The 144,179-nt window shown below is 36.6% G+C and overlaps 3 protein-coding genes across 9 annotated transcripts; 1 reads left to right on the forward strand and 2 right to left on the reverse strand.

The window, feature by feature from the left end:
- Positions 1–13,000: 13,000 nt before the first annotated feature.
- LOC140800047 (probable E3 ubiquitin-protein ligase HIP1) lies at positions 13,001–29,531 on the reverse strand. Of its 6 annotated transcripts, none has more exons than XR_012111138.1 (7): positions 29,350–29,492; positions 25,068–26,924; positions 20,526–20,576; positions 19,933–19,990; positions 13,632–13,730; positions 13,415–13,558; positions 13,001–13,326 (listed from the first exon to the last, which is right to left on the reverse strand). XR_012111138.1 is itself a non-coding variant. In XM_073154684.1 (7 exons), the coding sequence occupies exons 3-7, from the start codon at positions 26,808–26,810 to the stop codon at positions 13,195–13,197; spliced, it is 2,169 nt and encodes a 722-aa protein (XP_073010785.1). In that variant the 5' UTR covers positions 26,811–26,826; positions 26,912–26,924; positions 29,350–29,482; the 3' UTR covers positions 13,001–13,194. The 6 variants fall into 6 exon arrangements, 5 of the variants coding, with proteins under 5 accessions (XP_073010785.1, XP_073010786.1, XP_073010784.1 ...); XM_073154684.1 differs by lacking the exon at positions 19,933–19,990 and having other exon boundaries at positions 25,068–26,826; positions 26,912–26,924; positions 29,350–29,482; XM_073154685.1 differs by lacking the exon at positions 19,933–19,990 and having other exon boundaries at positions 25,068–26,819; positions 29,350–29,531.
- A 10,496-nt stretch (positions 29,532–40,027) lies between these two features.
- Positions 40,028–59,429, forward strand: LOC140800457 (probable serine/threonine-protein kinase At1g54610). Of its 2 annotated transcripts, XM_073155262.1 has the most exons (7): positions 40,028–40,643; positions 42,689–42,973; positions 43,221–43,538; positions 46,649–46,870; positions 53,465–53,562; positions 58,176–58,284; positions 58,826–59,429. In XM_073155262.1, exons 1-7 carry the CDS (start codon positions 40,335–40,337, stop codon positions 59,171–59,173), a joined length of 1,689 nt encoding a protein of 562 aa, XP_073011363.1. In that variant the 5' UTR covers positions 40,028–40,334; the 3' UTR covers positions 59,174–59,429. The 2 variants fall into 2 exon arrangements, with proteins under 2 accessions (XP_073011363.1, XP_073011364.1); XM_073155263.1 differs by lacking the exon at positions 46,649–46,870.
- A 30,937-nt stretch (positions 59,430–90,366) lies between these two features.
- LOC140799772 (26S proteasome non-ATPase regulatory subunit 2 homolog A-like) lies at positions 90,367–112,973 on the reverse strand. Its single transcript, XM_073154226.1, has 25 exons — positions 112,742–112,973; positions 112,534–112,634; positions 112,305–112,425; positions 112,159–112,218; positions 107,517–107,584; positions 102,975–103,017; positions 100,253–100,318; positions 100,083–100,121; positions 99,937–100,019; positions 96,148–96,262; positions 95,990–96,064; positions 95,651–95,809; positions 95,167–95,274; positions 94,988–95,092; positions 94,767–94,907; positions 94,568–94,672; positions 94,253–94,474; positions 92,886–92,999; positions 92,587–92,802; positions 91,852–91,911; positions 91,656–91,769; positions 91,489–91,574; positions 91,309–91,417; positions 91,033–91,211; positions 90,367–90,939 (listed from the first exon to the last, which is right to left on the reverse strand). The coding sequence occupies exons 1-25, from the start codon at positions 112,850–112,852 to the stop codon at positions 90,864–90,866; spliced, it is 2,676 nt and encodes an 891-aa protein (XP_073010327.1). The 5' UTR covers positions 112,853–112,973; the 3' UTR covers positions 90,367–90,863.
- Positions 112,974–144,179: the final 31,206 nt, after the last annotated feature.

Below are 144,179 nucleotides of genomic sequence, written 5' to 3' on the forward strand. Positions count from 1 at the left end.
AATCCACCCTCATCTCCATACACATCCATAACCCTAACATCTACTTCACCCGTCACCACCACCATTACTGAAACACCCACTTCCAAAAAATTATGTGTTTCTCACGTGGAGAAATTCCACGTGATTCTCATGAAACCCGTCAGTGAAATGATCTCACAAAGTATCTGAATAAGTCTAGAAATACTATAATAAATCAACAAATAATCCAAAGTTACAATGTCACAGGTCTCAATAAGTCTCTAGGAATACAAGTCCAACACAAGTTTTAAAATATAAATACCCTCGCAAAGGCCAAGTCCAACTAGAAATAATAGAATAAATATAATCATCAAATACTATATACTACACCAGCTACCGACCTCAGGTGTAGACCGCTAATATAATACTATATACTGCACTATATCCTTAACCCCGGGTTGAGCGAGTGAAAAGGGCATTGCCTAGTTGGGACTTGACTAACATAATCATCAAATAACAGGTATTATAAACAAGCATAGAGTCTATCATACATGTGCGTTAAGTGATAAATAATGTAAGTAAGAATTGACATGTAATTAAATGCAAGAATAAAATATCATGTAATTTTTACAAGTAATAAACGACATTAGATTAAAACAGATAAGAAATGACATAAGTATGCATTTTCGTAGACTATTATAGAATTCTACTCGCTTGGGATATTTCTGGAATCCGTCTTACTCTCCTAATCAGTCAGCTCTTCTTAATTTTCGAGATCCTTCCTGCACAATAATGAATCTAATAATTTATAAATAAAATAAATATAAGATTAATGGACTTATAGACTAACTATCTTATTGTATGAATTTAAGTTTGATTTTCTAGGTCCGAAATATTATTTATCTTAATTTAAAAAAATGGTCATTTAGAGTCATTTACAATGTAAGTGTCGAAGATAATTAAAAAGACTAATAAATTCAAATACCTAATTTAATTATGTATAAATCCTAATTTTATTAATAACATGGTTGAGAAAATTTAATTAATTACAATTTATGTAGCTAATTAATTTATTAATTTTATTAATAACAAGTGGCCACCACTAGAAACTAAGGTGGTGGACTGGGTCCACCAAGGCCTTAGAGAAGGTCCGAGGACCTGGGCTGCAGCCCACGCCACAGCCCAGAGACAGAGCGGTGGGGGTTGGCCCAACCCCCACCTTCTCCTCGTCTCCTTACTAGAGAAGAAAAATAGAGGAGAAAGGGTGTTGCTGCCGGTGATCCCCGTCACCGACAGTCCCCTAGCTCCAGCAACTCCTCCCCAAGTCGACTAGGTCGACTTGGGTGCAGGAGTGATCAGAACCTCCGGCCAGTGCGGCCGGAGGGTGAGAATTGAGGAACTCCATGGCCGATGGCCATGAAGCTTCCCGATTCAGTGCTAGGTGGGCTCGAAGCCCTCATCTCAAGTACCTACCTCTTCCATGTGAAGAGGTGGGTCAGTCGAGGCTGACGAACGAGGCCACCACTGTCGGTGGTGGCCACTTGTGCCAAAGAAACCCAGCGGTGGGAGGCGACATGGCATCGCCTCCCTCACGCCCCATGGGTACCCAATTTGGGTACCCACAGCAAGGGGCTGAAGCAGGGAAACTTCCCGGACTGGTGGGTGGTCGACCCGAGGTCGCTGGCTAGTGAATTTCTCCGGTGAAGGCGGACGTAAATAAATTCCTAATTACGCATGATTAACTAGGCTATTTTCAAAGTAAACTAAAGAGGGGATGGAGGCTAACCTAAGAATCGAGGTGAGGGGTTTTGGTTGGCTGCCGGCGCTCCGGTGACTCGCTGCCCGCGACGAAAACTTCGACGGCTCAGGAGAGAAAAGAGAGGAAGGAAGAATGAGAGAGAGAGAGGAAATTCGAAGAGAGAAACCAACCTAGAAGGTGAGGGAGGAGGGGTTTTAAATAGAGATGAGGCGGAGAGGGCAGCGGAGTGGAGTTAGCTCCATTCCGGCGCACTTCTCTCCCACTTCTTGTAACCAACTACGAGAGGTGGGGGAGGAGGAAGAAAGAGTCAGCACATGCGCCAAGCGCGTGTGCTGCGGTGCGGTTAGAGTGCACGCGCATGGCGTGTGCGCTAATTTTTTTTTTAACACGGGTGTTACAATTACCCACGTTATTTCATGTTTTCGTCCCTGCTACATTTTGAATCTGCAAAGGGCATAAATACGAAAGTTGTAGATCAGGAAGTTATAGGAGAATATCTGACAAATACTTTCCCACGGTTGCGCGGACTGCTTCCTATAATAAATTCAGATCTTAAGGAATTATTTCGTAGCCAATCTTTTGGTTCCAGATCCTATCAATTTGGTATCTGGGCCTATCATTTGATATCAATGCCTATCAATTGGTATCAGAGCCAGGTTAACCTCAGACCTCTATTAATGGTTGAAATAAGGAAGATGACATTAACAAGGAGACCTCTGGAGAGCACACCGACAAGGGAGGACTCAATGCACGATGATCCTAACCGTGAGACCGATTCCTTTGGATGAACTTTGGGGCATGTTCTAAATATTGTTGCATAGAGTTGACAACATGCAGAAGAATCACAATGAATTCAAAGAATATGTCGTGAATTAATTGGGTTCGTTATCTCCTCAACGACGAATGGAGTTCCAAGAAGGACCAGCGGTGGGACCTCATCGAAACGATACCCCACAGGTCCAGGTGCGTCATATGAGTGTCAATGATCCCCTCCTACCTATGCCTTCACATCATCCCCCACCTCCGTTACAAAACTCAAGACCGGCGGTGGTAGAACTTGAGAGGCGTGCGACACCAGTGCGTTTCGTCGATGTGGAGGATTGGCACTTTGAGGATGAGGTTGATCTCTATGGAGATGGTAATGGATGTGCTTGAGGATTTAGAGAAGGTGATCAACATGCACAAAGGTTTAGACCTGAATCAAGGATCTTTCGCGAACCTGACAACGCTATTCGGAGAAGATCCGCACGCTTGGACTTTCCAAAATTCCAAGGCGGTGATCCAACGGATTGGGTGTTTCAAGTTGCACAATATTTTGATTGTCAAGGTACAGTGGAAGATACAAAACTCCAGATAGCAAGATTTTACCTCCAAGGAACGGCATTGCATTGGTATAGATCGGTAATTCGTGGTGGTGGATTTATCAGATGGGCTAATTTTTATAGGAGGATTACACGTAGATTTGGGACAGCGACATATGAAGATTTTGCTGCCACATTAAGCAAGATGGTTCAAAGGACTACCGTATTGGAGTACCAAGCTGAGTTTGAAAGAGTTAGTAATCGTTGTGAGCCACCGTGGCTCGAACATACATTAATGAGTACATTTATTGCAGGGCTGCGAGAAGAGATACAAGAGGATGTTCGTGCTTTATGTCCTACTACTCTTGAGGAGGCCTTTGAGAAGGCTATGAGGATGGAACAAAAGAATAGGGCTTTCAGGATGGCAGCAAAAAACAATCGGGGCAACCGAGATAGGCGGTTTGCACCTAGAACGCCGGCTGGAAATTCTGCGGTTTCAAAAACAACGGCTGTGACTACTAGATCACGACCACCTTTGAGACATTCTTCCGACATTAGAGAAGACACTAGACCCCCCCCCCCCCCCCCCCGTTAGAACTCTCACACCTGCTCAGGTGGAGGAGCGAAGAACGAAGGGCTTTTACTTTTGATGTGATGAGTGTTTCACCCCTAGTCATCAGTGTTCTAAACCGATCGGGAGTGTGATGCTTATCAATGGTCCTGAGGAGAGTGTCCATAGGAGACCCATGAGAAGGCCGTTGTGGAGGGCGTTGAGGAAGATATCGAAGCTGAAATATCGATGTATGCATATTCGAGTACTTCCCCGCCGAGGACGTTACGGGTAAACAGACTCGTTAGAAAGCATTGTGTGCACATCCTCATCGATTTGAGGAGTACACACAAATTTCTAGACGAGAGGCTAGTGAGGAGATTGGGTTTGGATGCCGAACCGACTACGGGGTTTGACATTGCTATTGGAGACGGCAAGAAGCTTAGGGCGGAGAGCTTGTGTCGCCAGGTCAGTATACGGGTGCAAGAACATGGCATCATTATGGACTTGTATCCGTTGGCATTGTGAGGAGCGAACATTGTCCTTGGTGCTCAGTGGTTACAGAGTTTGGGACCCGTCACATTTGATTTCCAAAGCATGTGGATGAAATATAAACAAGGAAATAAAGATGTGCGGCTTGATGTTGTTCGGTTTTTGCTAATTTCTACGATGCAGCCTATGATGGGGCTGCCTTGTGCATATGATTTGGCCTATCTTCTTCAGTTAGGACCAGCAGGAGATGAGCCTCAAAGAAGTTCAGGTATTACTATTAAATTGTCTAATTTATTATATGACTTTTCTGGATTGTTTGATGAGCCGTAGGAGTTGCCACCAAGGAGAACGACATACCATTGCATAGAGATTGTACCCGGGGTTGCACTAGCGAACGTGAGGCCATATCGGTATCCACATGTGCAAAAGGAAGTTATCTCAAAGATGATAGCCAAGATGTTAGAGCAAGACCTCATTCAACTAAGTCATAACTCATATTCATCCCCCGTGCTTTTGGTGCGAAAAAGGACGGAACATAGCGTTTTTGTATCGACTATCGAGCACTAAACGCTATTACTGTCAAGGACCGGTATCCTATTCCGGTTATCGAGGAGTTGCTGGATGAGCTTGCCGGAGCGACTATATTTAGTAAACTTGACTTGAGAGCCGGGTATCATCAAATTAGAGTTCACCCGGCAGATGTGCACAAGACTGCATTTTGGACTCCAAATGGGCATTACGAGTTTCGAGTGATGCCTTTTGGTCTCACTAATGCTTCAGCTACCTTTCATAGCCTCATGAATGATATATTTTGGCCTCTCTTGCGAAGGTATGTCTTAGTATTTTTTGATGATATTTTGGTGTATATTAGGACTGAATTAGAGCATTGACGGCATTTGGAGGACATGCTGAATTTGTTAGAGCAAAACCAATTGAAGATCAAGAAGTCCAAGTGCCTATGGGGAGTACCAAAGGTGGAGTATTTAGGCCACATCATTGTTGAATGTGATGCATTAGGTATTGTCATAGAAGTTGTACTAATGCTTTATCGCAAAAATCTCAGCAATTATCGACTTATGAGAGAGAGAGATGTTGGCAATTCTGTATGCAGAGACAAAGTTGAGACCTTATTTGATCGGTAGACGATTCATTATCCGAACCGATCAAAAGAGCCTTCCATATTTTATGGGACAATGCATACACACTCTAGCACAGTAGCGATGGGTCACAAAATTGCTAGGGTATGATTATGAAATTCAATACAAGAAGGGAACGGAAAATAGAGCGGTGGATGCACTATCGCGCCAACCCGATACCGCTGAGTTTGCGCCTATTCATCTCCTACCTTTCCTTTCTTTGACGACCTGAGGTATGCATGTACACCTGACCTAGATATTTTGAGATTGTTGCATATCGTTTGGAGCTGCCGGAGGGGTCGAGAGTGCGCCCTGTCTTTCATATTTCATTGTTGAGAGAGTGCATTGGAGATCATGAGATTGTTGGATCGATTCTACTGGAGCCATTGGAGGAGATAGAGATCATAGAGTCAGTTCGAGTACTTGCTAGACGTCGATGACAATATGGTACTAGATTGGAGATGGAGATTCTAGTTGAGTGGCTTGGCAAGCCATCTGATGAGGCGACATGGGAGTTGAAGACTAATATCTTGGAGCGTTTCCCCGACTTTTCACCTTGAGGGCAAGGTGGGGGAAGCGTGGTGGGCTGATACACTTAGTTAAGATCTTTTCTTATTCCATTAGGTATTTATTTTTATTAAAATAAAATTTTTATAAGTCGCGTTCAAACGCAGGTGGAGTCGCATTCGCAAATCCAGAGAAGGGGCTTTTTGAGTGTGTTCGAACGCGATTAGGCGTGCTTGAATGCGATCGATGGGAATCCTCTAGAATTAGGGTTTCATATTGTTTTAGGACTTATTGGCTAGCCTTTATAAATATGTGGATGGCAACCAACTTCATTATGTTATTGGATTCTTAATTTCTTGCCTCCTATCTTCTCTCTAGACTCCTCCCTCCTCCCTCTTCACTATCCTTCCACATCTACTGTTGGCAAGGTTTTTCATCGCTTCTAATCTCCCTCGACTGTCGAGTCACCCCTCTTCTTTGGAATCTCAACTACTTCGTTCCCTTCGTCTACTTCCCTTAATCACTTGCACAATCCACCCTCATCTCCATACCCATCTATAACCCTAACATCCACTTCACCCATCACCACCACAATCACCCACGTTATTTTATATTTTTGCCCCTACTACAGTTCGAATCTGCGAAGGGCGTAAATACGAAAATTGTAGATCAGGAAGCAACCCATTTGGTTTCGTAATTTTCTGACTACTGAAGAATATCTGACAAATATTTTTCCACAGTTACGCGGACTGCTTCCTGCAATAATTCAAATCTTAAGGAATTGTTCCGAAGCCAATCTTTTGGTTCCAAAGAGTGTTACTTGATTAAGTAAGGATGATATATATGTAATGACATTTTGCTTATGATAGATAAAGAGATGGGTCGAAAATACTATTGCAAAAGAGATGTATCATGTAATAAATTTACCAAACTAAGTACGAGAGGCTTGTTCGAAGCCATAAAAGCCTTTTTAAATCGACAAACATGAGTTGGATCGGAGGAGTTCACAAAACTAGGGGTTGTTCCATAAAAATAATTTCAAATAAATTGCCATGTGGAAATACATTTTTGATATTTAATTATCAAATTTTCTAGTTTTAAGGAAAATATAATAGTTTAAATAGTGTGAATGGTTCCCAGTTTGATTACCGGGGAATATGTTGTTGTAAAATTCATACCATCTAATTGATGAAATCTTTTGTCTACCAATAGAAACAAATTAGTGGGAATATTTGCATGACTTCTGGTAGGATAACAAATGATAAAACTCTTAGTGCTATATTGCTTGAAGTTGTGTTAGTTGAAACCATAAAGAGACAAGAGGTGAAACTAAGATGTAAATCAAGACATTGATTAAATATTGTCATGCCATGAGGTGGTGGAGTGTCATGTAAAGCATCATGTTCTTTAAAAGGGAATGGTTAGTCATCAAATGTCATATATCAGGAGATATAACTTCTCCTGCTAGGGGGGTAATAGTATTTGTATCCTTTGTGCTTTTCACTATACCCCATGAACACATATGGTAATGACTTAGGGTCAAATTTGTGTATCCCAAACATTAGGGAAACGTTTTGATCCGAACACACTCAAAGAAGTGTAGTCGGGATAATCATGGTAAAGTCGAAGAAAAGGACTATTATTATTTAAAGATGATGATAGTAACCTATTTAATAAAAACATAGCATCGATTCAAATGCAGACATGTAAGTCTTTACAATTATTAAGATCAATATCATCATTCGAAAAGGCTCGCTTAATAACCCCTAATAATAATCGAACATATAAGCCAACAGTTAAACAAATGCTAATATAATCACTTTCTTATACGTCATTATCTGTTTATCCTCTAGCAGTATAATAAACATCCATCGATACACTGAATATGATCCGTCCTATGAAGCAATTAGTTCAACTTTCAAACCATCTATCAATCATAACAAATGATCAAGTCTATAAGCTATATGAATAACTCTATCAAGTTATCTCTCCAATTAATATTATCGAAACAACTAACATGTCAAAGCACATAATATCTCAATTTAACATCAATGATTAAAAACCAACATATCTCATTTCTAATTAAATCACTTAAACATCATATTTCTTCAAGAGTCTCAACTTAATATTCTATCACATCCTCTATACAAAGTCCACTACATATACTGCACAATTTAATATTATAACATCATCAAAATTCTTCTATAACATCATTAATAATTTAATATCACTTAATAATCATAATAAAATAAGTCTGTATATTTATAACTAGAATTCATTACCCAAAACACACGATCGTCATACTATAATATTATTATCCTCTAAATCAAAGCCCAAAACTAAACTAATAATCGACATATATTTTAAGTGTCATACAAGATATGTCATGAGGCTATCAACTTAGTAACTATCATCACCTTATATAATTCATTTCACTATCATTCTTTTCATCTAATCATATTCACATAATTAGCAACTTCTAAACCAAACATACTATCATGTTATCCAGAACTATATACATTACGTCTCAATTACTGAAATTGTTTATAATCCAATAACTGTATTCATGCCATATTTCCCATGCTCATTACCCTATTTAGTAATCATCAACTTAAAAAATTTAAAAGAGACATTAATCTTCTAACAATATTATTAGACAAACATATCCCTATTAAATCATCCATTTTGTCGGTATAACCACAATTTTATACCTACTAACATAAGTATCTTGCAAACATAATTTATCATACCAGTCATTCTAAAAATTCTTTTGTATATACAATCTACAATCATCTATATCATATCACCTAATATCTTTTCCACTATACAAAATCATCATATGTCTTACTCATCAATCCACAATCAATAATTATAACATTCATAAAAATTAGAATAGTCTCTCTGCACATATCTTTTCACATCAATCTCCTAATCTCAAGTGTATCCATAAAAAGATTAAAAATTCAAAAATATGTTATATCTGTTCAGAATAACCTCAAATCTACTAATAATAATTCTTCTGTATAAATAAATATCTCCACATGTTAGGAATTTCTACACTTTATCACATCATATGAACATGTCGATATCTTCAATATTATGCTCCACAAACTATAACACCTCGACATCGATAACATCAATGCATGATTTAGTAATATCTCTTCCTATTCATTAGTCGCTTAGATAAATTATCAATATACCAATATCACAAATTATTTCTATCAATATCGTCAAGTATCAAAACTTAATGATCTCGACATCACAACCTAGATCTCTATCTTAACCAATTAATATTAGACTCGTAAATATCGATTACTAGCGTAATCCTAAAATAAACTAACAACTACTATACTTGATGGTTTGTCAGATCATCCTTAAACATAGGCTTTAATACCACCTGAATTGTAACGCCCCTGCCCGGCATAGGCACGTGCATGCCCACACGGCACGGCACGTACGGCTCACACGATAGGACAGGTGGGGCCTGTCACGCACAGATACACTCCTGTGCACATATAATCATGACATCATTAAATACTACCTCCTAACATATCCATGCTCACATAATACCAAATAAATCATACTATCAATCAAATAAACCTGTTCATATATGAATATCCAAGTCCACAATAATATACACTAGACCATAAAATAAATCATGACATCATCAAGTTAAATATGTTAACAAAACCATATCTATATCCACAACAACCATACTAAACAGCTACATAATCTGGCAAAGCCCACACAGGCTACGACAAACAATTAAGATAAAACTTATAACCACTAACACATGAGTGTAATATAATTCGACATGTATTATACAAATCATCGTCTAATATAAATGAGTATAAATATCAAATAATTATACAACTCAAATTCTATATAAACTATCATCTATACCTTCTCGCATCTATAGCTCACATCATTATCGCTCTCCTTAGGATATCTCAAATAGCTACCTCATACTATAATATCTAGGGGGTTAGAAAAGAAATAAAGAGAGTCATGAGCTAAGGGCTCAGTAAATAGACCTTACCCTAAATCAATGATGACAAATAGAGAGTAAATCATGTACTGAATAATATGAATCAGAAATAAGCATGATGCCATGTATGAGCATGCATATATATATCCTCGATGACATATATATAAATGAAATAAATGAGCATATTATATCCTCAACCAAAAATATATCTCATGATGAAATTATAATATAACATCACTGAATATAACAACATATGATATAATAATCATAATTTAATGATACTAGTCACATCAATGATGATGCATGCCAACCACGTTATAATTGTATATGTCAGAGCCAGATACAATCCACATATCACTCATTATCACAATCATCTGTGTCAACTCTGAATATCATCCACCATGCTGGACTACGGTACCCGGCCCCAAACTCGATACACATCATGCCACAAGCTTAGAGCATACCATGTCATACACTAAGAGTATCTCTAGAGATAAATCATACCATGGCATACACTAAGGGTATCCTAAAAGAAAATCATACTATGCCATATGCTAAGAGTATATCAGTGATAGTTGTACCCTGTCATACGCTAAGAGTACAACTATCAGTCATCACCATACTCTGCCATACGCTAAGAGTATGTCCAGTTCCAGTTCGGACTAGATACCGTTCCAGCCATCACATCACATCACATACACATATATTTTTATGATTTCCTATACATGATAGATCATATGCATATATCCAGTACTACAACAAATCATGCAACTCAGGAATTTATGTGGTAAAGAAGCAAAGAGAAAAATGATGTAATGCAGACTCCAACCATGTATCTAACACATGCATACTGTTGCTAGTCTATCACATGCACACTCATACTAGAGATCATCTCGGTATAAAATCATAATAGTATAATCATCTTCAATCATCTCTATATATCATCAATGTACTCATATCCCAGATCAGCCTAATCAAATGCATGATAAAATATGCTTGACTGAAATCATCTCTATATAAAGTCATATAACATTGCTGGAGGTCAAAATATGCATATATATAATTATATAATATATCATAATTTAATAAAAGCGTCTAGGGGATAAGACTACTCACATCTTATTAGAAGACCCAACACACGTATCTCGCACGTCCATCAATCAACCGCCACTCATCACTAATGAGATCCCCGGGGTCTCAAATAAGGGGGTTCGGAGTCTGAAAATGTTTAAGTAGCATAAAGTTCGTTGTTTATCCGATTATGATCTATTCGAGTAAAATATAATATTTTATTAGGTTTAAAATTGATTAGATTCCTAGGATAAATTTAATTGTGATAATATTAATATGCTATTACCATAATTTATATTTATTTAATAAAATCCTAGTTTGCTAATTATTGAATACGAAATAAGTATATAGTAATTTATCTCCTTTTTGTAAATAACCAAGGACGACTATATATATGATTTAATAAAGATATAAATAAAAATTAATAATATTATTAATACTTATTTTGTAATACCTACTCTTATTTAATTAATCATAAATTATACGCAAAATAGTCATTATCCTATTATACAAAAATAATATGCAAGTCTAGTATTTTATTTTATACAAACTATTAGACAATAATAATAATATACTAAAAATAGTTATATACAATATAAATATAAATGTAAGATTATTATCAACAAGACTACATATATTAATCTAATAATAATAAACTAACTATAAATAAATTTATAGGCAATATTTATAATTATAATTAATAAATTATTATACTAAAAATACTTAGTAAAATTATATTAGTGAGTGTAAATTATCAAAATAATTAATTATCTAAATAGACTATTTTACCTAACATTAGAAAATAATTATATAATTAACATAAAAAAACAATAATCCTCTTTGCTATAGTGCCACTGTTGTAATAAGAGGAGAATGAGGAACCGACAATGGAGAAGAAGAAAGGAAGAAGAAGCAAGAGGAGGAGGAGGAATCGAGAATGGAGAAGAAAGGAAGAAGAAAAGAAAGAAAGAAAGAAAAGAATGAAGAAGAAGAAGAAAGAGAAGAGAAAGAGGAGGGGAGGGAAGTGTGGACCTAGGCCGGCAGGCGGTGGCTCGGCTCTGACAAGCGCGAGCTTGGGTGTGTGTGTGTGTGTGAGAGAGAGAGAAAGGTGGTGGCGGAAGCGGCGGTGGGCGCGTGGCGCCTCACCACGCAAGTTGCCTCATGCAGCTACATCGCACCCACAAGACCAAGTTCAGCACTAGGCCCTTGAAAAGTCCACAACCCTCCCATGAAAACATTAACCATATCTCCCTCAAATGAGAAGTTAAATATAAGAAAAAAAAACCTCACCCATGTCAGTAACCTACAACTCACTTGCCAATTTCTACTGCCTCATCGTTTCCTCAGAGAGGTACAACAGCAGCAGTGGCCGACCTAAAAACTTACCTATCAGACTGTATTGCCATTCAGCCTAACTTTCGTAAATCTTCCTCAGATCAAAGGTTACCATGGATGAGGAGGCTTTTTGGATGCGATTAAGGATGTCCCCATAGGGGGCACTTGAACCATTAGTAGCAGTTGCTGCATGTGAATCTTTAAATAACTAGGCCCAAGTCGTCGGTTGCGGTTTGGCACCTGCAGTGATCACCTTTAATGGGGCTCTCTCTTCGGTGGGGGGCATTTACTTCCTCGTAGGAGATAGAATTCTCAGGAGGGTCAGGTGGCTTTAGAACTGGGCAAAGTATTGGGAGGACCACAGGAGTGGGGACCTCCGGAGCTCATTCTTCTACCCGAAACTACACAAGAAAAAAGTTGCTCTTCCTATTCTGCCTTTTTTCTCATACGAGTTCATTAAATTAGTGGTTTGAAGAGCTTCTTCTTTTTCACCTTATAATCCTCTCAAACTAAAACATAGTATATGTTCTATGCAAATATTTTCAAATATTTGGGGACCTCAACCAGAAAGCAGACAAATTGTTTGAAATAATTTCAGCCACAGGTTTGTGCCTAAATGAGCCTTCTTTGATTACGCTTCATGACGAGATATTATTTGTAGGTTAACTATAGACTAGACAAAGAAAGTAGTCCTTTTGATATATATATATATATATATATGTTAAACAACTAGACTAATCCTTCCAAAAAACGAACCACATCGAGCTGAAACCAATAACCCTAATGAAAAATTCACTAAATATTAATCCTAGTATCTAGAAAAGAATTGAACCTATAAGCTCTGTCATCTACAGCGGTTGCCTTATGACTAGACATCTAGATCAAGGTAGTAAAAACAGACAATTGTGAAATGGATTATTCACTAGTCGGAGAGCAGTATTGTCATAAGATTAATATCAGCAAAATTTGCAAATGAAAGATACTGGAGAACAATATCCACCAGTATGATGGCTTAATAATCCAAAGGACAAGAAATTAACTATGGAGCTTCTTTAATCTCATGAGAGGAGGAGGTAATATTGCCCCCACCCTTCTACCTATGTCACCAGAGCAGTATTTTTACAAATAGGACACAAGTTTTTGTGCATCAGCCACTGTTTGATGCAAGCAGTGTGGAAGTCATGCCCACAATCCAGTGTTCCAAGTTCCTCCCCATCCACATACTCTTCCTGAAGAAAAGCAACAGACAGTTCACTAATCATTAGGGTTTACTGAATGTAACTTGGTTTTTAAGGGTCGAATTAATGTACCACATACCCGGCAAATACAGCATGGTTCATCTTCCATAGGTTCTTCAATCATGGTCGATGAAAACTTTCGCTGCTTTAGGCATTTCATAACCATTTCCTCACCAAGCCCTGTACTAACATAACCTATCCGTTCTTCCAATGCCAATAGTTCCTGCAGCGTAGAGAATGATGGTGTTAATCTACCTTTATGTTTAACAAGAAATAGCTAGTGTTATGAGACTGACCTCATAGGACATATCATCTACATCAAGCCGCATGTCTCTGTGCCTGTCGTGCAGGTCTGCACCGCCATGAAATGTAGACTGGTCAACAGCAAAGACATCCTGGCAGGTACAACCAGTGCACATCAAGCTTCATCAAAGAAAATGATTTATGGCATTCTTTCTCGAGAGATGCCATTCAGCAGATATTGGTGTGAGGTTGTCATATAATTCTGAACCTTAGAGCAATGCTATCACCAAAATTAGAAGTATTCAATTAATTATACATCCACATCTTGAGTACTAGTTTGACAATGCAAATTGCTTTTATTTCGTTGTAAATTCCATTATCAGAAAATATGATTTTCTTTTTCTTTTCTTTTTTGTTGAAAATCTGAAATTTAACCAATAATCAAGTCAAAAGTAACAGATAATTGAGTCTTTATTAAAAATCATTCATTTCTCTCCATTACTCCACTGCAATAACTTTTTTGCTAGATGTGAGAATATTAAGTGTGAGTTGTGCAAATTCAAGTCAACTAATCCTTAAAAGGCTAGCATTTGAGTACATGCAGTGAATCTTTCCTTGCAAATTGAGTATGAAATTTAGAGTAGAGTAAAGTTCTAGTACCCTCCCCAAAACCCCAGTTGGTCACATCGCCACTTGCAGTTTGGATGCCTTTATAGAATAATTGAAAATAAACTAACAAAAAATAGTTCTTTTTCTTCTCTTCCCTATTTCAACTATATAAGGACAGAATAGTGTAGCTGTTATAACATGGTTTTGATTATTCCTAGAAGGCTAGAACATCTTGTTCTATCTAGGCAAAAACAGGTTTACAAAAGCCACAAACTTTTATGTAGGATGGAAGATTTCAGAAGCTGTGCAAAAGTTTGACAAAAAACATCTGTTTCCTAATTCCTAGTAGCTTCTTTCTAATATTTCATTCAGAGATCAGCTCCAGTGATACCATGCGAAAATTGTCAGGTTTCAGGTAATAACAGCTCATAATGTGTTACCAGGAAAATCCACACAATCTTGTTTTAGCACGAAAATCCATCTAATCTTGTTTTCTGTACAGAGAGGATAGGTATTATTTGGTTCCCACAATTTAGTTCTTGGCATCATTCCATTCTTTATCTTGAAACAACTTGTTATGTTTCATTTCAAGACAACTCACACTAAATTTTTTTTCTAAAACCATATTTCTTTCAATATAGTTGATAGTTCTTATTAGTATACTACGTTAAATATTATACAATCAATAAGATCTAATGTTCCTCCTAGTTCAAATGATATTGCTACTAAATATTTTGAGTCAAATATAGATGAGTTTCACACTTATATTGAGACATTTAAAAAGTATTAAAATAAATTTCACTATACACTAATGTGTAGTGGGTGGGATATACGAAATAAAAGAAATATAATTAAATTTTTAGTGTACTAAGGAATGGGAACAATATGTTTTAAATCTGTGGATGCTACTGCTCATTTCAAAAATGCAGATTATAATTTGTCAGTTGATAAATGAGGTAAAAAATAGGTAAAAAAGAGTAGTCCAAGTAGTTATTGATAATGGGGTCAATTATAAGGATGCTAAAAAATTACATATGATGAAGAGACATCATTTATATCAAACGTCATGTGCTGCATATTGTATTAATCTTATGTTGGAGGATATTGCTAAAGATTCTGAGATTAACATGATCATACATAAAAAATCAGAGGTTAACAAATTTTTTATACAATTATGATTAGGTTCTTAATTTGTTTAGGTAGATCACCAGTAATATGTAGGTCATTAGACTCGGCCTCACTAAATTTATCACTCATTTTTTAATATTGGGGAGCATCATATGCTACAAGGATGATATTATGTGAATGTTTACATCACATTCTACATATGAAAATTGAGAATATAAACCTAAAAATCAAAAATTAGATAAAACTTTAAAAGCTATGGGCTCTTGAAAATGCATTCTGGATAGTATAACAATTGCCATGAAAGTATTTAAGCCTCTTGTTAAAGTATTACAACTTGTAGCTAATGACGACAAATATAAGATAGGTTTTTTATATGAGGCTATAGACAGCGAATGAATCAACAAAAAAAAATATAGACAAAAATTATAGGAAATGGTGGAAGATAATTGATTCTAGACGAAACAGACAACTACATAGAAATATACATGTAGCTGGTAGGCATGCTTTTAATTTATTAATTTACTTTTATTTATAAATATTTTAAAATTTGAATGCTTACAAATTTTTATAAGACATTTTCTTAATGCAAGATTTCAGTTCTTTACAAATGTTAGTAATGATGTTGAAGCCTTGCTGGGAGTTAAGAAGGTAATCAGCAAACTAGAGCTCGACATTTAAATAATTTTGCTATTATTTGTTCCATATTTCAACTTTCAACATAATCAGTTTTTTATAAAATGTATGCAATAATTATTCAAATGGAGAGATATAGATTGAGAGCTAGGCAATTTAGTACTGCTTAAATTGCTGCAACTATATCTCATAACAATCTAGCCGAATAATAGTTTATTATGGATAAGGGAGGTATTAAATTTAACACCAATAGCAAAGAAGATTTTTAAATCAAACCATTTCTTTATTACAATGTTAAAGAAATTGAACTACTTTTATTGATCCACACCAAGACATGCAACTGATTGATAATGGAAAAAATTAGAGAAGTTAATTTTCTGTTATTATAAAATGAGATTAAGGGAGAGAAATTTAAGAAGGAATGTAGAAAATGACAAACTAATTGATTTAAATAACATTCCATCTCGCTTTGACCCGGCGGTTGCCTACTCCATCTCTATGACTCTCCTTCATCCGCCGGTCGTCGCCTCCTTCCTCCCCTCCACCATCGTGAGAATCATGACAAGCTCTTCCTCTCTGATGCCTTCCTTTCCCTTCGTGTTCCTCACTTTGAGAATCCCTACTCCCTTTTCCCCTACCTCTTCACCAACATGCGAAACATTCATCTCTCTCAACCCCCAAAACCCCATATTTCTCTCTTTTCTCTCTCTCTCAACTAATTCCTTTCTTGGTCTTGTTCCTCTTCCTCGGGCATGCTTAATGCCCTAAACATCCTCACCACTTTCCCCTTCTTTCTCGTGAGGGTCTCTAGCCTCATCCTTTGCCTCATGATATGTTGTTGCTCACCTACAACTTCCTAATCCCTCTACACTTGCTGCTATAGAGAAAGTTTGTTCCCTTTTCTTGAGACTTGTTTATAATGGTGATTGTTGAAATGTTTATGTTGTTTGCTAATGCTCTAGATCACGAGAAGTTCCTTTTGCTGTTGCGATTCTTGCGTGGATCTGTTGTTGCATTTTTGTAAAGAGTAGCTTGTTTATGGTGGTGATTGTTGAAATTTTTATGTTGTTTGCTAATGTTGTGGATCTTAAGTATTTAATTAGGTTCTGGGTCTGTTGGACATTGTATCTGAACAAAAGCATTGGATTGATATCCTTACTGTGTCTCTGCATTGATATTTGGATATTTTAGAATGCACCAATTTCATTGGATATATGAACTAGCATCAAGTGTTCAACATCAAGTTGAAAGATCTGTTTTGTATTCGTAACCGAACAAGATTCGATTCATAGCCAGATCATATTTGTATCTATCTAAGATCCGGTCCATATCCACTATTTATCTGTATTCGTTTAGTTATAATATGGTTTTAAATTTTGCTATCCATCCAATATCCATATTTGGAGCAAAGATATGGATCCAGATGTGAATTGAGCACCATCCGATCCATATAACCCTAGGTGGGAAATCTCTTATAGATAAGGCTAGCAACCACCTTTGCAACTAAGATGAGCGTAGGGGTGTTAAAATAAAAACTAAAAAAAAAGTGGAAAGACAGAAGAGAAAATAGGAAAAAAAAAAAACATAACATGTAGCACTCGAGACTTCAAGAGATCAATAATTGATGTCTTGAGTTGTATTAGGTTAGATGCAACTTGGTGCGTTCCACATGTCCACATAAAAGAAAATTCAAAGATTTGTGTTTACAGCCAATAATGTATTGGCCATACTGGACTGATATGGCCGATACAATCGAGAATAAGGAAAAACTGGTTTTAGTCTCGCTTTTGCATTAATAAGAGCCAATATCAATACGTGTTGGGATCAGCCGATACTTCAGACCATGGATCGTAGTGTACAACAAATGTTTAGGCTCAGCCTAGATATGGTAGAACAAGCAAGCTCACAAGATAAATATCGAGATCAGGTATTTAATTATTTATTATGCAATCCTTAGATAAAGCCCATACCACCAAATCTTACAATGCAAATATGCTGATAATGACTATGGAAGACTAAGAAATTGAATCATTTTAGTTACCAGTCAGCAAATAGTCACATTCAAATTCCAAATATATAAAAATTCTATTGGTATTGGAAGAAGCAATCAACGACCAACCAACCAAACAAGATGAGTTATTTGGTTCACATTAGTTTTCTACAAGAATTTAACTATTATACGACCTTCATCATTAAAACAATGAAACCATTGTATTTTGCTATTCATGTGTTCCCCGTTTTATTTCCTGCAGTCATTATTCGTACTTGCAATAATTACATCAACTGCTAGCCTTCATAGTTCATTAAAAATAAACATAACTAGTTAAAGTATGTTCAAGCTCGGGCTGTCAAAAAAGCTTGTTAGCTCACGAAGCTCATGTGCTCAACTCGTTTAGAGCTTAGCTTGAACTCAGCTCGAGTTTTAAATGAGCCAAGCTGAGCTGGGTTTTTTGGCTAGAAAAATAAATCAAGCTGAGCTGAGTTAGACTCAACTCAGCTCAAATTAGCTCGATATACATTTTTCAATACAAGTAATATAATATATATTGTCTATTTTACAATTTAGAATAGTGTATTGTCGCACTGCTGGTAATGAGTTTCAACCTCAAAAAAGATGACTTGGTTTCGAATCTTGGGTTTTACATAAAGAAAGATTAATTTTTTAAATTGATTGGATGTCATTTAGTCCCATATCAGGAAACAAAAGGGCAGGAATCATCTTTATATGTATCCACATCTCAAAAGTTTGTAATATTGTAGCTATAAAGTAAATGAAGTATAAAATTTTTGAAAATTCGAGCCAGCTCAGTAATCTTAACTAGCCAAGCCAAGCCCATATTATTAGGCTCATCAGCCAAGATCAAGCTAAACTTTAATTAATTTCGAGTCGAGCCAAGCTCTCATTTACACCCCTAGTCCAAGCTAGTGAAAAACCATTGCTTGAGGTTCCCACTTAGAAGTCTGAAACCAAAACCCAAGGTACAAAACCAAAACATCTTAGTTTCAGTATGGTTTGTTCATGTCATGGATTGCCTTGCTGACAGCACGGGCAGAGCTGACAAAGCATCGGCATGTGGCACAGGTGTGTGCCGATAACACCTCCTAAAGAGCTCAAGAACCTTCTTACAAGTGGATAAATGCTTCGTATGAGCTTTGACAATCTCGTAGAGACAGAGGAGTTCATCGCCATGTGGAGAAGAAGAAAAGCCCTCGGCCACCATGGCAACCATTGTTAGGGTTTTTTTTCCAAAATTGTGGGTGAGAAGAAGATGGGAAACTTTAAAGGATAGTGGATGCAATCCATTATTCTAAGTTACTATCCATTATCACTTTTGGATCCATTAATATAAGGCAAATCCATTATCACTTACGTTAGGATCCATTAAGTTAAAACCATCATCTTCTTTGTGAGGTCCTCGTTGCGTAACCCTAGCCGCAATGGCGGCCATGATGACAACGGTTGAGATGGAGAATCAGTGGTGAGGGCTTCCAATAGGTTCCTCTCTTTTTTCCTCTCTCTCTCCCGAGTCCTTTTCTCCTCCTCTTTCTTTTTAGCCGGCCATGCCATGTCTCGGCACGTGTTGTGACCGTGGCACAGCAATTTTTGCTTCATATTACTAATGTACTTGGCAAGTACATAGCAGTTGATAGAGATCATGCCCTCAGTAGCTGGTGGGCACTTGGCAAGTGCCTTGAATTTTAAATGTGATTTCATAATGTCATAATATAAGCATCATTTTCTGTGGAAGTTGATTAAGCATCTGTTTTTTCGAGAAATTCTTACTAGGTAAAGAAGAATCCTTAAGGAAAGATGAGCAGAATTTAGCAATGATTGCAATCGGCAACGAGTGTTGAGCTTGTGGCACAGCAGGGCACAACACATGCCACGACACATGCCGACTGTGCCGCAAGAATAGGCTCGACCGCTGGCCCCATGCAAAAGAGGGAGAGAAAAAGAGGAGAAAGGGGGAGGATACTACTTACGTGCCGCCATCGCCATCGTGTCTCATAGCCCTGCTCTCTCTCCTTATCCGCCTTTGCCCTAGGTGATCGGACAAGATGATGGAAATTGGGAAATGAAAACAGGTCAAGAAATAAATGGATCCACAAAGCAAACCATTGGAATCTATTACATAAGACAACGAGCTGACTGTGACTCACTAATGAGCTCAGTTGTGAGATTAAGTACCATTTTGGGGCAGAAAAAGACACAGAATAAACCTAAGGGCCTAAAACCATAAATACAGCTACTGTTGCAGCCACGACCTCTCTCTTCAACTAATAGGTTGACAATTTTCTTATTTCCTGCATGTCTCAGATATTTCCACTGGCGTGTGAAAATGAAGAAGCCAAGAAATTACTGAAACTAAACTCAATGGGACCCATTGAAACAGAAACTGCTAATTTGACCTTGCTAAAAGCTCCTCATGGCCCAAAGCCCCAAACAAAGTCGAGAACCCCTAAACCATTCTGTTAAGTGGCAAATATAGTGATCTTACTGGCTAGTTTGTCTATGTGAAAACACTAGAACTAGAAACAATGTGTATGCTAGGAAACATAGTTAGATGAAGGCTGACCTCAAATTGTAAGTTTCCCCCTTGGCGAATTGATTCCAATGCATTCCGAATCTGATAAAAGTAAAAAGATTGTAATACTACATGAAACATATCCATCATGGTTTTTTCAGTGATAAAGTTAATGATGTATTTAATTTTCTAAATGATGCCTTGGAGCAAGTGCAGAGATACAAGTACAAACTAAATTAAGATGACAATTAAATATTACAACTTTAATCTTTTGATTGCATCTTTAAATCTAAGAGTCTTGGTGGTTAGCATATGAGAAATAGGGTGCAGCACCATGAGTTCACTTACTGTAAAAGACTATCACAGAGACACAGACTCACAAAGTAATGCCCTTCATACATCTGAGTGGCTAGGTCCTTTTGTGTGTGCTTCCTGGGGAATCTTGATATGATCAAGAGTGCTACAATGAATTTTAACGAAATGATAGTACATGGTTTTCTAGCAGCCTATCAGCAATGTACTTACAGAGTTGTAGATATGGTATGTACCAAGGATGGCAGTGCCTGGGGTAATATGGCACTTGACATGGGGTGTCTGCATGCTAGTCTCCGTGCCAATGTGGAGCATTTTTTTTTATTTTTCTATTTCTATCAATTATTATTAATAAAGTTTTTCATCCTCCCCGTTATTTTACATTCAACTAGATTTTGATTTTAATTATTAAATTATTATCAATTAATATTATGTGTGAAATATTATTATGTGTTCAATTATATTATGGAGTATTCAATCATTTATATTAGTTTTAATTAATGTATTCAATCATATTATATGTTGAATAATTTTTATATTTGACTATGTACCTTAATAAAATAGGTTATTTACAAAAATAATCTAAAAATAAAATACTATAATGTATGTTTTAATACATATATTTAAACCAAAAATTAAAGATTGATATGTTAAAGACCCAAAAACATCTCTAAATATCCTAAATTATTTATTAAAAATATGTTAAATGCATGGCGAGGACATGCCATGCCGATGGTGGTATGGCATAGCACGTGCCAATATCTTCGCCGACTTCCACCGGCCCTGCTCGGCACTCCCCATATTGCCTCTCCTTCCATTGATGTCCAAGCTATCTCAAATCCCTTCCCTGTCTTCCTCGCTTCATTGCTCATTAGCACATGCCCAACGGACCCCTATCTTGCCTGAGACCCTACCGTGGCAATCACACTACCCCATCTTTTGTTGGCTGCCCGACGATGAGAGGTCGTCGGCGAGTCTTTCCCCTACCACTCACTATGATACGAGTGAGATGAAAGAAGTGGATGAACTGTGGGTAGGCTAGCTCAAGCCCGATCCCACGCGGGATGCCTGAGCTCGAACGCCTCGTGGGCTTTCTCTAACTCTTTTTCTATTTTAAATGTTGAGAAGTTAGTACTGGCTTAGTGTTTTACCACAGATCTTCCTAGAACTAGTGCGCCTCGGAATAGATCGAGATTAGAGTGGAACATTCTCATCGCCAAGAAAAATTAGCATTTTTAGGCAAGTGGACTATCTTTCCTTGTTGTCATTGAATGATATTTGCTAAGTTGTACACTAAAGTAGTTCATATATGACATGGTAATTTTAGCATTTGTAGTCATGCATGATGATTTAACATGATAATTGATATGATTTCTTTTAACATAATTTGAGCATACTTCTAGTAGCATGCTCATATTTGATAACACATGTTACTCCACGACAACAATGTTTTCTATTATGCTAACTATGCTATATAATATTGTCACTAACACACGTACAATATCATGAAGGGTGTAATTTCTACGTCTTGATGATACTCGACATCTCCCAGTCAGAGTAAAGGGCAAAGAAAATATATTATATTATTATATATAGGGAGTCGTGTTTGAATTTATAGTTTGTGAATCCCAGACAATCAAGCAAGTCATTAGCCGGGCTTAGACAAGCAATTATACTGTCGATTGACGAGTATCAAACTTTTTAAGGTATTTAAGTTGGAGATTGAACGGTAAGATATTGTAGACTTAGTGGTACCCGATGACACGAGGGGATGGCATTTTTTAGCAGTGCTACATGGGTTCCGTATTATAAGGAGATCCTATAGCAACAGTGATGACGGAGTTGGAGATATAGGCTCATATTTGAGGTCCTTAATATGTGGAGATGGATGACCAATTAGCTGTTGGCCGGATGATGAACAGACAATTCTATCGCTAGCCCTAGAGGTGTTTATGTCATCGGAGTGCAAGTGATAGCCAATGGGCCTAATTTCAAGCGTGATTGAGTAGTCGTGGTGGGAGGTGGAAAGAATTAGCATGCGTCAATTTAGACCATGCTAACCGATACATTTGTGTGCATGAATTATTATTATGATGTTCAGTTATTTAAATATTCTTGCAGATTTCGTGTTGGGTATTCTTATATATATTTTATCTTGCTAGTAACAGTGTCACTTGCTGAGCATTAAGCTCATCTATATTTGATGTATACTATAACAGTTCACCTAGTAAGGCATTAGGCCTATTTTATTTTCTTATAGTGTAATATTCTGTAAGGGGTTATGTTCCTTTTCCTTTATTGTATCTTACTTTTCATATGTACTCTTGTATTCGGAAACTCTACTCAATTTTATACTATGAATGGACTTGTTACGGCATAAGGGCCCTTTTTTTGCTATTTTGGCCTTATCCAGTGTTGATTGTATGTTGCCAACCCTCCTAGTCTCCACGTGAACCTCACATGAGGGCAACTTCATATGGGAAGCACATTGCAGGTTGAAAAAGTTTCATATGTTGTAGAACAACATTAATGAATAATAAAATCATTGCATGAAAGGGATTTGTCTCGTATATTACTCTAATCATGGAAGACCAATTGTAGTCATAATCAATCATGCCAAGGTTCCAAGTACCAGGATCGGAATCGACCATATTAAAAAACGATAAGTATCGATAGTATTAGCCATCCATATCAACCTGTATTTTAGAATAATTTTTAAATAAAGAAAAATAATAAAGGTTTTAGAAAGATAATAATAAGATATAAATATAAATTATTTATATGAAATCTAAAAATATAAATAAAAATAAAAATATTATTTTCTTAATCTCAATCTCTCTTCCTTTCTACCACTCACACCTCTCTCTCCCTCTTTTAAATAAATAATTTTTTTTCTAACTCTCTCTCCCACTAACTCTCTGTCATTATCTCTATTCTCACTCTATCTTCACTTTTAAAAAAAAGATCCGTCAAAACCTCTCCCTCACCCTCTCCACCACACACTCTCATCTTCCTCTCCTACTCCCTCTCTCTCCTAAGCAATGATTTTTTGACGTAATTCTAACCTCCATCAAATTCGTCGAACTCCCACAACATAAATCTGGCTCCGTCGCGACCTTCGGCAAACTTAGATATGTAAATTTTTCTTTTATTCTCTCTCTCTCTCTGCTAAGCTTATTACTATCTCTTTATCACTCTCTCGCTCTCTTCTCTCTTTCTCCCTTTCTTTCTTGCTATCCTCCCTCTCTTTCTCTATTTTCTCTCTCCTGATTTGGTTCATTTCAGTTGAAACTTGCTCGATCCAAATTGGGTATCGGCTCATTTTAGTCGAGTCTACTTTTCGGGCCTACCAAAATATCTCAAGCCAAAAATGAGGAGACGGTAGAATATAGAAAATAGAAAGCACTATTCTATAATAGCTTAAACTTTTAAAATAGTTGGTGAGTTAATAAATACAAAATATTTCATATGTAAAGCTTTTTCTAATACACAATGGCTAGAAAGCTCAAACTCAAAAGTTCTGATGGCTCCACAAAAATATTTGAGGATATATTATGACGAGCTCTTGACTAGATGTGAATCCTATAGGATGGGATATTGTTGGAACAATGGAATCCTTGAGTAAGTCCAATAGATCTCCTTTGCCCCTTCATTAGGATAAGATATTAAGTTCGTCAAAGGTTTTACTCATGAAATCACAGTGCAGTTCTATTCATTCCCCTGAATATTGTCTAGAGTCTAGACAACAGTGGATTCTAGACGACCAAAAGAAATATAAGTCAAAATGTTGGATATCTTGGAAAATTAAAAAATCCATGTAACTAAAGTTACTAAACACACATGGAATATAAACTGCAAAGTTAAAGGGACCTTAGCAAGATAGTATAATACTAGTGTCAAAATCTCCGTTGAGACTAGTGCTTCTCCATCGACAAAAGGTGATACAAAAAGGTTGATGCAAACATATGAATCAAAAATTATAAATACACCTCTTCAGTGAGACCAATTATATAGATAAGTGGGACATTAAACAACGACATGTTAAAACTTAAAACCATAAGCAAAACAAAAGTATACTATATTGGCTATTATGCTTCCACCTTAAGCCTATGTTGCAATAGAATAAAGGTATATGGAAGTTGACAAATGACCAGTCCAACTGGTAAAGGTTTGAGAATCAATTTTTTAGAGAAAATATGAGGTTTCTCTCTGGAAATGTATACTTAAACAGCATAAGCTACTAATAAAATAGAATATGAAGATGATCAATCAGAAACATACCTCTGATATCATCCTGCTTCTGCCTTCCCTATCAGCTGCTATATTCCTAATTGTCAATGGAATTCCAAAAGCACCATTAGATTGTCGGTCACTTGATAAGGCAGACCTTAAATGTTGGGGCTGATAGCCACGTAAAACAGCTCCAGATTGTCGACCAATTTCCTGAAAGCCAACAGAGTGTCCAGAATGTTGTACAGGAATGTAAACTCCCTGATCTCCAATCTCAGAGCCACTTGACAGAAGGAAGGGTTCATGAACATCGTCTGGTAAGTGCCGATGATATCCCGTGGATGGATTTCGATGAGGAACCCATGTTGGTCCTAATGGTTGATTAATTGATGAACTGGTGCCAGGTCGTGATGCAAAAGAAACATTGCCAGAAACACTTATACCTTGGTTAGCCATAATCCAACTTCTTGGACCTTGAACAATCTGCCTATTATCTGGTGGGGAAACTAAATCTGAAAGACTGTTTACTGCCATGTTCCTTGCACTAGCATCCTCCCTTGTATTGATGATTCTCTCTTCTATACTGACAGATCTCGAGGAATTACCAATTCTAAAAGGCGAAGCTCCACTTTGATGAAAATGTTGCACTGGAAAACCAGGAACAACTGGTATATGAGGCTGATTTTGCGAGGTTGAAGCAGAAGCAAGTGGCCTGGGTTCCAGAGGCTGATTTAATGAACTAGTAGGATGTAAAGATGATCGACTGGGTGACCAGAGATTAAAATGCCTAATGGTACTTTCAAAAGACCACATATTAGGTGAGAAGATTTCATTCTGTTGTGCAGAGTTCATCCTAGCGTGGAAATTTCTTTGTGAGCTTCCCGCATTTCTAGATTCACCTACAGGGACATGGCTGTCAGATGACATTCTTCTCATGAAAGAAGGTAGTTGTTCCCCAGTAGAATTTGCACTAGATAGATAACCAAATGAATCGTGTCCATTTGAGCTAGTAGAAGGAATATAACTAGTAGAATAAGAAGAATTATATGAACTGTCATCATTTTGACGAAAGAAGTTTGCACTTTCACTTTCTGAAGAATGCCCTTCGAGACCTTCAATATTTTTCCTCTTGCAAGCTAGGCGACGACTACTCATTGAATCGTCTACTCTTCTGTCTATATTTTCCGGCATAAACCCAAATCCTGTCGAGAAATTGCCGCAAGGATTTAGAGAACCAATCGAAGATGGACCATGCACTGAATCTAATAGAACTGGTCTATAAGGATGACAATCTGAGACATCAGTGTTGATGCTACTAGCGCCAGAATTATTTTCAGGATTTTTAGGTATGTCAATCAAATTGGAACTTAGCGAAAGGGTTGGCCCTTCTTCAACCTGACTGCTATTAAGATTTATACTCATGCTCTCCAGATTAAGCATTCCAGCTGCAACAGAACACCTTTCTTCTATCCTTGGGCAACATCCAACAAGGGCAGATGCCCTTAAATGCTTCATTTTGGTTTCATCATTACCTTCATGGTTTGATGACTGTCCACTAGAACTAGCTATATCTGAGCTCCAGATACCTGAGTGTGAATTATTTTGATTCGTAAAGCTTGTGTATGACATATTGACATCATTGGAGGACTTCAGATAATACGGTAGATTCTGGGACTCAAAGGAATTAAGAAAAATGTTAAAATGCTGATCCATGCCAGAGGTGCTAGAACTAAAGCCATGCTCAAACTCGATTTCTTCTGGGGAGGATTCAATAAAACCTTTTTGCGGCAGCATTAGACAAAACTGTTCTCTTGAAATAAAACAAGCAGACTATCAGTAAATCTTGTTATAATATCTCAGATCTGATGATTTTAGCAGTGCAGCTATTCACTTACAACTAGCCTGCAACTGGAGAAAAAAGAGAAGCATAAAACAATCTTCTTGTTATGCATGCTCATTTTAAAACAACTTCAAAAAAGATTCAAACAAATATAAGTATCATCAAAGGAACATATAAGGAAAGAAGAACTAAGGATATACACGAGTTATATGCTACAGACCTACTTGCTTTTACATTTCCATGGTACAGGGAACAACTAAATTTTATCTCTAAGCTAAATCCAAACAACCAAAATTCAGGAAATAACTACATTAACAATAAGAATCATTCATATGTTTGTTCCAGTGGAAATAACCTTCTGGATCTACAGTACCAACTGACAGACTGTCAACAAATATCTATGCAGTGAAAATAACAAATAAAGGGCAAAAGTAAACTCTCTTTCTGACTCTTTGGTCAGATCTATAAATCACACTTCCCTAAAGACATTTGAATCACCATTAAACTCATTAGAGTAATGAGATCATGGATATACATCACAACATGTGGATTTAGCATGTGGAGCCACACTTTATCTGAGCTCTCCAAAAATACTTAGACTGAGAAATTACTTACAAAAATGCTCAAATAACTTTACAAATGACAAGTTACTGCAAAATAACTCTGATTAACAAATATTACACTAGACTTGTATAATATATATACTAGCGAATACTAAGATATCAAACCTACTCAGAAACCAAAATTCATAAATTTCATCAATTCTACAATCATCATGATCCAGACATTCAGACCTTTCGGCATATGTTTTGCTGTTAAATTTTGATATTCAGTTGATGGTCTCAAGAAAATAGAAAAGTTTGCTACACAAAATCTATTAACATGATATAAAGAAATGACAGCATTACTAGTCCACGGCAACACTTTATTGTGATTGCCTGATTGGAGGTGTTAATTTTAGGATAATAGAAAGGGTAGCATAATGACATGCTTAAATAGAGGCTCACAGTCTAAATTTTAATGTAACTGAGATCCACATCACCTCATGCAATTTATTCAACAGTATGAACTATTATGAAATTAATCCTCTAAGGATTGGTGGCAGATTTATCATACACTATAACTTTTCCCTTGTACGATGGTAATTTCCAGCACATCAAATTCAGATCAAGGTCATGAGACCAACAAAAGGAATACAAGTAAAGTTAAAATCTTCAAGCATCTCTTCATTAATTAGCATCTAACACATGCCCTTTGGGGCCAATTTTTCATACTATGGGTAAGTCAATGTGTCATTCTATGCAACAAATTTACCACATTTTCTTGGATTATTCTGCACCTTTGCATGACAACTACCATGATAACAGTGGCCTTATGCCCTTCAATGAGGGTCATAAAGTGTGGCACATCTACCAAGCATATAAAGAAGGTTTACAGATTTCATTAACAATGAACACCACTAACAAGTCGACAATTTGTACCTCAACAACATGTATCAATGAATCATTATTCCAAAATTCATTTTCTGCAGAATATGATAACCAAAAACTTGACATTCACATTACCTCAAACAATTTTTCACTAAACATCTTTCTCTTAATCATAGTGCTAATGAGACCTTATTCTCAACTAGTTTTGGGTTTTGAAGAAAAAAACTATCCATGATAATTGTTCATTTTGTACCACAGAAAACAAAATAGAATCAGAAACAAGAAACCAGATCAATACTAACCAATCCTACCATAATCAGGAGGAATAAATCTTTTAGAGACAAATATCTTCAGAATCTAGAAATAGAATGAGTCCTACAAATATAATAATCAAATAAAATCCACCTAATATAGTAGAGGAAAAAGCAGTAACCAAAACATCCTTGTCAAGAGAAAGATGGCAATCACAAATACCATCAATTATGGCTCAAACCAAACAAATTTCCTTAACACCCTGTTTGGAATCCCCAAATCAGTGCAATTCAATTGATCTGGAATTCCACTTTCTCCAAATCCGTTGTTTGGAACCACTTTGGAACAATTGATTTGGAATTCCAGTTTCTCCAAGTGATGAGCTTTGGATGGATTTCAGTCTACGTAGAATCCGATGATTTGAGGTTGGATTTGGACGAAATTCATTTGCTACTTAAGTTGACTCTTCCGAATCTCAAAATGACCCTTATTTGGTTCCGTTCTTATTAAAGCCCATGGGTAGATTAGGGAAGAGGAACATTATGAAATGAATTCCCGTATGGTTCCAAACAACAACGTTAGATGGATTTCATTATTTTCTACATAGTGGAATTCATTTCCAAATGAAACCAATTGAATTCCATCTAGAATTTGTTCCAAACGCAAACGAGAATACCAAAAAAAAAAAAAAAAAGAACACCAAAGTTCAATCAAGACCCATCAATAAATAACGTTTAGAACAATATAATCTATAGAGAAATGTAGAAAAAAGAGTCAAGGTTATGAGAAATCTAGGTCGGGAATAGCTTACCTCAATCCGACCTAAATCTCCCAACAACCCAAGGAGGAAAAAAGCGCCCTTTCCGTTTCCCTTCTCTTCTTCTCTCCCTATAACTTTCTTAGAGATATCAAAATCCAATTTTTTTTACTATTCTCCAACACCATCAACGAAAAGATGCAAAATGGAAGAAACCCAAGGAAGAACCTGACGCCAAGTAACCGATGCCTTCAAGTAGGAAGAGATTTAAGGTGGCTTGTAGGATTACTAAATAAAAGGGATAAGTCATCTCAGAGGCTTATTTTAAGGTACTAATCTCATAATAATATTTTAGTCTACTATTTAATTTATACAAAATTATATATGGGCTTAATCTAATCTGTAATGGTTCTGTGTCAGTTTAAGGAAGTAATTTTCAAAGGGAATTCCATAGGATCTAGCCATTAGATCTTGCTGAATTTTGGATATGTTGTTGTCTTTGAAGAGAGCTTCCAATGAATCTAAGATCTCAGGATTTAGATGGTTAGATTTTGAGATATCAGTCGAACAGTGACCGAAAGTCGAATAAATTCTAGCTTGTTAGCCATCAATGGTTAGAGTAAGGACTTGATCGGTGGAAGAAAGGAGATAGGAGAGGGCGTCAATGGCTAGAATAAGGAGGGAGATAAAGGCAACTATGCCGATCCAATTATTAAATAAACTCCAATTAGGGCTTCCTCCATATATTTATAGAGGCTTACCCTTTTGACCCAAACAACCAAACTAAAACTCTATTAAACCAACAGTTCTCACTGCGGTGAGTTCGAACGTGCTCGATCACGTTCAAACACGCAAATACTATTCTCTGTCGTTGCAAACGCGTGCAGACGTTCGAACGCGCAAATTCCATTCTCTATTTTTGTGAACACGTGCAAGTATTCACATGGCCGTTCGAATGCGAGTCACTAGCGTTCGAACACCCCAACAAAAAGCCTTATTTTCTCAATCAAAAATTCAAACTAGATAAATAGGCTCATCCCAACAAATCCAATGTCACTAGTGGATCCAATTTGATCGAGTCATATCAGGATAACCTACTATATTAATTATAAAAATTAATCAAGTTCAATTCAAAATAATTAGAATTAAAATCAAAAGTAATACAAAATAATAGATTAAGTTATATAAAAATACTTAATAATAAAAATATAAAATTTTTAATATAGCAATAATTTAAATAAATATAAAACATAAAATATTAAATATTAATAATAAAAAATTTAAAATTATTTTTGAGTAATTAAGATTGCTAGTTTTGTTATTTATATATTTAAATTTATTATTTCTTAGGTAAGGATAGTAATAACGCTCTTATCCCACCACTCCAGATATATCATCCCTTTTGAGGATACTATACGACATCAAATCCAAACTTCTAATCTCATATATTAATTTTATATCAAACATGAGATTATATGGGAAGATTAATTCAATAATATTTTTATATCCCTTTAAACAACGCACCGTTAAGGAAAACGGACAGAGTAAGATGAAGACACGTGGAAAGATTAGAGAAATGCAAGAAATGTGTAATGTACCCTTTCCCAAATTATAATCTAGCAATGTTTGTAGGAAATTTTCAAATAACATCCTATATTTTTGGTAATTTTGTAATTAAGACCTCAGACTTTGTAATCCACTATTTTGCTTTTATTTTTTATTGGGAAATTTACTCTAGAAACTGAGTTGATTTTCAATTTTGTTACTCACATTTTCGATCACTACTACAACTGATACATTTTTCAGTTTTTCCTTCTAATTTTGCCTCTTTAGTACTCAAGTGTCTAGTTAAATGTGGCATGCGGTGAAAGAAATATTGTTTTACATAAAGGTGAAATAATTGGATAATACACTTGCGGCCATTGTTCGGCATCAATGCTACTATCTTAACCGGCAAGAGACAACTAATTTAGATATCAGTAATCAAATCTTTTCAATAGCATTTTGTGAGTCAAAAGCTAAAAACACTGATGTTATATATTTTTCAAGTATCAATTAAATCCTTTGAGCAGCTAACAATATTACTAGATAGGCAAAAATGACTGATTCGTGTAGTGGATGATGCTTTTCTTGAAACTTCACATGGATATTATAGGAGCTTTCATCCCAAAACCTTCCAAATGGTTTTCCTTAATACAAGAAGTTTTGGGCAACAACACAAGCATATAGGGAGATGGAGTTCAATTATTTTATAAAGCAGATAAAATTTGTTACGAACCAGATTTGGAAAGATTTAGACTTAAAAAATTATGATATTTATGGGTTGTTGCCTCATGCATTTGAGTTCTAATGGCTTTGGTTTTACGTAAATTAGAGGTCGAGATAAAAAAATTAAAACAGTAAAAAAATGTCGGAACTAGATAGATTGGTAATTATCCGATGTTGCGGCAGTCGTCGAAGGGTGAAGAATGACCAAGGGTGGTAGTGAACGGCTGTAAGGTAGGGTGGCCCGTGGAGGTGATGGTGGCTAGGGTTTGGAGATAGAATTAAATATCTAAGTTAAATCTACTCCTAAGAAAATAAATTTGCTACGATTAATTTACTTCTAGCTCGTGGAGGTGATGGTGGCTAGGGTTTGGAGGTAAAATTAGATTTCTAAATTAAATCTACTCCTAAGAAAATAAACGCTATGATTAATTTACTTCTACTCGTAGATTATCTTACTCTTACTCCTAAGATAAATTTAAGGCTAAAATAATTTCTTAATGCTTAGATAATTGGATGATTAAATGAAGAAGCTCAACCCCTCTATACATAGAGGTCGGGTAAAAATGAGTCTTACTCGAACTAGCCTTATAAGCTTGTATGACTTAATTGAACTTGCCTTAGAGAAAGAAGTACCCCTTACCTTTAGTAGCTCTTCGACAAAGTCCATGGAGATATTGTAACAACATATCCTTAAAAAAAAAAATTGGGCACGACTTTGGTCGGCCTTGTGCCCATGTTTGCGTGGGGCGCGGGGGGGTGCCACGCGCCCCGTTGCTCGTTTCTGCCACCACCTCTCTCTCTCTCTCTCTCTCTCACCGAGGTCGGCCTACCGCCGTCGTCGTCGTCCTGAAAAACGACCACCGCCACCTCCTCAAGCGTCGGTGAGCTCCTCTCCCTCCCCCTCTCTCTCTCACTCACACTCGAGCTCGGGCTCGTCGGAGCCGAGTCGCCGCCGCCCAGCTAGCCGGCGGCGGCCCGTGCCCTCTCCGCCCAGCTCGGGTCCGCACTTCCCTCCCCTCATCTTTCTCTTCTCTTCTTCTTCCTTTCTTCCTTTCTTTCTTTCTTTCTTTTCTTCTTCCTTTCTTCTTTTTCTCCCTTCTTGGTGCCTCTTCCTCTTGCTACAACAATGTTGGGCCGAGCCCAACACTGTAGCAAAGAGGATTATTATTTTTTTATGTTAATTATATAATTATTTTTCTAATGTTAGGTAAATTAGTTTATTTTGATAATTTACACTCACTAATATAATTTTACTAAGTATTTTTAGTATAATAATTTATTAATTATAATTATAAATATTGCCTATAAATTTATTTATAGTTTAGTTATTATTTATTAGTTTAATATATGTAGTCTTATTGATAATAATCTTATATTTATATTTATATTTTATATGACTATTTTTAGTATATTATTATTGTCTAATAGTTTGTATAAAATGGAATACTAGACTTGCATATTATTTTTGTATAATAGGATAATGACTATTTTGCGTATAATTTATAATTAGTTAAATAAGAGTAGGTATTACAAAATAATTATTAATAATATTATTTTATAATTATATTTTTATTAAATCATATATATAGTCGTCTTTAGTTATTTACAAAAAGGAGATAAATTACTATATACTTATTACTTATTCTATAATTAGCAAACTAGGATTTTTATTAAATAAATATAAATTATGGTACTAGCATATTAATGTTATCACAATTAAATTTATCCTATGAATCTAATCAATTTTAAACCTAATAAAATATTATATTTTACTCGAATGGATTATAATCGGATAAACAACTAACTTTAAATATTTTCAGACTCTGAACCCCTTTATTCAAGACCCTGGGGATCTCATTAGCGACGGTTGATTGATGGACCTGAAGGATATGTGTGTTGGGTCTTCTGATAAGATGTGAGTAGTCTTATCCCCTAGACGTCTTTATCAAATTATATTATATTATATATTATGTACATGCATGTTTTGACCTCCAACATGATTATATGACTTTATCTAGAGATGATTACAGTTGAGCATATTTTTATCATGCATATAATTAGGCTAATCTTGGATATGAGTATGATAATGATAAATAGAGATGATGAGAGATGATTATACTATTATGATTTTATACCGAGATGATTTATAGCATGAGTATGCATGTAATAGATTAGCATGAGTATGTATGTGTTGACTACATGGTTGGAGACTACATTACATTATTTTTCTCTTGATTTCTGTTCCACCTAAATTTCTGTTATGCATTAACTTGTTATCGTGTTGAAGATATGTATATGAGAAGGAAAGCATGAAATGTGATTGATAGGATAGTTGATAGAAAGGGTGAGAATACCCGAGTGGGTGTAACCCCCCGCCCGGCACGGCACATGCACGCCCACGCACCCACACGGCACGCGGCGCACACGACAGGTCGGGCGAGGTCCATCGCGCACAGATACTCTCCTATGCACATATAATCATGACATCATCAAATAAAACCTATGAACCTATCCATGATCACATAATCCATCACCAAATACATCATACTATCGACCAAATAAACTTATTAACATATGAATATCCAAGTCCATAATAATAGACACTAGACTACTACATAATCTGGCAGGGCCCACACAGGCCACAACAAACCATCAATATACAACTAAACAGCTGATACACAAGTGCTATAAAATTTGACACATACTATACAAATCATCATCTGATACAATAATGTACAAATATAACAAACAGCGATACAACTCAATGTCTGGTTAAACTATCTTCTATACCGTCTCGCATCAATAGCTCACCTCATTATCACTCTAAAATATCTTCTCAAGATATCTCAGGTCGCTATCACGTACCGCAAATCTGAGGGGTTAGAAAAGAAATAAAGAGATTCATGAGCAAAAGGCTCAGTGAATTGACCTTATCCCGAATTAGTGATGCCAAACAGAGAGTAAATCATGTACTGGATAATATGAAACAGAAAAAATATTATGTCATGAATGAGTATATGAATGTATCCTCAATAATATATAAATGAAAAGTAGATAACATATCATAACTGATAAAAGTATATAATCCTCGACAACTATATTTATTTAATAAAATCCTAATTTGGTAATTATAGAAAATAAGTATATAGTAATTTATCTCCTTTTTATAAATAACCAAGACGACTATATATATGATTTAATAAAAATATAATTATAGAGTAATATTATTACTAGTTATTTTGTAATACTTACTCTTATTTAACTAATCCTAGATTATACATAAAATAATCATTATCCTATTATACAAAAATAATCTGCAATTCTAGTATTCCATTTTATACAAACTATTAGACAATACTAATATACTAAAAATAGACATATATAATATAAGTTAAATATAAATATAAGACTACATATATTCACTAATAAATAATAACTAAAACTCTAAATAAATTTATAAGCAATATTTATAATTGTAATTAATAAATTATTATACTAAAATGCTTAGTAAAATTATATTAGTTATAAATTATCAAAATAATTAATTATCTAAATAGACTATGTTACTTATCATTAGGAAGTAATTATATAAAAATAATAATAATAATAGTCCTCTTCCAACATTGTCTACTACACAACAAGAGGAGGAGGAGGGCCAAGAATGGAGAATAATAAGAGAGGAAGGAGAAGAGAAAGAAAGAAAGAAGAAAGAAGAAGAAGAAGAAGAAGAAGAAGACAAGGAGAAGGAAGGGAGGCTCACCTAGGCTGCGGCGGTGGCGGCGGCGACGGTGACAGCGGCGGCTGGCGTTGATAAGAGAGGGAGAGAGCTCAAGAGAGAGAGGTGATAGAGAGAGAGAGAGAGAGAGAGAGGAGGGTAAGAGAGAGAGAGAAGGTGGTGCGGCGGCGACGACGGCGACAATGAGAAGCCATCAGCGAGGAGAGAAAGAGAGCGGTGCTAGAGAGAGAAAGAGAGAACGAGGGAGTTAGAGAGAAAGAAGGTGGTGAGAAAGGGAGAGGTGATAGAGAGAGAGAGAGAGAAAGAGAGGAGGGTAAGAGAGAGAATGAGGGAGTTAGAGAAAGAGAAGGTGGTGCGGCGGCGATGGCGGCGGTAGGCCGGCGTCGACAAGGGAAGGAGAGAAAGAGCTCGAGAGCTCGAGAGAGATCGAAAGAGAGAGAGAGAGATTTAGTGGGAGAAAGAGAGGCGGTGAGGGTGGTGCTGCGGCGACGACGGCAGCGACGGCGGTAGTAGACCGGTGTCGGCAAGAAAATATGTGAGAAAAGAGAGAGAGAGAGAGGGAGAGAGAGAGAATATGTGAGAGAGGAAGAGAGAGATATATATAAAGAGAGAGAGGGAAGGCGGTGGAGGAGGGGGAAGGGCGGCGGCGGCGGGGCCCACCGCAGCTAGTTGGTCCGGCGGTTGTGGGCGCACGTGGCGCCCCCAACACGCGCCCATGTTGCATGGCACGAGCTCGTGCCATGCAACGCCAATATATATATTTTTTTATTTTTTATTTTTTATTTTTTTATTTTTTTTATTTCTTTCTTTTTGTCTCTTCTCTTTTTTTTATTTATATATTATCATTATTATTTATTATATTAATAATTATTATTATTATTTTATTTTTTTTATTATTATTTTTGGGTTTTACAGTGGGCGCGAGGGTTAGGGCATGCTTGGAGATGATTGATCGTTCGACATAGTCGTGATCCTGTTGGCCTTACATTTGAGGTCATTAATTTGTGTACGCAACAAACATTCGGATACATACCGTTTGCCAGGGCATATATGGTGAGTTATCCTCATAAAGTTTCTATCGGCTAGGAGGGTGCCCGGTTTGAATGGATGTTGATACCCTAACGGGTGGCAGGGTATGGTTATATTTGAGATACTCTTTGCGGGTGGCAAAGTATGCTTTGAGCCTTCGGACATGATATTAAGACCGGGTACCGGGTGTTGACTGTGCATAGTGGTCTAGTATGATGATAACATATAGAGCTGATAATGATGACTGAGATACTGAGAAATGCATATAATTTTATTATCATCTAATTACGTGATTATCGAGTGGTCAATATATATCATATATGGTTGCATTGGGTACAATAGCATGGTCATGGTCGGCATGCATCATGTGTCATATTTGAGAGAGAGTTATGATGATAGTATGACATGGTGATCTATTTATTCTTTGTCGATGATTATATATTTTTATCGTTTATGACATGTCATCTACTTTTCATTTATATATTATTGATGATACATTCATATACCTATTTATGATATGATGCTATTCTGATTCATATTATCCAGTACATGATTTATTCTTTGTTTGGCATCACTGATTTGGGGTAAGGTCTATTCACTAAGCCTTTTGCTTATGACTCTCTTTATTTCTTTTCTAACCCACTCAGATATGTGGTACGTGATAGCGACTTGAGATATTTCGAAAAGATATTTTCGATTGATGAGGTGAGCTATAGGTGCGAGATGGTATAAATAATAATTTGTATAGAAATTGAGTTATATCGTTATTTGTTATATTTATACTTTATTATATCAGACGATAATTTGTATAATACATGTCAGATTATAGTGTACTCGTGTAGCAGTTGTTTAGTTATATTTTGATAGTTTGTCGTGGCATGTGTGTGTCTTGCCAAATTATGTAGTGATCTAGTGTATATTATTGTGGACTTAGATATTCATATATTAACAACTTTATTTGGTTGATAGTATGATTTATTTGGTGTTGGATTATGTGAGTATGAATATGTTAGCAGGTAGTATTTGATGATGTCATGATTGTATGTGTACAAGAGTGTATCTGTGCATGACGGGCCTCGCCCGTCTTGTCGCGTGAGCCACACGTGCCATGTGGACGCGTGAGCGTGCACGTGCCTATGCCGAGCGGGGGCGTTATAGATATCCTCCCAGATTTGCTCAAGAATCAATAGGTTTATATGACTTAATAGGACTTATTTTTTTAGGCTTACATGACTTAACTAGACTTACCTTAATGCTTATATAAGAGATAAACATAAATTAATTAAAAGATAAATAGACTCAATCTATCGAGCTAAATGTCCTCATGATATATTCCGATTTAACCCGGTTCGCATCTAAATAAGAGTATCCTTAATATTATGCTTACATAAATAAAATTCATACAAGTACGTGGGCTAGTTATTATTTTTTGACAGAAGATACCCTATACTAATAACCAACATGTCTAAATAATAGGCTCTAATACTAATTTGATAGGCTCTGATACCAATTTGATAGGCTATGATACCAATGATAGGTCTACGATACCAAATTGGTAGGCTATGATACCAATGATACACCTAGTTAGATTATTTTTTTATTGCATTAGTTATTTATTTTTATTAAAATAAATTTTCTGTAGGTCGTGTTTGAACACGGAAGGGGGTGCATTCGAATGCGGAAGGGTTTGAATGCCTTTGCGAACGCTTGCATCAGGTTCGCAAAAATAGAGAATGTGAAATGTGCATTCGAACGCTATCAGGCGCGTTCGAACGTCTACATCAGGTTCGCATCGACAAAGAACGTCTTTTGTGCGTTCAAACACGGTCGGGCACGTTCGAATGCGATCGGCAGGAGTCCACTAGAATTAGGGTTAATAATTGTTATTTTAGCTTGTTGGCTAGCCTCTATAAAGGTGTGAATGGCAGCCAAAATGATTATGCTATTGGAATATCGATTTTTTTGCCTCTCTATCTTCTCTCTAGTCTCTCTACCTTAATCTTCCTCCTCCCTCTTCACCAACCTACCACCTCTACCGTTGGCAAGGCCTCTCCTAACTTCTAATCTCCCTCGTCTGCTGAGTCCTCCATCTTTTATAAGATCTCGACCACTTCTTCCTCTTTGTCTTTATCACTTAAACAACATCACCCATCCACTCTTATCTCAATTATCATCTATAACCCTAACATCTACTCCACCCGTCACCACCACTATCATCCGCACTCTATCATATTTTTGTCTCAAAGGGCATAAATATAAAAAAACGTAGATCAGGAAGTTACGGATCGATCCAACCTAGTTTTATAAATTTTTAATTACGGGAGAATATTTGGTGAATATTTTTTCTCAGTTGCGTGAACTGTTTCCTATAATCAATTTAAATCTTGAAGGGATCATTCCGTAGCGTATTATTGGTATCATAGCCTATCAATTTGGTATCTTAGACCTATCATTGTTATCAGAGCCTATCAAATTGGTAGCAGAGCCTATCAAATTGGTAATCCTCCATATTTTTCCTTCATCTAGCTACTCACCCACCATAACCCACGATTCGACGGTTGGATTCGATACATTTTACACGGACCTCCTATTCATGATTGTATCAATAAGTTCACAATGAATAAACAAAAAATGTTCACAAGGCATATAACTATAGGATACAAATAGATCTTATAAAAATGGTGGCCTCATATATGAATGATATAGCTGAAAAAAGACAACACAATTTAGATAATGGGCTCATATTGGAAACGAAAATCACTTGTGGAGCTGGGATGTTGCAACAATAGATTTAGTGCTGGAACAAAACGATCTTGCTAGAGAAAGCAGAAAGCGGGATGGTCGAGCTCTTCTACTTGGCTCATCCTAGGTTGTTTGTTAATCGGAAAAGATGGCCTTTGTTGCCTCTTCTTGCTTGAAAAGGGGGGAGAGGGGTGCTCTTGCAACTGAGACCATATATAAAAGAGTGATGCTAAATCCTTCTTGGAGGAGAGGGATGTTGAGATTTATACAGAGAGTCTTACTATGAAGTGATCGATTAATGATATTGTCCTACCAAGGGGTAAAGTAGTAATTTGTGCTGTTATTAAATTGACCTAATTTGAATGTATGAAGTAAAGTGAGAGAAATAAGAATTAGTACATCATAATAAGCTTAAGTAGTTATTTAGTTGCTATAGTAGAATAAGGAGACTTATTTTATAAGAAGCCAATTCTTATTCCACAGTAGAACGAAGGCCAAATTACATACTACTTCTATAGTTATTTTAACCCAACAAAACAGGATGGAATGACACTTTTTAATGAATATATTTTTATTTTTAAAACATAATTTTTATAATACTAAAATTGCCCATGACACTTTACTAATTTGGTTTCATATCTTTTCACCCTATCATTTCTTTTTTAAATAATCCATTGAAAAAGAAAAAGAATCTACGGGAATATACTTGATTTTGACTGAGATTGTTATTTTGAAAAATAGAACGATTGGGAAGAAGAGCTTAGAGAAAGGTTTGGGAGGGATTTCTCTCGTGAATGCGAGAAGCATAGTAGAAAAGCATAGTTGAGGAGTGAATAGGAAGAGTACTTGCAAAAGAAAGGTTAGGGAGGAATTTTTTTTAAAAAATTTATGTGACGAAAATTAGCAATAGATAAATAAAAATAACTTAAAAAAAGAGGGAGTGAAATAAAATTTTTCCCTAAAGTTTCATATTATTAACCTGAGCTTTATATCCAACTGGTTAGAGATATGCAATTTGTACTGCAATATTTGAATCTAAACGCTCTTTCTTCTGCTCGGTGGAGCGATGTCAAAGCAGCGGAGATTTCAATACTCCGAGTAAACGATTGTCCGAAGTGGAGGAAGCCGCCCTTGGCCGGCAGCATCTTGTTTCCATTCCTTCATCTCCCCCACTCTTCTTCGATGTCTCCATCTCCATCTCCATCTCCATCTCCCTCCCCCTCCTTCCTCCCACGCAAACCTACTTCCGCCGTCCGATCCGATCATGGCTGCCGCCCAAGCGAAGCCGTCCTTCCATTCCCCACCTGGCGGCCTCGAGAAGCTAAAGCTCGAGCACGGCTACGTGCCGGGCGAAAGCGTGAGAGAGAAGGAGAAGGAGAAGGAGAGGTTTCACAAGGAGGAGGAGGAGGAGGAGGAGAGGGAGGGGTCGAAGAAGAAGAACATGCCTTTGCCTCCTCGAGACGTGGATGAGTTGGTGGACGGATGGCCTCGGTGGTTGTTGGCGAACGTGTCCAGGAAGGCTCTTGATGGATTGGTTCCCAAGAGTGCCGATTCGTATGATAAGCTCGATAAAGTATTGTACTCCTCTTTCCTGGGAATTAAAAATTATCTTCTTTTTGAACTTTTTGATTTGTTTTGGTGTTCTGAATGTTCACTTGATTGCTAATGATAGATACCATTTCAACTTTAGTGAATTTTAGTAATTTTAATTTGTTTTTTTTAATGTTTCATTCATGTCCAGTGTTTACTTGAACCAATTGCCTGGTTTTTAAATTCCATTTCTTTACATTTTTCTACTGAACACTCTTTTAATCAAGTTTTACAAGTGTATGCATCCAACATGCTTTAATTCAACCTTTTTCAAATGTAAGAGCCGTAGTTGGGTTTATTAATTCTGTTCAGCTGTTGCTGTAGGTGACCAGATCGGTGTCATTTTGATTTGTGTCACTTCGTTCTTATTGAATCCTTTTCTGTATATTCTTTTGGTTGTTTTTTCTTGTATATTCCCATTCATGCACATCTCTCTACTTTCCTGAGTTCCTGTTACTTCTTTATCAGGTGGATATCTCGGAAATTTATTTGATCATGTCTCTTTCAACTAATGGTGGTGCCAAACAGTTGTCCCCCGTGAAATTTGACCTTAATTTAAACATATTAGGGTGGTTTAGTTCTTATGTATGTATATATATATATAAGATAAATTAGCTATTAGAGGAAAATAATTAGAGAAACAACAAAAGAAATTAGAGAAAGAAGGAAAAAAAAGGCTAAAGAAAAACCAATGGTTCTCTTAAAAAATTTAAATTTAAATTCCTATTTGTAACTTAGAAATCTTTCATGAGTTTTGGACCAAAACCCTCTATTTTGAAATTTAATTTAACTATACAATATAGCTGCCCCATCTAGACTGAAATTCTGGCTCTGCCATTGCTTTTTTCAACTGTATTTTATGTGTCAGGATTTATCTAGTTGCTTGTCAAAGCTTGCTATCTTGACTCTTCATCTAAAATCCATGGGAGGCTAATTATATTTGTTTGTGTGATTGTATCAGCCCATTTATTGATAGAATTGTAATTTGTAAAACGCCTGCTAAACTAAGTTAGGTTTAACAGATGACAACCTCTTTCCTAGATGACATGACCAGATATATGGAGCAAATTAATCTTTCTCTTTTTGTATCTTTTGGTTAAGTTGACATCCAGAGTCAAGCTTAGTTGATCTGGAAAATATACATTACAATGCATACTCAACTTAGATTTGTCCTCCATCAGCCATCTAGTTATGGTGATAAAAACTTGTGTATAGTTATGGTGAGATTCAGGAAACACCATAGAGGTCCTTACTCCTAGGAAAGACTTTTTGCATTCAACCTATATTGGTTCCTCGAACCTTTTTGGGCAATATAAGCATTGTTGATCTATCTAGTTTATCGTTGCAACAGATATTGATGTTTGTTCTTTATTTTATTTCTGTGGACAGATATTAAAATTGTTATAGAATGGAACAAGATTTTCATACATAGTTCGAACTTTGGATTTTCAGTTTTGGTTTCATTACAGAACGAAAATTTTGGTTGGTTTCAGTTGCAGTTTCGTTGTGTCGGTTTTAGAGTTCTTTTGATAAATAATATCTTTATCTTAATTTCCAATGCATTGGACAAGATTATAAGCAATGAGGTTGAAATTGTTAGGTGCAAGTTAGATTCAAGTCAAAAGTAGCTTAGAATCTAAAACATAATTTAAAAGAATTATTATTAGGGATGTTTCGGTCTGATAATAGTTTTAGGGGCAGTTTTGGATTGGATAGGACCAAAATGCAAAACATTTCAATGAAACTTTAAACTATGCTTTCAAATGATATGCATTTCCAGCAATTATACCACTCTGCCTTTTCTTTATTTCATTATTCTCTTTTAATTTCTTTCTTCGTGTAATCATCATTATATATACCACTATCAATGTTGTTGTTATTGTAGTTCTTGTGACTCTTATTACTGTTAATATTATGAGGATAGTCTGTAGCTGCTGCAGCTTCTGCTAGTGATGCTCATATTTATCATGAATGTTTTCCTACTGCAGCTGCCTTTATGAGAAACTCAGTATGGTCTTGTTGGTTTAGGTCGGACAGGGGACATACAGCAATGTCTATAAAGCAAGAGATCGTGATACTGGAAAAATTGTTGCTCTGAAAAAGGTTCGCTTTGACACCTCAGAACCAGAGAGTGTGGAATTTATGGCAAGAGAAATTATGATACTGCAGAAGCTGGATCATCCCAATGTCATCAAACTTGAAGGTCTTGCAACATCAAGAATGCACTACAGCATTTACTTGGTCTTTAACTTTATGCAGTCTGATCTGGCAAGAGTGATATCTCGTCCTGATGAGAGACTTACAGAACCTCAGGTCTTTATACTAACTTGATTAAAATATAATGGTACCATAAGAAGTGAGAAAAACCTTTTCTTTTTCTGCCCTCAATAGTTTATTGATCATCAAACTTTTGATTTCTTTGCATAGCATGTCCTGACACTGTACTTCACTATATCCTTCATTATCTATTCTAATTGTCTACAACTTTAGCATATAGTTCTTAATTGTGCCGTAGAATTATTAGTTGGTTGAAGTCTCTGATCAGTTATAATTTCTACAGGTTAAGTGTTTTATGCAGCAGTTATTATCTGGTCTTCAGCATTGCCATGAGCGTGGGATCTTACACAGGGATATTAAGGGTTCGAACTTATTAATAGATAACTATGGAGTGCTGAAGATTGCTGACTTTGGACTTGCTAACTTCTTTAACTTAGAGGAGAAACGTCCACTTACAAGTAGAGTGGTCACACTCTGGTACAGAGCACCTGAACTGCTGCTAGGAACCACAGACTATGGAGTTGGTATTGATCTATGGAGTGCAGGTTGCCTTCTTGCTGAAATGTTTGCTGGAAGGCCAATTTTTCCTGGTAGGACTGAGGTGAGACACTATCTTGACTCAGCAAGCAACATTAACCAATAATAGGCACACAGCATAAAGCTTATTTGAGCCATTCTGTAGATCAGCCCTTCCCTTAGGCCTCAATCACTTTGAGATTAAGGAAACATTTAGAATAGCTATTCTAGATTCTTATTCCTAAAATTGTACATCTAATCTAAAGTAGGGTATTATAATGTTTATTTATAATCTAATTAAATGGTATAATAACAGGCTGCCCAGACATGGCCTAGAATCCAAGTGAAACGATATTCCATAGCTAAAGAGGGAAGGAATCATTTGCACACCGGGGGTGGGTGTTTGCAAGTGTGGATTGATTAGTTAATGGGATGGAGAGAGGGAGAGGAGCCACATACTTTCGAAGCTGCTCTGCCATCACATAAATGATGGTCCTGCCATTATCCAAAGATAACATGCCAATTGGCATTGGGCATGTCAGACAACATGACAGGCCATGTATTTAAGATTTCCGTTCGTACATTTCCTACATTTCATATGAGAATACTTGATTTCATTATGGCTTCTTGGATCTCTCTTATCTTAAACATTTAAATAGTTTTCAGCATGAGCGGTAGCAATATTGGAAAATAAGCATAGATCGCGGTACCATCCAACCTTGATTGCAACCCAAGACGTAGTATGACAGAGAGAGCTCTCTTTCGCTTCTTTCTCTTTCTCTTTCTCTTTTTTTCTTTCTCTCCCAAGCCATCCGATGTAGTTTCGTCCTCTATTGACATTCGACGAGCTACTCTGACAAAGATTCGACTCCCTCAACCTCCAGCTTGCTTGAGTATGTTTTTCTTTCTATGTTCTATTTTTTTTTTCTTTCTTCTCTCTTTTTATTTGACTCCTCCCCTCGCTTTCTCTCTCTCTAGCTTCATTCTCTCTCTTTCTTCTGCTCTATTATCTTCCTCCCTCCTTGTCTCGATCTCTATCTCTGAGGCTGTTACTACAACAATCCTTTTGATACGATTCGGACTTCACCGACGTCGTCTCGAGCATGGGTTCACTTTAGGAGTGTTTTTATTTCATGTTTTAGTGTTTAATTTCCATTAAAATAAGTTTTCTGTAAGTCGCGTTCGAACGCGGGTGGAGTGAGTTCGAACGCGGTTTGTGAACGGGGTTGTGAACGTGGAGAAGAGAATGTACTGTGCGTTCGAATGCACCGTGAACGCCGCATCGCGTTCGCAAATACCGACAGCGCGTTCGATCACGCGTTCGAATGCCCGCATCGCGTTCGCAAATCCGGAAGAGCTAATTCGGTGCGTTCGAACGCGGTCGGGCGAGTTCGAACGCGGTCGGCGAAAATTGTGTTTTAGGGTTAATGTGAGTTGTTGGTTAGCCTATAAAAGGATGTATAGGGCAACCAAAATCAGGATTGATTATTGAGATTGAGTTTTGCCTTGCCTCCTTCATCTTCTTCGCTCCCGTTCTCTCAATCCCCGGCGACGCCGCTTCTAACCTCCCTCGTCCGGCTAATCACCCTAGTCCCTTAGGGGTGGCCCTCTTCTCCCTCTTCGTCCAATCTATCCAACACTTGCCCTAATCCTTCCATCAACCACAACCGTTCCACCATCACTTTTCACTGGTGCCACCACATTAACGCCGGTCCACCACCATCCACCATTACCCAGGATCTCGTGCCTACATCCACGAATCCAAAACAGAGCATCCTGACGTTCGTCCACTAAACGAACGATATCTCGAGATCCCCAACTCCGATTCGCCTATAACTAGATTTGTTGGAAAGCTCTTTTACGAGGCTACAACATATCAAAATCTCACGTCGATCCGACGACAGCATATTTTGGGATCTAATTTCAAAGTTCCGTGCCAGATCGTAACAAGCTGGTATCAGAGCCTTAGCCCCAAAGAGAAGATCGTATCAATCTGGTATCAGAGCCTTAGCCCCAAAGAGAAGATCGTATCACCTTTTGCTACAGTAACATAGAGCGAGAGAGAGAGAGAAAGGAGAAAGAGAGAGGAAAGGCTAGAAGGAGAATAAAGAGAAAGTGTGATTGAGAGAAAGAAAGAAAAAGATATAGGATAGAGACATGGCAGTAGGGAGTGTGAGAAAGAATTATTTTATTTGTGTGAGAGAGTGAGAATTAATGGGAGAGATTGAGAGAGTAGTACTTTTAAATTTTTTGATTTTATATGAAAATTATTTATATTTATCTATTATTAATTTCTAAAATTTAGAATTCTGTATTTTAAAATTTTTATGTAATTAAAAAATAGTCCGATATTAAAATCTAATATTGGCAGCCAAAATAGCCGATATGACCGATACAATCAATACATAATTGATCCCAATATTTTGAACCTTAAAAATAGGAAGTAGTTTGCCTCATAGTTGCACCTGTTTCTTTACCGAGTCATTGCTACTAGCTCGTCCTTTTTAATTCATGGGTGAATATGGCTGTAAAGATTGCTCATATTGTTGTCCTAAGATTCTATTCAGGAAAATCTTATATGTATTGTCTGATTATCATTTATGTCTTATTTGCTTATAGGCACATGCCTCTGTTGTACCTTTTTCATGTGTAAGTCTTTGTAGGACATTGTTTGGTGCAAGTTACATAAAGCACACAATGAGGTTGTCAATTTGACTTTGAGGAACATAAATATATTTAGAAATAAATAATTGCTCCTTTGGTACTCATTGAAGTATTTTTCATTTCTTTATTCGTATAAGTTTCTGCTCCAAAAGTAACTAGCATGCAAGTAACTGAGACAAATGTTGGACACATACTTGGTTTGTCATAGTGGCTAGCTCTTAAGTGACTTGGAGCAAGTTGAGCATATCCACAGAACCTAATTTTTCCTGTTCAAGCTTAGCTCCTATATGAGCTAGTATTCTGGGATGTGTTCTTGTTCTACAGCCAGAGAATGTTAAACCCAGGGTTGTGGTCCTTGAATCCTAGCAGTTTAGTAACTGATTGGTTCAATTGCAGGAAGTAGTTACTTATGACTAATTGTCATGCTTGATATACTGATTGAACAACAATGAATGCATCCAAGTGCTCTAGATTTGGTTTAGAATAGTACTTCATCTACTTTTACTCTAACTCATAATTTTTTGTCTTCAGATTGAGCAACTCCACAAAATTTTTAAGCTTTGTGGATCCCCACCTGAAGATTATTGGTGGAAACTAAAATTGTCTGCTAGCTTCCGACCTCCACAACCTTACAAGCCAACTCTTCTGGAAACTTTTAAACATTTTCCTTCTTCCTCACTGGGTTTGCTGACCATGCTTCTTGCTCTAGAACCCCCGAGCCGTGGTACAGCAGATTCTGCCTTGCAAAATGAAGTAGGTTATGCTTCCTTAACATGAACTCATTAAGTATCATAAGTTTTATCTCATAACTTTAGAAGGAAGTAAAAATGCACTATTGAATTCTTTTCTTTGAAATCATTATATTGAGAACATGACTTTCCATAGTTAAGACTCTGAGTTCTGTTCTACTACTTCCTGTAATTACTATAATTGAAACAGTTTTCTTGTTTTGAATCTCAAACTGATGAACTGGTCTCCTAGAGGATTCAGAATATGAATTACACACAGAGTTAGCTTGGTAAAACAGGTTGTAGACCATATATATTGAAGACATTGACCATTGACCATGATATGATTTTATCTGAACAATTAAAACAGAATATGAACTGATTTGGTTCTTGCATTAATCAACTTTATCAAGTGCAATTAATATTCTCACTGTTATCTACCTGATGCATATATCAAATTGCATTTCTAGTAGGAGAGCTTTGAACCCTACAACTCCACTTCCTCTCTCTTCAGTCGGTGATGGTGTCTTCTCTCCTCTTTTATCCCTCTCTCGGGAATGTGGTGGCAAGGCTAGCCTAAGTCATTTTGATTGGCGATTGTGTCTTCATTCCTTCCTCTCCTGGATAAGTGATAGTCTCTCTCCTTCAATCCCTCTTTGATTAGAAATGATGTATTCATTCCCTATCTATATATGCTCTGCTGACGCAAGCTACATTGCGATCTTTAATATAAACTATTTTAATTAATACATTTTTAGTTTTCTCTATCACTAAGTTCACAAAATCAATTCATAAGTAGGGCTGTCAAAATAATGAATCCAGTTTGATAAGGCTCAATTAAGCTTGGCTCGTTCGTAAATAAGCTGATCTTGATTCATTGGATTTTTCAAGCCAAGTTTGAGGTAGGCTTTCTTAAGGTCGGTTAGATGAGGATCGAAATACCAATATATACAGTTTCATATCTGCTCTCATGATCAAGCTTGATTAAATGCAAGCTTGGATTCAAGCTTGATTCAATTATAAAGTTTGACTCTAGTTTGATCCAATTCAAGCTTGAATTAAGCTCGCATGAGGCTTGGCTTTGAAATATGTTTGGATGTTTATCAAATGGCTTGTTTAAGCTTTAGCGCTGCTTGACATGAAATAGGCTTGAAACTAAAAGAGCCATGATTACACACTTATCCTTAAACTTATGTACATCAGCAAGTATATATTTATATGTAGATGAATAAATAAATAGATAAATGTATATATATAGCTGACAACACGAGTTGTGCTGACAAGCAAGTACATGCTGGCCAACAAAAGCCATGCATGATGTTCTAGAGCCCTACAGGTGTGGGGGTTCTCTAGAGCTCATAGGGCTTTATAGCCCTCTGCAGTGGTTTGCAGACAACTACAGGGTCTGTAGACCACTGCAAATTAATAGACTAAGGGTTCCGCAGTATCTGTTGTGAAAACTGAAAAGCATCACAAGCAATCTCACAGCGCATATGCTATGGGCGCATAAGTGGGTGCCTATGTGGTCTAGCAGCCTAGCAATAAACATGACAAATTTTATCTACATAGTCTAAGTACATGCCACATAGTATATTTAATAATATAGCAATAATGAACCAGTAAATAGGTAAAAGAAGTTTTATCATTGATGGAGAATTATCTTCATCAAATCATATGTACAAACATGCTTATATTGTAATCATATAATTATCTAAGTAAATAACAATTAAATATTTTTGGCAAATAAAATTAGTTTAAGACCACTGACGAATAATAATCACCCTGAAACTTAAAATAATAGACATATCGAGAATGCAATATATAATTATCATATATATTTGGCAAATACATATGTAGCAAATAGGCAGTCCATATGCGAGTTCATATGTATATATGGTTTGCCGCATGATCCATATGCAATTTAACCACATATGACGACTATATAATGCATATGCGGGGTGGTTTACCTACTGCAAACTCCTATTGCGGGTGCATTTTAAAACTATGATAGTATTGTACGATGGTTTGCAGCAAGGTTCGAAAAATCGGGATTAGGATCAACCTCTCGAAAAAACAATATGTCTCGATTAGATCAGTTGTATTGGCCGCTCGGATTGGATCAAGCTTGTTTGCAGCAATGTTCGAAAAATGCAAGAAAGTTTCTAAAATTAAAAAAAAGTTAAAAAAATTAGAAAATAATAATTAACCACATATGAAGCTTAAAAACTAAAAAAAGTACTAACTTAAAACCATGGATGGCCGTGCCGGTCGGCACGCCTAGTGCTAACTGGCACTTGCCATGTTAGTGGTGGCACGACACTTGGCACGGGGTGTGGTAGTGGCACACCCTTGTGCCGACTTGTGTCGCCCGACACGCGTGTCGTGCCGATCTAGCATAGTTGCGTGCCGTCCGACACAGTGGCGTGCTAGTCATTGTGCCATGTGGAGCTATTTTAAATTTTTTTAAAATTTTATCAATCATTATCAAATCAATTGATCAATTTATCATTTAGAAGGCTTAGATAAAATGAATGATAATGAGACTAGAGATGATAATCAATGATGGTGATGGTGATGGTGATGGTAACGACAAGACTCAGTCTGGTGGCGGTGATGATGAAGATGAGACATACGTCCCTGTTACACAACCTTCTCAAAGAGGTATTATTTTTAGCAAGAATCTGAGTCTATAGGTAGTAAGACATAAGGAGAGGTGCACCCACAGGATGATATGAGTTCATCATTATTACTATCATATCAATCATACCCACCAGAGTTCAGAATACCTTATTATACTCCATATCCACAATCTGCATATGCTTATGATATTTCTATGCCCGTGCTGACCATTCCTGTGTATATTCAATATCCATATCATATCATAAGAGAATTACAAAATTCTTATTTGTATGAAAATTATATGAGACGTTACAACGAGCAATACTATCAGTGAATGAGTTTTAAAAAATATTAATAGTATTTAATGCAACATTCTCGCATTATTCTTGTGTCAGCAAAATGAAGTCTTTGATCCTTCTCAGTATGTTCAACTAGATATTAGTGTTAATTGTTAAATAATCAATTAATAGTATGTATTCAATTTTATTATGGAGTATTTAATTATATTCTGGAGTGTTTAATTATTAATATTAATTTTAATGAATGTATTCATTCATATTATGTGTTGAATAATTATGTTTACTTGGTTGTTTTATTTTTAATAAAATAAGTCATTTTCAAAAATAATCTAAAGATAAAGTATTATAATATAGATTTTAATAAATATATATTTAAACCAAAAACTAAAGATTAACATATCGAAGACTCAAAAACATCTATAAATATCTTAACAAGTTTATTAAAGATATTATAAATACGTGCCGGTGGCACACCATGACACGTGCTATTGGCATGGCCATTATTACTTGAAACTACTAAAACGAAGGGGGGAGAGAGAGTGGAAGAAACAAAAAGAAAAAATGAAGAAAAACTCTACCATGGTGAAGGAGAGAGAAAAAAAAACTGAGGTGAAGAAATAAGAGAAGAGAGAGAGAAAGAAAAAAAAATCATATAGCCGAGGTTGTCAGAGTTGGATCCACGTCGGTGAAGTTTGCCAGAGTTGGATTTCTATGTCGGAGAAGCAATAGCTATGGTAGGGAGAGAAAGAGAGAGAAATAGTGAAAGAGAGAAAAAAAGAGAAATAGTGAAAGGATCGGCCAATCCCACTCAATTGATTGAGATCGTGTGTGGATCGGGCTCAGGATCAGCTGATTCTTCGAACCATGGTTTGTAGACTTTGTAGTTCAATGAGACTACAAGGTTTGCAAACCATGGTACTACAAGTACAATTTTAATTGCTTGCCAAGAAGATATATGTTAGGTGGCACCCATTTTGGCGATGCTTGTCACATAAATCTTTTATATATATATATATATGATACGTGATATTTTAATACTTTTGAAGTCATTGAGTATGCAGAGAGAGTGCAAAAAAATCATCCCGAGGATATAAAAAATGAGAGTATTTTTTCTCTCTCCACCTTGGATGATATTCTTTTAATTCCAGACCACAAAAGTTTTAAAATATTTTCTATGTTTTAATGTAAAGTTTGTAGTCCACCTCTTGATATGATTAGGAACAGACTCAATCATCTCGTGTATGGATACAACCTATGGATTTCTTTCATATTTTGATTTCTTAGTTTTCTTGAAGAATAAAAATTTTGGCTGTCGCGTTCGAACACGGGGAAGTCGTGTTCGAATGCCCTGTTCGAACGTCTGCATATGTTCATAAATACAAAGAACGCAATTTACATGTTCGAATGTGGGGAAGTTGCGTTTAAACACTCCATTCGAACGCCTGCATACGTTTACAAATATAGATTACATGATTTGCTTGTTCGAATGCGGGGAAGTCACGTTCGAATACATATAACGTAAATTGCTCGTTTGAATGCGCACAGCGAGAATACATTATTTTTAGGTTTGTCATTTGTTTGTTTTACTTGTTAGGTTAGCCTCTTAATTTGTAGAAGACAATCTTATTGTGGTTACCAATGAATATTGAGTTAACCTTTCTTCTTCGTCTATTCTGAATCTTCCCCCTCCTCGCTCAAACCTTAGTCATGTGCCACTTCGATGCCGGCTACCGTTAGCCTCCGTCGATTATCAGACCCTCCCATCTTCTTGGGATATTGATTACCTTTTCCCCTCTCTTCCTTTATCCAATAGTACCTCGTGCAAACCCTAACTATAACCCACGACCGCTCCATCTCCTCCTTCATCGCCACCCACCGTCATCTTTAACTCCATCGTGACTCTGCCTATTTTCGCCCTAGCTACATTCTAAATCTGCGAAGGGCGTAAATATAAAAAATATAGACCAGTAAGATACGGAGCGAACCCATTTAGTTTCGTAATTTTTATGCTACGGGAGAATATCTGACAAATATTTTCCTCCGACGGCGTGGACTGCTTTCCTACACCTGAACTTGATCGGGTAGTTGAGATCGGGCCATAACACCTCTTTTCACGTGCTCTCTCTCTCTCTCTCTCTTGTATAAGCACTTGTGCACACAGAAAAACACAACCACCCCCCATATACTTCAAACTTAAATACTTACCCGCTGTGTGATCTAGACCAAAATTGCTACTAACAATTAACTGTGGACATAAAATGACTTAAATACTCTATAGAAGTATAGTATAATTGTAGGTGGACGGGTAATTTGGTCATTTGCTATTTCTTCATGGTGAGAAATATTGGCGCCAATGAAACACTGTAAGTTTTGGATAGAAAATCTAACCGTTTGCAATATGGTTTAAACTACAAGGGAGTTGAGTGTTTAAGTTTAATTTATAGGAGTAAGTAAAACTTGAGCTAAACAATAGGGGCGAATTATATTTTGCCCAAAAATAACATAAGTGAGAAGAAGAGCAGAAGTAGATGGACCAAGAAAAATTGAGAAGAAGGGGAAGAAACTTCAGTATGTTGTGGTCATCCAAACTGATCTGTTATTCACTATATGGTGATATGGTCCCTATCAGCATCCAGTAGTTCTTCCTTCTTCACATCAATCTTAATTTTCATACCAAATAGATCTGGGATGTGCAGTCAATGGTGTTTACAGATATGCATCCTCAACCGTGTTTCTTTCCTTTGAATTCTTTATATTCTCATCAGTTCATATATGGATTTTTGAGATTCTGTGGCATGCATCACATTCCTATTCCATTCTATGATGTTTCAGCTTGTTGAATTGCTACAATTTATTCCATCGTTGATGGCTTAATAAGCTGGTTATGATTTGCCAGCTTTCTTCTGTTATATCTTTGGTTCCTACTGATGTTTTAGGGCAAGTTTTATCTCATATTTGAAACTACACTCCTGGATTGCTCTATTAGTTATTGCCTGGTCAATGTTCCAAGTCTGGAGTAGCTACATGTGCTTGTTGGCTATTTTAACGGTTGCATTCTGTGTATAGTTTTTGTCTTAGTGCTGTTGATCCTTCTTAATGGTGGCACGACATTGTGGCTCATCCTGAGACAATGTCTGAAAACCCAAATTGTAGTTATCGTGCCATTGATGCTATCAATCCCTCCCAAGTTATTTCCCTTCTCTGATGCTTTAAAAGTTGATACGCTGTTCTCATGAACTAATGACAACTGATCAACCTTGAGTATAAGGACTAAGGAAAAGGGATGGAATAGAAAAAGAAAAGAAAAGAATTTTATCTCTTATCCAGTTGCAGGCACCAAATATAGTTTTTTTTTTCTTGTTATATGAGTTCCAGGTTGAGTCTAAAAGACCTCAAACCTCTTGTATGATTCTTGCTTGTGAGTTTTATAAATGCTTAAAATTCTATGAAGATATCTTTTCATTTGAACTTTGAAGCACATTAACTAATTTGGTCTTAGAGTTTGCTCTCTTTGGCTAAGTTTTCATCATGTTGTAGTTGTTACTTGATAAAGGATGGCATTGTCAATCATGCTTACTGCAGTACAATTTATTATTTTATTTCCAGTCTTGTCCTTCAAGTTTGGTGACCATATTAATTTCTTATCTATCTTGATGCTTCAACTATTTCTGCTATGCTGATGTACGGTTCCTTGGTTGCAGTTCTTTACCACAAGCCCCTTGGCTTGTGACCTCTCTAGTCTTCCTGTGATATGTAAAGAAGCTAATGATGAATGTACTCGACCACGTGATGGAAGAAAGTAAGTTCATGTTCTCTATCTAAAGTTTAATTCAATGTCTCTCTATTAGATTGTAAACCATGCTTAAGCGTCCACATTCTTCTTATGAAACTTGGAAAGATCACGTAATAATTACATGACAGTTTTTAATGAGAAAATCTAACGGGTAACTAATGGAAGGAACATTTCAGAGGTTTTACTAGTTTAATGGTCAATCTGTCACGAAAGGTAAATAAGGGTTCTATATCTAAGCGGGCAATAGTTCAACAAGTCTAGGTCTAATTATTCCTAAAATATACGTCAAGTTTATTTGAGAGAGACATGCACTAGATCCTAATAATTTGTTGAACTCTTAAATCCCAAAGTCTGATGGTGGCTTATTTGTTTGCTTTCAAAATTTTCATATTTTATCTGTATTGAATAGTATTAGTTCAATGCAGAGGAACTACATAGAACTAGAGGAGGCACATATCAAGCATGTAGACTTCAAGTTCTGATTTTTCAAATAGACAGAGGATGTTACAGGTGATATACACGCCTGTTAGATTTCCATATGATGTAAAACAAGTGATCCACGGAGCATATGAATAGCATATGAGGTGTCCTAAAATAGTCTCAACTGGAAGTTCATTTGAGCATATGTGAAAAGGTTAACATAAACAATAATATTTCTTGATAATTGAAAGGGAAAAAGCTTTACAAAAGTTGTCTAGTCCTTGCAATCAAGTTTGTTCAATTTGCTACTATAATAAAACATCTAGCACAGCATGAATGATACTTGAATTTAAATCATGAAAAGTCAAGACCATGATCAGTGAAGGAATAAAGAGCATTGTCATGACCCAAAAATTAGAATTATGATCGGCCATGTACCTCAATGCATTTGAGATACACGAAGCCTTAACTAATATTTTTCTAAGTCTTAAAATAACGAGAATTTAATTATGAACAGAAAACTCCAATAAATATAATCCAATAATAAAGAAACACTAATGTCATCGATAATGTGTGACAATCAAACTAAAATAACAGATGGTTTAAAATAAAATGTCGAATACGATCGATGGACAAAATAGTAAAATCCTAAGTGGAGGTGGGTTCCTAGTGCATCTCGCTCAGTCGCCATGTAGATCAGCACTTGAAATATTAGAAGAGGAAAACTATGAGCCAACAACTATAGCTCAGTGAGTGGAATCCGCTCAAAAGCCAAATAAATCCGAATTCATAACATAACTTTAATAAGTATAAGTAAAATAAATATAAAATAAGAACCTTATTAAGCTTGCTTATGATAACAATAATAATAACAATACAAGTAATAATAGAGTAAATCATATCTCATAACATTGTTCGTGTCAATATGTTGAATTTCTTTTAATATTTATAATAATGTCATATATCTCAACTTGGGACTGTGCCTGAGGATCCATAGCTCACCTCGATATGCACTTGGGTCTTTTCCTTATAGTTAATCCAGTTATAGTCACTAGGAGGTGCCACTATGTGATAAACTCACATTGTCTTTTTCACTAACCATAGAGAAAGATTAAAGTCACCTCAAGGAGATTGCTAATCTAGCCTATAACTGTTCTCTAAGCACGTCAGAGTTACCTAAACAGATCATATACTGATCAGGTATAGATCTATTCCCTGGTCTGTTCTCTAATTGTACAGAGTCACCTAAACGGATCATATGCTGATCAGGAATAGGTCTGTCCTCTGGATTTCAAGGTAGTCTTGAGTCACCATAGGGAGGTGCACAAAGAATATTTAGCCTGTGTTTATTCTCAAAGTCTTACCACATATCAATTATGTTTTTCCACTAATATTATCGATCATATAAATGACTATATGCACTAAGTATAGCAATGTAGTGGGTCTTATATTTCGCACACAGAACATAATAATGCACAAAAATATAAGAATGTATTTGCACACTGAATTATATGTGATCTGATAAAAAAACACAAAATACAAGACGAATAAATAAAATAAATACGTACGTGAACCCACTCACATCTGTCTAGGTGAAACGACTGAAATCTGTAGTCCATGGGTTAAGAAAAATCACCACATTTAATAAATAAATAAATAACATATTTTAATTTAACTAATATCATGATTTCTAAATTTTAAAATTAATTAAATTATTTAAATGGGCTTATTTAAGCCCAAATGGTTGGGTTGGGCTGTGGCTAGCCCGCATCTCACCAAAATCCACTTAATAGGTTGGGCTTAAGTCCCAAACTCAATATTATTCATGGGCTGGGTTTGCGGTTGGCTGTAGCCCACCCAATAATCCATTTAAATGGATTGGGCTAAACACCCAATCTCACTAATTTAAAAGGGTCAGGTCGGGTCTTCTTTTGGATCCGAAATTCAAACCCGAACCCAAATAACATAAATGGGTTGGCTCGGGTCAAGACCGAGCCCATCCCTGCTTCAGGGGATCGACAACCAGGAGAGAGAGAGAGAGAGAGAGAGAGAGAGAGAGAGAGAGAGAGAGAGATCGGCGATCACTGCTGCTGGAGGTCCATCGATGATACCCAACGGCTCCTCACCATCACAGCCACATGCTCGAAAAGGGAGGAGGTCAAATCGATCGTTGACGATCGGGGACAACTTCATGGTCGACGGCGATCTGTGCCATGAGGGCTCCAAAGGAAGTACCAACGACACGAGACCGACGACGCGAAGCTTTTGGAGCGGGAGCAGCAGCAGCCCGAAGCCGTCGGCCGGCGAGCTTCGCTGACCCGCAAACGCCCAAATAATTAGGTAATTCTCTTCTAGCCTATTTAATTTTTAATTAACTTTGAGGGGTGGGAGAGCACCCACTGACGAGTCAAGTGGTGGTCTGCAATTGCTCCGGGTTGATCCCACATCGTGACCTCGACGGCAAAGAAGGAAGAAGGAGATGGAGGTGGAGGGAGGGAAGAAGGGCGCGGGGGGCTGTGGTTATTCAGAGAGGATTTTTGGGTTGATTTATAGAGAAGAATCCAAATCCAAAACAGATTTGGATTCTGCCGAAAAACTTGTGGTTGTTCTATCGTGTGCCAGTGAGGGAGAGAGAGAAAGGTGTGCTCCCAAGAGATTTTTATTTTTTTGGTTCTTACAAGCACTTTATGGAAATTTTACCTTAAAGAGAGTTGTAGTATTCTTCTTAGATCCTTCTCAAATTTGAGTCCTGCTCTTGCTGATCATATTTCATGAAGAGTATGGTTGCCAATTTCCATACTGACTAACTGTTTTATGATCACAATCTCATTTCAATGTCAGCCTTATATTTTGTGTGGTCCACTTGCAGTCCTTAAATTAATTTGATGAGGTTAAGGTTACATTATTAACTGGTCTGCACTCAGATATAAAGTAGAATATCTTTCTACTGTGTAACATAAATTATGAATGGGCATAGAAGTCTGCTATTTATGATTCATTTCAATGTTATTGGCTCTTGACCTGGTTCAGTGTCCATTTGGGGTCGTAGGGAATTCTTTTCAAAAGCTAGCCTTGCAGCCAATATTATTTTTCCAAGCAGCTCCAATGCAAAAGCTACTTTAATGCATGGGCTTATAGCCTATGCATAGATCATTATACTAGAAGAATTTCCAATTGTCCATTATCCTTTGGTTGAAGACACTTTCTTCAAAAGGGTTCTTGTTTATACTTCATATATTACTCTAATTTATGTTCAAGTACACGTATAATCAGGCTAATATATAGACTTACCTAACCTAGTTGAACAACGTTCCAATCAGCATGCAGGCCAATTTCATATGTCATATCATATAATCAAATTCCAGAGGATTTCCCTTGGTTAAATGGCTGTATCAATGATTTGTCGATCTTGCTTCCGATTCATTAATGAACTGGAACTGTATGTTCTGATGGTAATATGGTACGTAATATTAACTTATTTAACCTTGGAGAAAGTTTCTGTAGCATAAAGGCTAATTTTGCAGTTACTCAGGAACCTTAACCTAGTCAAGTTATAGGGTTTCCCTTGGTTTGAGGTGGGTTAACCATTTCTTTGTCATGGTTCCAGTTCATTTATTTTCATCAATATGCTTTTGTCATCTTCTTCTTGAGCATGATATGTTGTCTATTAAATTGTCTGTAACTGTACTTATAAAATACGATCCTTTTATTGTGGAATTTAGATTAATTTAAGAGCCCACTTTAGGGTCAAGGAGCACCCACTGTAGCACTTGTCATTCGCTGAGCACCATAAGCCCCTACTAGCTGCCAAGCTTTTCATAACATTGCATAAAGTTTAGTCTATCAACTCCGCTTTGATATTCATAATCCTAGAAGGCACTTTTGCTAAGACAACCAATCTAATTTTCTTACCAATCAATATCTACTATGTGATGTGTTTCTCTTAAGCTTTTGAATGTCAGTTAGACTGGTTTGCCCTTTCTTTTCATTCTAGAAGGCATAATAATTTTGGCATCCAAAATGTAATTAAGAAAGTTCTGCTATCTTGCACTACTTGCAAGATTATTTTATATACAATGACGATACTAATTTCAAGTATTCATGGGCCTATGAATTTTAATGTCTTTTGAGTTCTTTATTAAATAGTACATTATATATCACAAGTTTGATCTCTTCTTATTAACTCAGAGTTCTTGTAGGAGAAAATCTTATAAACTGAAACAGCGTTCTCACAAGCAAAGAGAGGGTGAAAAGGAAAATGAGCAAGCTATGGCAAAACCAAATGCTGATTATGGATCTTCCAAAGAGGTAGAGATTTGCAACAATAATGAAAAATAGAAAATAGAAATGCCAGTAGTCTACAATTTTCCTTTTGGCTGATAATTCACTCCTCAATATAGTTTTTCTTTTACTGAGTCATGTTTATTACAGCCCTTGTGGTCCTGTTTTATGGTTTAATTTGAGTGGCTTTTTTAATTTGTCAAACTATCTATTCATCCTTAACAACATTGTATATATAAATCGACCTATTTATATGCACATTATTATGTACATAAGGGAGAGGATATTTAGGGTTTGACTGCCCTGCCTGTCTGTCTTCTTTGTGCAGTGTTTACAGTTAGAAGGATCAATATCCAATTCTAAACCCGTAGAACTTTTCAAAGTGCCCTTAAAATCTTTTTTCCTGGTCTAGCCTCCATCTCGAGTTATCCAATATAATTACAAGAAAAAAAAATCGCAGGAAATCCTTTGATAACACTGAGTCCCACTTTTCAATGCTATCCCAAACTATTAGTTGTTATTCTGCTATAGGAACTAGCTTTACTATTCCATTTTATTCTTTTTGTAGGAGAAGGCTCCTGATCTGTCAAGACAAAGCCAAGAATTAGATATTGGAACGGCTAGCAGCACTTCTTCCAGCTCGAAGCTAAAAATGTCTGCAGAGAGCCCAAGAGAATCCCCATCACGACGATCATATCTACCTAATGAACAATCAGGAAGAACAAAGGCTCATTTTTCAGCCTCTAAGAACATTAAGAACTTTCTGCCACTTCCTATCTTGGAAGTTGATGCTGGAGGTACTGGAGAGCGTATGAAGGGCATTCACCGCTATGGATTAGAGAAGAGGTCAGTCTCCACATCAGAATTTCGCAGACTGGAAGGAAATGATCTATCCAAGAAGGATGTTTTCGTTTAGGCACATGTTGCTGTTGTTTAAATGTTTAAGTAATGAATTTATTTTGTGAAAAGTGTCTCCTTGCCATTGTAAAGACCAGGATATTACATATAATGTGTGCTTTTTGGTACATGTTTCTTTCACGGCAACCCCTGAATGTTTGAATATCTGCAATTGTCACCCTGAGGTGGGGAGCAGTATTACTGCAAAAAGACCATATTATTCTTTTATGTTTTCATAAAGAGGTTTAAAAATTTGCACCTTTTTATCTGGGATATCTAGAGGTTTACATATTTGCAATTTATTCTTTGTGGAGATTTGACAAATGCAGTGGTCTTTAGTTCCAACAAATTATATGAATTAAGGATCTTGGTATTTTGCACGTGGAGTTCATAAATGTTATCCCTAATTTATATTTGGAGATGAGACTCTTTGACAGGCTAATTTGGGTCTTTTTGGTGATGATTGGGAAGGAGGTAATGAGAGAGATGTTGATGAATAGTTCTGTGGAGGTTGACAAATAGATTTGTAATAAGTTGGTAAGAGGTCTTTTCCTACAGAGGTCTTCTTCCAGAGCCACAACTTGATAGCCACTGGAATGGCTCCTCAGAGTTTTTACTTTTTCCCCCCTTCTTTTTGGAGAAATGTTCTTGGTCCAAGGACAAATATGTCAGATAAAGATAGGTTTCCTGTAACAATATAAGCACCAACAATTTGTATTTGAAAACTAATGACTCAGCTAATGATTTATATTTAACAGTTGTTGAACTAAAAAATGACTTATATTTAAATTTATTTCTAAAACTCAGCAAAATTTTAGAAGATTTTAAATTTCTATATAAATCATTGAATCAATTTGTAATTCGTATTTGAAAGTTGTTCATTAGGTCAGCAATTTTCAGATACACCTAGTCTCAATTAGATGTATATAAAACAAAATTAGGGGCAAACTTAAAATATGTTAGGTTTTTAATTGTTGGCAATTATGTACAAAATATTCTAAGTGTATTTTTACATGTATATGAGCTTTATATAAGTCTAGAAAATATCTGGTTTGAAGAATTGTAAGATTATTGGAGAAAAGCTGTTGAGTTCACATTACATTCACAAACGCGTTCGAACGCGGTGCATTCACAAACGCGTTCGAACGCGGTGCATTCACAAACGCGTTCAAATGTGGGTACTGCGTTCGAATGCTCCCGGGCTGCGTTTGAACGCACCAATAAAGTTTGAAAATCTTGGACTTTCGTGAGTACGGATAAGACTTGGATTTGACTCTATCTTGGAGATCATATATAAGGATTGTGATGCCCTAACTCTAGGGGGGTCGAAGAAGCATTATTGAAGGAAACTTCTTGAGACTATATCGGTTCTTCAACTAACAAGGTTCTACTCATCTACAAAATTTAATTTTTTGTCTTAAAGGCTATCTAGACGAAAGATCAATTTCGTGGGCTACTGAGGTTGGACTTCAATCATGAGAAGCAGTGAATCGTGGGTTCTAGCGAGCAAGACTGAGAGGAACAAAGTCGTTTGGATCGACGGGTTGTTTTGGCGTTCATCTCTGCTTTTGTTCTCAATATTTCTACGGATTTTTACTTAAGCGAACGAGTGATATCATTGCCTAGTATTTAGATACATACTTGTGTCTAGGGGTTTTTTAATTGGTATCAGAGCAGGTCCTCTCACCCTTTGAGAGAGATCAGATAGACATGGATTTTCATAGAGATGGATCATCATCTATTAGACCTCCTATTCTAGATGGATCAAATTATGGATATTGAAAAGCTAGGATGAGGGCTTACTTGAAGTCTATAGATGAACGAGTATGGTTTACCGTTGTGAACAGTTGGAGTCCACCAATGTACATGGTGAATGAAAAACTTATTGAGAAACCGATTGAGTCATGGGATATGACAGACTATGAAAAAGTCGGCTGGAATAACAAAGCAATAAATGCAATTTTTAGTTTTGTTTCATCGGAAGAATTTAGAAGAATTTCTACTTGTGATATAGCAAAAGAAGCTTGGACGATCTTAGAAACTACTCACGAAGGAACTATGGTTGTAAAACTTTCGAAACTTCAGAGGTTGACTACTAGTTTTGAAACTCTACATATGGAGGAGAATGAGACATTTGATGAGTTCTATGCAAAGCTAAGTGATATAGTCAACTCCAGTTTCAACCTAGGAGAGAAAATTTCTGAAAACAGAATTGTCCGTAAGATCCTTATGTCTCTTCTAGAAAGGTTTCAAGCGAAAATTACAGCTATTGAGGAAAGTAAGGACATCGATTCTATGAAAGTTAAACAATTGGTAGAAAATCTACAAATATTTGAGTCCAGCCTTTCAAAACCGAGGAAGTCCAAAGGAATAGCCCTATCCACAGTTGAATAAAATTTAGAAGAGTCTGATGATGAAGGTGATTTAGATGTTGAGATATTGGCTATGTTTGTCAAAAAGTTCAATAAATTCTTTCGGAAGCCAAACAAGTTGAATGCTGAAAAACTTGAGAAAAACAAAGCCTTTGTGAAAAAGAAGAATACTGTGAGTTTGAATACAGGTGTGAGCAACAACAATGTCAAACAGAAAAATAAGAATTTTGAGAATAAAGTTCGATATTTTGAATGTTCTGGTTTTGGACACATCGCACAAGAATGCCCTAATCGTCTTAAGAGGAAGGGTAAAGCTATGAAAGTTACTTGGGATGACTCAGATGAATCTTGATGATGATTCTAAAAAAGACGAAGAAAACTTTGTAGCTTTTGCCTCTTCTCTACTTAATATTGATTCTGCTGTTGATACTGATAGTACATATGTTCAGGATATGTTACCAGCTGAGGAAGATGAATCTGAAATTCAAAAGGCATATAATGACCTGTACTTGGAGTCGTTTAAACTCAAGAAAAGTAATCTTAGACTACATCAACGACTCAAGGTAATCAAACCAGAAAGAATTCAATTTGAGGAGAAGTACAAATTGGAACTTAAACGTGTCAAAGACCTTTCTGAACAACTTGATAATGCGAAAAATAAAATGAAGGCTGATGAAATTGAACTAGAGCGATTGCATAAGGAAGTGACATTTCTAAAAGGGAAGAACAAACTTGACGAGATTCTAAAAGCTCAAATCTCTCGAAAAGACAGGTATGGTGTTGGATACATTAGAAATTCAAATAATAACAAAACTGTCTTCATTTCTGTAGGTATACAAAAGGAAGAACATCTGAAGTCATTAACCACATTTACAAAGCAATCCTGGATGAATGCTTCTAAACTAAAGTTGAATCTACAAACTGGTGAATCTTTAACGACACCAAAGGTAAACTTTAGTCACACTCCTCAACAAAAGGTGAGTAGAAAAGGGTTTCTTCCGACATGCTATCATTGCGGCATTCGAGGGAATATTCGACCTCATTGCAAATTTTTACGAAAACCTAGAAGAGCTTTCATTTATGGGATGAAAACAAATGCCATATGGGTCAAGAAAAGTGATTTGAAATGTTATGTTGTGCATACAACCTTGAAAGCTTTAAATTCTGATTTGTGTTATTTAGACAGTGGCTGTTCAAGACATATGTCGGGTGACAAGTCTTTATTTTATAATCTTGAAAAACATGAAAGGGGAGTTGTGACATTCTGAGATGGTAATTCATCCAAGGTAATAGGTAAAGGAAATGTAAGTTCTCCAAGGGTTCCTATTTTTGAAAATGTTCTTTATGTTAAGGGCTTGAAAGCAAATCTACTGAGCATCAATCAATTTTGTGATGAAGATTATGAGGTAAAATTCTCCAAAATTGATTGTATTATTCTAGATCATGATGGTAATGTTATATGTTATAGATCTAGAACATCTGATAATTGCTATGTTGTTAGAATTTCACATAAATTGAAATTTAACAGTGCCTCTTTCGACATTGCAAATCTTTGGCATCAACGTCTTGGACATGTGAATCACAAGGAATTATTTACTTTGTCCAAATAAGAAGTGGTAAGAGGAATACCTAAGATGAAAGAAATGTCAAAAAGAGTGTGCGGTTCGTGTCAAATTGGAAAACAAATTCGGATCTCACACAAGAAGGTAAATGCAGCTACCATTGACTGTGTGCTATAATTAGTTCACATGGACTTGATGGGTCCAACAAAAACAGAAAGTCTTGGAGGTAAACACTATATATTCTTAATGGTCGATGATTACTCCAGATATACCTGCGTTGCCTTTTTGCGTGAGAAGTCTGAAACATTGAAGTTTTTAAAATCACTATGCTTAAAATTGCAGAATGAAAAATCTATTACCCTAGTTAGGATTCGTTCCGATCATGGTAGAGAATATGAAAATAAATTATTTTTCCATATTTTGCGATTCTCTTGGTATTCAACATGAATTTTCAACTCCTATAACTCCACAACAGAATGGGATTGTGGAAAAAAAGAACCGAGTTGCGCAGAAAATGGCTAGGGTTATACTTCACGCTAAAAAGGTTACTCAAAGGTTTTGGGCAGAGACGGTCAATATAGCGGTACATGTGATAAATCGTGTTTATCTAAGACCGGATATAAAAATGACTGCATATGAAATTTGGAAAGGTAAGTGTAACGCCCCCGCCCGGCACGGGCACGTGCACGCCCATGCGCCCACACGGCACGCGCGGCGCACGCGACATGTCGGGCGGGGCCTGTCACGCACATATACTCTCCTGTGCACATATAATCATGACATCATCAAATAAAACCTGTTAACCTATCCATGATCACATAAATCATATTCTTAACCAAATAAACTTGTTAACATATGAATATCAAAGTCCACAATAATATACACTAGACCGCTACATAATCTGGCAGGACCCACACAGGCCACAACAAACCATCAAGATACAACTAAAATAACTAATACAAGAGTACACTATGATTCGACACATGTATTATACAAATTATCGTCTAATACAAAAGAGTACAAATATCGAATCTTTGGTACAACTCAATTTCTATATAAACTATCATCTATACCATCTCGCATCTATAGCTCACCTCGTCATTGCTCTAAAATATCTTCTCAAGTCGCTATCACGTACCACGTATCCGAGGGGTTAGAAAAGAAATAAAGAGAGTCATGAGCAAAAGGCTCGATGAATAGACCTTACCCTGAATTAGTTGATGCCAAACGAGAGAGTAAATCATGTCTTGGATAATATGAATCGAAAAGCAACATCATGTCATGAATGAGTATATGAATGTATCCTCAATAATACATAAATGAAAAGTAAATAATATGTCATACTGATAAAAGTATACAATCCCCGATAATGAATAAACAGATCTCCATGTCATATGATCATCATAACTCTCTATCAAATATGACACATGATGCATGCCGACCATGACCATGCTATGATATCAAATGCAACCATATATGATATATATTGACCACTCGATAATCAGGTAATCAGATGACAATGAAATCATATGTATTTCTCGACATCATAATCATCACTGACATCTTAGTATAATATCGACATACTAGACCACTGTGCACAGTCAACACCCGGTACTCGGCCTCAACATCATGCCCGAAGGCTCAACGCATACTCTGCCATCCACAAGGAGTATCTCAAATATAATCATACCCTGCCATCCGCTAGGGGTATCAACATCCATCCAGACCAGGCACCCTTCTAGCTGATAGAAATCTCGTGAGGATAACTCGCCACATATGTCCTAGCGAACAACAAGTGTCCGAATGTCTGCTGCGTAGATAGACTAATGACTTCGGACGTAAGGCCAACAGGATCGCGACCATGTCGAGCGATCAATCATCCACCAAGCGCGTCCTAACCCTTGCGCCCACTCGGGTATCCTCACGCTTTCTATCAACTATCTTATCAATCACATTTCATGCTTTCCTTCTAAATGACAAATCATATGCATATATCCAGTACGATAACAAGTCAATGCATAACAGAAATTTAGGTGGAATAGGAATTAAGAGAAAATGATGCAATGTAGTCTTCAACTGTATCGTCAACACATGCATACTCATGCTAATCTATTACATGCATACTCATGCTACAGATCAACTCGGTAAACAATCATAACAGTAGAATCATCTCTAATCGTCTCTATATATGTCACCAATGTACTCATATTCTAAATTAGCATAATCGAATGCATGATAAAATATGCTCGACTATAATCATCTCTAGATAAAATCATATAATCATGCTGGAGGCCAAAACATGCATGTACATAAATCTATAATATAACCTAATTTAAGAGAGACGTCTAAGGGATAAGACTACTCACAATCTGATCAGAAGACACAAACCACACATCTCTCACGCCCGTCAGTTAACCGAGTGACACTCATCGCTAGCAAAGTCCACGGGGTCTCAAATAAGGGGTTCGGGATCTGAAAATATTTAAGTAACATAAAGTTAGTTGTTTATCCCAATATAATCCGTTTGAGTAAAATATGATGATTTATTAGATTTTAGAATTTCTACTTATTTTTATACTTGGCTAGATTTTTAATTATAAATAAAATATAAATATAGATAAAAAACTAATTATAATTTAATTATATCTTGATTAATTAGGGACTATGTAGTCATTATCTTATTTGTTACAAAATAATAATGTATAATAAATTATTAGAATTATTTAAAATGTATCTCATAAAAATATTGGTATATAAATTTGATAATTATAATTTACAAATCTATATATTAATCTAATAGAGATATAAATAAATAAATATGAGTATTACTTATATTTATACCTAATTAATCATTGATTATACAAATTACAATTAATACCAAACATATTGAAGAATATATTATTATTAAAATAATTAATGTCTAAATAATCTATTTGCATTAATTAAGAAGGAAAAACCTAAATAAATAACATCAAATAAATAAATAAATAAATAATTAAAACAACGCTGCTACGGTCTTTGGGCTCGAGCCCAAAGACTGTGCGAAGAAGAAGTGGAAGCTGAGGAGGGAAGAGAAAAAGAAAGAAAGAAAGGAAGAAGAAGAAGTAGAAGAAGGGAGGAGGGGACGGAGGTGCGGACCCGGCCTGCGGGGAGGGCACCGGTAGCTGGTGGCTAGCCAGCTGCTGGTGGCTCGGCTCCGACGAGCCCGAGCCCAAAGAAAGAAAGAGAGAGAGAGAGAGAGAGAGAGAGAGAGAGAGAGAGAGAGAGAGAGAGAGAGAGATAGTGATAAAGAGAGAGGAGGAGGCTCACTTGCGGCAGCACGACGATAGCGGCGGCGGTTCGGCAGTGGGGGAGAGAGAGAGAGAGTCCGAGGGAAGAAGAAAAGAGAGAGAGAGAGATTTAAAGAGAGAGAGAAGGCGGTGGGTGGGGGGTTGGCGGTGGCTGCGGCGGTGCTGGGGCCCGCCGCAGCTAGTTGGCCGCAGCCGGTTGGCTGCGGCGACGCGAAGAGGGGTGTGTGGCTCCTCCCCCATGCTACCCCAATGCATGGGCACGAGGCCGGCCACGTCGTGCCCATGTAAAGAATTTTTTTTTTTTTTTGGGATTGGGTTGTTACAGTAAGAAACCTAATGTTAAATATTTTCGAGTTTTTGGTAGGAAATGCTATATCTTGCGTGGTCGAGAAAATTTGACTAAACTTGATACTAGAAGTAGTGAAGGCATCTTCTTAGGGTATTCTAATAATACCAGAACCTACAAAGTATTTAATCTTGATATTTCTACTATTATGGAATGTGCTAATGTTATGATAGATGAATCCACGACTGATATAACTGAAGCTACTCCTATTTTTGTTTCTACAAATATATATGACGAAGAAATTAGAAAGGAGCTTGATTTGGAAATTAAGAATCAGGACGAGGACAAAGTTGAAATGAACAAAGATGACTGCAACGTACTAGAACCATCTGCTAGAGTGTAATCAAATCATCCACTGTCATAAGTGATCGGAGACGTGAATGAACCAATTAAGACAAGACGACAAATCCAAAGTGAGGTATCATTTACTTGTTATACATCTTCTTTTGAACCTAAAAATGTGAAGGAAGCATTGTTAGACGATTCTTGGCTTAATGCCATGCATGAGGAATTAGAGCAATTTTCTAGGAATGATTTTTAATATTTAGTTCATAGACCTAAGAATGTGAACGTCATTGGAAGAAAATGGATTTACAAGAATAAAAGTGATGAACATGGCAATATAATTCGAAATAAAGCTAGACCAGTAGCACAGGGATATACTCAGGTTGAAGGTATAGATTTTGATGAGACATTTGGTCATGTTGCTAGATTAGAGTCTATTCGTATACTGCTTGTCATTTAAAATTTAAATTGTTTCAAATGGATGTTAAAAGTGCTTTCTTGAATGGTACTATGAATGAAGATGTTTATGTGGAACAATTGAAAGGGTTCGAAGATCAAAAATTTCCTTCTCATGTGTTTAAATTGAAAAAGGCCCTCTATGGGTTAAAACAAGCTCCAAGAGCTTGATATGAGAAGTTGATCACTTTTTTAGTGGATGCGGGGTTCACTCGAGGGGAAGTGGACACGACATTGTTTATTAGACGGTTGAACAAGAGTTTAGTTGTGGCTCAAATATATGTGGATAACATTGTCTTCGGGGCAACGAGTCAATCTTTAGCTAAGGAGTTTGCAGATCTCATGCATAGTCATTTTGAGATGAGCATGATGGGTGAGTTAAAGTTTTTTTTTGGACTTCAAATTACTCAATTGGAAAGAGGGATATTTATTGCTCAAACCAAGTATGCTAAGAATCTTGTGACTAAATTCGGTTTAGAAAATGCAAAACATGCTAGAACTCCTATGAGTACAACTACCAAACTAGGTTAGGATATTTTAGGAAAAAGTGTTGATCACGTTAAAGTTAATATCTTGATGTTTCTTGTGCGATTGAATGCGATCTTAACATTTTCAAGTGGAAGATGGATTTCATTTAGGGCCTTCATAGTTTCTAGAATTTTTTGGATTTCTTTTTGTATGCTTTGGGCATGTGTTGAATCTTGCGACTTGTTTCTTTCTCTAGAATGGCTAGAAAAGCTGCAGTTTTCAAGAAACCAAGGCTGCCTTCGTCACCATCTTCGGCTCCCAATTTTTCTACAACTACGGCTGCAGGGCGCTATAAACATAATTTTGGCACTCGACCTGTTATCTATGAACGGCTAGTGGTCATTTCTGATTTTTCTGCCTTGTGGATCGAACAGATATTTACTGAGCGAGGATGGTTGTCCGTGTGTTGGATGAACGGGACTGCATATGTGGAAGTTGTCTGGGAATTTTTCAGTAATGTCTCAGTTTTGGAACGCTGCATACGTTCTACTGTCCATGGAGTTTCGATATACTTGGACTCCGATGTCATTCGTGCTGAACTCCAACTTCCTGATGGCGAGTTTCAGTATCCATCATCAGCTCCGCTTCCTGATGTTAAAGACTATGCTGGTACTGTGTTAATCAAAGGGGAACGCTGGAAAGGAAACATGATGCCTCATGCGAAACTGACATCAGTGGCTCGCATGCTTCACCTGTTTTGTCTTTACAACGTCACCCCCAAGACTCAACTTTCCAGTATTAGTCTGGATCGTGCCTTTCTCCTTCATGCGATGCTGTCGGGAGTTTCTATTGATTTGGCTGTGGTGATATACGATTCCATTTTGACAGCTGCACAAAAGAAGCGCCTCATGAAGGGTTGCCGTTTGGTATTTTTATTACCAATTTGTGCACTCAGAGTGGGGTGCAAGTGGATGCCTTAGAAGCTTCGCTTACTTCTCAAAAACCGTTGGATCAGATAACTCTTAAGCGGAGTCAAGCTCATGATCAGTCGTCTCCGCTCAAGCCGTCCTCCTCATCACACCTCAACATTTCTGATGACAGTTCTGACGATGATTCATCTCATACTGAGGGGGAGTTACCACAGTTCTCTAACCGTTTTGATCAGCTTAGCACTTAGGTGCAGGACCTCCATTCGATCGTGAATGATTTACGAGCTGAGCAAGCTTGTCAGGGGACCGTACTCGACTCCGTGTTGTCGATTCTTCATCGTTAGTTTTCTCCGAGTTCCTAGTCTTTGTCATTTGTGTCAAAAAAGGGGAGAGTGAGTTTAGTGGGTTTAGACGTGTGGTTAGAGTTTAGGAGTTTACTGGTGTAGGGGGAGTGCTGGCGTAGGGAGAGTTTACTGGTTTAAGTTTACTGGCTAATAACTTTGCTCGAGTACCTGTGAACTTTGTTTGCTTGAGTACTTGTGAACTTATGCTTGCTTGATAGCTTGTGTTTAGATTGTTATTCATTTCTAGTTATTTTCACTTGATCTTGGATTGGTATATTTTTATTTGCAGGGATTGACGTGCTAAATGTACTAGACTTGTTAAATGCTCATTTTGAATTCTTTGTAATATTTTGTAATCTAGATGTTTTGTCACAAATTGCCAAAGGAGGAGATTGTTAGGTTTTTAATTATTGGCAATTGTGTACAAAATATTATAAGTGTATTTTTACATGTATATGAGCTTTATACAAGTCTAGAAAATCTCTGGTTTGAAGAATTGCAAGATTATTGGAGAAAAGCTGTTGAGTTCACACCGCGTTCACAAACGCGTTCGAATGCGATGCGTTCACAAATGCGTTCGAACGCGGGTACTGCGTTCACACAGACCGAGAGCAGCGTTCACAAACGCGTTCGGATGCAACCTGAAAAGTTCAAGCTGTCGCGTTCGAACGCACTTGGGCCCGTTCGAACGCACCTGAGATCAAGTCAGGTCGTTCGAACGCACCCGGGCCGCGTTCGAACGCACCAATGAAGTTTGAAAATCTTGGACTTTCATGAGTACAGATAAGACTTGGATTTGGCTCTATCTTAGAGATCATATATACGGATTGTGATGCCATAACTCTAGGGGGGTTGAGAAGCATTATTGAAGGAGACTTTTGAGGCTACATCGGTTCTTCAATTAACAAGGTTCTACTCATCTACAAAATTTAATTTTTCGTCTTAAGGGCTATTTAGACGAAAGATCAATCTCGAGGGCTACTGAGGTTGGACTTCAATCACGAAAAGCAGTGAATCGTGGGTTCTAGCGAGCAAGACTGAGAGGAACAAAGTCGTTTGAATCGACGAATTGTTTTGTGAGTTAGTCTTGTAACTGCTACTATTCTAGTGATTGATTTTGATCTGAGTTTGGATCCGTAGTTTTTTTCCCATTTGAGTTTTTCCACGTTAAAATCTTGGCGTTCATCTCTATTTTCGTTCTTAATATTTCTACGGACGTTTACTTAAGCGAACGAGTGATATTATTGCCTAGTATTTAGATTCATACTTGTGTCTAGGGGTTTTTCAAAATAGTCAAATAGTTTTTATTGTTCCATAATATTTCTCATTCATCCCCAATGTATTTTTTTTAATATGTCAAATGATCTTTCTCTGTCAGAACTTATTGAAACAAGCACCCTAGGGTTCTTTCTTTTACTTTTTTCCTCCTATTATATATATACATACATAAATGCAAAGGTTCATCTTTCATTGTCTAAATTGAAAAGATACGACACTGCTAATTACGTTAGATATCATTTAAAATCGAAAGTATCGCGCAGAAAGTTACAGTGGATTTATAAGAAGAATTCAAGAAGCTTTCAGGTCTCCTAAGCTGAAGGGAAAGTTTTGAAAGCTATATTTAAAAAACCATTTTTTCTGGATCAAAATATTGGACAATTAGGAACTAAATTTCATCAAGATAAGGATATTGATAAGATGTAATCGGATTGCATTCAGTTGTCCAAATCCGATTTCATATTAGGTGTACAAATCTATATACACTTAAATACCATATATAATCTGTTTATAAAGATGACAAAATGTCTCCATTACCTTAATAAAAGTATGAAGATTCATACACATAATATATATATATATATGATACTATAATTAATAATTGGTTTATCAAATAAATTCATAATAAGTTTTTTTTTTTTGTTTTAGAACCCTAACAATTAGTTATTTTGTGATTACTAACCCATCATTGAGCTATTTGTAATTTGCCCACTCCTTTTTTTCTTATAATTTTTATATCACACACTAAATTAAATTAACTTAACCAATCTCTAACAAAATAGTGTCAGATACTAGTTTTACCTTTTAAAATACTAAAATTACCTTTGTCTTATTTCTCTTCCATTCTACTGCTAAAATATTCTTGCCTAAAGTATTATTATTAATCCAAACCTCGTCAAGAACATTTGTCACAAGGGTATTTTTCAGTAAATTTGGTTAGTGTGAGGTTAGATTAGAAAATATGTTGGGGTAATTTTATTATTTCATTCATAAGTTAGATAAACTATAGTCTAAGGTCAAGAGTACATAGTCAAGTTAGGGTTTCATATAAAAATTATGGACCAAACAAAGAGCGGTCAGATTACAAATAACTCGGTGTATTAATCAGAAAATTACTAAACATAAGGCCTCGTTTACTTGTAGAATAAGTTTAATACTAGTATAGATATGCTAATTTTTATTATTAGTGTAAGAGAGCTTATTCTACTATAATTTATTCTTGTATCTCTATGTAAAGTGGTATGTCATAAAAAAAATTATATTTGAAGTGACATAAAATTGAAATAATAGTTTGACAAATAAGTATACTCTTCACACAATGGATGAATAAGGAGAGAAAAAAAAAGAGAAAAGAGAAAAGAGGAGAGATTTGATGGAAGTTGATTAAAGTAATATTTTTTAAAGAGTAAAATATTAATTGAGAAATATAAAAGTATTAGATGGAAGAAGAGAGAAGAAAGAAGTAGGCATTGCCATACTAATATTAAGAAAAACAGTTTTTTTACCTACTATACTAATATAAATAAACTTATATCAAAATAAAATTATTTTCATTCCATAAGTGAACTATGATTTATGAGGCATTTGGCTTGTACATAAGAGATACTTATTTATAAATTATGACTCCCTTAAATATATTTTATAATTAAACACTCATTTATTCATATTTGATCAGGCTTTGTATAAGATAAGTCACGTGAGAAATTATGTACAAAATTTTATCATAGATAAAAGGTGTGATAAAATTATGCACATTTTATAATCAAAATTTTTAATACAATTAACATATTTATTCATAATTAGTAACTAAATATAAATTCTTACATAAACTTATTCAAGATAATTATTACATTTTACAATCAAATAATAAAATATAAGTATATTATAGATGTACCTAACTTCATTTAAGATGTGTCTATAAAGTTATCCTTAAAAAAATTTTATATACAAATCAAACGATGGTGTTATTTAAAAATCTTCATCATTATAAATGCTTCTATCTTGGGATCATTAACTGCACCACTCATACATTGGGATCATTAAGCATGGAATGGGTAACATTCAGAAATCTTTTTGGGGATTTGATATACTATCCACAATTCCATCAAGTGAGAAATAGTCAATAAGCTTTGATTCCCACAGTGTACATAGAATAAACATTCTTCTGGAGGTTTGATATACTAGTTTACTACCAACACTAAAGATGGATTAAAATACTTTCAAAAGAAAAAGAAAAAATAACCCAAGATGTACTCCGTAAGGTTCTCGTCAATGTGGGCATTTGGAGGCAAGATGTATGCATTCTTACACAATTTTGTTTGGAAACTATAAAATTAAGCATTGAATATATTTGTATCTTTTTATACTTTGGATCATTTTGACCCTCTTAATTTTTAACCAGGTTGTAATTATTGGAATTTTCATCTAAAGTTAATAAACTTTCTATCGGAATATATATATATTTTTAATACGATTGTAGTTATTTAAGTTATTTTGTCATCTATGTCGACGATATTTATAATTATTAAATAGAAAGGGACTAGTGATAGAAGTGGCTGTGGCTGACCTTTCTCGTTATCCTTCTTGCACTGTTTGACTTCAGTGAGCAATTCATCCACATCTATACATCTAAATCTTCAACTCAACTCAAAGGAAGTAAGAGTTTAAAGAGAAATTTAGTTGCAATAAAAGAAAAAAGCCCCTATATATAATAGAGTTTTTATGATTTGAACCTTTCCTTATCACTTCTTCTAAAAAAGCCCCTAATTTTTATCAAAAATATTAAAAAAAAGCCTCGGAGTTAACTTAAATTTACATTAACTTAACATAACAAGAACATTCTATTTTTTTAAAAATTAATATATTTAAAGTTTTAATGTTATCCTCACTACCTTGTTCTATAGAAATAGTCTTCTATTAAAATGGCAAAAGTAACTTTAAAATTTTAAAATATTAATTTAAATGAAACAAAATATTTTTTTTCTATCAGGCTAATGTGAGTTTAAGTTTAGTGGGAAGTTTTTTTTTTGAATATGTTTGGTAAAATATAAGGGATTTGTTATAAAAACAAATAAGATAGGGTTCTTTTTGGAAATTTCACTAGTATAAATAGGCCCTAAAAGGATCCGAATGGGCCAAAAGCCCATGCCGTCAAGAAGCTTGCAAATTAACCTAAAAACCAAACATAACAACATTCTCATAGAAATGAATGAAGTGATCTGGAGAACAATTCTTGAAAGACAAACTTTTAATAACAATCTTGAGTCTTGTAGACTAAAACAAAATGCTTCAAAATTTTGTATCTGGTTTTTTTATTTAAACACTTTACCTTAGGGAGAAGAATTAACTTTTGATAACAAAGACTTAGATATTCTTTTTTTTTTCCTTTAATAAGTATTCTAAATCAGCTAGTTAATTTTATATGAAAAAAAAAACTCGCTTTGATATTATTATTATTAGATAGATAGTGGTAAACATAAACACATCTCATAGATTAATTTGTAACCATATACATGCAGGACCATCCATCCAACTTTGTGTGATGTTCCAAAATTAAGCATCTAGCTTTGAAAGCATGCAGCTCTTGTCTGAGTATTACTACACTATGAAGCACACAGGATTCCAACATCTCCAACACAAGCACATACCAGCTCTTTCTACGCTGCTTATATGAGTAAGAGAAGAGAGAGAGAGAGAGAGAGAGAGGAATAGGTAATGTTCTACATGCCATAGCGGATGTCGGAGAACTTGCCCTTGATCCACTTGAAGCTGTTCCTGACTTGGTTCTTGAGCTTCCCTTCGACGGTGAAGACGTTGTAGGAGGCGATCCGCCGCTTCCTCTTGAGCTCAGGGTCGGTGGAGCTGGCGAAGCCTTCTCGCTTCCCGCTCGGCCCGTTGAACGTGTACGAGTTCGACCGGTCGTCGTAGCCGAATCCGTTGGAGTAGGAGGAGTACTCAGGGAAAGATCTGCTCTTCTCCATGAGAGAGAGAGAGAGAGAGAGAGAGAAGAAGAAAGAAAGAAAGAAGTAGGGTTATGAGTGGGGAGAGATGATGGTGGTTTTTAAGGGAGTAGGAGAATGATGGCATAGTGTGTGAGTGGGGACAAGAGTGGGTGGGCAGCCCATGTGTGGTGTTGGTGAATTGCCTCTCTTCTTGCCTTGCATCTTGGTTGTGTGTTATATGTCTGCAAGCACTGTAGATCTTTACAACCTGGTTATGTGGCAATAGTAATTTACATTCATTTATATGGAAATATGAAAAAAAATAATAATAGTTTTTCAATTTAATTGTATTAGTTTTTTGATTTAGGATACAAAATATTTTGTTATAATTGAGTGCACCGTAAAGTTTCGGTACAAAAGTCATAACTCTTCCTAAGTAATTTATTTTCTTAACCGCTTACGATAAATTAAAAGGGCTTTCTTAAGTTTTTTATATTAAAAGTAACATTTATTAGATAATTAGAGTATATCATGACCAAGGGAGTTATCTCAAATTAAAATTTTAGTTATTTTTTTATTCATAAAATACTAAACAGTTCAGCAGCTCACGTATAGAATACTCAAGTACAATTTAATATATAGAGTATTCAACATATTATGTGGTAATAGGGTATTTGTTTCCTTTAATAAAATATTGAATTGTTTAATATCTTATTATTAGTGAAATCGTTGAACAATTTTAATGCTAAGCAACGGTTTTACTATTGATTTATTGGTAATAAATTTGGTGGAAAGACTAAAATGGTAAAAAAAAATTTCGGAAGATAGCAAAAGTGACAATGAAGCTTTAATTTGAACAAACAATGATTTTGTAACTAATGAGCTAATGCCACATACACTAGCTTGGTTGTATGAAATTTCTACAACCTATGTAGATATACAAAGTACTTTGCACGTTTCCTTACAGTTTTGAGCTTTTGACCAACGTGGGGCCTTCTTAACCAACAAATTTTAGTACCGTTAGTTGGTACGTAGGTAGGTACTTTTTCTATGACTAAGGAGGTCATGGAGAAAATTATTTGGAGTTGGTGGTAGCTTGGCTCAATGACTTATTTTAGTTGATGGCTTAGCTGTAAGGTTGGCTTGAAAAAGTAGCTCGACAGCGTGATGGCTTAGAGCAATATCTTAGTAGTATTTAGTTCGGCTTAATAGTTCGGCGACGCACATGACTTGAAGTCTAAACTAGGCGATTTAGTATATTGGCCAAAACTTAATAGACGCTTAGTGCCATTGTATCCATAGAGGGTTGGCTCTTTATCGAGCTCATATCTAGCTTTCGGGTTCTTGGATGATAAAAATACAACATCAACTAGGAATTCTTAAAACATTATTAATCAAATTAGAATAAACCTTAATATTAAAAATGGGTCTATTTTGGTTTGTGTCAGAAGTTAGTATAAAAAATACTGAAATGTTTAACACTTTACATTAAGAGGTAAGCACTGAACAATTAAGCGTTTTATTAAAAGAAGGGATTTTTACAAATCACACACTATATTTTGCCTATTTTATTATTCATACCTCGTATTTAGGGATTTTATAACGCGACCCCTCATTTTTTCTATAATATTTATTTAACACCCTAACGTTACTTTAGCTAACTAATATTAACTATGTTATATAGTTTATATAACTCTAGTTCAAAGATTATTAAAATACCCTTAAAAGGTCCTAACCTAACCTAAATCCTCACAAAATTCTTCTTCCCCAAACTAAACCCTACCCCACAAAATCTAAACCCTACCTCACATAATTATAATATCAAATCTCACAACCGAATCCCCCAAAATCCCTACCACATATAAGCATTAGAAACTTCCCCCAACTTCACCTATTTTTCTCTCTCTCTCCAGCTCAAATCCCTTTTTTCTCATCTTTCCCAAATTTTTTTCATCTCCCTCCCCATCTTTAATGTCACAAGCAACAAACTCGGCTTGACATTTGGGGAGCTCTAAGATCTCTATGGCTTGGAGTTTGGAAGCTCTAAGATTGGCTTTGCATTTAGGCAATGTTCTCCATGATTTGGAAAAAAACAATAAGTAGGGATGTTGAAATTATGAATAAAATTAGAGATGAGTACAAGGAAAATTTAGGAATGTTATAAATTAAATAGTGGATTATAACATAATATTCCCTTTCTAGTATCGTTCATTTTAATTATGGTTAGATTAAGCTAATTCAGGGTATTAAATAAACATTATAGGGAAAAGGAGGGGTCTGCGAATAAAATTTCCAAAGACGGAGTCCGAATCACAAAATAAGCAAAATATAGAGTGTGATTTATAAAAATCCCTTAAAAGAAAAACTATTCTATTATTTCTACATAATATTTTGAGTATTATATATATTAAGTGTTTTATTTTAACCGAGTAATATATATATGTGAACCGCTTAATTGTTCATAAATGTGTTAACTCTTTGATGATTTATTTTTTATATAAATCATTTTCAATAATATTTTAAACAACTTATGACGTATCAACTGAGTTGGCAAAAACATAGTCCCTTTCTTAAAACCCTTTGATGAGTGGATCAAAATAATATCTAATTTTGTAAGTAGGCCCATTTGGTCAAAACTCTTTTGCCAGTTTTATTTTCTTTAATCTCTAGAGTATGGCCTTGAGGACCCACCACTTTGGGTGTGACACATTCAAACAATGTTAAAGTGGGAATGGATCATGGATGAATAATGCATCATCCTCCACTTAGATTTTATTTATTTATTTATTTATTATTTTTTCTCTTTTCTTTCTTCCATCCAAGATGAGACTTTTTATCTAAAAGTCTCTTTCGTTCGTTAAAGGGGAAAAGCATGGAAGCAAGGATTCATTGTAAGCAGTTGTATTAGAATGAGAGAGAGGGATTAATCTTCTCTCTTCAATCATTCTACTTAATTTTGAATTAATGGCAAGAAAAGATTATCACTTTAACTTGTCTTATTGAGAAGGTTGGCAAGCAATAAATGTCTAGGTTATTTGTAAATATAATTTGTCACTCTCAAAGTTTTAAGTTGTTTGGCTATATATGAATAGGAAAAAAAATTAATATAGTGATATTTAGAGTCTCATTATATTTTACTCAATATATTATCACAAAATATCGCTCCAAATCATCGTACGGTTGAGCTGTTATTTAAAGTTACCATACCGTCAAGTCATCAATTGAGTCGAATCGAGTCATTTGTCTCCTTAGTCGTGGGGAACGAACCTACCAACGAAATAAAAAATTTTAGACACTATAAAATGGTTTGTATTTGGACTTAAATATTTCCAAGAACGAATTATAGTAATTTATTAAAAACAGCAATATATTTTGCCTTTATTGTCGTCCACATAGTATCATATAAATATTTATTCATTTGACCCTTATATTTTGCTTTTAATACCACCAAAACTCCTTGCCTCATTCTCTCAAGGGTCAATTACTATCTAAAGAGTTAAATTAACTATAGATGTAACATGTCATTGATACTCCTAAGTAAATTCTTTAAAGTTAAGGTAAAAATAAAAGGGAATCAAATTTTAAAGTAAAATGAGGGTTCTTTTTCTAAAAAAAAAAATTATTCGATGAACAATTTATGTATTTTAATTTTTTAATTTAAAAAATATTGGAGTATTATCTATATCATGAGTAGCTAGGTTAACTCATAATATTTTTGAGACATCAAAAATAAATTAATATAGTCAGATTTTATATAACAAAGATATGTTAAATTTATTGAATAGATGTATATTTTTATCATTTGAAATCTGATGTTATTTTGGATGTGTTAGAAAGCTTATACAATCTTCTATAATTTTATCTTTAATAAATATCTTCAAATTCGATCTACATTAGTCAAATATAACGAAACAAATAATGATTTCAGTTTGGAAGGATGAAATGACATTAATGAAACTATACGGAGTGAAATGAATTCATGCCTAACCAAAGAGGTGGGGGTAAAATATAACTTTTCATAAAAGTAAAATATAACGGGTGAAGTGAATTCATGTCTAACAAAAAGGGGGTAAAATATAATTTTTCTTAAAAAGTAAAATATACAATAATTTTGATAAAATTCCCAACAAATTATTTAAAGGTCCAAGTAGTTAAAATACTACTAATTATTAATGCTCATCTTTTGGAGATCTTAATTATCCAATGGGATGGGGAAAAACAAGTGCACAGTTGTCATTGTGGAACTCTTAACTCATTTATTACTCAATAATAGCTAGTCTTGATTAAAATGTTTTGTATTTATCATAAAGCATGATAATTGAATACATTATAATTTCATATTAGTTGCTTGTTTTGGATGCTAGGTTTAATTAAAGAGACAATCTTATATAAAAGATTTTATTTCATATAGTTAAAAGTAAAAAAACAAGGAGCTAGAGTAGCTTTATATTTATTAATTGCTTAATAGAAAGAAATTCTTGAATTCTTTTGAGATAATTCTCGGCAAATCTTCTTAAGTTGAGTACTGGTACTCAATATTTTCACCTTTAATACTCTAATTAATTTAGGGTTTCTTAAATGAACATCAGTTTACTATTTCATTGGAGCTAGCAACTTTGGGACATATAAGGCGATCGATTTCACAATAAGGACCTTCTTATTGGGAGATGTTAATATTTTGTGAATGAACTCTCTTTCTCCACCCAAGAGTGTTATCACATCCATATATATGAACTATAAAAATGATATTAATTAATAAAAGAATACCAAGCTAAGAAAAGCTAGAGCACTAAATCTACGTGAAAAATCCTTCTTAAGCAAAAAACATGAAAACCATCGGCCATCAAAATAAAAATTTATTGTCGATAACTTTTCTATAAGAAAATCCATCACAACAAGCTCACACAAATTTGCCGGCAATGTCACCTCGAACCTCTTGCTATTGATGAAATCCATGTCAAATTAGAGGCTGACATAGTAGGCAATGACGATAACTTGAAGGCCGAACTTGGAAGTTATGAGATGTGAAAGATTGATTTCTTGGGAGGTGGGTTAGGGCTAGGTGCTAAAAAGAAAAGACTAAAGTAAAGTGATAAAAATAGATTGGATATGAATTAAGTACTTAAAAATTAGAGATGTTATGGCAAAATGTGTAACATTACGCCTTACCAATTTACTTTTCCTTATGCACTCTTTGATGTAGAATGAAAATATCAATCTAGAACAAATGAAACTACCAATGGGATGTTGGCATTCACTATCATGAAAAAAATAGACAATCTCAAAATATCTAAATATTCATTAACCTTCAATAAATACATTTGAAAAAGAGAAAATAAACTAAAATATCATAACATAAAAAGATCAAAATGCCCTCAATATAACAAGCCCTCTCTTTTGACCTACCACCCAACCAAAGTGTATAGAGAAGACTCAAAAATCTTAGAGACTCTAGAATAAGGTGACATATGGAAAAGATCTAAAGATTTACAAGCTTTAAAACTATGAATAACTTCAAATAAACTCATGCCTATTGACCTATTAATGGATTTGTTATATGTAAACTGAGTTATAAGAAGGATGAAATCTCAGTTTCTATTATGACCACCCACAAGACATAACAAAGTTTCCAAATGCTATGATTAACAACCTCAGTCTGACCATTTGTTTGAGAGTGGTAAGCTATCAAAATAGTTAATTTCGTGTCTACCATGTACCATAATTTTTTTTAGAAGTAGGTAGCTCATAAATCAAGCATCCCGATCCAACACAAGTACATAGTCTATACTCACATCTTGCCGCAAAACAATATGATATAGGTAACGGAGTGTACAGACTAGTATTTTACTTGCAATGATTATCCAATTGATATATTCGACATTAATAGATTAATACATGTTTGAGGCTCAACCAACAAAGTTGGCGTTCGACCACCTTAATAATCTTATCTTGCCTGAATTGACTTGAAAGGCCACTAGCCTAAATTGTTCAAACTATAAATTCCGCATAAAAATATATAAGATCTTCTGTGATAGAGAGATTGGTAGACAGTAATGAATGGTGGAGCAATGATGGAGAGAAGAATGACGATTGGCAATTAGATCTCAGATTAGAAAAAAGGGTGGGGTAGTGACAGAGCGTATGATGATGGTAGTGGTGCAATAATGATGAAGATCGATGAACGTTGACGGATGCTATAGTGGTGCTAGAGGAAGCAGCAATGGTAACAACAAAGAGGAAGCAACAACTAAGAGGAGTGGGTTGTGGAGGGAGGGGGCAAACTAGGGTTCGAGAGAGATCAGGGCAAAGAAATCAATGAAGATAAAGTTGGTCAGATGAGGGTGGGGTTGACCTAATGGATTAAAAAGTTGGGTCAATCATGTTAGGTACGATTAGGTTTAGGTAGGCGTTGGGTATACGAAGGACATGCAAGAGTAGGTGAGGTACTTTGGTGGACTTAGGAGAAAGGTAAATTCAAAATTTTGGTGGATTTGAATTGTTATAGATAATTGGGATTTGATGAGATAATTAAAGAAAGAGATATTAAGATAGAGGTTATTGGAGTTGATTAGGAAAGAAAAAAGTAAATCTGTTGAGATATTATGGAAAGTGCAATTTATCGGAAACTCAAAATTCAAACTTTAGAATTTTGAGGAGGGAAATATAAAAAAAATTCATTTTATTTTCCAGAACACTTTTATCTTAACCTATCATGATAACGGTTATTGTATAACATACAAACAACAGTCGGGGAGATGATTGTTTTGTCAACAGTCGGCTATTGGATGACATAAAAGCAACTCAAGTTTGGTAATCGTGAGTCTCGCTTCATGGTTCCACAATGACGATGAGTTCTCCTTTTTTCTCAATGATGGTGATCTCCTCGTGCAACTCAACTCATTGTACTTGACGTGCACAGAGTTTGAGACGATTTAGCATTTGCTACATGAGTGGTTAGATGAAGAATAAATAGGGAGTCGAACAGAACAACGGAGGTGTACAATCCATATATTAGGACCTTTAATGAAGTAGTGAAAGATGACTCTTAGGTTTTTAGTGTTAGCAAATGTATACAAAATATTCTAAATATTTTTATTCATATATATGAGCATATCAATAAGTTTTGATAAGATTTGGTTTTTAGAATTTTAAATTTTGAAGACTTTAAGTCGAGACGTTAGAAGTGCATTTGAAGGGCATTCTAATGCACGTTGGAAAAGTTTTTAGTCATTAAAAAATATAGAGGCATGTTTTTGACCATTTGAACGCACTTGAGAATCGTTCAAAGTCGTTCGAAGATACAAGAGGATGTTTTTGGCTATTCGAATGCACTTGAAATTCAAGTCAGGTTGTTTGAATGGGCTCGAGTTGCGTTTGAATGGATCATGAAATTTTTGCGAAATCTGGGATTTCGTGAGACCTGATTTAACTTGGATTTGGCATTATCTTTATAAGGTATATAAGGGTTAGGATGCCTTAACCTTAGGAGTGGGTTATTGCTTCTAAAGAGAACTTTTTTAAGAACCAACATTTTTCACCAACGAAGGTTTTGCTCATCTTCTACATCGAAAGAATTCGTCTTAATGGTCATAATACGGAAGAACAATCTTGAGGGTTACTAAGATTTGAGATGAATTATGAGAGTAGTGAATCATGGGGTCTAGTGATCAAACTGTATCAAATAAAATCGTGGGGATCGACGGCTTGTTTTGTAAGTCAATTTTGTAAGCTGCCATGTTTATTAGTGATTGATTTGATCCGAGCTTGGATCCATGATATTTTACTCGTTGGGTTTTTTTCATGTAAAAAATTCTTGGTGTTCCTCTTTGCTTTACTTGTTGACTTTTATTCATATTTTTACTTAAGAAAGGATTGGATATCTTGCCTAGGGTTTCGATACATACACGTGTCTAAGTATTTTCAATGATAAAGGTAAATAATAGGAACTTTAGCTCTAATACAGAAGATAATGTAGAATGAGAGTATTGACCAAAAAATAAAGTAACAGAATGCCACGAAATCTACCAAAAGTGTGCTGGAATCCACCGATAAAAAAAAGTAGACAATATCAAAATATCTAAATATTCATTAACCTTCAACAAGTGTATATCAAACCTTTATATAGGCGCAAAAAGCAAAAGAGAAATAGACTAAAGTATCCTAACATAAACATACTAAAATACGCTCCAACATAAAATGCCCTCTCTCATTACTTGTCACTCGGCCAGTGTCACTGAATGAGCTACACTCCTATGCAAGCACAAGTACATATGTCTATAGGTGGCATCTACACTATTATCTCAATCATGTTTAAAATAATATAGAGAATACATATAAAAGTTAATTGATTCTTTCAATAATCATATTATGTATCTTATACATTTTTTTAATAACTTCAAGCAAGACATCCAAATAATGAGCAATATATGATGTCCAAAATACTTGTAACATTACAGAAAGCATTATCAATCACAACTTAGACCGCATTTTCCCCAACTTTTTCATTACACCATTCAAGTGAATACAAACTCTAATTACGCAATTTGATATTTAGATTAGGAAAATCCTTGACATAGTGCTCAGCACTTTAGCACTCAAAACAATGAGCTTCTCTCCTTGAAGGTTTGCTTCTATGCTTTGTGCCTTTGATAATAGGGACAAATGGAGGGTTCAAAATAGACGTTTCTCTTTTCAAGCTCTTTGTTCCTTTTGAGCAAATGAAGTCCTGGCTTGTCTTGAATTCTCATGGTGTTTTTAGAAATTTTACAAATTTTTGAGCAAACAACACTATGAATTTCAGATCAATTTCTTTATCATTTATCATCAATTAAATCATCCCTTTTGATGGATGAAAGAGCAATGCCCGTCAATTTTTTGAGCAAATGTAACGTCGACTCGTAAGTTTGCAAATTTTCTATAATGAGTGATTAATCCTAGGATGACCTCATCTAATACCACTTGCAGGTTCTAAAGCATTCATGCTAATTAAACCGTACATGTTATTTGCCAATATACTTGTAATAATCCAGTTCTCTAGGCAAAATCATACTAAGACAAGAATACAAGATAACTAGCCCCAACTTGTTGTCTTAATAAGAATACTAAGGCAACTAAGACATGTAAGCAAAACCACCACAAGCAAAATAAAGATTTATGTGGAAACTTTTCGGTTACACACAAAGGGAAAAACCATGTATCTTTCCTAACAAATCGCTAATGAGATACAATTAAAAATAAGCTACTCAAAACCCTTAGTCACACCGAGCACACATGGTTAGTTTCAAGCCTCCTTTCTAGAAATGTTTAACAAAACTCCACTCTAATGAATTAATTCAACTCCTATAGATCGCTCCACAATCTATAGGCCTTCCATCTTGTCTTCTAGGTAGGTGGTGGTGGTGAAGACAAGTTCATCTCCCGATGGTATTTAGCTTCAATGCTCCAATAGAATAGAATTTGGCATACGATAGTGGTAGATCTCTCCTCTCCTAGGGTTTTATTTTGTAATGAGAAATCTATATAATAGAACCCCAAAGATCCCCTCTTATAATGGAAGAGATCCTAGCTAATGAATAGCTGATATTCCTTAATAAAGCCTATTATTCCACATTAGTGTAGTGCCATCACAAGTCGAATGCGATGATGTTGTTCAACCGATCGATGAAGGAACTTTAGGGTTTCATCTCCGCTAGTCGACTAAGCTTTATTGGGTCTTCAAACTATGGTCTCAGACCCAAGGTTCAGATTGTCAATTGAATGCTCACTCTTTCATTCTATCAATGGAACATCTTTTGACCATATTCTAAAGAAGTTGCTACTAAACAAACACTCTAGTGATCTAAGTTGATTGTATTTTCACCATTAACATATACACTAGCTTGTACGTATGATCTAAGTTGATTGTATTTCACTCATCTTTGTCATTTTCATACCTTGATTGCATTGGACTAAAGGGAGTAGATGAGATAGGAATGCACGACATGTGCCCACAAATAATGGCCAAGGGTAGAGAGATCTTTTAAATATTGGGCTAATTCCAGTGAGCAAGTATAGTTGCTCCTTTAGAACATAATACTGATAAATAGTAAAATATGTAAAACCTAGAAAATTGAGTATATCTCTTTCTAACTTGCTACCGGACAAACACTCTTGAACAACCTCTAAGCACTGACGGTTGGTCAAGCTATTCTTCTCAATATGCCTATTTAAGAACGGAATATATTTGTAACACCTCCTCCTCTTATTTAGCTGTCTCAAATTTGTCATATGAAAATGAACATCCTTGTCTTCTAAAGGCAAACCTAGTAATTGATAGTCTCCTCCAATTAAATAAATTATGTTTAAGCTAAATATAAATGTGGATCCATGGCTCTAAGAAATAAGAACTTACAATACCAAGGGCTCTTAGGAAACACGAGGGAAGTTGAAGAAAAACTAGAGCAATTGATGCAAACCAAAACAGCCATGAAGCATCATCTCGGGTCGAAGCATTCAAATGCCTGGGCAAAGCATCTGAATGCCAATGCTCGAGAGGCATTCAATTGCCCATAGGCCCGTTCAAGCGCTCGATGACGAGTTTGACTATAACATTGATTATTTACGTATTTTTATTGCTTTAGGGCTCTTTCAATTGCTTTAGGATAACTTTGAATTACTTTAGGACGTGGGCTAACCTTTAAAAACAATTCTAGGTAGCCTCTTTTAATTATGCTTTTGATTATTTGAAGGATATTGATGTCTAACTTCATCTCCCTCGCTCTATTCCTCTCTAATTTGACTAACTCCAAGTTTTAGCCAATCTAGTTAATCTAGAGATGCCATTGCTTCCTTCCTCCTCGACTGATCACCCCCTTTGACACTAAGGAATGATCCAACTTCTCTTTCATCCCACTTTCGTTCTAACAAGTTGTCATCATCTACGCAATCTGCCCTAGTTTACCACATAATCTTTAACTAGAGTTATCATTTATTAAACTATGTCGTTTGCTCCAATCACCACCGCCAACTCATTCATCTCATTTTTCTCATTGTTTTAATCTACTGACACACCCAATTCTGCCACCCAAATTATATTCTACTCCTTGCCATAGCCTAACTACACATAAATTTTAGAATTGAAGCCTAGATTGATTAAACCCTAGTACGTTCTTAACTGGAGCATATCATTTGGTATCAGTGTAGGCAAACCTTGGACCACTTCAGAGCCACATCAATGGTGAACACAAGAGCGAGAAATCTACAAAAGAAACAACACCAATAGGTGGAAGATCGAAGGAAACTCCAATCGACACAAGCCTCAACGAAGCTCCTCCTACAATGATGGAAGCCATGATGTAACAATTAATTCTTATGACACAAAGCAATGCAGAGATTACCCAAAGATATATGGAGATCACACAATAGTTAGCACAAAAGTAGATGGAGATGACACAAAAATTAGTATATCAACTCTCTAACCCAAGTACACCGTAATCGATTTCTTCACCACTATTCGTATCATTCCAGCACCACCATCGGCTCCTCAAGGCTCTTAAATACCTCCAAACCAGAATATGGAGCCCTTGCTACCCCCTCCAGGTTTGGCTAGAGAACCAAACATTGGTTTCCAAGAACCGGTTGAAGGCGGGCGCGAAAACTAGCTTGATTTCGACAACTTCGTCGAAAAGGACTATTGGCCTGAGAAGCTAGACCTTGAACCACGTCGAGCTAATATAGAAAGAAGAAACCACCGTAGAATGGGACCACGACCACCCTAGGCTAGACCTGGACAAGGATATGGTTCAGATGACAACAATGGGATCCAAGGGTGAATGATGCAGCTAATTTTCCAAAATTCAATGACAGAGATCCGATTGATTGGCTATATCATGCGGAGCAATTTTTTAATTTTTAGAGGACGCCGAAGAATCAAAAAGTCTTTCTTACAAGCTTTAATCTTGAGGATTGAGCCCTACATTAATCCCAAGCCGCTACTGTACACCAAAACTTAGATTTGTGGGAAATCTTTAGTTTCAACCTCACTAAACTATTTATGGCAGTGAACTATGAAGATTTTGATGCTCTCCTCGCTAAGACTGTTCAATGAACCACTGTGCTTGCATACCAAGAGGAATTTGATAGAATTAGTGCTTGTTGCTTTCCACCATGATCTAATTCATTATTGAAAAGCACTTTTATTTTAGGATTGCGGAGTGAAATCGAAGTTGATGTTGAAGCGCTTCAATCACAGACCTTGGAGGAGGCCTATAAAGCAGATCTACTCATGGAAAAGAAGCATAGAGGACTTTAAAACTAGATATGGACTGTTGTTCTTAGCCGAGATGAGAAGTACCCAGTTCAGTCGAACCTCATGGTGGAAAGTTTTTCTATTGGACCAAACATTGCTGCTGCAAATTTTGGACAACGACCACCCCTTCAAACCTTAGCGGATGTGAGGGGAGGTTTTAGACCCGTTGTTCATACTCTAACACCAGCCCAAGTGGAGGAGAGATGAGCAAAATGTGTATGTTTTTATTATGATGAGAGATTTACACTTAGTCACAGGTGTGTGAAAATGATAGAAAGCATAATATTGATTAATGGACATGAGAAGACAGAGGAAGATGATGTTGATGTTGAGGGAGACGAGGAGAAACCAAAGGAGACAATAGAGGGGTAAGTGGAAGAAGTGTAAGCCAAACTTTCTATGCACGCGTACTCGAGAAACATTGCACCAAGGATACTTTGAGTAGATGGTTTAGTCCAGAAGCATTGCGTACACATTCTCATCAATTCAAGGGCTATGAATAACTTCTTAGATGAGAGGTTAGTGGAGAAAATTGGGTTAAAGGTGGAACCCACTACCGAGATTGAAGTGGCAATCAATGATAGCACAAGGTTTAGGACGAATAATTTATGTTGCCAAGTGGAGATTCGTGTCCAAGGCCATAATTTGATGGTGGACTTGTATCCTCTTGCCATATGAGGAGCTGATGTTGTCCTAGGTAACAAATGGCTTCAAAGCCCAGGATCGATAATCTTTAATTTCAGTGGGCATGTGGAGTGGTGTGGCTAGAGGGCGTGAAGACAAAGTCGAGCCCAATCTTACATGCTATGGTGGGCCTGAGCCAAACACGACAGCAAGACGAATAAGACAATATGGTAGCTCAAGACAGATATCATGGACCGATTTTCCAACTTTTCACCTTGAGGACAATGTGAGGAATGCATGGTGACTAAAACAAACCAAAACAACCCTGAAACATCACCTCATGTCCAAGCGTTCGAATGCCTAGGCATTTGAACGTCAATGCCTAAGAGCATAAAACCATCTTGGGCATTCAAACGCCTATGGGCTCCGTTTGAACACTCAATTGATTATTTACGTATTTTTATTGCTTTAGAATTCAATTGCTTTAGAATAACTCTAAATTACTTTAGGACTTGGGTTAACTTATAAATACATGTCTAGGTAACCCATTTTGATTATGCTTTTGATTATTTGAAGGATATTGATCTCTAACTTCATCTCCCTCGCTCTCGTCCTCTCTAGTTCGACTAACACCAAGTTTTGGCCAATCTAGTTGATCTAGAGATGCCATTGCTTCCTTCCTCCTCGACTGATTACCCCCCTTGACCCTAAAGAATGATTTAATTTCTCCATCATCCCATATTCTATTTTATCAAGTTAACATCATTTATGCAATCTACCCAAGATTACCACGTAACCTTTACCCAAGATTATCATCTGTTAAACTACGTCCTTTGCTCCATCCACCACCACAACTAGCACGTTCCTTTCGTTCTTCTCGTCGATTTAACACTCACATGCACAATTCCACCACCGAAATCATATTCTATGCCTTGCCCTAGACTAACTACACATAATTTCAAAATTAGAGTAGATCGATTAAACACCAATACATTCTTAACCGGAGCATATTAGCAATGTATACACTCTATGATTCTCTTGTGAGGCTCCTGTATATACTAGTATCCAATAGAAAATTTGTTGGTGTGGTAATGTAAAACAACCTTGCAGGTTTTCTTTTAGAGGGTTTTCTTTGAGACCACCCTCATCTCTTCTTGTGAGAATTTCAATAGTTTCTTCTTTTTAAGCGGTCCATTCCAAATTAACTATAGAGTAAGAATGGGTTAATTAGCCTAATGTGCTGATCAATAATTCAATAACAATGGATTTTAATTATAGGATTTGTGAATTATGTAACTTTTTCTATGAGAAAAGAAGAATATATGGGGCATATGTTTCAAATAAGTATGACGAATCCACTATAGAGTAATAATGAATAAAATATGGTGGAAGTATGAATTAACTATTCAAACTTACGGAATGGCTAAATGACTGTAGGGTTAGGGGTTTAGTATTTATTAACGAATGTGAAGAACCATTTGAATGAACACAGATAAAATGGTGGAAACAAATAAAGCCTAGGGTTCAACAGGCAAAGGAAGCAGAGTGAGGGTTCTTAGTCTGCCTAATTTTTTCCACACAATAATACACCATAAATCGTAAATTTATTTATTGGAGTAGAGTGACAGTTGCAATGTTGGAGAGGAATAAAAGAATGCATATGCTCTGTATTATATCAACCAATCCTAAGACGCAACTATATCCATTAATTTTATATGTGAAAATGAATCAAAAGGCATGTACTTTAAGACATGGTATGATACAGTACGTATCTGAAACAAGTAATTAAATAAGTTAAGGTCGTTGTAACTGTGATAGAATTACTTAAGAAACTAAATACCGCCTTAATTTTGACCTAACTCTCTGGTTGACAACCACAACCCTAATTTGCTCTCTTTGCGTGTGATGGGCCCTTCAATCTCCCTCATGCGCAGCCATGATTACATCCTCATAACCCAAATCTCGAGATTAATGATTTGGTACTAATGTCACCAAAAGAAGGTACCAGTGGTCCCATTTTTGTCTAGTGGAAGATTTAGGAAGTAGACACGCACTTCTTCCTTTAGACCCCACCATGATAACATCACGTTAACCAAAATCCAAACCAATTGCTAGCTTTTCTGATTGCTGAAAGAATGCAGTACCTCATCTGCTACCGTAGGAGGTATTCTTCTTCCTAGGCATCTCTATCTTAGAGTGGAATTATTCTTTTATCAACTAGGGGGAGGAGGAATAGAGGAGTTAATTGGAGAAAACGAAAAAGGAATTGGATTCTACGCCTACTTTTTGCTTGGTAAAGTAGAAGAGGGGGACAAGCTGCTGCTCCTTCCCCAGACTTCGTAGAAGACCCAATTTTGAAAGGTTGGAGATAAAGTTATTGATTACATGCACTGTGAGTGTACTACAATCTAGGGAAAAGCTCTCACGAGAAAGATAAAGAAATCTAGGGAAAGGATATATTTATGTCTTAAGAGGAGGAGAGAGAATCCCAGAAGTGAAAGTATGAGACCGTCCAAAAACTCCAAATAACTACACATTATCCGGTGGAAACTTCAAATAACTACACATTATCCAGTGGAAGGCTTGATTGGAGTCCCTACTCCCTAGCATAGTTGAATGAACCAAGTGAATGAAAATTGACAAAAGAAAAGACTCCAAGAACAAGTTGTATCTGGATTTCCATGATCATGTCATTGCCAATTAATCAAGACCAAATTGGCCGACACGTTTAATGCAATCTCTCTTATCTTCCATCACATTCATAACTATTTCTTTATGACACTCATTTAGAGCGAAATGATTAATTGCTAAATGCATCAGGTGTAGTCCAGCAAGGACCAAAGATCAAATATCTAATCAGCTTCAATCATTTCGAGACACAGTAGTGGTTCCGTGTTCACGTTTTCATAACCACGATTTTGAACAAAGCCTGATATAGCTGTGAAATCTTAAAAAGAACTACTATAGAGCAGATGTCAAACAATTTTTCAATCAGTTCGATGCTGATCTAGATTGTGTTGGACAAAGGGACTTTGCAGTCAATAAGGTGTCCATTTTACTAGCAAATTTTTTTGTTTAACAGCATCAAACACAATAAACGAAAGAAAAACGAAAATTCTCAGATGTCCAACAATAATCGTAAGCATTGTGTAACTAGATGCTCATAATTATCCTACACATTGTACTGTTTTTATGTCAGATCCAAGCTAGATAGCTGGGTCATAGATTGAGACTGATATCTATTCCCTTTGATAGGTCAATAAATTTGGCTAGACATAAAAAACCAAGATAATGTTGGCTACCGGTTTTCAGCTCTTTTAGATGTCGAAAACTATAACATTGTGCTGATATTTATGATCTTTGGCTATCTCATCCCCATCCAAGATGTATACGCATGCAGAAAAATGAAACTTGTTACCGATTACATATCCTTCAACTGCCGCAGCTCAGCACCAGCAACAAATGAATGGGGAGAACGCACCAAAATCCAGAAAAGAAACATGGACTTGCTTCTGACCACCAGATTCCTTAGTGATCCTCACGATAATCTGGATTTTCTTTTAATATAACAAAGCCTTCGAGTACTGGCGAGAGTGGAATGTATCTGGAAATAAAAATTGAAGTTATGAGATGCTAGAAACTAAAGATTGCCAAAAGATGATGAAATTAATAAAAGGGCTATCAAGTTATGACATACTTCTCTGTGGCAAGCTCAGCACGCTCGCCTGCAGCAAGTAAGACAGGTGTAGAATGTGTCTGAAATCCAGTAATTGTCTTCGGCCTTCCAGCCTGACCAACTACATCAACAGCCTGCCCAACCCGCACTGGTACAGAGAGAGGCTTCAGATTCTCATCCACTGTCAACAGCATCCTTGGCTACAATGAGCAAAAAAATAAAACTTCAGATCCAAAAGAAAAATAACGGTCCCAGCATTAACAACAAAAAGGACAAGCAGAGAGGATCAATTTGCACCTGCATGGCTAAGACGAGTATGTAAAGCATGTAATGATACTTCCCCAGAATGATAGACTTCATGTCCAGGCAAGCATGCAAAACAGTAACTAGTCCAGCAAGAGCCGTCCTGGATACAAATAAATTTTAGGATATACAGCCATTATGACATCTAATAAGCCCAAAATGCGTAATACTTACGGAGACAACAGAAACCGATCAGAATGGTAAGGAGAAAGTGTTAGTAAACCCTTGCCCAAGTGCACAAGACCTTGAGCAATCCTTACCTGCATATATGTTTGATTCGATTAAGGATGAATTTTAGGCCATCACCACTACATAGTATAAAAATGCAATCACAGGCTTACACAGAAGAGATGGCCAGCTTCCTTATAATAATAACTTGAGAGATTACGAAGCATGCCGGCTATGCGAGCATTATTGGTACCAGCACCTATCAAGCCCAATGAGATAATCGCAGCCTGCATATGAACAAATCTGTTTATTGGAAATACTGCTGACAGGGTAAATGAACATGATAATTCACAGTGCCGAAAAACTAACCATAGACACATCAGCATCTGCATCATGGCTGAGTCTGCTTAACGTGTCCATGACATTAACCTAATCAGAAGAAAACAATAAGCAGCAGAAAAAGGAAATGCTTTATGGAATACCTCTGCATCAAAAGACCATATTTGTTCAGTTTATGTTTAATATCAGTAATTAATAGCGTAACTTGTTCCCAAATCAGCTGCGTCTACTGATAGATAAACCAATAAGCTGAAAGGATGGAACATAGTTCCCAGTGGTACTAAAAGTTGTCATTACTTAAGAACCATTCATCGGAAAATTCTGCAAGCTTTTTCAGATTGCATGCTGTTGGTAAGACGTCCTGGTTTGAATTTACAGGATGGAGATAGGTTGCTTTTTTAACCTAACTCACTACTAAAGGCACAGTTATAAATATCTATACCATAAACTTCATCGATCTGTGCAAGTTGGAAGGGCAGGATGTGCCAAATCTAGATGGTGAGTCATGTGAAATGGCTGTAATAATTGGACTCCCCGAAGTCCCTCTATCGTAGCCTATCACTGCTAATCCTTGAGACTGATCGGACACATTGCTACCTATCTATGATAGCCTAGCTGAGTTGTGTATCAGCCAACCATCAAAGCTAACTTTGTTGCACTCCTACCTATTTGTCAACTTAGAAAAAAGTTTGGTATTGTTTTAGTTCCAAACCAAAGCAAATTCTTAACTGGGAATACTGTTAGCTAATTACTAAAAAGATGTACCTTTGGATTTGAAATACAGAGTATACCAAGAGCTAGAGGTACCGCCCTTCTAATATTCTGCTCCCCATACTGTAAAAGCCGCTCCAATGATCGGACAGCCATTTCAAGACCCAGATCTTCAGCCATAGCAATAAGAGCAATTCCAAGGACAGCAGGCCCTTGGTGGGTCTCACCTTTGTCAAGATGTTGAGAACAGATACCCAAGAGATTCTGGACCTGCATGGGAAAAAGTAGACAATGATTCCAAACATAACAATATAGTTTCTAATTCCAGCAGTAAGGAAGGCAAAATAGAAAACCTTGAGCACATTTCCAGTTCCAGCATAAGCCAAGGACATGAGTGTGACATCACAATATTTCCTTATTTTCTCATTGAAAGTTTTGGAAACCTCTGCAGTAGCCTCAACACTATCCTGTCAGGCAAATTGAAATAGAGTGGTAAGCAAGCAATAGAATGATGCAAGCAATCACTTCATTAAACTTCATTCAAGAGAAGAATAAACCACAGCTTAAAAGATAAAAGAAATGCATATGCACAGCTCAGAGTATTTTCTAACTGTATCTTACTGAATAAATCACACTAGCAAAAGGAAACAAACACATTCAAGTAGTCATCCATTGGCGTGATAGAATTTTAGGTAAATTTGCAAAAGATCCCAAACCTGTAGGAGTTTATTTTGGTTCAAACACTACATTATTTCTTTTCCAAAATATATATATATATATATATATATTTAACACCTCAGGTTAATTTAACATATAAAAATCTACAAAGGAATATCCAATCTTATTCAAGGTGACATTTTTCAAATTTCTAAATCATTCTCATCAATGCCCACGATGAGCTCAAATATAATACTTTAACTTTCATCAGTTACATAATTTGTCTCAATTCTTTCTTTCTAATTTTAATATCTTCAATTTCAAATTATTCTTATGTTCAATGGGTATTCAAATTATTCTCTCAGCAAAGGTATTTTGATAATTTTAGAAGTATGATTACTAAAGTTTTGTGATAGTAATATTAAGGTGCTATAATGATAGCTGTAGAGTGTTAATTGGATACCTATTATTAAAGGCAGCAATTTTTTTTGGGAAAAAGCGACTAAGGTAAGCTTTGAACCATAAAAAGTCCATGACATAAGGGGTTCTGATAAATTTTCTAGAAAAGAAACAACAGGAATATTCAATATAAATAATACAAGAGAAACAACTCAAATCCATTCAAAATATATATGATAGAAAGAGAAATAGAATTCAAATGCATGCAAAAATAAAAAAGGTCATCCAGTGCACATGGTTCCTTTCACCTACATGGGGTACAGGGGATATATTCCCAGCCTTACCCTTATTTCAAAAAAGTTGTTTCCAAAAATTGAACTCATGACCTTTTTCAATGCAAGGGGCACGCCTTACCATTGTACCAAGTGATGGCCTCCACCACATTTGCAAAGTTTGTATCTTTTTTTCTAATTTTCTGGTTAATCACTTTATTTTTTCATGCATTTACAACAAACACATTACAAATGGAATGAAGCTAGATGAGACATACCAAAGTAATTTGGAAAAAAGGAAGGAAAAAATACACTTAGCCTCATCTAACATTTGGTACAGGAAAAACAAGTATTAAACAAAATGCCCATATTTGTATATAATATGAAGTTACCTGCTTTCCAAGATACAGAAGACCAAGAGCCACCGGCAGTAGGCGAGTAAGGGGCTCACCCAATTCTGCTTCACTACGGTCCATCAAGGCAAAAATGATTGATTGAGCAATTTCCTCGTTACAAGAACCAACAAATACTAGCCCCAGGCAAAGAGCAGAAAATACAAGGACTTCAAGAGGTGTTTTTGGATCTCCCAATATTTGGGACAGACGAATTCTAAGCTGATATTGAAGAAATGTTAGCAAGAACAAGGACCATATAATTGTATTCATGCATACCAATTACTAAATAAATAAGTAACACAGGGGTTCAACCTCTTCTTGATGTGAACCAGCATATGTGATGCCAAGACCCAAGATTGATCCAATACGAATGATGGTATCCTCCCTGTTGATGTAGTCAAGGAGAAGTGCCAACGCCTAGAGAAGGAAAATAGTTACATAAAAATGTCAAACAAAAATAGAGCATTCCGGATGAACTCACTACCAGTATCTAATGAGAAAAAATACTCACAGGGTCACAATCATTTTTCACACCACAATTGACAATTCCAACACCTAACAAAGCTCCCGCAACGACATGATTATCATTACTATGCAGATACTTGTCAATTTGTGCAAGTCCATTGTCAATGTCCCACAGCAGAATCATTCCCTGAATTAAGTGACTATAGTATCAATATCTAAAAAAGTGGTAAGAAGTTTCACAGCAAGAGAACTGAATGTAAGCAATACCAGACTAGCGGCTGCACTAGCCTTTCCGTGTTCCTTGTTCTTGAATAGCCAACTTCCTGAAGCTCCACCACTAGAAGATTCTGATGGGACAGTCATCAACTTGTCCTGCAAAGATCAGGAAAGATACGTAACTATATCTCATGGTTAAAAAATCACACATACCAAGTTGTAAAGCTTACCTGGCCAAATCCAGCATTGACAAATGCATTAACAAATGTGGCGGCCAAATTCTGTCGTGCAGAATCAAGACTTGAACTAGCACTGGCTCGTCCATCAATCAAATGCACCTAATCAAATAAAATACTTAGCAGCTAACTTTACACAAGAATGCCTGTGTGTGTGTGTGTGTGTTGTGTGTGTGAATACTTCTCCCCATGATTTAACTTGCATTTCATTTTGTAAGTATAAGACAACAGTAGCCAATGAAATATTGCTGAATATTATAACATTTAATAAGGAGTCTTATGAGCAACAAAATAAGAAAATGATAATATCAACTTGAATCATACTGAAGTACATAATAGATATAAAGATCAATCTCCAAACATAAGAAAAGGCCACAAAAATAAGCAATCAAAACATTGTTTTTTTCTCAAGCATAGTATATCTACTCTTGAAACACAGCTATCAAACGGACAGTGCCTATTGTACAAATATAACCACCTTGTAAATGTCCTCGGGAGACTTTGGCTCCATGACCTCAATGTCTCGTGCAAGAGTAAGATATCCTTCACTCAGTTTTGTATTATTGACTATATCTTGCAATATATCCCTATCATTGTCTTCTGCAGCTATGTCATCATCAAGCTCCACTGTTAAACCCTGAATTGAAATAGGAAATGTTCAGTTAGACAACTATACTGAACATATGAAGAGAATTTGGCAAACTCTATAAGCTTCCAATAAAAAATTAATCAACTAATACTAAATAAGGACTCCAACAAAAAGTTATCTCAGAGGCCTGTACTATAGTACATCTCAATACAACATGAGATGGCTTACATGGCGTGCTATAATGTAAGAAAATTGCTTCTTCAGCAGCAGATCCTCCGTTGACGTGTAAACCTGCTTTACATACTGCCATTGACATAAAATCATGTGAGTACATATGCATTGCACCTAGCTTTTGATTATTAGATCAGTATGGTTCACAGACGGACCTGAATGTTGTCAAGAAGAAGCGCAATACGCAGGGCACTTGTGAGGTCTTCAAACTTGATATAAATAGTATAGGCTATGTCCAGTGCCAATATATCATCGGGACTAGGGAGGTAGCTGCAATATTTATATGGTTAGATCATTTAAAATTCCTACAGCATGACTAACTTCACAATCAGAGCATGGGAATTGCTTATTCCTATCAAACTTAATTGACATGATCACAGTGCTGTGTTCACAAATCAGAATTTGAATTAGAAAATATTGGTCGACACTACCAATTTAACATCATTAGGCGCTGAAGTCCAATCATAGAGTTGTAATAAAGAATCAAACAGAAGAATACTATTCTTAACATTAATTTCCACATAGCCCTTGGGCAAGAAATTTCATTCTGCACGCAGAGCATATACTTAACACATTTCACAATAGCAGATTGTGTTGCCCTTGCTTCTTTCTTTCTTTCTTTTTCTCGTTGGATATACTATATTGCTATGTTGCCTAAAACAAAATGCGGATATCTCTTTTTATGCTATTTTTCCTCAAATATTTATCTTTGAAACCAAATCTCGGCTGGTGCAGGTATTCCTTCTGGTGGCATTTGGTTAGTACACAAAGGATACTTATTCATAAATTATAACTTCCTTAAATATATTTTACAATGAAACACCCACTTATGTATATTTTAATTAAATCTTGTATAAGGTAAATCGCATGACAGGTTATGCATAAAATCTTATCATAAGTAGAGGATATAATAAAGTTATGCACATTTTCTAAACAAAAGTTTTGTTACAATTAATATACTTATTTATAATTAGTAATCAAACATAAATTCTCACATAAACTTATTCAAGTAAATCATTATGTTTTATAACCAAATAATAAAATGCAAGTAATATTATAGATGTACCTAATTTACATTTAAGAGACGTGCATAAAGTCATCATTAAAAAACTTTATGCACGAACCAAAAAAGGTCTTATGTTTTGATTTCAATTCCTTTTTCCTTTACAAGGTCACCCTGCTGCATTTTCCCTACCCCTAAATGTGCTAGTATTACCTATTTCTTAGCTATTTGATTTTGCCATACTCGTACTTAATAAATTCTCATGACTGGTATCCTTTGAAGGTTTATATTATTTTTTTCCTTGTCCTGCATTAATTGTAGAACTAGAAAAGTGATGTGGGCATCATCTTCAATTTGACCAAAATAAAATTGCTTGACCCAATTTTAGTCTAATTGAGCTAATTAGGCTCAACGTATTTTCACATTTAATTTGTTGAGTTGATTTTTAATTCAAATAATCAATTGAATTAGGTATGGTAAGCCTATATGCGGGGGATGTCCGTATTGAGTTATTACTTAAATTGGGTTAGTCAATTTAGGTAAGAATTAATTAATTAGGATCCTATTAGGAAATGAATTCCTATATTTTACTTTAGTTACTTGTTTTGGTCGATTATTTTCCAAAACATTGCATTCATACTAGATTTGTATCAAAAAGCCAGAAGGAGGTTCTCCCAATTAGGTGAAAATCAATTAAACATGCTCTAGTTTGTTTTTAGATTATCAAGCTTAATCTTGATTGTTCAAGTACTTCCCTCCGATATTGTAAGTTCTTGCATGACACGGTCCAAATAGAAGAATTCCTGACTAACGCATGGCACTAGTGATCAAAGATATCTACAGCTTGGGAGCTTTCTTCCCAAAAAAATTGCAATGCCAATAAGAATGCATGAACAGACAGTTATTCAAAAATCCATTATCCTTTAAAGAAGGCCCTAACAATAACAGATAGCATTTGTTCGTAAAACTTCCACGAGTAGCTTAATTTTCCATTAAGAGTGTCTGGAGTTGAAGTTCAAATTGACCTAACAAAAGTTGCTATCTACCTTTACAAAATAATCTTAGACAATGTCGATGACCTAATGTAGATTAGAATATCAATTACAGCACATACTCACTAAATTCTGCAAAATAATTTTAAATAACAGCTTAAGTTTCCCAGTGATTGATATTCTAATCCAGCTATCAATAGCAAGCCCCATATTTTGGTTGTCATCAAGAGAAAACATGAAAAACATAGTACTGCAGATGTCAGAATATCAAATTCACACAACACCTACTGTATCATGTGAAACCACAGTATAAACATATAATCCAACATGCATTAGAGAATATCATGAATTTTAGTGCCTAAATTACAAGTGTTGGTGTATGTGCTCTAGCACGTTGTAAATACAACTACAAGTTAGTCTCAAATACAACTAAGTTATGTTCTACAAAATGTGAACTCTTAATGAGAAGGTCAAACAAGGATTGGCATGAAAGCATAACCAATCCATTTCCGATCAGTATTGGCCAATCCCGCCCAAGACGGGTATGGGTAAAAGAGAAAGAGAGGGGGGAAGAGAGAGAGGTAAAGCAAGAGAAAGAGAGAAAGAGAGAGGGTAAGAGGACGAGGAAGAGAGAGAAAGAGAAGGAAAAGAGAGTTTGTGGGTTGTGGTAGTAAGAGGGAGAGGTAAGAGAGAGGGGAAGAAAAGGGAGAGAGACGTGGAAAAAAAATAAAAAATAAAAAACTATGCTTGGCTGCGGATAAGAGGGAGACGGAAGAAGAGAGAGAAAGAGAGGGGAAGAGAAGAAATAGAGCAAAAAAATAAACATGCTTAGGAGTTGGGCTGCAGGAGAGTGAAGAGAGAGAGAAAGAGACAGAAAGAGAAAGGGAGAGATGAAATGGAAAATAAAATAACAAAATCATGCTTAGGAGTTGGGCTGTTGCAGTAAGAGGGAGAGGGAAGAAAAGAGGCTGAGAGAGAAAAAGAAGGGAAAAGAAGAAAATAGAGAAATAAGTTTTTAGATAAATTTAAAAAGTTATTTAATTGAAAAATAGTCCAATACAATACAATCAATAGGTATCATTTTTTCGGACAGCCGATACCAATCTTGATACTGAGTTTCGCAACCTTGGCCTAGACCTAAGGGTATGTTAGCAATGGGTCATGATGTCATGAGTTGCATCTTTTGCGATGCTAACAAAATGTTTCCAACATAGACATACAAAACGGCGTGCCATACTACTGCATACATATGTGCCAGCGACACGCAATCCTGTCCCTCTGCTTCTATTCTATTCTTTTTGCTGATAAAATTACAAGTCTTCATGAATCCTTCTAGTTGACTTCATATTTGGAGAAGAAGACTCACAATGACGATGACGACACTAATGAAGTGATTTTATGATTTTTACCACTCTAATGAATTAGACAGTCAAGAAATTTAAAAAGCTTAAATTTATTCCATCTCCACTTTGTATGTGTTATTGGTAGTCATGGGCAATGTCATAACTCATCAACATAGCACAGACCCCTCATGCCAACCGGTATGGGTGGCATCCATGAGCTAGGGGTCTACAATCAGGAAAAAATAGCATGTAAGTGAGATCATAGAGACCAGCTTACCATTTAGAGCAATAATGTATTAAATTATCAAAAAGCTTTGACCACATATCTGAGTCCTAGCCATATGTCTCAAGTCTCAACCTATCATGATTCATGTTGTTTTAGATGTTAACATGTTCTAGCCGTATGTTGTTTTAGATATACATACACTTAATGCATGCACACACAGGCACACATGCCCACCTACACACAGACAGGCACACACGGCCGCCTACAAACACACATGCAGATATATACAGAAAGAGACAAAAGTACATAGTACGTATATGTTCAGCTATAAATATGCTTACAGGAGAAAGATAAATATCAGAAGGAAATAGTTTACATACCTTGAAGAACTAGTAAGATACAAACATGCCCTTTTGTAATTTGTAGCGTCAACATGCTCTACTAGCAAATCAAGATCTTCAACCTGCATTACCAACAAAGTTCAGATATACCTATTACATAAGTTCAGAGACAGATTTTCGCATACCTCCATCAGAAGATCTACAGCTTCAGGCTCCGCATTATGCTGCAGTATAATAAAACGCCAAAAAAATTGTAAAATACCAACAAGTAGAAATGTTAACAGTGTACAAGTCTACTGCAACGGAAGAAAATCCACAATATTTTCATCTCTGAACTCTTTCATATGAAGCCTACCTTCATGTGGAAAGCAACAATTTGCTGCACTAGCTCCATTAAAGCATCAACAGGCATGTCATCATACTGCATAAAAGAAAAAAGCACACAGTATCCATTTATTAATGGCAATAACATGTCAATCAGCAGACGAACAGTAGAAGAATAGCAGAAAGTAGTATACTATCAAGACCTGAAAAGATCTCCAAGAAAGACAATCAATATTTACTATTTCAAGTAGAGTCAGAGCTCTGTACTCTGTAGGTAATAGTAGAAAATGTTTACTGTTTCATATTGTACAAGTGACTGAAAAAACGGCAGAACTAAGATAAAACTAAGATAGAGAGAGACAACGAAAGAAATTTCGAAACTAAATTTTAAGTCATGCATGCCGTACCACAATAAGGTGAAATTTAACTTTCAATAAGAAATGAATAGTGATGAACATGTAACAAACTAACAATAGAATAACTTACAAAGAAATTGCTTACAAGAAACCACATTTACCTAGCTGAGATTATGCGTGTGAGCCAATGATGCAAATCTAGTACGAATGTAATGTTTTGGAGAACAATCGATCCAAACAAGTAACTAAAGAAAAATATAGTAAGCAATAACTTATAAGAAGTTAATTGATTAAAATGATCACTACTTGATGAAAGGAGAGAAAAACTCTCAATAAGGCAGTAGCTTTCTCAACTCTCAAATAGGTACGTTGATAGTAGAAAAGCCTAAAATATGGTGTAAGGAAAGACTTTAGAGTTTCGGTTTACCAATAAATGGAATAGTAGTGCTTTACTATTCTCATGCAATAACCCTTAAATAGATTAATTTAGTAGTGCTTTTACTTTGAAACCAAGTCTTCCTCTTCACGTCCGGGCACCCAAAAATTCTCTTTCACTATTAGAATCTTCTGAACAGCAGCAGTAACCAACGAAAAAGTAGAGACTGAAGAAGGAGAGAGGTTTAGAGAGGAAGTAGAAAATATTAGAGAAGAATTTTAAGACAGAGTAGGAGAAAGGGAGAGAGAGAAAGAGAGAGAAGAAAAAGATCTCAAGAGAGAAAATAAGAGATTTCAAATAAATCTTATTCCAATCGTCCCTTGTTTCTCATGCAATAACCCTTAAATAGGTTAAAAACTTTGATTCTAGCTGATTCTAATAGGAACTTATTTCCTAATAGGACTCTAATTAATCATCTTACCTAAATTGACTAACCCAATTTAGATAATAAATCAATGTGGACATCCCCCACATATAAGCTTACCATAATTATCAATTGAGATTCTAATAAGAATTCATTTCCTAATAGGATCCTAATTGATAAGGTCTTACCTAAATTGACTAACCCAATTTAGGTAATAACTCAATGCGGACATCCCCCGCATATAGGCTTACCATATCTATCAATTGACTAATTTAATTGATCATTTGAAAATCAACTCAACAAATTAAATGTGAAAATAAGTTGAGCCTAATTAGATCAATTAGACCAAAATTGGACTCATGCAACTTTATTTTGGTCAAATTGAAGATTGATGCCCACATCAGCCAGGCTTGGAAACATTTGGAGCTTCCGATCAAGAAAGTGATCCCAACATTATGATACAAGGAAAATTATATAAAAAGCACATTAATTAAAAATAAATGAAGTTTTACATCAAAAACTGAGCCAGAATTTAGAATCAAAACCCAACCAGGCAGCCACAAGGTACCAAACCTATCCACCTGGATGTGACCCAGGTTGGTCAATTAGGCCTTGGGTGGTTCAAACTTCAAATTAAAGTATATGGCTTAGTAGCATACTACTCAAGCGCATACCCCATCCTGAGCAGATTATTACTGTCATCTAATGAATTCTAGGTATAAATCCCATGATACCTAAACCTAGACCACTACATGGGATGAGTTATCAGTTAAATGACTAAATAGCTAAATAAAATATATATATACATATATATTACTGAACAACTAACCACTTTCTTTCTTATTATGTAAACATACAAAGTTATAGGCAATCGGCAGAAAAAAACAGGAACTTCTTTCTTAGTGCCTTGGTGGATACCCAAGACAAGGAGGTTCCAACAATACAAAAAGTCGAAAACAAACAAATTAATCCATGAAATCAAAAAAATAATAAACTAGTGTTCTAAAAGCAAAGTGTGTGACTAATACCAACAATTTTGGCAGCACATAAAAGTGTTTACGCAGACATATCTTAGCTTCAAAAAAAAAAAGACATGCCCACACATACATTACGCAGCTCCTTTTAAATCCTTAAAAAGCTTTAGTATTTAGTCCTCCTTTAATGAACTATATTCTTAAAAAAAAATATCCGTACACAGTAGGAAATTATCTTGAGGAAAATATTTTTTTGAGATAAAACACTAGCATTCTACATACAACTCCAGTTTATGTTGCCTGGGGATCCAATAATCTTATGTTGCATCTTATGAGATATCTGCATTTTTGTGAATTGAAAAGGCATGCCCACCAATAATGATCAAAAGAGTTAGTGAGAATGCTGTAGGTATCAAGAGCTTGGTGAATTATAATCTGTCTTAAATCAACCATCAACAATTGCAACCAAATAAATCTATTAGAAAAGAATGTGCAATTAATGAGTATTTTGAAGAAGAAATGCTAGTTAAACGAAACAAAAACAAAAGGATGATTTCAACAGTATAACTAAAATAAGAACAGAAATGCTGGCAGCACTTAATTTAAATGAAAGAAGGCCTAACCTGGCGTTTTTGAAATTCTTGTGCTATTTCACCAGCCAAGTTTCTGATATTCAAGGGTAATATTTTTAAAACGAAGTACTGTTAGTTAGCAAATACTAGCAACACATCCAAAACAATATTTAATAACAGAAAGAAAAAAAACTAAATAGGCCACAAAGAATTGCATTAATATTATAGAAAATACAGTAAAAGAAAAGGAAAAAGATCTAAATGATGCATACAATGCCATGTGAAGAAAAATAAATGTGAATTAGCAGGATATACAACAAAGGAATAACTACTAGAAAAGAATTTATCAACTAAAAATATGTAAATTAGCAGGATGTATATGCAAATGTTGGGCATTTGTCAAGTTATCATGAAAGCATCAGCATATCAACAAGAAGATGATCTTGATTTGCTGGATGTATCTCTTTTCACATCTCACAAAATAGTTTGGTATGTTCTTGTAAACTTTGTAGCGACCGCTAGCATATTATTCCACTCTAATGTTTCCCTACATTATGTTATTTAGATTGCTCAGGGAAAACAGCTTCGCAAGCAATGGGAGTTAGGCTGCATACAACTTGTTCTTCCAACACCCACAGTGGAGGAGCCTCGTGCTGGTTATCCAAAATAGTTATTCTTTTCTTCATCTTTTATAGCCATAATATATTAGAGTATAAATTTATTCCACTACCTATTTATCCACTGAAGACTACTTACACTACTCCAATCTCAAGAAGAACAAAATGGAGTCACATATTCCCCTTTCAGTCATGAGTTGGAGGAATCCACAAGAGGCCCAATGTAATGCATTGCATAAAAGAACCTTTCTTGTTATTCAAACTCACATTTAAACCTCAGCTCGAATGAGTAGAAAAGGGAGATCAATCAAACCAATAGGCGTAGCAATTGATAGATGATTGCATAACAATTTACAAGCATTACTCCAGAGGCATAAATATAAGAGACTATAACCAGCTTCCACAGTCATAATATGGGAAAAAGTTATCATCAAAATCAGAATACACTGGTTAATATCAATGAGGTTTTTGTGTTTTGGGTAAGAAAACTATGGTAATAGCCCCTCTATCCCTTGATTAAATAAAAGTAAACATGGCCCTACAACTAATTCAAATATTATGGATTAAAGATGAATAATATTTATGAGCTAAATTCACCAAAAGGATCTCATACAGAGTTTAGGGACATCGTAGCTATCAAAAAGCTACGAGCATTTGACTGATTGACCCTTCCAGTAAGACTAAAGATCAGAAATGGACGAATTTCATAAGTATAGCCTATGTTCTTCTAATATCTTAAAGATATAAATTTCTCTCTAAACCACAAACTTGCCCTTCCATAGGGTTATCAATTTCCAAAACCATCATCATTCTAAGGTAGAAATCTTACAGCATTCCACAAATTTAAGATTATGTGAATCCCAACAAGATCACCTTCCCTTTTGAATGATTAGGATATGATCATTGATTAATTCCACACTAAAGAAACCACCTATATGTGGAAGCATTTGTTCAATACTTAATAGTACGTATATTGATAGACATGCAAAGCAAGTTGGAAATCAAAAGTACAAAAGAAATAAAAGACTCGCAAAAATATGGAAGATAAGACACTTCCCTCTAAACAAGCACTTATTGCATATGCTCTATCTTCCATCTAAAAAAAGGTGATAACATCATAACACAAAAGGATCCTTGGATGACATTATAACTTCCAATCTATGACATTTAAATTATGATATGTATGCCCCAAATGGTGTTGCACCAAGCCTTCTCTTGATCAATGATCAATCTAAAAGGGATAACAAGGATTGATGTTAAAAAAGAAAAGAAGTGGGATCTACTACTGAACAAAGAGAGATGGGGTAAAGGGAAAGAGTGTTAGAGAAACAGAGACCTCGACAGTTTGTCAAACACTAGATCCACCAGCATAGAGAACTTTCAAAAGAAAGAAAAAAGGGGGAGAAAGGAGCAACACTAAATCCACCATTGTATCAAGCTGGAGTTACAAAAAAATGATAGGGCAACTGAGAGAGAAGAGAGAGAGAAAGCAAAGCTCTTAGTATGCTTAGTGGGCCTGGATATCATATTTGACCAAATGACACATCACCAAATAACTAAAATGAACTGTTGTATCCCAAACTGAATCCTCATATACACTAGAAGAATCCAAGAATATACAAGGATATGGCCAATATTTTATTTTTCTCAATCAGATACTCAATTGGTATTATCTGATAGGTATCCAATGCGTTAGGAGGCATCCTATAAGAATCCAGCCAAGGCATATATGGCCAATCTTTTTTTCTCCCAATCAGATACTCGATTGGGAGTAAATGATATGTAACCAAGTAACCAACATGCTATGGGGCATTCCTATCCGATACACACCAGATATAGGATAAAGATTCAAAGTATCAAGATCGGTGCTAGAAAAAACAATACATGTCAACCGTATAGGATCCATCTATATTTAAATTATGTAAAATTTTAAATATTCTTCTAAAATGCAGGAAAAATTTATAATAAATTAAAAAAATGATAGAAAAATAAGAGAGTTATAATTAATCATATATGAAGACAAGAAATTAGAAAAATATTCACTTACTCAAAACGATGATGCATTCCAAACTGAATCTAGTAAATTCCTATGCTTGTTGCTATCATTATTATAATAAGCTGGTAAATAGTGATGTCTAGAGTTTGGTAGTCCAAAGAGGAATTGCATTAAACTAGTCATACCAAATAACTGCCCTTCTTATTGTGTGACTTGTGTCTGAAGAGGATAATAATCTCTCTTAATTGCCCTTTAAATACTCTCTAACTCTGCAATGAAGAAGAGAATAGAGAAAGACAAAATGTAAAAAGTAAATATTTTCTGTTTTACAGTGCAAAATAGTGAGAAAACTGCAGCAAGAGCAATCGAAAGGGAAAGATAGAGAAAAGGAGAGAGGGAATGAAAGAACTTTTTGAAAAAATGAAAAATCATTGTTGCACAGTGATTTTTAGTGAAGAAAGTAGGAGTGTGTGTGGAAGAAAATTAAAAACAAAGTTTGCTGCTTCTGCAGTGAAGAAGAAGCTCTCAAGAGAGTGGGAGAGACAAAACAAGAAGAAATGCAAGAAAAAAATCTACTTTTTTGCACTGAATAAGAGAAGAGAATAGATTAAAAAAAATAAATACCCGAGGACACTGGAATTCACCGAAGCCGAATCTGTGTCGGGAGAGTTTGATGGACATCAACAGAGGCCAAATTTGCATTGCAGAAGCACCGATGATTTGTTTGGGAGGAAAGAGAAAAGGAGAGAAAGGAAGAAGACTAGACATCAATTGATGTCTGCAGGTCAGATGTGGATCAGATCCGACCTATTTGGCCCAAATTAGCCGATCCTGAGCCAGATTAGCCAATTCCCCCAAAACCAGTTAGTTGATTGATTCCGAGCCCAGATCGGGAATGGTCAATTTTTGGATTCATGGTGCATAGACAGCTTTTAGGAACAACAATAAAAAAAACTAAACTAGCACAAGCAAAACTGCACTAAATAGGAAAAGGGGACTTCTATTGTACCTTCATTAATAATTTGAACAAATTATTCTAAGGCTTGTTCCACCACGGTGCACTACAAGCTCACAAGCAATGTTTGTCCAAGGGGTACGAAAACAAGGGTGTTCTACTGCCACTAGGATCAGAGCATACTAGGGAGAGAGAGGGAGAGCACTACGGAGGTCAAAGAGTCCCTTTGTCGTCATATCATCATCATTGAGAGGAGGAATTGAATATTCGTCATTAGTTCTAGGTCCCATCAGCAAAACCTATTGTAATTTTCTATTTTCTGATCTTGTTAGCAGCTAAACTTTCATAGAATTCGAAACTAGGCTCAATAATAGCCCACTCCCAAATATGAGTGTTATCTGATTTATATAAGACCTAATTTCTTTCCAGAATTAAGCATCCAAATATTGTGTGATTTGTTAATTAAAGAATGGCAATTTGACAAATTTCCCAACTTTAGTAGAACTTCCCTTGTATGATCTGTGAAGTTAATTAATGACCTTTATTTTCCATAGGATTAGTTCATTCTAATTCAACAATAATGATATACAATTTAGCTCAAGTACAATACAAGATAAACAATGAAAACTTCTCATTTAACTCCAATGATATTCATGCTATTTGTCGACTATATTTAAGATTCAAAGAGTTAACCTAGCATCCAAAATTTGACAATAAAAGCATTTTATATATTTGTATGATCTGATCAATATAAAACCTAATGCTTTTCAAAATTAACCATCCCAAACGATTCACAAAGGCAGAGCTCTAACTTTCCCAAAATTTAACTTTACAAATAATTTGAAGCACAAAACAGAAGGACTAATCATGTGTAGTAGACAGCATTACAAAAGTTGACAACAATTAATAAAGTAGGAAAGTTTGCATTTACATAACAATCCAACTTGAGCATGTTATATAAACTAATAGAAACCAAAAGACAGTTTGCCAAGAACCATAATGAGCTCCAGGAGCTCCATTCTTACCTTACATATTCATGACCCCATGAACCAATGTCACCCTCAGATCCTAACAATCGGTACTTCAGGCTCTCCTAATGAAAGAACAAGTAGCGAAAATCAGAAAAAACTAAAATAGAAAAGCATTCAAAAGCTAAGCATGACTGTTATCATATATCTGAACTATTTGATTTCCTTAAAGAGAGGAAAAAAAATACGACAAAACTGAATATCAACTGATAATGCTTTTCGAGTTAAAATTGTGATGCCCTACAAGACATTCTTAGTTGTTGAAATAAGGTGGTCATAGACCAAAATTAGTTAATATGCTAAGTGGACACAAAGAACTGAGTTGTACATTGACCATGCAAAGGTTTATCAAAACCTTAAATAAGAGAACACAAAAAGCAGTCTTGACAAAACATAATCAACTTCAAATAATAGATAGACTCATTGGGCATGTCACTTGCCCAGTTAGTTATTATAATGGGAGGAATGCAACTTCACTGTGAGTCAGTGTGCTCTCATGAAAAATATAGTTGTACTGCATTGAAATTATATAGTGAAACAGCAGTGATTAGCATGGTACTGGCAAAGTGAACATATGAGCAATTATAAATCATTTCATCCCCTAATTAGACTGTGCGAAAATTAATGGTCATCCACCAGATACATTACACACTTTATAGTTTGCAACTCCAAGTCACAAACATGGGCAATCAAAACTAAAATACAATTTGATAAAGAGACAACCCCTCGCAAGTGCAAATGTGATTTCACCTCAGTTTAAAATAGAGCTAGATCGGACCCCTTATTCTGCTTCTCTTAAGGCACCAAAAAAAAAGAAATATCCTTCCACATCATTACATCAAGGTCAGCAATTATGAAGCATGGACACCTCCTTCCAAGAGAGGTGTCCATGTAGAACATAGACACACGTCGAACACATGTGGAACACATGTGCGACATATATTAGAAGTATCTGTATTTAAAAAATTACAAAATAAAAAACGAACGTGGACGAGACACGACGTGAACATAGGCGAGCATGAAATTGGGTCAAACGGATCAGGTTTGAGTTGTTTTTGAGTTGTTTTTTATTAAAAACTAAAACGTCATCCCCAAGGAAAACCTAAATCCACCCTCATCTCGTAAAACTCTCTCGGCCATAAAACCCTCCCAAGCAGAAGACAACAGTGCGGCGACGGCAAGTAGTTGAGCACGGTGAGTAACTAAGCTTCTTTGAGACCAAGCAGTGAGGTTATCTCTCCCCGCCCTCCCCGCCAAGCAACTTATCTGAGACCTCCTTCTCTCTGTGCAAGAATTTTTTTTTTCATTTCTTCTTATCTACTCTAGGAATTTTAGAATAAAAATGAATGTTATTCTTCCTCATTGGCCAATCTTCTTCACATAGTGATCGATGATCCATCTCTGCCTCTCCGCATTCCTTTAAAGCCTTTCATTTTTTTCCTTCTTTTCTTTTATACCGATAGGGCTTAAATTTAAATTTCTGTTGTTTATATTATTTATAATTAGGGTGATAAACTAATAATGTGACACTGTGATGTTCTTTTTTGACAAAAGATGCTACGACATTTGAATAAAGTAAATGCAAGTAATATATTGCTTTAATGATTAATCTGATATTGTGATCCTTAATATGTGAAAAAAAAAAACTTTGTTAATCTATTAATTGAAGGAAATGTCACTTAAATCTTTCTCTACTAATGTAGTTTTATTGTGGTTGAAGAAAACTGAATACTAAAAATACAGAGTCTAGTCAAAATACTGCATCTTCTATGACTGTGGATGAAGATGATCCTTTGTGAAAGTATGTTACTAAGATGGAGAAATTAGAAAAAGGTGGAGGCAATCATAATTTTAAATGTAACTATTGTCAACAAGTCTATAAAGGATCATATGATAGAGTAATGACTTATTTATTGAAAATTAGTAGGCATGGATTTAGAGATTGTCCAAAAGTGAGCAGTGAACATATATGGAAAGTAAAAGAGTTGTTGATATGCTGAGTAAAGGACAAAAAATTCGATACCTAAACAAATTTCTTTGCCAAATTTTGGGCAAGCTACATCTTCTAGTAGCTCAATTGGAGTTGGAGGTGTAGATTTTGATATGAAAGGGGCATCAAGTACAAAAAAGAGCAACAGGAATGACACTTATTAGGAAGTCATTTAATTCTAATGCTCGTAGCCAATTATATTGTGAGATTGCAAGAATATACTATTGATTGTCTTTTCATCTGGCGAGAAATCCTTACTATGTTAGAGCCTTTCAATTTGCAGCAAATAATAATATTTTTAGATTTATGCCCCCTAATTACAATATATTGAGAGCTACACTACTTCAATAAGAAAGAGCAAAGATTGAAATATTGCTAATCCCTATTAAAAGCACTGAAAAAGATGAGTATTGTATGTGATTGTTGGCTTGATGCACAAAGAAGACCTCTTATAAATTTTTAGTAGTGACTGAGAATGACCATATGTTCTTGAAGGCTGTGAATTGTGAAAGAAAATATAAAGACAAATTTTTTATATCCAATTTGATCATTAAAATCATTGAAAAGATTAGGCCTCATAATATTAGTTCAAGTGGTTACGGATAATACACATGTTTGCAAAACAACAAGAATGCTTCTTGAGGTAAGATTTTCTCACATATTTTAGACTCAAAATATAGTTTATACTCTCAACCTAGCTTTAAAGAACATATGCGCAACAAAAAACACCAAGGCAAATGAGATTGTGTTTGATTTCAGTAATTGTAGGGGCTGTAATGTGCATAAAAAATTTCATTATACAACATTCAATGAGATTGGTTAATAAATTTGTCAATTTAAAATTGCTTGCTATTGCGGAGACTCGCTTTGCTTTGGTGATTATAATATTGAAAAGATTTAGGAAGATCAAGAAAGGCCTCCAATCAATGGTAATCAATGATAAATATAGTTCCTAAAGGGAAGATGATATTGGAAAAGCATAATTTGTTAAAAATAAAATTCCCAATGACATTCAATGGGATAAGATTGAATATACATTTGCCTTCACAAAGCTTATATATAATATACTACAGGTTGTAGACACAGATAAATTATGTTTACATTTAATATATGAATGTGGGATTTCAAAAGGTGACAACAATCATATTTATGCATGAAAACAAGGCAACGAATCCTATTTTTATTCAGTGGTGCACAAGACCCTAGTAGATAAATGGGACGAAAGTAATACACCACAAAATTGCTTAACACAATCTTTGAATCCAAGGTTAAGTTGATTTCTATAGCCCTCTTTTTTATAGTTAAATTAAGTTTGGCCCAAACATGTGGTGAGTGTTTCTCATGAATACTTTTTAGTTCTTATAGATTGATGTATGTGTATTTTCTATTATTAGATGGCAAACTTTTGCTTTAGATGTATCAACAATTTTATTTTTTTTTATTTACTTATTTATTTATTCTGCCATATCCTATGTCGTGTTCGTGTCCTATTTTTCAAAATTTGTCGTATCACGGTATCTATATCGTGTCATATCCATGTCCATGCTTCATTGCTTAGCAAACAAGGAATTCTCAAATGTCATCATGCTTTTGAATTGAAACTTGTAAAACTAATAAAATTTGCCTAATCACCTTTTGCAGAACATTAATAATAATCTATGAAGCAGCGCTCAATTGCACCATAAATATGCAAATTCTGACAACACAAAAAGCTATTATTTTCTTCTAAACATATCTTTCGTACTTCAACATGCATGAGCATATCTTGCAACACTACTTTGTATATCAAAAAAAAAAAAAGCAACCCACCACTTAATATTTCTACTCTAGCAATAGTCTAATAAGACTTTGACTATCCATTTTAGAATTTGGAGTATTAGACATACAAGATTAGCAAGAAACTTTCAACTAGTAAAACCAACACCTAGTGGAAATTCAATCATTTGTAACTAGGTTATCCAGCATCAATCCATTGAATTACCTTTTCTAGTACTTGCATGTTCCACATCTTCAATAGATGTTCAATTTGACAAAAACAGCATAAAATTGGAACACAACGTATACACCAAATCGTCAAATTACTACTAGGAAAAAGGATGCACCCAGTTTAGTTTGTAGATATCTTGAAAGGGTAGACAAGCAGCGGAACTTTCTCACAAAATGCAATGGCTCATCAATGCAACTTGCCGAGGAAAAGGTAGTTACATGTATAGTGAAGAACAGCCAACTCCTATCAAATGGATGATCCATGGTATATACTATATAGTTGTTAGTGACAGATTAATGTTAATTTAATGCATTCTATACATTTCAGGTACTTTTATTTAGTTATTCGGTAATTCATCTCAAATGATTGCTTTGCTAGGAAGTAGGAACAATCACACTACACTGGACTGGACCTCAAATTTATGGCAGTGATTACCTTTTCACTGTTATTATATCTCTGTTGGATAGTTTCTTAAAACCAACAGCACATGCAACCACAGATGTGTAAAAATATTGCACCTACACCAAGCATTGTCATGACAACACTTCAACTACCTTCTAGGGCATTGCCCTCAACAAGTTGAGTTTGTTATAAAGTTTTCCGACAGACAGACTATGATAAATGCAACATATGAAAAGCAAACAGGAAGTAAATTTACATACCCTCTCCCCTTCAGCGGACATTGTTAGGGCTAACACAGACAGTATGTCAGCTAGATATTTCTGCAAAATTCATAAAGCCATTCAAGTCTTTAGTACTAATCAATATGTAAATACCACATGGTATCTGCAAACAATATAGTCCATACCTTCAAGTCAGACTCTGGCATTATCTCGAAGTACGCTTTTAGGGTTCCATAATGGGGCCGAAGGAACTTTAAAGGCTTTGGAACGGAAGTCATCGAACTAGTCGCCGTTCGAATCTCCTGTCTGAAAGACAAACAATTTTTGACAAAATGGTATCATTTGCAAAGAGTATGCAACGCAATCAAAGATAGCCCTCAAAAAAGGATCGTAGAGCCAAAAGAGTGTGAATACCTCATGCTCTCCAGAGCTAGCTTCTGAACACCGGGATCTACGTCCTGAACTCTTTCGACATACAACTCCAACTGCTGCTTCAAAGCCAAATCCTCATCCGACTGCAATTGGAGACAAAGATTGCGAGATTGGTCACAACAAAGATCGACGAAACGGATCAGAACAAGATCGGCGAGAAACAAAGAGAGAAATGAGAAGAGGAGGTCACCAAATCGTCGTCCTTTTTGTCATCCTTCTTCCTCTTAGGATCCTTGGAAGCGGGTTTCTGAGGGTTTTGTTCCGATGCGGCGGAGCTGCTAGGTTTCTGGTCGGCGGACATGGCGCCGATTAGGGTTGGAGGACGATCTGGTGTTAGGGTTTCGAGAAGAGGGGGAGCAAAAAGGAGGAGAGCTCGGTGGAGGAGGGACTGATCGGATTACTTGCGGTGTGTATGTTTGCTTGATGCAAAAGAAAAGGAGATCAACTAATTATGGTCCGCTACAATTCTTGAGCTCGAACCTCTGGTCCAACCGACCTAGACACAAAAATAATAAATAAAATAATAAATAAAATAATATTATCTAGCATTTGTAATTTTTTTTGATAGGTGACCACAAAACAATATAGTTTCTTATCTGCACCCCTACCCCCATTTTACTTTATGTTTGCAGCTTAGAGGGACTTTTACAAATTTAATTGTATTTAATTTTTTTTAATTTATAATAATTGTGCATCGCATTTATAAATTATGTACATTTTATTATAATAAAATATGCATAGACTGTAGAAAATATATGCACTAAATTTTATATGCTAAATCAAAACACTAAATATAATTAAATTGTAAAAATCTATTATTTTAGCTATAAAATGATCACAATGCTTTTTATATCCATTTAGGTAGACAAAGCGACGTCATCTGTGACACTAAATGTTGTTTTTATTTATCTAATATTATACTAAATGAAATGTGTACTTTTTGAGTGTGTTTGATTATAGGATTGGATAAAATTGAATAAGTCATCGATAAATGTATCCCGAGGATAATATATTTTTTAGGATTGCTAATCTCATATGCTAATTTTAGGCCACTGTTTCGTATTTATAAAGCTATATATGGGATAAATAAATAAATTATATTATTATGCTCGATAAAGAAAATTAATAACATCAATTACTATTTTAAACTATTGTTGATTATCCCAAACTTAAATTATATCATTAAAAATCATTGAATTAAATTATATTAATTATCAAAATTAATCACATTCAATTCAAAATAATCAGAATCAAATCCAAAAGTAACAGAAACAATATAATAAATTAACATATAATTGTTTAATAAGAAAATGGAAATTTTTTTAATATAGCAAATACTTTAAATAAATATAAAATATCAATATCAATAAAAAGATTGAAAATTTTTATTATTTTTATATAGGGGCAATATAGTAAATATGTTTGATATTCCTACCCTTTCGCATCATTTTTACTCATTTTTTGAAACCTAAATTAGTTCATTATCCTAAGTGGTAGAAATATCAAATACTAACTTTCCTCTTGATCAATCATTTTGCGCAAAATCAAGAGATCAGAACACTAATTCGAGAACCAACAAAAGAATAAATCATAATCCTAATTAAAGTAAATCCCATTAAATTTTTCAACCTTGTTGCATGAGAAATAAATGGAGACAAAAGGAAAAAAAAGCTTACTAGAGACTCGAGGAAGAAAAGATAAAAGACTGATAGTCAATTGCTTCCATAAAAGAGAAAATGGGGAATCAACAGAGGGGAGGAGGGCGGAGATGATGGACTCCTTTCCCCCGAATTCTTTCTTCTATAGCGAGCTCCAAACTCTGACGGACACACTGTAATCAACAGCAATCTCAACATCGGATTCTTGATGTGGAGGACAAAGAAGGATTTTCTGCAATATTTTTTTAGAAGGGTTTCCTACGATAGAGGATAGGAAGAAGAGAGAGTGGAGAAGGGTGGAGGAGGAGATAAGCTTGAAAATGGAGTCAGAGATGGGTTTCGGTGGTGAATGGGTTCAACTGAGAGAGTTTAGGGATGTGTGCGAGAGTTTTAACTTATATAATCATCATACTACCCATTGGATCTTAGATCCAACAGTTCTAAATATGTTATATAATATATATATATATATGATATAAGAGCTTAATCAAGCCAAGCTTGAGCGAGCCAATGTTAGCCTAGCTTAATTCGATAGTGATATAGGTTTAGGAATAATCAAAGTGCAAAATCTGAAGATCCGTCTAAATTCTTCCTAGGGCAGAACTTTTGAGGAGATCTGCGAGAGATCTAACTATCTAATAGATCTGTAACTTGGAGAGATTGTTCCTCTCAAAATAAGAGATTCAACGTAACTGAGATCACGTCGATCGGACTTGTAGATCAAAAATTATGGGGAAAATACTAACTGTGGCTTAAATAGTGGTGTGAATGGAATAGAGAAATAATGATTGGGTTTTATGGAATATGGTGGCTTTGGTAGTGGGGTAGAGCATTAAGCTAGACGAAGGGGGAAAGAGTGGATCGATCCTTGAGAGGCAAATGGGTAAGGTCAAATTGAGAGAGGAAGAAGACGACATCCAAGATTAGATGCCATTGGAGGAAAGAGAGAGAGTTGGGAATAAAACTTTAATATTTCATCAATAATACTCAATTAGGTTACCTTTCACATATTTAAAGCCTAACCTATCAACAAATTAATTAAAAGATAACTCTAAAATAATTAAAATATATCTCTAAGATAATGTAGTTCGTCGATTGCGTTTGAACGCAGCCGAACGCGTTTGAACACAGATTTTGCGTTCTCTGTCATTGAGAACGTGTCCAGGCGAACGCACTAAACATGTTCTCTATTTTTGCGAATGTGTGCATGCATTTGATAGTTGCGTTCGAACGTAGGAGGTTGTGTTCGAATGCGACTGCCAGAAATCGTCCATAAATCCTATTCTTCCCAAAACAAAAGCTATTTCTAAAACAAAAAATAAACAAAAGTCACAACTAGCTGAATTGTAACAGTCCACCACGCTTCCTCCACCTTGCCCTCAAGGTGTGAAGTTGGGAAATCGATCGATGATCTCGGACTCAAGCTCCTATGACGCTTCATCGGATGGTTTGCCCAACCATTCACCAAGATCTCTGTCTCTAGCCTCGAGCCATGTCACCTCTATCATCGTGCTAGTATTCGTATCGACTCCACATGTTGCAAATACTCCTCGGGTTCGGGTAGAACCGACCCTACAACTTGATCTGGCCCAATCCTCGCTTTCAGCAACGAAACATGGAACACTAGGTGTGCTCTAGACTCCTCTGGTAGCTCAAGCTTATAGGCGACTGGTCAAATATGCTCACAAACTCAAAATGGACCAAAAAATTTGAATGCCAATTTTTGATTTTGAATGGGATGCAAGGTGATTTGACGATAGGGCTAAGCTTGTATAAACACCATGTCACCTACACTAAACTCCTTCTCGTGATGATGTTGATCATACATTTGTTTCATCCGATTCTATGCTGCTCTCATATGCATCTGCAACCTCCTAAGAGTAGCATCACGATCCATCAATGTCATATGAACCTCAGTCCGTTCCGAAATGAAGCCGCCAAATCATACCCTTGTAACGTCGATATCGCCCGTCTATATATTACCTCGAATGGGGTCATGCTGGTGCTGCTGTGATGAGAAGTGTTATACGACCACTCAGCCCATGGAAGATACTCCAACCAGCGTTTAGGACGATCACAGACGAAACACCGAAGGTATTGCTCAAATCCCCGATTAACCACCTCTATTTGCCCATCGATTTGCGGGTGTATGCCGAACTCAAGTTCAATTTGGTGCCCTAAAACTTAAAGTATTCAGTCCAAAACTTGCTGATGAATATACGATCACGATCCAAAATAATTGAGCTAGGCATCCCATAAAGTTTGGCAATATTTTGAATGAAACATTCAGCTACCGATTTGGCGGAAAAAAGATGCGCCAAGGCTTAAAAATGGGCATATTTACTCAACCTGTCCACCACCACAAAGAGAACCGAATACCCACGTACCAATGGCAGCACCTCTATGAAATCTATAGAGATATCCTCCCAAACACAATTCGGTATCGACAAAGATTGTAGAAGTCTAGTGGGCTTCAAGGTCTCCCTCTGTCTTTCCTCTTTGACACGTCTCGCACGCCCTCACGGATGCCTTGATGTCCTTCATTCTAGCTCAGGTACAGCTATAAGATAGCCTCTTGTAAGTCCTTAGAACACCTTCATGACCTGCTTTAGGGGTGTTGTCGAAGTGTTCCAGTAGTTTGGACTGCAATGATCGATCTGCAGCACTCGGATACACCCATGGTCAAGTAATAAACCGTCTGTGTCCTCCATCTCGCGGAAGGGAAAAGAAGGCATGGAAAAAGCCGCTAATTCAGCTCTAATTGGCCGACGTAAAAGGGCATCCGCCGCTCGATTCTTCGTTTCATTTTTATATTGTATCTCATAATCATACCCAAAAGCTTTGTCACCCACTACTGCTGTGCCGGTGTGTGTATCCGCTAACTTATATAATATGGCAAACTCCTCTGGTCAATGCAGATGATGAAGTGACATCCCACCAAATATGGCCTCCACTTTATCACATCATAAATAATTGTCAACATCTCTCTATCATAAGTTGAGAGTTATTGTGATCTACCGGACAAAGCTTTATCAAAAATGCTATAGGTCTGGCCCCTTGCATTAGGACAACATCTATTCTCTCTCCAGATGCATCACATTCACCAAGACTGGGGCTGAAATTATAGCAGATTTTAATTCTTCAAAGGCCGTCGTCGCCTTGTCACTCCACACAAAGGAATCCTTTCTCAAAAGGGTAGTAAGTGGTGCTACAATTTTTACCATACCCAGCAACAAATTTGCAATAGTAACCCGTTAACCCAAAAAACCCACGCAGCTCACGAACATTCCTTGGAATCGGCCAATTGGTCATACTCTTCCCCTTGCTTGGATCGGCTACTACACCTTCTGCTAAAATGATATGCCCAAAATATTCTACTTTTCTCTCACACCACAAACATTTAGACATCTTAACTTTCAAAGAGTTTTCTTCAAACAACTTTAGCACTTCATGTAAATATTTCAAATAATTTTCTAAACTTCTACTATAGACCAAGATATCATTGAAAAACACCAACACATATCGGCGCAAAGAGTGGTATGAATATGTATTCATTAAGCTTTGAAATTTTGCGGGGGCGTTAGTCAAATCGAAGGGTATGACTCAAAACTCATAATGACCGTCATGAGTTTGAAAAGTTATTTTGTGCACGTCTTTGGGATGAACTCGGATTTGGTGATGTCCAACTCTAAGGTCCAGTTTGCTGAAATAAGAAGCCCCATCAATTCATCCAATAACTCTTCTATCACTAGTATTAGGTACCGGTGAAGAATAAGCGTTATTGCTAAGTTAAATGATTCATTGTGCAAGCATCTCAGCAACTAGGTTTGTTATCTCTTCTTTTTGTACATGAGGATACCAATATGATCATACATTAACCGGCTTAACTCCTAGTACAATAGCTTGTGGTCTAAATTTCTACACGGTGATAGTCCTTGTGGCTCTTCAAACAACATAGAGAATTCATATAACATTTGTAATAATTCTTGGGGTTTACCCGAGCTTAAGGGAAGCACCATTTCTGCAGGAGACATCTAAAAGAGATAGACCAACTCCCTTGGCCATGGTAGCCTAACTATAGGTTGCAATATGGAGTTAGATTGCGTTTTCACCCTATTTAGCCGCATCACCTTACCATTTCTCCTAAATGTCATCCACATGTCATGAAAATCGAACGTCACCGGTCCTAGGCTTTGTAACCACTGAGTACTCAAGATAAGATCGGCACCCTACAAGTTAAGTAGATACAAATCAATCCTTGGACCCGAATTTCTACTCGGTGATACAAACTATCAGCTTTCAATTTTGTCCCATCACCAATTGCTACCTCAAATGCATTGGTCGGCTCCGCTTCCAACCCAATCCTCCTCAGCAAGCGCTCATCTATAAAATTCTACGTGCTTCCTGAATTAGTGAGGACATGCACATAGTGCTTCTTGACCAACCCATCTACTCGAAGCGTCTTTGGTGCAACAGTTCTGGAGTAGGCGTGCATTAAAATTTCAACTTGGATATCCTTCTCTTCATATGCCTCTAGGGCCTCCTCAAGAAGCCCTTCCACAATCTCTTCCTCAGCCAATTTCTCCTTTGGATCATCTTGACCATTGATCAACATGACACTCCCTGTTGCTTTGGCACACTGATAACCGGGTGTGAAACGTTCATCGCATCTAAAGCATAGGCATTTTGCCCTCCGCTCTTCCACTTGGACAAGTGTGAGAGATCGAACAGGAGTTCTATAGTTTCTCTTCACATCATTGGAGGACCGAAGTGAAGCTCTTGGTCCTAGATTTCCAGCAGCCAACTTCGGAGTTGTTATTGTAGTATCAATTACTTCAACTGGCCGATAAGGTTGTCGCAGTTCTCAGATGGACCATGAATTTTTGCTTTGATTCCTCAAGCCCTGATGCTTCCTCTCCATAATGATGGCGCCCTTATATGCTTTCTCTAAGGTTCTTGGATGCATTATACTATGGATTTTGTTACTGGGCTACCAAGGATTAGGAGGAAGAAGGATGCCATCTGGGTTATTGTAGACATAACTAAATTGGCACACTTCCTGCCAGTCAGCGTCTCCGACTCGATGGAACAGCTTGTCATTCAGTTCAAAGATGAGATATTTTGCCGACATAGGGTTCCTATCTCTATCACATATGATCGAGACCCTAGATTTGTGTCTCGGTTTTAGCGCCACCTGCATAAGTCCTTTAGGACCAGGTAGCAGTACAACATAGTTTAGCACCCTCAGACTAATGGGCAGACTAAGCGTGTAATTCAGACCTCATAGGACATCCTTCGGGCCAACGTGGTGCATTTTGGGCTAGGGTGGGATCGGCATCTGTTGCTAATTGAGTTTGCATATAATAACAACTATTATTCCAGTATTAAAATGCCTCCTTATGAGGCCATCTATGGATGCAAATGTTGGACGCTAATTAGTTGGGATGAGGTAGGGGAGAGAAAAGTGAAGAATGCAGTACTGGTACAAACAACTATCGATAAAGTCCGTTTAATCCGGGAGCGCCTGCGCACTACTCAAAGTCGACAGAAGACTATGCCGGTGGTCGATGTCGTGACCATGAGTTTCAGGTTGGGAATAAAGTTTTTCTCCGAGTGTCGCCTTGGAAGGGGGTTTTTCGTTTTGGGAGAAAGGTTAAATTAAGCCCTTGCTATGTGGGCCTATTTGAGATACTAGAGCGCATTGGGCCGATGGCTTACCGAGTTGCCCTAACCCTTAACTTGGCCTAGATACACGTTTTTCACGTTTTCGTGTGGAGAGGTTATGCGCATGACCCTTCCTATGTTCTTTAGTATGAGAATGTCCGCCTCTAGAAGGATTTGAGCTATGAAGAGCAGCCGATACAGATTCTTGACACTGGGATGAAGACGTTGAGAGTCAAGACCATACCTTTGGTGAAGGTGCTCTGGACAAATCATTCAGTGGAGGTTGCCTCGTGGGAGCATGAGGAAGAGATGAGGGCAACCTACCCTTTCCTGTTCGAATCACTGGGTGAGTAATTAAATTTTGAGTCAAAATTTTTTTATTAGGGTAGTAGAGATCTAACATACCAAAAAAATAAAAATAAAAATTAGGGCACGTGAAAGGCACGTGCCCACCCTCACATCCCCTCCCTTGGCAGGTCTTGGCCTGACAAAGGGGTGCCTTTGTCAGGCCAAGGTGAGGGGAGGAAGGCAGGCCTAGCCCTCCCCTCCCTCTCTCTCTTTCTCTCCCTCCCTCCCTATTTGTTCCCCTTTGTTCCCCTCTTCGAGGAGAGCTTGGCGTCGCCCCCTTTCCTTCCTCCCTTCTCCTCTCCCTTTTCGAACGTCACCATGATCGTCGCTGTCGTGATCGAGCCGGTGTACTCCTCGTCATCGTCGATGAGTCTTCTCCCTCCTCCTGGTCTTTTCTTTTGTCTCCGATGATGACGCGGCGCTTTGGGCTGTGCGTTGTCACGACCCTTCCTTCCCTGGCAAGGCGGCGATAGTGGGCCATTGGCATGCCTACCTCGAGCAGCTCCCACCAGCCCGAGCATGTCATGCCCACCCCGGGCTAGGTTGAAATAGCTCGAGCGTGCCCGCCTCGGGCTGGGCCTAGCTAGCCCGAGCGCTGGTCCTCGCCAGCCTGAGCCTTAGCTACGGGCAGGGCTTGGCCCATCCCGACATGCTCTTTTGAGCCCCTTTTCTTTCTTGGGCTTCGCCTCATGTTTTGGGGGCAAGGTAGGGGTTGAATCAGATTTTCTTTCCCCCTTATTTTAATATATAATATTTAATACTACTTGTCCCATTTTTTGTTCCTAGTAAATCTTTTTAAGATTTTGGTGCTGACTTAGTGATCTTATCGCAGAGCACCTTGTGACCAGTGCTCAACCCGAGGCTGGCCGTGATTAGGTGGGGATCGCCATTTGCTAGGGACTTTTTGTCACGACCCAAAATAGAAATCATGACCGGCCATGCATCTTAATATGCTTGAGATGCACGAAGCCTTATTAATACTCTCTAAAGTGTACGATGGCACAAAAAAAAAATTAAATGAGAATATGCTTTATTAAATTTTATAACTAATTGCAATAAAAATATAAAACAATGTTAATATTTTTGAGTCTCTAAACTAAATAAATAAAATGTCTAATCTAAAGCATAAAATCAAAAGAGCAGAAAGGTAAATAGGTGAATCCTAAGTGGAGGTGGAGTCCGGGTACATCTCGCTTAGTCGCTCCATTGACTATTACCTGAAATAAATACAAAAACAATAGAACCCATGAGCCAACAACTATAGCTCAGTGAGTGGAATCCACTCACTAACCAAATAAATTTTAATTCATATTAATGCTGAATAAATTTAACTAAAAGCAACAATATCCATTACAATATGCAATAGGCATGCTCTCTAAATAATAACAATGATAACAATAGAGAGAGATGTTACAACTTGTAACCTTGCACGTTTTCAATATATTAACATCTTTTGATATTTATACTGTCATATGCCTCAATGGGTCTAAACCCTATGAATCCACATCAACTAGAAGTTACCTCGAGATGACGCTCGGGATTTTTCTTCATAGCTGATCCGGTTATGGTCATCAGGGGGTATCATCCTATGATTAACACACTCTGTCTTTTCCTCTAACCGTTGAGAGAAGTTAGAGTCACCTAGGAATTTTTCTCATTCATCCTAGGACTGTTCCCTAACCTCGCCAGAGTCACCTAAGAAAGTCACCGCAGTTGATCTAATTTAGGACTTTCCCCAGGACATCCAAACAGACTTGAGTCACCACGGAAAATCGCAAACGATTTATACCGAGACTATTCTCTAAGTCGTATCAATACTAGTCTCATTTTTCTTTTCACAAATTTCAATATTTGCACGAAGTATGGTGATGCACTAAATATAATAATTAAATGCACACAGAAAATAAAACAATTAAATTTTCGCACGTACGGATGAAATAAATAGATTTGCACACAGAATTTGCAGTAATTTAATTTTTACACATAAGGGTGAAATAAATAATTTGCACACAGAAAATTTACATGGTCTGACAAAAATACGAAATACAGTAAAATAAACATGTGACTGAACCCACTCACCTGAGTCTAGGCAAGACAACCGAAATCTCAAATCTTTAGCTCACGTACTAGAAATCACCACCTTAAATAATAAATAATATTCAAATCTTTAATTTGAATAATATCAATATTTCTAAAATTTAAGAAAATAAAACTAAAAGAAAAACTAAAATGGGTTTAACCCACCTATTGGATTGGCCGGGCACTCTTTGGCCTACCCATTCCAAAAATAAGGCTAATCGGGCTGGGCCAAAGCCCAGCCAAAAGAAAGGCCCAGCCAAGAAAATGGATTGGGCTGTGGTTTAGCCCGCAGCCCATCCAATTTAATTGGTTCAGGTCAGATCTGTGGATCCAAAATCCAAACCCGAACCCGAACCCAATCCGAATTTAAAAGAAAAGGGGGTTGGCTCGGGTTAAACCCGAGCCCAACCCATCCCTTCTCTCTTCTCGCGTTCGACACGAGGAAGGGAGAAAGCTAAAGAGAGTGGTTGCCGGTGACTCCGCCAGCGGCGGGTCACGACCGGTTCCCTCTCTCTCTCTCTTTCTCTCTCTCTCTCTCTCTCTCTCTCTCTCTCTCTCGTGGTGGAGGAGAACCCACTCACCAACGGCCGACGCCAAGGCCGACGTCGATTGGAGCCACGTGGGCTCCCTAGAAGATATCGCCGACACCGGGCTTGGAGCACGAAGCTTCCGGTGACGATGCCGTTGCGACCCGAAGCCGCCGGCCGGCCTGATTTGCCGAAGAAGCCGAGAACCTCAATTTTAGGTATTTACGATTTACCCCTTTAAATTTAAATTAAACTAGAGGGATGAGAGAGGGCTCACTGGGGAGGAGTGTGGTGGTCCCAATTTCCTCCGGCGATGCTCCGGCGATCCGATCCCATAGCGACGACTCCGACGGTGAGAAAAGAAAGAAAACGGTGGAAGAGAAGAAGGCTCGGGGGAGGGGGTTGAGGAGAGAGAGAGGATTAGGGTTTAATTTATAAATCCCCCCTTATCAGCGCCTCGTCGCGTGCTGGAGAGGGAGAGGGGAGGGGCTGCACGTGTAGAGCACGTGCACCCTCCTCTCTCAACCCCTAATTTTTTTTTATTTTGTTTCTGGTTCTGACACTTTTTAACGAATCTAGGCAAGTGGTCTATCCACTCTTGATTTATTATTGGATGTGATAGCCTAAGCATATATGACATGCTAATCTTTGCATTATAGCAAAACATGTCTAATTAGTACGTTGCTTGACATGATTTGTTATTTATTTAATGTGACGTGTCGTATGCTTAGGTAACCATGTTTACTATCCTGTTATGCTAAACTTAATTACGTTGTCATGACACTTGCACACGTACACGACCCGAAAGGGGATGATTCTACATCTTGGCAGTACCCGACACCTCCCTAGCCATGGTCAAGGGCGGGGGATATTCTACATCTTGACAGTACCCTTCGCCTAAGATCTCAGTCTGTAGATCCTAGACAATCAGGTAGCCATTTCGCCGGGATTTACTGTCGATCAATGAGAATCTATCCCTTAAGGGTGCTTAAACTGAAAAATAAGGGTAGGATGATATAAACCTAGTAGTACCCAATCACACAGGGTAAAAGCGTCTATGAGTAATGGCTCATGAGATTTTTGCACTTTGATGTGATGATGTGGATTCGCAGGCTCGGAGGGGGTCGTACCAATGTGCGGTACCGACCTCGGGGTGGGCTTACAATTGTGGTCCTTAGTCTGCAGGTCGGACGACTGATCATGTTGTTCGTTGGGTTATTGGCATGCAATTTTACCGCTAGGGTCTACCCTCCTTTGAGGGCCTGTGTTAGGAGGCATACCATGCATAAAGAATGGATAAATTTAACTATAATTCTGTTGGACCATGTTTGCCAGTTATTGACATATAAACTCCATGTTACGATGAATATCATCCTATATGGTGCACTTTCTTATATCTTATTTTGTGCCGGATGTGATAATTATTGCTGATGAATAATTAGGGATAATACCACTTGCTGAGTGTTAGGCTCATTTCATATTGACATTGAATGCAGATTGACTTAACCCCTAGCGAGAGGCTTGGCACCTGCAAGCTAGTAGGGCGATAGCCTCTCCTTTTTAGTTTCATGTTTTATTCTAAACTTATAATCAGGGATCTATATCCCCATTTTGTAGCTACTTTGATCATCTACTCTTGTCGGGGACGTTTACCTTTCTATTGTATTATGGATGGATTTGCTGTGGCCTGAAGGCCTTTCTTCGTTGTTCCGCTTAAATTATTTGGATTCCTTATTTTGGTGGCGTGGTGTCGAGCTTCTAAATCCCTATGTGACCATCACGTGAGGGGTAAGCCCCGTGAGAGCCACGTCGTGGTATTAGGGTGTTACACTCATCGTGCTCATCCAATTGCACATGCATTAGCAAATAGTAATATGATATGCGCCAATCTAGACTAACATGTCCTCAATCTCAAGCTCACATTGAGCTCCACCAGGATGCCATGTCAATGCTACGACACAAAACATGCATCATCTCAGACTACTAAGCATGTAACTTAGGCACTTATATAGCTACACCCATAGGTCACATCAGCACTCACACCCAACTACACACATACTCCTAAGGGATGGTAGACCCTAGTTGAAACATCCACCTCCAAAAATCATGTGTTCTTCACGTAGAAAAAATCCACGTGATTCTCACATGACCTCTCAATTTAATAATTTTGCAAAGTATTACAGCTAGATCTAAAATACCATAACAATCCAAGTAAATAATCTAGGATTACAATTATCACATGATACACCTTACTAGAGTCTTTTCTTATTGTACTAATTATTTATTTAAAAAAATGTTTCTGTATGTCGTGTTCGACCGCAGGAAGGGGCGTATTTGAACGCCCTTGCGAACGCCTGCAGGCGTTCACATTGACAGAGATCGCAAATTGTGCGTTGGAACGCCTGCTTACGCTCGTATCCCAGAGATTGCAATTTATGCGTTCGAACGCAGTCAACCCCGTTCGAATGCAGTCTGCAAGAATCTATTATTTTTAGGGTTAATAATTATCATTTTTGGCTTATTTGGTTAGCCTCTTAAGGTGTGGATGGAAATCAAAAATATTATGATGAATGAATATTGATTTCTATCTCCTTTCTATCTTCTCTACCCTAATCTCCCTTCCCCTTCCTTCAAGCCCTAGCCGTGCGCCATCTTGACGTCGGTGTTCTTCTAACCTCCCTCATCTGTCGAGTCCTCCCTCTTCCTTAGGATCTCGTCCATTTCTCCCCCTTCATCCTTATTCCCTAAATTCCACAAACCATCCACCCTCATCTCCATTATCATCCTTAACCTTATCATGTCCTCTACCTATCATCACCACCATCACCCCCACTCTTGCATATTTTCATCCTAGTTGTATTTTGAATCTACGAATGGAGTAAATACCAAAAACGTAGATCAGAAAGTTATGATCGATCACTCCTAGTTTCATAATTTTTCAATTACGGTAGAATATCTGGTGAATATTTTCTCTTAGCTGCGTGGGCTGCTTTCTTGCAACTGATCCAGATATTGAAGAGGACGTTCCGTTCTTATCATCACAAGCCTCAATAAGCCTTTAGGAATACATGTCCATATACAAATTTAAATATAATAACCCTTGCAAGGGCTAAAGTCCTCTATATCCAAGTCCTCCATATTTAACTCTGGAATATTTTCACCAAAATGGTGATGAGCACACTGCCCAGTAAGTATAATCTAATAGTAATCTATGAATAATGTATTACATGATAAATAATATGCATGTCCATAATTATCAGCATATCAACGTAAATATGTACAATGTAATTTTACAATAAACTTTCATTTACTCATGATACACATAAGTGCATAACATTATCATAACTCAACGGGTCAAAATCCACTTAGCAACCATGTCAATGATGTCATAATCTACATAGCAAACATAATAATAAGGAAGAATAGTCATCCAGCGGTAATATTGCTCGTACATGTTTGGGGACGCTGTATATGACCAGTTGTCTATGGCCATCAAACGAAAAGACCCTAGTCGTAGGCCCATCATCATCACCACTTTGGTAAATCATCGCATAGAACAGAATCATTACTTATAACCGAATCATCGCATAGAGCAGAATCATCGCATACAACGGAAAAGAGCTCACAGCTCAATAGACAGTTTGACCGTGCATCTTCGGGCATCGCTAGAGTTATAACTCTACCTCTCAAACATCTTTCTACTATCATCCTATACTAGTCTCCAAGTAAGGCAGTATAATCATCTAAATGCTCCAACAGCTAATGACCTCAGGTGTCGACCACTAATATAGTAATACTATATAATACACTCTACCCTTAGCCGCATGCCGAGTAGGTGAGAGGGGCACTGCCTAGTTGGGACTAGACTAATAATGATACGTGCATATGGTGCCATGTCTTCTATTACTTTATTACATCATGATCATCAAGATAACATGTATCGTAATTAAGTATGGAGTCTGTCATAAATAAGCGATAAATAATAAATAATGCATGTAAAGTAATCAATAGTGACATAAAGTAATTATCATCATAATAATTATATTATACGTAGACTAACATAGGATCTAAGTCGCTTGAAATATCTCTAGAATCTATCTCTCTCCTAATCTCCTAAATAGTCGAGCTCCTCCTAAATCTCTAGATCCTCCTTGCACCATGATGGGCCTAATAATTTATAAAATAAAAATAAAATAAAGCATAAGAAGGGTGAACTTATAGAACTAACTATTTTGTTGCATAAATTAAGTTTGATTTTTAGGTCTAGATAGGTGACTTGGCCTTGCATTTATTCATCCCTATTTATAATATTATTTTTATTAATTAAATAGGCCACTAGTAAAATTAGAATTATCCCTAGTTATAAATGTTAATAATAAAAATGCAATGATTAATAAATTTAACTGCTTAACTTAACTTAGTTCTGTATTATTCTAAATTTATGTTGATAAAATGGTTGAGAAAATTCTAGAAATGCAGCTAACATAAACAAAAGAAAAATAAAAGACTAATAATGGGCTAGCCTTTGGTTCAGAAGTCGGACTGGGCTCAAGGCCCACCTTTGCATCAATAGTTGAGGAAGTGGGTTGCAGTGCGGGCCTACCCACAACCTACTAGGCTAAAAAAATAGGTTGGCTATAGGTGTGAGCCACAGTCCACTCTGTAGCCTGCCTAGAGATTGGGTGGGTTGGCTTAAGAGCCTAGTCCACCACTACAACCCATAAAGATTGGGTGGACTGAGCCCAGTCCATCGCTAGCTACAGGCGTTGCTGCAGCCCACCCCGTAGCCCACACGAGCTGGTGGGGTGTTTGATCTAAACCCCACCCAACTCAGTCTTTCTCTAGAGAAAAAGACCGAGAGAAGGAGATGGAGCTACTACCGGTGATCACCATCACCGGTGGCCACTCTCCATTGGCTCCCAAAGTAGACAAGATCGACTTGGGTTAATGTAGCCATCGAACCGCTAATCGGAGTGGCCGATGGCACGAAGTGAGGAACTCCATGGCTAGCGGCCATGGAGGTTCCTAGCTTGGTGCAAAAGGGCTCGAAGCCCTCAACCCCGAGTACCCACCTCTTCCATGCGAAGAGGTGAGTCGACCGAGGCTGATGAGCGAGGTCACCACCGTCGGTGACGGCTGACATCGACTCTTGAAAACGGCGGCGGGAAGCGACATGGCATTGCCTTCCAATCACCCCGTGGGTACCCAAATTTGGTACCCACGACACGGGATTGATAGGGGCAAACTTCCTAGACCAGTGGGTGGTCGATCTGAAGTTGTCGGCCGACGAATTTTTCCAGCGAAGACTAAGATAGTAGACTTACGATTTAACTATGATTTACTACAAGGAGGGATTGGGGACTAACCTGCGGATCAGGCTATGGGTTGGTTTGGACCGTCGGTGCTTCGGTGATCCGTGGCCCTCGTCGAGTCCTTCGGCTACATGAAAGAGAGAAAAGAGAGAGTGGGGAAAGAAAGAGGGAGAGAGAGAGAGAGAGAGAGAGAGAGAGAGAGAGAGAGACTGCCAAAAAGAAGAGGTCAAGAGGGGTTAGGATTTTATAGGGACAAGAGGGGAGGGGGGCGGAGTGGAATCCGACTTCTCTCCGGCGCCTTTCTCTCCCAGTTCTCGCAGCTAACTACGAGAGATGGGGGAAGGAAGGAATGGGTCAACGGATACGCCAAGCGCGTGCATTACGGTTAGAGTGCTCATGCATGGTGTGTGTGCTAAATAATTTATTTTTATTTTTATGCGTGTTACACTAGCGGTAAGATCGTTTACCCATCACCTAGCGAATAGCATGATCGATTGTCCATCACCACAGGCTAAGGACATTAGTCGTAAGCCCATCACATAGGGTAGTATCGCACATCAATACAACCATTCGAGCCCTCGGCTCCACATTATCGCACCACGGTGCGGAAATCATGAATTGTCACTTACGGACGCCCTCACCCTGCATCATCGGGTACCGCTAAGTCTACATTATCCTACCTTTCTCTTTTTGTCTTAAATATCTTAAAGGGTATGATTCTCGTCGATCGATAGTAAATCACCCATCGTCTAGCGAAATAGCTACCTAATTGTCTGTGATCAACAAACTGATGCCTCAGACGTGGGCTATAATATATATAAGTATAATAATATCCCCTGCCCCTAACCTTGGCTAGGGAGGTGTTGGGTACTGTTGAGATGCACTAGTCACCCCTTTTATGGTCGTGTGATAAGTTACGGAACGTCCTCTTCAATATTTGGATTGATTGCTGAAAGCAGTCCGCACAACTGAGGAAAAATATTTGCCAAATATTCTCCGGTACTCACAAAATTACGAAACTAAAGGTGGTCAATCCGTAGCTTCCTAATCTACGTTTTTGGTTTTTATGCCCTTTGCAGATTCGGACTGAAACTGAGATGAACATACGTTAGAGTGGGGTGATAGAGGTGGTGACGGATAGAGAGGATGACAGGGTTATGAATGATAATGGAGATGAGGGTGGATGGTTGATATAGTTTTAGAGATAAGGATGAAGGGAGAAAAGTGGCTGAGATCCCAAGGAGCAGGGAGGACTCGACAGATAAGGAAGATTAGAAGATAGATGAGACCTTACCAACGGTAAAGGTGGTTGATTGGTGAAGAGGGAGGAGAGAGATTAGGGTAGAGAGACTAGAGAGAGGATAGAGGAAGATAGAAACCAATTTTCATTAATCATAATGATTTTAGTTTCCATCCACACTTTTTAAGAGGGCAACCAATAAGCAAAAATAACAATTATTAACCCTAATAATAGTTGACTCTCGCTGATCGCGTTTGAACGGGGTCGACCGTGTTCGAACGCACAAAATACATTCTCTGTGGATGCAAACTGATTTAGGCGTTCGCATACGGGCATTCAAATGCGCCCGACCGCGTTCGAATGCACATTTTGCGTTCTCTGTCTTTGTGAACTGATGCAGACATCCACATTCGAACGTGACCTACGGAAACTTTATTTTCTTAAAAATAAATAACTAATGAAATAAGAAAAGACTCCAGCTAGGTGTATCAGCCCACCACGCTTCCCCCACCTTGTTCTCAAGGTGTAAAATCAGGGAAATGCTCCAATATGTCCGTCTCCAACTCCTATGTCACCTCGTCAAATGGTTTGCCAAGCCACTCGACTAGGACCTCCATCTCCAATATGGTACCATGACGTCATCGACACCTCGCAAGTACACGAACTGGCTCCAGAATCTCTGTCTCCTCTAATGGCTCCGATAGAACTGATCCAATGACCTGGTGATCTCCAATCTGCTCCCTCAGCAATAAAACATAGAAGATCGGATGTACTCTTGACCGCTCAGGCAACTCCAAGCGATATGCAACTGGACCAATACACTCTAACACCCGAAACAAACCGAAGTAGCGATATGCTAACTTCTAGTTTCGCATCGGACGCAAGGTCACCCGTCGGTACAGTTGCACCCTCACAAGCACCCAACTACCGATGTTAAACTCCTGCTCCCGATGGCTGCGATCATAAACTTGCTTCATGCGATTTTGAGCAAGTTTAAGATGGGCACGCAACCTCCTCAATGTGGCGTCTCTATCCATCAATGCCAAATCCACCTCCATCCGATCCGCATATGCCACAGGGTCATAGGCGCGTAATGTCTGAGTTGTGCACCCATACACCACCTCGAATGGAGTATTACCAATATTGCTGTGGTGAGCAGCGTTATAAGACCACTCCGCCCATGGTAAGAACTTCAACCAGCGTCTCAGCATCTCTCCCACAAAGCACCGCAAATACTGCTCAATGTCTCGATTGACCACCTCGGTTTGGTCATCCGTCTATGGATGGTAGGCCGAATTTAAGTTCAATCGAGTCTCTTGCAATATGAAAAACTCCATTCAAAAGTCGCTCACAAATACACGATGACGATCGGAGAAAATCGTGCATGGCATGCCATGCAACCTAGCAACATCTCTCACAAAAATTTCAGCCACTGACTTGGCTAAGAATGGATACGACAATGCAGAAAAGTGCGCATACTTGCTCCATATGTCAACCACCACAAAAATAACGGAATAGCCACGTACCAACGGAAGACCTTCTATGAACTCCATAGAAATATCTTTCCAAACATGGTCTGGTATCGATAGAGGTTGAAGTAATCCGGTCGATTTCAATGTGGTTGCCTTTACCCTTTGATAGACTTCGCAAGCACGAACAAAACTCTTCACATCTCGCCACAGCCCTGACCACGTGCAGCTTTGTGATAACCTCCTATAAGTCCTCAAGACACCCTCATGACCAGCTTTTGGAGTTTGGTGAAAGTGCTCCAACAATTTCGGCCTCTGTCCGTCATTTGCGGGCACCCGGATGCACCCGCGGTCCAGCAACAAATCGCCTCGATTCTCTAACTCCGGATGGCGCTCCGGATAATCCAATACCTCCTGTAACAATCTCATAATATCTAGGTTAGATGTACATGCATACCTTAGCTCATCAAGAAAAGGAAAAGTGGGAGAAAAAAAGACTATAAGCTCAGCGATATCGGGTTGGCACGATAGTGCATCCGCCGCTCTATTTTCCGTCCTCTTCTTGTACTGAATTTCATAATCATACTTCAGCAATTTTGTGACCTATCTCTGTTGTGCCGGAGTGTGAATACGCTGTCCTATAAAGTTTGGAAGACTCTTTTGATCAGTTCTAATAATGAATCACCTACCGATCAAATAAGGCCTCCACTTTGTCACCACATGTAGGATTGCCAACATCTTCCTCTCATAGGTCAATAATTGCTAGAATTTTTATGATAAAGGCTTGCTGAGAAAAGCTATGGGACGTCCTCCTTGCATTAGTACAGCTCTTATACCAAACCCCAACGCATTGTATTCCACAACGAACTCTTTGGTGAAGTCCAGTAGAGCTAGAATAGGCGCTATTGTCATTACTGTTTTTTAATTTTTAAAAGACTATAGTGGCTTCCTCCGTACATCTAAAAGAATCCTTTCTCAGCAATAAAATGAGAGGAGCAATGATCTTGCCATACCCGGTGATGAAGCGGCGATAATACCCGGTTAGCCCCAAGAAGCCGTGCAATCCTGTGGTGGAAGTAGGGATCGGCCAAGCTGTCATGCACGCCACCTTTTGAGGATCCACTGCCACTCCTTCCATTGTTATGATGTGGCCTAAATACTCCACTTGTGGTACTCTCTAGAGGCACTTGGACTTCTTAATCTTCAGTTGGTTTTGCTTCAACAAATTTAGCCCATCTTCCAAATGTCGCTAATGCTCCATTTCATTCCTACTATACACCAAAATATCGTCAAAGAATATCAAGACATACCGTCGCAGCAGTGGCAAAAAATATTATTTATGAGGCCTTGAAAAGTAGCTGGAGCATTGGTAAGACCAAATGACATCACCGAGAACTCGTAGTGCTTGTCTGGAGTCTGAAATGTAGTTTTGTGCACATCTGTCAGGTGAACTCTAATTTGATGATACCCAGCCCTCAAGTCAAGTTTGCTGAATATGATCGCCCCTACAAGCTCGTCTAGCAGCTCCTCTATGACCAAAATGGGATACCGGTCCTTGACGGTGAGAGCGTTTAGTGCTCGGTAGTCGACACAAAAATGCCACGACCCGTCCTTCTTTCGCACCAATAACACGGGCGATGAGTAAGAGCTATGACTTTGTTGTATGAGGCCTTGTTCCAATATCTCGACCACTATCTTGGAGATAACTTCCTTTTGCACATGTAGATACCAATATTGTATCACGTTCGTCGGTGCAGCCCCGGGCACAATCTCGATGCGATGGTCCGCCGTTCGCTTCGGCGGCAACTCCTTTAGCTTCTCAAATAGTCCAGCAAATTTATCCAATAAATTAGACAAATCAATTATATTACCTGAGCTCATTTGAGGCTCATCTCCTGCTGGTCCTAACTGAAGAAGATAGGCCCAATCACTCGCACAAGGCAGCCCCACTATCGGCTGCATCGCTGGAATCGATAAGGATAGAACGCTATTAAGTTGCACCTCTTTGTTTCCTTGCTTAAATTTCATCCACATACTCTAAAAATCAAATGTGATGGTCCCAAGCTCTACAACTATTGAGTGCCAAGGATAATGTCCACTCCTCGCAGCACCTACGGATATAAGTCCACAATGATGTCATATCTTTGCACTCATATACCAACCCGGTGGCACAAGCTCTCCACTCGAAGCTTTGTGTCGTCTCCAATAGCAACCTCAAACCCCGTAGTCAGTTTAATGTCCAAGCCCATCTGCCTCACCAACCTCTCGTCTAGAAAATTGTATGTACTCCCAGAATCGATAAGGATGTGCGCACAATACTTTATAACGAGTTCGTCCACCCGCAATATTCTCGGCGTGAAAGTACCAGAATATGCATGCATCGATATCTCAACTTAGATATCTTCCTTTGCGCCCTCCTCCACATCCTCCCCATGGTCCTCCTCCGCATACTCTCCATCACCAACAACCTCCTCGTCTCCCTCGAGATCGTCGATGACCATCACACTCCCAATCAGTTTGGAACACCAATGACTAGGGGTGAAACGTTCATCGCATTGAAAGCAAAGCCCTTAGCTCTTCGCTCCTCCACCTGGGTAGGTGTGAGAGTTTGAACGGGGGGGTCTTGTGCCTCCTCTAATATCGGAAGAGGGTCTCAAGGGTGGTTGTGCTCCAGTACTAGCAGCCACTACCTTTGAACCCGCAGAATTTTCTGCTAGTGTTCTCGGCACAAACCACCCATCTCAGTTGCCCCAACTTGCCTTCGCTGCATCTTAAGAGCCTTGTGCTTTTGTTCCATCCTCACGGTCTTCTCAAATGCCTCTTCAAGAGTGGTAGGACAAAGAGCATGAACATCCGCCTAAATCTTCTCCTGCAGCCCTGAAATAAATGTGCTCATCAATGTTGGTTTGGACCAAGGTAGCCTCAACGACTACTAACTCTTTCAAATTTTGCTTAGTACTCCAACATGGTTATCCTTTGAACCATCTTGCTTAATGTGGCAGCAAAATCTTCATACACCGCTATCCCAAATCTGCATGTAATCCTTCTACAAAATTTTACTCAACCGGTAAATCCTCTACCTCGAATGGCCGATCGATACCAATGCAACTCCATTCTTTATAGGTGAAAGCTTGCCATCGTCACCTTTGCGTCTTCTGTTGTCCCTTGACAATCAAAATACTGCTCCACTTGAAACACCCAATCTATCAGATCTTCGCTTTAAAATTTTGAATAGTCCAAGCGTGTAGTTCTCCCTCAGATAGCATTGTCAAGCTCGCGAAAGGTCTTTGGTTCAGGTCTGAACTGCTATGCTTGTTGCTCTCCTTCTCTGAATCCTCGAAAATGCCTAACACCATCTCCGAAGGGATCGGCATCATCATCAAAGTGTCAATCTTCTTCATCGACGAAGCGCACCTATGCCGCGCGTCTCTCGGGTTCCACCACCGCCGGCCTCGGGCTATGTATCGGAGGTGGGGGATGATGTGTAGGAATAAGTAAAAGAGGATCACTGACATTAACATGTCATACCTGGACCTGTGGGGCGTTGGTTCGGTGTGGTTCTACCGCTGGTCCTTCTAGCGGCATCGAGGAGATGACGAAGTCGATCAGTTCATGACATATTCCTTCAAGGCATTATGATCATTCTACATTCCGTCTACCCGATGCAGCCATATTTAGAACATGCCCCTAAGTTTATCTGCCAAGCTCATGCTCACACCCATGGACGTTGGTTGACTCGGTCCTACCATGGCCGCACTAAAGGATTCAGCCTCTCGATTAGGGTTTTCGTAGCTTGAGTCTTCCCTTGTCGGCGTGCCTTCCATCTTCCTTGTCTCCACCATTAATGGAGGTCCGAGGTTCGCTTGGCTCTCATACCAATGATAAGTTACGGAATGTCCTCTTTAATATCTGGATTGATTTGAGGAAATAGTCCGTACAACCGAGGGAAATGTTCACCAAATATTCTCCTATAGTTAGAAAATTATGAAACCAAGGGTGGTCAATCTGTAATTTTCTGATCTACGTTTTTTGTATTTATGCCCTTCACAGATTCAAACTGCAACTGGGATGAAAATACACTAGAGTGAGAGTGATGGTGGTAGTGACAAGTGGAGATGATGACAGGGTTATGGATGACAATGGAGATGAGGGTGGATGGTTGATGTAATTTTAGAGATAAGGATGAAGGGGGAGAAATGGCTGAGATCCTAAGGAGGAGGGAGGACTCAACAGACAAGGGAGATTAGAAGATAGATGGGACCTTGCTAACGGTAGAGGTTGCTGGTTTGTGAAGAGGGATGAGTGAGATTAGGGTCGAGAGACTAGAGAGAGGTTAGAGGAAGATAGAAACCAATATTCATACATCATAATGATTTTGGTTGTCATCCATATCTTTTAAGAGGCTAACCAACAAGCCAAAATAATAATTATTAACCTTAATAATAATGGACTCTCGCCGATCACGTTCGAACGGGGTCGACCGCGTTCGAATGCACAAAATATATTCTTTGTGGATGCGAATTGATGTAGGTGTTCACATGCAAGCGTTTGAACGCACATTTGCATTCTATGATCACGGCGCTACCAAGAGGAGGAGAAAATCAAAGAAAAACCTAAATTAAACAACAAATTGCAAATCAAACTTACCTAAAGGATGAGGGAGCTCTAGTGCTTCGATCCATGCGGTCAGCAGTTCTGACGGTGCTCTGGCGCATCAGGAAGAAGAAAGGGGAGAAAGACCACTCGTGGGGGAGAAGGAAAGGGGCGCACATGCCCCGCAAGTGCGCACCCTTAAGTTTAGCGAACATGTGGGCCATTATTTTTTTTTTTAGTGTATGTTACATTTGGTCTAATAGCAAGCCATGCAATTTTTTGGGATATCAATTGTTGCTAGTGGTAATTGATTGTCTTAGCATATTTAGATGGTAATAGATCACTTTATTGAAATAGAATTGGATAATTCAAATGTAATCAATAATATGATATAAAAGTTACATACATGACTTGTGAACCAATCAAGAAAGGTCTCATTGTGAATACGCTCAATTTCTTTTTGTTGTTTTCGCTGATGATATATCTTTAAAATGTCCAAGTGTATTTTACAAATGAAGAGTATTGTAACAATTTCTCTATCAGATTAATAAAATAAAATAAATTAAATGCTAGATTGTAAGAGGTATCTAACACCTTAAATAAGGTTGAATTTCCTCATAGTTGATTAGCACATATCGATGTGCTTGTGCTAAAGTTATTTCATCCAACACTACAACCTCTTCCCTACCAATTTGACGACCAATTCGTGTGAAATAAGGAGCTCCATCTTGTTGCATATCTGTACATCCATTATAATTTCGAGTACTCTTATTAAACTTTGTCTCAACTCCATGGAGGTAAAATGAGCAAAATGCCAAAGCCTCTTCAACTAAATAACCTTCCGTAATACATACTTCTAGGCCTTTTCGATTTCGCATGTAACTTTTTAGCGTAAATAAATACCTAAAATGAAACAAATGTCTTAATTTCATCCAAGCATATATTACAAAATATGATAAATTTTTAAAAGTATAAATATGTTCCTTTCAATGGAATACATCCAATGATAGTGAACTAGTCCAGCAACCTTAGCCTCAATAGCAAAATGAACTGCTAAGTGTACCATAATATCAAAAAATGATGGTGAACATGTTTTTTTTTTTTCAATTGGCACAATATAATGGCAATGTTGAAGGTCACCTACTTAGATAACTTTACTGTATAGTGCCCTAAAAAAATAACTCAGCTCAACAATTATGACAAAACTTATTTTTTTTGGCAGTACATTTCTAAGTTCATCCAAAACCTTAGGAAAATTATGAGCGAAAATGCTTTGTATTGTACAACGGAGGAAGCGCCCTAAAGAAAATTATGACAAAACTTACTTCCTTTAAGGTCTTTAGGAAAATTTTCTTCTCCTTGTTTGACAATACAAAGCATGCAGCAAAAAGACATATTTTGTGTCCAACTGCTCTTAGGATAAAAGAGGATCAAGATGAAACTTCATAATATCTTTTATTTTTCCTTCAATGTTTAGTAAAGTGTAAAACGCAATGTCACATATATTCTTTTTAATATGCATTACATCAAAATTATGATGTAATAGAAGACTTTTCTAATAAGGCGGTTCAAAAAATATACCTTTCATTTTCCAATTATTATGTTTTGAGTTATTTTTATTAGATCTTCTCTTAAAAATCCTATCACAATTTTGCAGATTAATTAGTGCATTTTTGTATTTAGTTTTTCTATGAAAAAATGCTCAATCGTGATGAAATTTATGTCCATGCTCTAGAAATCTGCGATGGCCCATGTAGCAAAACTTTATACCATGTCTTACGTAAATAGTCTGTCTCTAAGTTGCATAGAAGGCAAGCTAATCGTCCTTTGGTACTCCAGTCGGATAAGTTTGCATAACTTAGAAAACCATTAATTATTCATAGTAGTGCTGTACGCATTCAAAATGTTTAAATGCTCTATAAATCATAAGTAAGTATCAATACCATCTAATCATAATTCTTTCAACTCTTCGATCAATGGTTGAAGATATACATCAATATTGTCACCCGGTGTTGATGGACCCTCAATGAGCAACGACAACACATACGTACGATTGTTTTATACACATCCGTTGCAATAAATTATAAGGAATTAGAATAATTGGCCAAGTGTTGTGAGAAATATTCATTGTCCTAAATGGATTGAAGCCATTGCTTGTAAAACCTAGTCTAATATTACGAGACTTGAAAGAAAATTTCGGTACTGAAAATCAAAATATTTCCAAACTAAAGAGTCGGCTGGATGTTTAGGAGCGTCATCTTTTGTTCGATTTTCCTCATGCCATCTCATAAAGGAAGTAGTTTTTTTTATGACATGTAAAGTCTTTGTATTCTTAAGAGAAAATTGACGAAGATCCTTAGCTCGGATTTTGCGCTTCTTTGACAAATGCTTTTGTTTAGTTTTCCATCTTGAAGCATTACAAATATTGCATGATGATGCATTAGCAAATGACTAGGACATGCATCAATCTTGTTATAGGATAGACTCAAATCTAAAGTAATTTTATTAGCCACATAAAATGTCCTTGGCAATGTTACTCCCTTTGGAAAACTTCTACTAACAAGTCAAGAAGTATGTCAACTAATTTATTGCTCCACTTATTTAGACTTTTTAGAAGTAGAAGTCTCAAGATAAATGATAGTTTTAAAAAGTTCTTGCAAAATGGATATAACTCTTGTTCTGAATCTTCTATCAACTTATAAATTTTCTCTGTTTCTATATTTGGGCCCTCTCTATTATCATTGGTTTCTCTACAACTTATCATGCTCATATTTATGTAATTTAAAATCTATCATATATTATTATATATAAAATGAAATAGTAAGATAATCTATTTGCCGTACATGATTGAATATTCAATGACTATCTTACATATAATTAATATTGAATCAAGAAATAGTAAGAATCACAAAACTAACTATAATTAGATCTTGTTAATACTTATATTTTATTTAAATTTTATATTTATTTAGCATTTTATTCTTATCTTATAATTATATACTTTGACTATTTTTTTATAAAAAGAACAAACATTTTATTCTTATTTCATAACTAGTATTTTATAATAATAGTATATTTATAGTCTTAAAATTAAATCGGTATTGTAAATCTAGTTATTTAATAAAAAAAGCAATTCTAAATCTAATAAACCATCATATATTATACGAATAAATTCTAATTAGATAAACATTTAACTTCTGATTACCTAAACATTTTTTAAATTCCGAACTCCTTATTTTAGACCCCATGGACTTTGCTAGCGATGAGTTAATACTTGATTGATATGTGTTTTGTGCTTTTAACCAGATTACAAGTAGTCTTGTCGCCTAAACAACTTTCCTATATTAGGATATTTTATATATTTATATAAACATTCTGTTTTTGACTTCCAACATAATTATATGATTATATATATATATATATGATTCGGACGAGCATATTTTTATTTATTTATTAGGTTGATGTCGGGCATGAGTATACAAATGATTTAGAAATGATTAGAGATAGATCTTGTGCATATTTTATTGGTCGAGTTGATTTATAACACAATCAGGCATGAGATGGATATATGATTGGAAGCTGCATTGCATCATATTTTCTTTGACTTATTTATCACCGAAATTTCTAATATGCATGACTTGTTACAGTTCTTGATAAATGTATATGATCTATTATTAGAAGGAAATCATAAAATTATATGTATATGTGATGTGAATGTTGGGATGATATCTAATCTGAACTGATATTAGGCATACTCTTAGCGTATGCTAGAGTATAGTTATAGCTAATAGTTGTACTCTTAGCATATGATAGGGTACAACTATCATTGGTATATCGTTAGCATATGACATGATATGATTATTACTGAAATACTCTTAACGTATGGGAAAGAATGATTCTCTTTAAAGATACCCTTAGCGTATGGCAGAGTATGATTATCTTCAAAAATGCCCTTAGCGTATGGCAGAGTATGATTATCTTTAAAGATACCCTTAGCGTATGGTAGGATATGCTTTGAGTTTGTGGTATGATGGCAAAATTTGTATCGAGTTTAGAGCCAGGTATTGAGTTTAGAGGTTATCATGGCTCAGCATGGTGAAGGATATTCAGAGTTAAGACTAATGATTATGATTGTGAGAAATATGTGGATTATATCTGATTTTGACACACATAATTATCGAGCGATTGGTATGCATCATGAATAATGATTATTATCACTTGATCATGATTGTTATATATAATATAGTGTTATATTTGGTGAAGTTATATTATAATTTCATCAGTAAAAATATTTTTGATTGAGGATATAATATGTCATTCATAAAATATACTGATTACATATATATATATATATATATTTGAGGATATGTATACATGCTCATATATGATATCATACCTCTTTCCTAATTTATATTAGGGTTAATTACACCGACACCCCTAATTATACCCGGTTTTCACGGGGTCGTTATCGTCAAGAAAATTGGGCGAATCGGCTTACGTGGCAATCATATGAGAATACATTAGCTGCGAAATGACCTAGATACCCTCAATGGTGGGAAAGAACTTAATTTTATTTTGGTCCAATAATAATGGACGAATATACCCTCCCTCCCTCGTCTTCATCTTTCCTCCCCGTTATCTCACTCTTTCCTTCCCTCCCTTCTTCCCTCCTCTCTTTCCCAACGAAGCTACCGCCCACGACGACGGCGGCGCATGAGCAGGAGGCGACGGTCCGATGGAGCAGCGACCGAGTGCCACGGAGCGACGCTCTATTCACGGCAGTGGCGACCCCTCCCCGTTCTCTCCCTCCCACCTTCCATCCCTTCAATTCTCTCCCGGAGCAGCGATTGGGTGCCACGGTGCTGGAAGGCTTCCTATCTGCTGAAGTGTCTCCTGACCACTTTTTAGCCAATTAGCAAATGCGTCGACCAACTTCACAAGCATCTTGTGAGGTAAACCCGATGCCTCAGAAGAAGTTTCCTCTTCAATAGTATCATTATCAGAACTAGAAGTGAGTGGACCAATCCATGGCCAACTTTTGTTTGACTTCTCGTAGGACACAGGCGGCTTCCATCCATTTGCTCCTAAAGGTGCCAACTTTTGTTTGGCCTTTCACGACGATCCGTCTCACTATTGTGAACAACAAAAACTTGGACTCTTTCTACTGATCTGCTCGAGAGTCTCTCATTATCCACTGATTTGGAACTTCCATCCAAATTTTCCCCACTTTCATCCAGCATGGACCTGTCATAGACATTCACGTAGTTTGCTTGCCGCGAAGAATGATCCAGATGCACCATACCTTTTCGCTTCTTCTCTGTAGTATGACTTTTCACCGCTGACGGCTGCAAGTTTTCACTAGTTTGCAGAGCATGCCTTTCTTCATCAATTTAATGCCAGACAAATAACTAGGCTCAATCATGTTATCTTTATGCTTCCCCTTCTTAGCATAAAGGTTCCACAACTGGAGGAATACGAGCATACACCCTTTTACCTGTCCATACGTCTATTGGCTCTTTTGGAATCAGGAACTGATTTAACTATTCCATATGGATAGAACTCTGTCCTCTGGAAGAACGTGCGCGAGTTGAACTCCTTGATTGCGGCCAGGACACGGGGATTGGAGCAGTTGACGTCGTCACAGGAGGAGGATGAAGCATTGAGGGTAGGTAAAGGGGCGGGATCGGGGGAACAGAGACGATAGGAGAGGAATAAGAAGGGGATGGCGAGGGGACGAGGTCTTCGTCGGTGCGGAGGAGGGAGTCGTCGTTCTGGAAGGTGGAGTTGTGGATCATAGCGGAGAGAGAGGTGGTGAGGGCGGCGGAGGAGTGGAACCAGGGTCGGGGGGTTGGTAGGTGATAGCGAGCTCGTCGTCCGGCGCTGGCCTTACCCCAAAGCTTCTTGAGCTCTTCGTCGGCCGGAGCCGCGGCGTCCTTGGCGCACTCGTCGGAGCTGTGACGACTTGATCTGAGAAAGAGAGAGAGAGTGGGAGGCGGACGGTTGGGTTCGCGAGGATAGTGGGCCGTTAAAAAAAAAAAAGTTAGTTAACTGTATTTAAGAAATTTCATAATTTTATTTTATTTTGTTGGCTAAATCAATGAGCTTGTTAAATTATTAGGGGTATTGTTAGTCATTACGCGTAACCTAAAAAAGTTTAAGGGGTTTTCGTGAAAATCGGGTATAATTCAGAGATGTTCGCGTAATTAACGTTCATATTATTCAGTATTTGATTTACTCTTTATTTGGTATCACTACGGAGTAAGATCTATTCACTAAGCTTAGTTTATAACTCTCTTTATTTATTTTTCTAACCCTCTGGATATAAAGTACCTAATAGCCACTTGCAATATTATAAAATGATGTGAGCTAGACGTGAGATGATATAAAAGATAACTTATGTAAAGTTGTCATGATATTATATATATTTGAATACTATTATATTAGACGATTATTTGTATACAGGTTGGATTATACTTTACTTGGGTATTAATTGTACTAGTTATATCTTGATTGTTTGTAGTGGCATGTGTGTCTTGCCAAATTATGTAGTAGTCTAATATAATTATTATAAATTTAAATATTAATATTTAAATAAGTTTATCTGGTTAATAGTATAATTTATCTCTGAGAAGAATTATATGTGTTCACCGCGAGCATTGTGTGGTTGAGCACGTGTACATCGGGGCACGGGCTTTACACATGCATTCCCCTGTGATGGTCATTAGCTATCGCAATCACAGTTGCTTCGCTTTTTTGTTAAATGTGGATTAGCTTTTATCTTTTTTTCCTTTATAGAAAAACTGCCTTTTATCACCTGCATGCAATACAACTTAATCGTACAAAGTTTCTCTTAGAAATTACAAAGGACGCTGCAATGCTGGTGGCTTTTATAAAAAAGGATTGAGGAGTCCAGCAAAGGAGTCTTTAAGATTATAAATTTTCATACCCCTTTTGGAGGCATTAAGTAATAAGAATATGTTTAGATAACACCCTATATTTTAGTGATGTTTCATTAATATCCCATCTCTAGTTATTTGTAATTCGAACCTGTTTCTAGAACCTGTTTCTCAAGGGTGTTTTAGTAAATTTAGTTAGAGTGGGTTAAATAAAAAATTATCTTAACTTTATTTTTTTATCACTACTTATGACTAATATGAAACTAATAACACTGTTAACATAATATTTTAAATTACCGAAATATCTTTTTAGTTTTGTTAGATAATAATCTATTAAGGGATAAGGGTGTTTTGTTTAAACAACAACACTTCTTCTTCTTCTAAACTTGATGAGAGGTATAATTTCAACTCATTTCTTAAACCCTACTTTATAACGTAATTATAGTTTACACCATATATTTTTACTATTTATAAATCGAACCCTATAATTTGACAAATATGTGCCGAAAATACTCTGAGTTAGATTTAAACTAACACAGTTAGAATATTCTGTTTAGTAGAGATATTTTATTTTTAAAATAACTAAAATATCATTAGTATGACTTAGTTGAGGGTATTTTTTATAATTTTTTAGTTTAGTTAACTCAACTCAAAGATTTAATTAAGTTTAACTAGCTGACCTAACAATAAGATATTTTTTTGCACATATTTGCTAATTTATAGGACTCGATTTGTAAATAGTGAAAATGTAAGGTGTAAACCATAATTTTATTAAAAGACAAGATATTATATGCAAATTTTTTTAATTTATTTGACATGATATAAGAGTATTTTGGTCCATAAAAATTAAAAAAAGGTAGGAGTATAGTTGCCCAACTATTTTTTGACGTCTTAGATGTTACTACTGTTAATTCTAATAGAAAATTTAACAGTTCCACATTAGTTATAAGTAGAGAGTAATTAAGTGATAAAATATAAAGTAGAGAGAGATAATATGATTTTAGAGATAATTCTACTTAAACCCCTTAAATTATTACCATTTTCTATATAGGTCTAAATAGAATCATCTCGTAATTTTATGCCAAATTACCAGGGTAAAATGTATTTAACTATTAAATAAACCATAATCTAGGATTAAGACTTGTTAATCAAACTAACAGTGTTACAGACTAAAAGAAGGGGTAGGATTATAAAATAACTAAAAGACGGCGATCACTAATCCAGGCCGTTATTTGAAAAGCCCCCCAAGTAATATAAAATTATAGCTGCATCAAGTAATATAAACAACCCGTACAATTTTTAGTTTAAAGCTGTTAAAAAAGTTTAAATGCCCACCCCGTTGTTATTATATAACATATAATATATAATATACGTTAATTCCCTTAATCCGACGACCAATACTAAAAAATTCTTTTAAAAATAAATTTACAAATAGCACCCTATATTTTGACTATTTATAAACGAATCTCTCGCCTTTTATTACTTATTGAGCAACACCCTGAATTCAGCTTTAATTTCAGTAAGCACTTGACCGAATGGAATTAAAGTTTAATATTTACTAATTTTAAATACTATTTTTATATTTTCTAAATTATACTTTTCTCACTTCTCAAATATGATTTTTAATATTAAACAACAGTAGCTTGGATCCGTTGATCTTATAGAATCAATGTTTGGATATAATTTTTGTATTTGGAGGCCTGATTTGATTATTTTGTTGTAATCGGTGCTTTAATTTATTTCCAAGCTATTTTGAAGCCTTAATTGTTAATTATAATTAAGTTAATGTGATGGTCAGGTTAAATTATATTTACTTATTAAACGTAAGGTGTGGCTTAGTAT

The sequence above is a fragment of the Typha latifolia genome, chromosome 13 (genome assembly GCF_019914945.1).
Source record: "Typha latifolia isolate L0001 chromosome 13, TyphaL0001v2, whole genome shotgun sequence".
NCBI lineage: Eukaryota > Viridiplantae > Streptophyta > Magnoliopsida > Poales > Typhaceae > Typha > Typha latifolia.

Bases quoted from the DNA above. Each gene is read 5' to 3' on its own strand.
- LOC140800047 (XM_073154685.1), bottom strand. From the start codon at position 26,810: ATGCTGCCGCAAAAAGGTTTTATTGAATCCTCCCCAGAAGAAATCGAG. The intron at 20,577-25,067 runs GTATGTTTCTGA...TACTTTTATCAG, and splicing joins GAAGCAGGATGATATCAGAG to ATTCGGAATGCATTGGAATC. The intron at 13,327-13,414 runs GTATGTGGTACA...GCTTTTCTTCAG, and splicing joins AACCATGCTGTATTTGCCGG to GAAGAGTATGTGGATGGGGA.
- LOC140800457 (XM_073155262.1), top strand. From the start codon at position 40,335: ATGGCTGCCGCCCAAGCGAAGCCGTCCTTCCATTCCCCACCTGGCGGC. The intron at 43,539-46,648 runs GTGAGACACTAT...TTTTGTCTTCAG, and splicing joins TTTTTCCTGGTAGGACTGAG to ATTGAGCAACTCCACAAAAT. The intron at 46,871-53,464 runs GTAGGTTATGCT...CCTTGGTTGCAG, and splicing joins ATTCTGCCTTGCAAAATGAA to TTCTTTACCACAAGCCCCTT.
- LOC140799772 (XM_073154226.1), bottom strand. From the start codon at position 112,852: ATGTCCGCCGACCAGAAACCTAGCAGCTCCGCCGCATCGGAACAAAAC. The intron at 95,810-95,989 runs GTAAGCCATCTC...ATTTCAATTCAG, and splicing joins CTTACATTATAGCACGCCAT to GGTTTAACAGTGGAGCTTGA. The intron at 95,093-95,166 runs GTAAGCTTTACA...TGATCTTTGCAG, and splicing joins TCAATGCTGGATTTGGCCAG to GACAAGTTGATGACTGTCCC.